At 37.3% G+C, this 144179-nt stretch overlaps 1 protein-coding gene across 1 annotated transcript; it reads left to right on the forward strand.

The window, feature by feature from the left end:
- Nucleotides 1-8174: 8174 nt before the first annotated feature.
- Nucleotides 8175-116910, forward strand: LOC306814792 (guanine nucleotide-binding protein G(q) subunit alpha-like; the record flags this gene model as incomplete). The annotated part of the gene is made up of 7 exons (XM_079331221.1): nt 8175-8310; nt 45555-45739; nt 86971-87125; nt 98508-98636; nt 99658-99787; nt 111901-112054; nt 114696-116910. The coding sequence occupies 7 exons, from the start codon at nt 8175-8177 to the stop codon at nt 114884-114886; spliced, it is 1080 nt and encodes a 359-aa protein (XP_079187347.1). The 3' UTR covers nt 114887-116910.
- Between the last annotated feature and the right edge of the window lie 27269 nt (nt 116911-144179).

Genomic DNA, 144179 nt, shown 5'->3' on the forward strand with positions numbered 1-144179 from the left:
AAAAAAAAAAAAAAAAAAAGTCTTATTTAACAAAGAAATACTAATAAACTGATAAAAGTGCTTTGATCATGAGTACTGATAATCATATTGAACTCAGAAACTATACAGTATAGATAAATCTGGCCATTATGAGATTAAATACTTTCAGTGAAAAGTGTTTGTAATGTCAATCAGGATGTGGGTCAGAATTCTAATTCTTAAAGTGCTCTTTGTTACTTGCAATGGCAATAATGTAAAAGTAGATGTAAAATGTAAAATCAAAAAGTAGATTTACAAGTAGTTATTTATTATAAATTGCAGTGGGAGTTTCCAAATCACTTACCTGAATAAATAACAGCTTTTTAAAAGCTATCTGGAAAAGTAAATTAATTTACTCACTCGTATGAATGTGCCAATATATAATAAGTTCTATGATCCACCACTTTCAAAGGGATCAAGATTAAGTGTATGTATACACAAACAATAAACCGTATCTTCACATGCAAAACTTGGAAAATTATTGTATGTGAAGGTATACATTCTCATGCATGTTATGCTGTAAATGCCAAAAGCCTTGAGAGTACTAACAACTTGGAAAACAACTTACACATTCTGGTTCTCTCCACTGTTAATAGCACATTACCAGAAACTCGAAATGGGTACTTCTTGTTAAATTGTTAAATTTTCTCTTCTAGCTGACTGATATTTTACACATCCAAGCAAAATTCAGGTTTTCCATCTTTTTGGATGGAAATAACAGTAGGGGGAGCTCAAAGCTTTTCTTCCCCCCCCCCCCCCCCCCATAAATCTCAGATTTATGACTAATTTCTTAGCAGCAGCAGGTATTAAGGACAAAAGTTTTCCCTCCTAAATACCAGAGGTTTGAATATCCTTCGTAATTCCAAGTACAGCTACAATTACTATCAGTATCAGTTTTAGTAAACTAAAATGTAACCACTGATTCTTTTAAAACTTCCCAGTCTCTTGGAAGTTGCAGTTCTGCTAAACACTGTTTATTTTGGAGTAAAAGACATTATCTTCTTTCTCCTTAAATTTATAACCATCAAAACAAAACAATATTTTTGGAGGATTTTTATTTAGATTCTGTGTAAGGCAACGCAAATGCACAATTCAAAATACAACCAGATTAGAAAACAGCCCCATAGAAATACAGTACCACGACAGACCACCTCACAATTATACCCATACCAGGATAACACGTGGGTTTTATCCAAATTGGTATGTAACAATCTTAGCACTCTATCCAATTCTCTATATATGTCCAAAGCAGCATTTTCTAAGTGTTGAAAAGTCTCTATTCTCTGTCTCTTGGGACAAATGAAACGTTATCCTTTTCCCTACTAATGAGTTTTGGTAATTTCCTGAAATATTATTATAGATTCACCCATCTTCCTTAAGACTATAGAGCACTATCCAAATTCCATGTTAACTGCAGGAGAATTTGACTAATAACAGCAATCATTGCACTGCTACTATTAGCTGTGCATCTCCGGCATGAGAATGTTTTCTATTTCTGCACAAATTCAAGTTCATAAATCATCCACTGGTTCTGGAAAAACATTATGTGGCTATCTGAGGTTATAGTTATATAAACTGAGGTTATAGGTATAACTAATGTTATGTAACTGTAACTATAGTTATAAAATGAGGCTTACAATTCAACCCACATTTTTACTTCAGTATGTAACTGAGTGCCTTGAATTCCTTCTTGATACTTCCTAAAGTATCAAATGGAAGCCAATTATTTTTTTATCTTCCAACTCAGTTTTCTCAGTAACTCTAAATACTTCCATGGAAATACTACTTTTGTCAAGTATTTGTGATGGCATTATATAAGATTTAATGAGGACCATTTTTTTCTAAGTACTACAAACTTTTCTAATAGATTTTCATATAAAGAAAGAAAGATACCTCCCCTATTACTGTACTTCCACTTAGAGGAAAACAATAATCACCTGTTGTCTTAAGATCCTTCTCTGCATTCACTTTAAAACCATGAATACTTGAAACAGTCTCCTGATGGACTTCTGTTGTAATGTTCTTAAATTACATATATATATATCAATAAAAATACTTTAATTGCTCATCTGAAAATGCAATTGACTAGTCATAACTTTTATCTTTATATCACTTATCCCTCACACATTTCCCTATGATTTTCATTAGGAGATTTAGTAGTAATGTGCAAAATACATTGATGCTCCTATTAATACAAGACATGAAGCATATACAAAGTATAGAACTAATTCCTTAAGCTTCTTGCATTTAATTCTTGCATTTAATTTGTGTATAAATTGCATATTGAAAAGATAATTTTATGAAGTGCTATTACATGAATGTGGGTATTTATTTTCTGTTCATTTTTACTGGAAAAATAATTTTTCACTTTACATACTAAACTTTGGTGCAAGATTGTGAAAAGTATTGAAGAATGCTTTGATTGTGGATTAGTCTTCCATTATAAAATTATGGGGAATGAGGTGGTTATCCATGGTCTTTCTAGTGACTTCAGTACTTTGGATTGCAAGAAAATAACCTCAGCTGATGCACTCTTTGGATGATGGAAAGATTTACAAATAATACTTTTCCATTAAATACCAAAATAACTACCTCTGTCTGGGTAATATGCAACTTTTGCTTCCCTGTCCTGTGACACAGTGACAACTAAGATGGGAATGAGGGCCTAGCAGTTTATGCTTTCTCATGGTTAGACTGTTTTTGAAATAGTCACTGAACAAACTGGAGGAGTCACAGGATGACAATGTATATGTTAAATATCTTTAAGGGAGTTCAGGGTCTGACACTACTGTGTATGATAGTGAAAAGCAGTGCAATTCCATTGAAAATGATAGAGTTACTATGCTATGAAACTTAAATGAAATCAGAATTAGGAGCATATATCCAAGAGTAGACTGTAGGGGAAGAATAAAAGCTAGAACAGAATGTCTGAGGTCTTAGATAAATAATCCAAGCACACAATGCCATTAACCCAGCATAGCATGAGAAGTCCTGACAATGGCAAATGAGCTCTGGTCTGTAGGTTAATAAATACATCTGATTATATATATTTAAATAACTTACTTTAGACTTGCACAAAAATAAGAAACCCATAAAGAAAAGAAGCTGCCTTGTTAAAAATTCAGGAAACTGAAAGAAAAATGTGCTTGAATGTGACAAACATAATAAATGCACATAAAAAGTATTTTGACAGAAACAACAGTATTTCTATGATGCCAAAAGATGAATTTATAATTTACATCATGGAGGTGGAAGACTAGTATCCCCTATATTGTATCCTGGGCTGAATACTTAATCACAGGCTTTGCTGAAACTTTTGGGAGGGGATTTTAGCCTATATAACTGTCAAATAATAAAAATACTATTAAGCCTGGGTGCCTAATTGGCATCCATTTCATTGTAAAAGCAATACAATAGGACAAAAGTATTCAGAGAAACAGGTGCCAATACTGAGGACTTAAGTATTCCTTTTCAGTGAGTGGCCATATTACCGTAGTATCAGGTCCTACTCTGCCAATTTATTAATGCAATTTATCATGTGGCTATGTCAAACGTGGTGAGATTTTTTTGCTTTGGGTTTTTGGTTTTTTTCAGGGTTGAAATTTATGGTCGTTTTCCACCAGACTTGTGCAGAACAATACAGGAACAACTGGCTCATGCAGGTGATCCAGCAGCTTATTCCCACAGAAGCGGTGGTCTGGATCACACTGTGCCTACCAGACATTTTCCATGAGAAGGATTGAAGGGTCAACCGAAACTTTGTGAAAGACAATGCAAATCCTTAAACTAACAACAAACTCTGGGAAAATACCCAGTCAAGCAAGCAAGCAAGCAACAAACCCTAACGACCAACAAAATTCCCACCCAACACAATACACCAGGATCAGTTGGGCGCAGGGTTAAGGAGCCAAATCATGCGGGCGGTGGTGCTGGAGCGGGCAGCGGGAGCGCTGTGGACGGACACAAGGCTGGCTTGGCTCCCGCTCCGCGCTTAGGGGCACGGAGGGGCTGCCACACGCGCTTCTCTGCACGACGCCCCTCAGAAGAGCAAAAGCCTTTCGAAAAGTATTTGGGCTTTTTCAGAGATTGGTCGTCCGTAAGAACCTCGACATGCAAACAGGTAGAAGGAAAGAAGTTTCTAAAATTCCACATAAATCAGGTGAAAAAACCAAGGGGGTTAACTCTTGCCTAGTCGTTAGCCTGTACCTTAGCACCTTGGCAGGCTCCTTCTGCATTGAAATGAGTTACACTGAGAAACACTCAGAAGATAATTTGTCAAAACTACATACACTGAACCAATGGATAGCAGTTGAAAGAAATTGCAAATACTGGATGTTATTCATTTAACGCCAGAAGAATAGCAGATCCATTTTATTTGGGCTTTTTTTCCCCTTAGAGAAAAGAAACAAACAAAAAAAACTAACCAAACAACAACAACAACAACAACAACAACAACAACAAAACCCAACCCAAGCAAAACCAGCAAACAAAAACCTGATTAGGAAGGCATACTGGAAGGATAATTTGCTCAACTGAGACATACTGACAGCCTCTTAATTTACTGGAAGCATTCACAACAAAGATTGAGATGTACTTGTGTGTAGCACTATGCAAATGTCTTCTTAATGCACAATGGCAACTAAAAAGCACTCACAAGATATCCCTTTGCTTAAGATGGGAGGCTTACTAATTATGAAAATACTATGATGTTGCTATACACAATCTTCTCTTCTACTGTCATGTGAGTGCAAAGTTCAGATACCATTTGGAACTCGTCAAAACATCACAGAAAAACCTGTCTTAGGCAGAAGAGACAGGAGAATGACAAGAAATATCTTCATGCATATGGAAGGAAGCAATTGAAAACTGGGATAGATTAGTGCAGAGATTGTTATGGACACGATAAAACATAGCATAGTTTCCAAATCTTTACTGTTTTATGTGTAAGAATACCACGGACGCAAGGTGTTTTATACCATCTTTTCTCCCTCCATCAGTCTCACTTTTAATTTCCTGTGGCAGTAAGCAACATTAAAACATCTCACAGGCAATGGGTTGCTATGAGCCACGCACTGGAGACTACTTGGATAGAGGAATATGAGATTAGTGCTATAGGCAGGTTTATTAGGAAGTATGTAACCAGAATTGGGTAACAGTATGGATAGTATCTATGGATAATAATTACCTGTATGGACAATAAAGATTTCTGTAATTTACTGATAGTTGTTATTAGGATAAAATATTTATAAATGATGTTTCACATTTCAAAACAAAAAGCCAACCATTATGGAATTGAGATCTGGAAAGAAATTTCCTCATAGGTTTATTATCATGTAATTGTCCATAATGGGGTTCTTCTGACTTCCACTAAGTCATGAAGCAAATGAGTAAAACAGTGTATAATGGCTATCTGCTGATGCCATATTCAGGACTAGATGGCTCATCCATTAAAAATCTCAAGACATTTATTCTGTAAAGATTTCAAATCTAGTTATATCAATAGAGGTGGAACATACAGATTACACGTATGGTCTATGGGGTGTCTTTTCTCATTAAAAATGCAAAATTAAATGACAGTTCTGCATTTAAGGTACATACTGTGTTCATGCTTTCTATTCTGTGTGTACAAAACAAAGTGCAAGAAAGTTTAGTCCAACTTCTTCTACTGCAGACTATTACAGTTTTTATCAGAACAGTGTGTGTGCCCTCAGTTTCGGAGAGGATATAGATTCACTTTGCCTAATGGTTGGAAACCTGTTCCTAAGCTTTTTTCAAGATGTGATTCCTGGAGATTATTGCCGTGGATTTGGGCATCATATACAAAATATCCAGCAAGTATTTCTTGTGAGCTTTACCTTCGCTCTTTTGGACTCTGGCATTTAGAAGAAAACGGTAGTATTTATCTCAAACACCCAGATAATTATTTTCTTGAAGTAACCTCCCCCTCTTTTTTTTTTTTTTTTTTTTTACTTTTTGTCTCTGTAATTCAATGTTGGCACTTTAGAAATCTTAATTGCATGTAATATTAATGCATCTGGGACCAGAACAATACAGGTGAATACACAGATACACTAACATACATACAGTTTTTAAGACAGAGAATATGTTTTGAAAGAAATACAATCTGTTCTTAATAGCTGGAACTACCCAATTTTGACTAAAAATCATAGACTGGAATAAAGAAAAAAGTTGTATCAACCATTTTTGTACACTAGATATACTAGTACAATATAGATCTATGTGAAAATCATACTTTTTTAAGTAATGATTTTTTTCATGCTCAAAAAATGGATTGAATGTATTATTTTCCTGCTTGTCTTATTCTCTTTTTTTGTTTGCTTGTGTATTTTTAATTCCCTCATTGTCTTACTCTTTAGGGCAGACCTTATCTAAATAATTTTGTCAGTACATGTGGAAGCTTTTAGGAAAGATCATATGAATTTCAAAACAGATGTCAGCAGGTGCTGGTGAGGTATCAGACATGAAATTAGAAGATAGTGATGTGCCCTTCTACCCACTACCTAGGCTAGTACCAGATTCGCAGCCGACTTGGCAACATTCCTAGATACAAGTAGCTTAAAATGGAGGTGGCCAAAAGAAGTGCAGGTGTGGGAATTCCGTGAGGAGTTTATGAATTCACAAAAACTACAAGGTGCATCAATGCATTCTGCTCGATTGTATGCCGTCACCCTGGAGGCTACCGAAAACTACGTGGGGACAGCTTTCCAGGAGCTGGGCCTGAGGCAGGGGCGAACAGAACTCACCGCAGCCGAGTGTGGGCCCCACCGGCGGCGGCCCGTGGGGTGCCCCAGCGCGCTGGCGCCCAGCAGCGCTGTGCCTTCCCGCAGGAGTCAAGGCGCCAAACCTTCCGGGTGCCTGGCGGGGTGCGTGTGCCCCGCTCTGCCTCCCCATTCCGGCCAAAGCTGGAAAAGGCATTTTCGTCTCCCTACTGCTTCCTTCCTTTCAGCCGGCCACATTTTCCGCCGGTCCCTGCCAACCCAACTCATCTCTCCTAGAATGGGAACTGAATAAAAATGCGTGCCTACGACTAAAAACAAAGGAAGCGAAAGCAAACACGGCGTTAGGGAAGGCGCTGCCCGGCAGGACAAACCGGAGCACGCACAGCTCCTCGCAGCCATTTGGCGAGAGAATCCGTTCCGTCTCTCCCCGCACCTCCTGCCGTGCCCTCCTCCTCCTCCTCCTCCTCCTCCTCCTCCGCCGCGGCAGGGAGGGCGGGCGGGCGGCCCTGGGGGCGGCACAGCGCGGGCGGGGGCTCGGCTGCCCCGGCCGCTCGCCCCCACCGCGCCGCGGGGCGGAGAGAGAGCGGGAGCGGCGGCGGGAGACGGGCCGCCATATTCCTGCCGCACCACGCCCGCGGAGCCCGACCATTTAAAAGCCGGTGGAGCTCGGCCCTTGCTAGTGCACTCGTTTCCCTTTCCGCTGCTCTGTCGGCAACTCGGGCAGGGCCGAACCGAGCGGAGCCGAAAGAACAGCGGCCGCTCCTTGACAGCGAGCTCCGGTTTCCCCTGCCACTACCCCCGCCTCCTGCTTGGAAGGGCGAGCGGCCGAGGCGGCGGGAAGGAGGAGCGGCCGCGGGGAAGCTCTTCCTGCCGGGCAGCGGCGGTCTCGCCCACCCCGCAAGAGCCGGGCTCCCGCTCCGGGGGCGGGGAGCGGCGCGGAGATGTGTGCGTGTGCGGGGCGGGGGAGGGATTAGTGGGCATTACCGCTTCCACGGGGGGTGGGGTGGTCGCGTCGGAGGGCGGCGGGGGTGTCGGCGGCCGCCAGGGACACTCGGGGACCGCGCAGGCTGCGGGCGGCGGCGAGGGAAGGGGAGCAGTGGGGCGAGGGGCGGCTTGGCCGGGTAGCGCTGCTGCTGCCGCGGTGGATGTTTCCATGTTGTTCGGTGCATGATTTAGAGGAGAGGAGGAGGTGTCAGCGGCAGGGAGCGGGGATCCGCGCCGCCAGCGGCCCTGCCTTTCTTCTTGCCCCTCTGTGGCATCGAGGCTGCTGTGCCTGCGCGCCTGCCCTGCGGCGGCCCCCGGGCTCACGGAGAGCGCCTGTGCCCCCCGGGGCCGGAGCGGCGGCGGGGTGCGTGTGTGCGAGTGTGCGTGCGGGTTTAGGGGGGGTGGGGGCTGTGTCTGAACCAGTTAGGAAGAATGACTCTGGAGTCCATCATGGCGTGCTGCCTTAGCGAGGAAGCCAAGGAAGCCCGGCGGATCAACGACGAGATCGAGCGGCAGCTGCGTCGAGACAAGCGGGACGCCCGCCGCGAGCTGAAGCTGCTGCTGCTGGGTGAGTGCGGGGCTTCCTCCGCCCGGCTCGGGCCGCTCGCCTCGGGCCGCCGCCGGCTCGCACGCCCCAGGTGCCGCCCGGGCATCGCCGCCGGCGCGGTCCGTGCCCGGGCGGCAGCGACAGTGCCTGCGGTGCCTCTGGGCGCTCGCCGCCCCCGCCGCGGGGAGCCGCAGGCCGAGCCCCCGCCGCGGGGAACGGGGCGTGTGTGCCCGCCCGCGGGCATCGTCGGCGGGTGGGTTCGGTGTGGAGCGGGAAGCGGCCTTCCAAAATGGAGAGGGAACGGATGGCGGGTGAGTGAGGGGGCTGTGGGACGAGGGGCAAATGTCGATGTGTGTGGGAGAGCCATGGTAGCGAAGCGCATTAGGGAAGGGATTCGCAGGGGGAGTCGCTGTGCAGGTCGATGGTGGCGGGTGTGATATCTGCATTGTTCCGTGAGCTTCGGGAAGGTTGTTAGCTCACCCGCTGCATTTTTAAATTGTGATTTTTATTTATTGAGGTGAAGGAGGATAAGGTGCTCGTGCTCAGCTCGTGCAGCGGTTCCTGCAAAGGAAAGGGAGCCGCAAAGGCCCAGGTGCACATGCCAAACTGAGGGGGAACCTGAAGTGTGCAGGATGAGTACGGGATCTTTAATTCCATTGGAATCCACCCACTGGTCAGGAAATAAAATTAACTGTGTAATTTATCCTTAATTAAATCAAATTTCTACTTTAAAGCTGCAAGTATGTAGCAGCAGTATTTATCCAAAATAAATTTGGTTTAGGTTAAAGTAAGCCTTTCGAATTAAAATATGCCTGCCTGTGTCCAGTGTGATGCACTGTGTTGCGTAGCTCCCTGGTAATAGTTCCTGCCTGGACTCACAGGCCTTTAGGTATTTTTGCGCTACCGTCTGGTGTGTGGATGAGTATGTTCCAAATGGATGTGGGATGTTTACGAGGAAGATTTTTTTCATTGGGCCATGTATGTGGAAGTAGTGATTTATACTGAGGAAGTAAACTCTCTCTTCAATGAGATAAGACAAGTTGAAAGGAAAAGTTTGAATACGTTTTAGAGTTTCCATATGGTTATGCTATTTCCTGAAGGTTATCTTCTGGATATGGAGAAGGCTGGGATGTCTAACTGATGTGGGAGAGAAGTAGTGGACATGGATGCAGCACTCACAGTAATAATGTTTTGTCGGATTTTGGCCTGTGCGCGGTGTGCATCTTCCAAGATTTACAAAAGATAAAATAGATTGACCTCTCTCAATAATGTGGATGTCTGAGTATGGTTAATGAGAGATGCTTGCTTCAGTAGAGGCAGTTCATACATTTGACCTGTTACTCATATACAGATTTTTTTCTGTATATTCCTGATTTTTCTTGTAGTAGTGCTAGAGGCTTCTCCCAGATACTCAGAAATGTATGAAATTCATTGAATGAGACCAATATTACCTAGAGAAGAATGCAGAGATTCACTTCTGCGTTTAGGAATGCAGAACTTGAGCTGCTTTGCAAGGTCCCCTCCCTATTGCAATTGGTATAGGTGATGGTAGACTGGAGTCCAGTTATGGCATCTCTTCGGACCAGATAATGTGTGGTGATTTGCAGAACAGGGGAGAAGCCAACTCACAGAAGAAATTAGAGAAAACTCTACTGAGTTTCTGTATAAAAGATTTCTGCGTTCATCATCGGTGCCAGCTAAGAGTTCCAACAGGCTTGTGGAAGTGGAGGCATGATGTACTGGAGGTCTAGAGGAGTGAAATTCTGGCTGCATGTACTTAACAGCGCATGCATGTACCTGGGTAATAAAATCAGTACAGAAATTGTTACTGTGCATGCTTTTTTTTGTTTTGTCAGCCTCTGTCATATGTTTGACTGAAACAGTGTGTACATATATGGATTAACACTTAATGATCTTGTATAGTGCAGTGTATGGTGCATGATTGATTCTTGGTGTCTTGGTGTTGTGTAGGCTCAAGTTTCAATTTCTAAGAGAATTTTAGGGAAACTTTTTTCATAAGTGGGTTTATTTAAGTACCTTAGAGCAGTTGTTTTTTTTAGTAATTTTCATTGCTTCCCCAGCATAAGCAATTGCTAGTAAGTTTGTTGTTTGTATGGGCCATTCACATGGCTATGAGACAGAAAAAAACATTTTCAGATGAAAATATATTCATTAAAAATGGTGAGTCTGGTAGTATGAAAGCCATCTGAACATGCTTAAAGTCATCTGATTTTTTTCCTAATGCTGAATAGACATTTACTGTCCAATTTAATCTCTTTCTCCCTCATTTTTAGGGAGAAAATCACTAGTGCTAATTAATTTTACGTAAACATAAGCAAACATGTTTGTGTTTTCTTTTTTGTACTCAGTCCCACTCTCTTAAGTATTATGAGTCTGAAAAACCTAAGTGCACTAAGGGTTTTTAAGTATGGGACTAAGGAATATCCTTTGACTTGTAGAGAGAATACTAGCGTAGTTTAAGCTGAACTTAAGTGACTGTGCATGTTCTCCAGACTAGTTGAAAGTGCAAAGTGAAAGGTGTCACTTAACAGCCTTTCAAGGCACAAACAAGTGCATCTGTGGTAGGTAGTTTTATTATTACCCTTGCTTAAAAATTAGATGTACACACATAAAATGCATGTATGTAGTAAACATAAAGAAAAACTTAATCTTTTTTGTTCAGAGGAAAAGGTTTATTTCCTCTGTAATTTGTGAAAGACACAGTGTCTTCTTGGAAACTTAGGTTCCTCCTAATTATTACTGAGTCACACACACACTGCTTGGTACACACTTTTAATGTCCTCATGCTATATTTTTACTTTTCGTGAAATCAAAGAGTTTAAAATCTGAAGTAATTTGTGTAAAACTTTTACTGTATGCTAAAATTATTTTAGGCATTAGTTTAAAAATAAACACTCCTGGATTAAACATTAAAATACCACTTTTAGGTAATTTTTTGTACATAATTATTTGAATTTTTTAACATACAAGAACAGAACGAAGTATTTTTTTGCAATTGTAATTGTGGAAAGCAAGAATCCATAAATATGCACTGAAGAATATTACATAGTAGTAGTTTCAGTTAGCACAACTTGACTGAAGTGTTTCAAGACGCTTTGGAACAAATTCAGTCTTCCACTGAATTTGGTTTTAGTCTGTATTTTTCAAACTCTTCTGGATGTCATTACTGTTGAACACTTTGTAAAACCCTACGATTGTTCTCCAGAGCTTAGAGTTGTTAATATCCATCCATTGTTTGCTCTTAGCTGTAAAAACACGTTGTTTTTACGGTTAGAGGAGAAAACAAAGAGTTATTCTGTATTCACCTATGCCACTGTGTTCTTCATGCTTTTATTTTAAGCATGTATGTACATATTTATTTTTATGCAGTGAGAGCTATATACTTACATGTATAATTTTTTGGTCATACTTCCGTATATAATTTTTTCTTGCCATCAGTGTAAATTTTCCTGGGACTCAGAAAGCAGCATTGGAGCTTGTATGGCAGGTTGTTGCCATAAACCATCAGTCCTGGATGTAGTCTGCCTGTAGACTCTATGTATTAATATTGTACTCTGCTTTCTCACTGGGCAATGCCTTGAATATCTAAGAAAATAATCTGCAAGGGCTGTGCTAGCTATGCCTATGTGCCTGTAAACCCTGGCCATATTAGGTACTGGAGATGTCTGTGGCAGTGCTATTTTTTTGCAGCATATTGTTTGGTATTGTGTCACGTGCAAAGCATGTTTTTTCAATAGTTAGGTGCTTCTTGTGTTGGAGACAAGGGAATGTGTCAGTGGAGACAAGGGAACGTGTCAGTGAAGACACCTACCTTGGCACAAGTATCCTTCTCTTCTCTGGGCTGTAGCACAGAAAGTAGATGGATGATAAGCCATTTGAATTGGCATGAACAGCAGGCAATCTTATGTCAAAAGATGCTTTTGGACACAAGGTGAATATATGTATTATTTTTTAAACCTGTGTCAGCAGAGTTAGATGCTGAACATGCTGAATTTGATGTATTCACAAAGAGACAGACTTTGTGGTAGATACATTGAAGAGGAAATGGATCTGTTAAGCCAACAATGCCAGACTCTTGCTTCATATAACTTCTTCAGATGGAGAAACAAGCTCTTTTATTTTTCTTGTAATTTGTATATTTATTGGTCTACCCTACTCAGATTGAACTCTTTCAAATAACTGTAAGTAATTGGCACAGTACATATTTATTACTGTGAAATGAACAAATAATTAACTTACCTCTTCATATGTATTGTAGCTAGATAGATATCTCTTATTTAGCAGAAGCTGTTTCTAAGGAAATATAATTTCATTCTGGATGTATAACACCTTGATGTATTCTAGGATACACAGACATGTCCATATAAAAGAACATCTTTTTTTGGTGTAGGAAAACACAAATCATCATTTGGATATCAGTGTGATAATTAGAATAATGTATATTTAGAAAATATATAAGAATGTTTATTTTTAGTGCACCACAAAAGGATACCTTGTGTGCAGCCATTAAAAAAGGTTTGTTGCACTTTATTTTTTTACTATTTGATGAGTGATCTACATCCACCAAAGTAATAGGATCTAGTGGAAGGTCTGAACAGTTAAAGAGTTCAGACTAATTTAGCTTTATATACGTGTCAAAGAGCCAAGTGACCCCTGATTTGTATGTTACACTGACAGACAATGTTGAATAAATGTAGGATGAACAAATACATCCTGAGCAGAGAAGTCTTTGAAGAATGGGCATGCAAAATGAAGAAATAATTCTGCTCCTTTAGTTGCTTCAAATTAATTTTGTTGTTGTATGGTGATAGCAGCAATTTCATAGGGAAAGGCACTACCTTGCGATCTCTGCAAAACTAATCAAAGAGGGGTGTGAAATAAGGTAGGTCCAGTTAATGGTGGTTAGCTTTGTTGCAGTAATAGAATACTATAAACACAATATTTTTTATATCAACTTCCTTAAGCTGAATGGTAGAAGACTGAAGAAAATCTGTTCTTGTACACAAATGCAACTGTGTATGAACAGCTGTTACTGATGAAATTCACCTTTATTTACTATAATTATCAAACCTGGCAATAACAAAGAGCAGGAAAGCAGGAGAAGACAAAGGAAGAATTAGCATTAGGAAGCACTAAGAACCCATACATGTGGTATTGGCCAAAAAGAAGGAAGCATGCCCCAGGTTTTAAATACTGTTAACTCTGTGCAAAGAAGTTAGATGTGTTAAAATTGGATGAGAGAAGTCCAGGGGATACTAAAGTTGTAGAGGTTAAAACTTTTGAAAGTTTCTGGGAGAGTTCCAGGAATAGCACAGATGTTTTTTCAGGCTAAACTAAAGTTTAAATCGAAATGTTCTGAAAGCACATTGTTCCCTCAATAAGTGCTGATACTGAGACTAAACTGAAGCATGATTGTCTAAAGATTTTTTCTTTTGTAAGTTTTCAAGGGGCAAATGGCATGGAATAATTAAACTACTTAATTTGTACACTCTACTTACTGTTTATCAGTAGTGCAGAGTTTTATCCCACAACCCTGATGCAAATGCAGTTGCCAACAGAAAAGTGCTGTTGTTAATTTCATTCTGCATTTGAGAAGGTGGTGTGGCTATTCCAGAAAATAAAATAAAACTCACCAAACAAGATTCCTCTGTCAATTCATTAAGGCAGAATCATCTCAGAAACTACTGTAATGAGCTGTATGATTTAGGTGAGCCCCACTGTCTTGATTCAGCTCCTCTTTCTGTGGAAATCAGGAGGTGATGTGCAATATGTGTATTGCTTGAATAAACAATGGAACAGTAGAAAGTTTATGAAAGTGGAAGCAACTAGTGATTCTGTAAATTGAAAAGATAAGGAGTATATCACTATTGCCTCAGCACAGCTGAGCTGTGTATTGACAGCTTCATTTGGGACTTTTGCTATTTGTAATTTCAATTGACCTGTGTGTGGAAGAAGCATCTGTTAGGAATGAACGGGACTAGGTAGAGGAATGAATGAGACTCAGACTACTGCCAGAGCCTGAATCTGTTTGCCTCAGAGTACATGGATAAGATTTCTACCCAAGGCCCTGTTCTCACTTATTATGTGTCTTTTCTTTTGTCAAATGCCATTGTGGAGAATGCCATTGTGATGCTTGTTGAAGTACTTTGGCACTTGGTCCCAGGTGCTGATTGAAAGAGGATTTGTTTTTCCCAAGGGAAATTGTAGAAATGGCAGTTAAAATTTGAAATATGTTCTATTTCTTCTCTCTACCCCCCAGTCTTCTCTAAAGAGCTAAGTGCAGTAGATCCTTAAATCTTTTGAAGTTAAAGGAAAAATACAGCTCAGATCTTGTTAAGTATCACCAAATGTGGATCAGAATAGTGTTGACTCAGATACGGTTAGTCACCTCTAAGTTAAATCCTAGGTAAGAGCACAGGTTTCTGTTGTGTAGGAATTTGGTGTATCTGGATGTGAAACAAAATCAACCTATTAGAGATTCTTTGAGTAAGCAGGAATCAAGTTAGAAATTACTAATTTAGTTACTGTATAGCCATGAAATTAACCTAAAGAGATCCCATTCTTGATCATACTTTTCTAAGCTAAGGTACAATGTAGTGAACGTGTTTTATGTATGCTTTGAAACTATCCATTAGGAAAAATATTTTAGTTGTAATAGTATTTATTCTTATGGCATGGAAGAATAGTTTTGTTAGTGTGTCTGTCACTGTACCTGAGCTCACTCGACACTTGTGTAAGCTTCTTGGTCCTTGGCTAATTCTTTGCTCTAATGTTAATCTTTGTCAAGAATCCACATACTGAATGAGACTATTTCTGTGAGTTAAGGAAACTTGCTTTTATTTCCTTGTTCCATAAACCCATCACAGCAGAGCTTTTAAATCTTCAGTGCCAGTGTTATCTTGCTTATATTAGAGAATGTTGAAAAAGAATTCTGAAAGGTACTCCAGCCCACATTTCTGGATGAACAGCGTCATCCAGAAAGCCAAACAGAAAGCTTCTGAAGCAGCTGCTAACTCAGAAGGCCAGAAAAAGGCAAAACACATAGAAGTTGAAAAATATGCCATCATTCTTTATGCTTTTGGGAACTAATTAAGCTTGGGAAACTGATGATCAAGTATGAAACTTGTATGTTGCTCTGATAATGGATTTGCAAAGCACTGTAAGTGCTTCTTGGTCTTGTAGACCAGAGCAGCAAAAGCAATTGAAATTAAATGCTGAAAAACAAAGGCATCAATCATGCAGCTTAAATGGATTCTTACACATCTGTCCAGGTACGTAGACGATCTGATGCGTGTGTTTTTGGAGTGTGCTGTTTAGATGGTGTTGAAATGAAATATTTATGTTGATAGTTAAAACCTTTCAGAGATGGCTTGCAAAAAGGAATAATAAAAACAAGCGAACGAAAAACAAACCCAAAGTACTCCTTTGTAAAATTTATTTAAACTCAGTTAATCTTTTAAGAGGGAAAATAGTGATTGTTACAATACTTCTCACTTGTATTTCTGTTTGTTTGTTTGTTTTTAAAAAGAAAATAATACTAACCTGGAAAGAGAGATGCTGTGTAGTTGTCTTGGGGAGAAAAGCCCAAAAAATCAAGGACATATTCTTACACCTATATTTGAATAACTCTGTTAAATTCTCTTTTCCTTCTTTTAATTTCTTATTTGTGTGTTAATAGAACCTGATGCTTATAAGTGTTTTCATACACAGCAATAATCTTCATGCCACTTGAATCTCTCCTGTCCTGTGACTGACCATTTTTTAGGGATGGTTATGATGTATTCCCTTGGTCATCTTCAGCAGTGATGGGATTAGTAGTTAATCTCAGAGTGCAGGCCACCAAATAGCTCTCTGACTGACTTGGCCTATTACTAAAGGAGAGATTTAGAGATCAAAATCTGTTTATCTCCTTACCATTGCCCCAATCTATTAAGTTCTCCTCTAAGCAGTTTTTTTAGGGTGTTTGATCTGGGTAGTTACAGGTATTGTATGTCATGGCAAAAGGATTTAGTATAAAACCCCTGTGACAAATACTCAAGAAACTTTTTTTTAACCCCCCCAGTTAGGGGAAACCTCTTTGGCGACATTTAAACGCAAGACAAAACTCAGGCTATAATTTAGCCTTTAGGTCATGGAACAGATATTCCTCAGGCTGTAATTTAGCCTTGAGGTCATGGAACAGATATTCTTTAAACATTTGTTAAAACATTTGGAAGATGTGGAGGTGTTCTTTATGGAGTCAGCCAACAAGGCTTCAGGAAGGACTAAGTTCCTGACTAATTTTGTGGCCCTCTATGATGGAGTAACTGTATCAGTGGGCAAAGGAAGAGATGGAGATGTCATCTATCTAGGCTTCTGTAAGGCCTTTTATACGGTGTCCCCTCCCAACATTCTTACTGTTAAATTGGAGTGAAGGAAGTTGGATAGATAGACTCTTTGGTAAATAAAGAATTTATATGATGGCTGCATCCAGGGAGTTATGGTCAATGGTTTAATGTCCAAGTGGAAATAGTAATGAGTGGCATCCATCAAGGAATCATATGGTTAAATTCCTTCATTACGTAGGCAGTGGGAAGTTGCACCCTCAGCAGATTCCCAGGTGACACCAATCTGAGAGGTACAGTTGGTATCTTTGATGGCAGGCAAGTGGGCCTCTTGGAAGCTCAGCAAAGTTCAACAGGGCCAAGTCCAACATCCTGGGTGTGTTGCATGTGGGTTGGGACAACCCTTGACACCAGTGCAACGCAAGGGATTCATGGATTCTGAGAAGCCCTGTGCAAGAGGACTTAGGGGTACTGGTGAATGAAAAATTGGACTTGAGACAGCAGTGTGCACTTGGAACCTAGAAAGCCAGGCCTGCATCGGAGGTCTGGCTGGGTGGTCAAGAGAGGTGATTCTTGTCTGGTGGGGCCTGGAATACTGCATCTGTGTCTGTTGTCCTGGAAAAGTAAAAAGAGCTAAGAAGAGAGCCACGAAAGTGATCAGAGGGGTGAAGCACCTCTCCTATGAAGAGAGTCTGAGATGGAGTGGGTTTTTCAGCCAGGAAAAAAGAGTTGGAAAGACCTTGGCAGCTTTTCAGTATACCAGGAGTATAAATAAGAATGCTGTAGAAAGACTTTTTTTGTCAGTAAGAGTACAAGGAGCAATGGTTTTGAACTGAAAGTGAGTAGGTTGAGATTGGACTTACAGAAGAAATCTTTTACAGGGAGGCAGCTCAGTCTGGAACAGGCTGTTCAGGGAAGCTGTGGATGCCCTATTCTTGGAAGTATACAAGGCCAGGCTAGAGGGGTCTTTGAGCAAACTAGTATAGTGGGTGGCATAAATGATTTTCAACAGTACCTTCCAACCCAGACTGCTCTGTGATGTTATGGTTGGGCAGCTGTGATAATAAGTGATTTCTTGAAGTTAAAACTGTGGTACACCTTCCCAACGTGATAGCTGTAAGAAACAATGCTTTATACATATATTTTTTTTGCCCTCTGAAAAAACAAATTCACCTGGACATATTTCTGTTCTTCTTGGTAAGATGAGAATATTGAGAAAAAATAACATGAGGTTTTGGGTTTTTTTGTACTATGTTCAGTTTCCTCTTGACCTCTGTTTATCTTAGCATTGAATTAGTAAATAAATTAAGGGAGATAATAAACATTTACTCTGAGTGATGCAAAGATGGGTTTCATTTAGGTGACTGTCTCTCCTTGTTTAGCAGCTTAATTCATAGAAAGCAGAACAAATAATTTGGGAGTAAATTTGCTTTCATCTAAATGTAAAACTGGATATTTTCTACAAACAGAACAAAGATTCACTGGAATTACTGTATTTCATTAAATTGACTAACAGCATGCTTCATAGAATGACAGAGCAGTTTGAGTAAGAGGGAAACTCTTAGAGGAGTAAGGAGTTCCAACCCCCCGCCATGGGCAGGGCCCTTGTGCTGCCTTGAACACAGGATGGAGCATTTACAGTTCCTCTGGGCCAGGGGCCACCACCCCCACAGCCAGCATCAGCAAAATGGCTTCTCTTAAAGTCCCTTAAGCTTGGATTCTAATGCCGTTTGTGTTCATAAAAATCCAGAAACGTTCTCTGCCCAGAACAATTTTTGTTCTCTTGGTGTTTATTTCCTTAATTGTACTAATCTTTTCCTCTTACCTGCAAGGCAAGATAATAGTGAATTCAGATTCACTTTGATTTTGTTTTGCGTTTGGCTCCACAGCATAATTATACACTCCTGTTGATTTTATTAGGGTTAAGAACTAGTCTCATGGTAATTTCTGAATTTTCGCCTTTGAATCAAAACTACATGAACAACTTGAGCAGAATTTGCCAACAGCTTAATTGTGGCTGTATTTCCTACACCAAATGCAAGCCTCTGATGCTGAAGAATGAAGTTAGTATGTATGCCTTTAAATTGTATCCTTGGAGAAATTTATGACACAAACATTCTCTGGGTAATGGCATTCTTGTGCTTTTGTTTTGTTTGTTTGTTTTGTTTTGTAAATTTACAACCATCTTAGTTTTATGAGTGCAGTTTTCATTTGGTTGTTCTCAGAAAATACTCTGTCTCAATGTTTTGATTCATAGACTTTTTTTGGTCTACAGTTTCTAGTAAAGTGAGAAGGATAGATTTACATCTACGTTGCATTTTTCATCTATACAATTTTCCCATTAAATAATGTAAAACCAGTAAAGTAGGATGAGATTATCTTTTTGTTGTTTGAAATGACAAAATATGGTGGGATTTTAACTAGTAATTATGCAAAATGCTATATATGACTATGTGACCTGTCAGGCGGCTAAGACAGTCTTTTGTTAAAGTAGCTTAAGAAGGGGGCAAAAATATCAGGAAAATACTTTGTAATGCTTTTGCTTTACATTTTAGTTATTTTCAAGGAGTGACAGTATTTTCTGGAATAATCTATAGCTGCAGTAATGTGTGATCACCTTTTGACTGTTTATTTGTCTTGTTTACATGATTTGTTTACTAAGCTACTTCTGCTTAGTGACACGGAATTTTCTAATACCTTCCCATTTCTTTGCTGCTTTTTTTTAAATTTTTTTTTATGTTCACGGAGGGTCAAAACTCTGGGGAAGTAGTCAAAACAGAGCCATAAGCAAGACAAATGTTTATTTGTTTACTGAGTATAACTGTCTTATTTAAAACAGTATTTCAGCCTACCAATCTAGAGTACAGTTTAGATATAGTGGCATTAATTTTGTATGTCACTGTTCTCAATAACTTAAGCTTGTTTTGTGGTTTTGGAAAGGTTTTTTTGTAGGTATATATGATGGGGTTTTCTTTTTTGTGTGTGCATGTCTTTTGCGAGAGTGATATGTAGTTTTTTGAACCGAAATACGTGGTTTCACAAGATGCCAGTGACCTGTCTGATAAGGTCTTTCTTTGTATATTGTGACATTTGTTTTCTGACATTAGATAAAGCGTAAGAAGTAAAATAACTGCATTGCTCATTTCTTGAAGTTCATCATCATCATGAACATTACAAGTATGTACTGCTAGGTGGAATACCACTGTTGGGGTGTGTTCAAGGTATGCAACCAGTGTACTGAGCCATTAAACTATAAACATTAAACTGTTCATGTTTAAGTGGCTGCTGTAACTTAAATGCTTTTCTAAGTAATTGCTTTTTAGGGTGGATTTAGTCAGTGTTTGACAAATTTACATTTAACTGTATTTAGATACACATTATTGGCCTCTTTCTGTTTTACAGGTTATTCTAATATAGTTTTCAGCATCATATCATCATCATTGTTTACTAGCTCACAGCTTTTCCATTGCAATACTTTGAAAGTACTGCAAGTACTGTCAGTAATAATTTCTTGTTTTTATTTTATCTCATGAGTGAAGATTTTTAAGGGTTTTTTCAAGTCTTATTATTGTTGGGATCCTGTTTGGAAAACAGTTGTCTGTTGAGGACTTTTGCCTGTGTAGTTTCCTATTTAACTGTTTAAATAACTGTTACTGAATGCGTGCTGTGTTGGTTTGTTGTTTGGTCAGTTGCTTAGCAGTTTACCTAGTTCTTCAAAACCACTGACTTTGTACAGCAAACCATCTGAATACTGTAACTGCATTGGTCTCAGTATGTGATCTCTTTCCCTCACCTGTTTTTCACCCTTTAGGTTTTTTTGGGTGATAGTTCAAGAGTTTCAAGTTGGTATGCCTTCCTAGCCAGTCCTTCTAAAGCCTTTGGAGCCTCTGTCTGACATTCTGACTTATATAAATCCTCTGTGTTGTTGGTCCTCAGTGGGCACTCTGGCATTGCAGATATGGTCTGTGCTTCCCCAAAATAAAAAAAAAAAAAAAAAGAAAATTACATGGGTGTTTTTCTGTGTTAATAAATATTAAGTGTTCTACAGCAACAATTTTGTGAGGGACCAGTGTGGTTTGCCATTAAAAAACAAAGTGAGGTCTTATGCAAAGCCCCAGGTGTCATCATAAAATGATTGCGATTTACCATGATTTTGGCTTACCTATTCAATATTCTTTTATTTCCTCTCTTATCCAGGCTGCTTTTATTGTTTTATATTTTTCATTTTTCTTTGTAGAATTGTGGCTGTCTGGGCTACTTCATAAAATGTTCTGAAATGACTCCCACTTGTTCCTGTTTTAAATCTAAATCCAGTTATTTACACTTGTAATTATGTCAAGTTTTTGCTAAAGTAGCTCTCATGAACACAATGTGCTTATAGCATCCCTTTACTACTGGTGTTGAACTTCCTCCGTTTACACATAGCAAATGGTGTACAGTCATAATCATGTGGTCTTGCAGTTACTTTTGACTGTGGTTCTGACACATCCTCCTTTTCTTAAGAGGCATTTCTGTATGGTGCTTTTCTGGTTTAGGAATCATAATTAATAAACTTGCAGCAATACCAAGGTAATTTGCTTGAGACCTTTAGCATCAGTGACATGGCCTTAGGAGATTATACTTCTCCATTTTTGTGAAAGCGCTAGAGGAGCCCCACTTGTTTGTCTGTCACATTACCTGTGACTGTCATCTTCTATGGCATCAGTTTTTGTTTCAATTTTTCCCTATTAGAATTTAACCCAAAAGTATAATGATCGCTCGCTGCCAGCTGATTCTGAGGTAAAAAATAAAGCCATCCACTAAATTTCAAGTTGGGTAAATCTTTTCTTTAGTAATTTTTCCTTCTTTAAATTGACATCTAAATATCAGGAATTCTGTGAGTTTATTGCCTGTCTAGAATATTTGTACAAATAGTTCAACCTCTCAATTTTATTTGTTTTTTTGTTTAATTTTAATCCTTCTTCAATTTTTCTGCTAAATAAGTGCGCTTGCCTGCCCATCCTTCCCTTCACTTTCAACAGTGCAAGAATACTCTTGACTTTTCTGGTCAACCTGATTTCAGAATGCTTTTCTTCCTCTTCTAACAATGGAAATTGCCCAGATTTTGCAACTTCTGTCCCCAGCCTAGAACTCTGTCGTGTATTCTTTTCCTGTCCAGGAGTTTACCTCCAGGTTTTTCTGTTTCCTTCTGGTATAGCACAGTAATGTTTGAACTGGGTGTCAAGATGATAAATTTGGGTGTTTAGGTGTTTATAACAAGATTCAGAGTAATTTGTCTGATGGAGTGTACTTCAGGCACATGTACCATATTGCTGTCATTATTTCTATTAAATCGTGTTGAGTAATCCCTTTAGGCTACTTGCAGGGTCTTGCTTGCATCCAAATAGAGTGCAGTGTAATGACATACGAATCCCAGCCATCTCTGCCTGTGCCTTAGTACCTGCAGGATTCTCCTGGGTGCTTCATGCACAGTCGTCACGGCTTGTCCACCTTGGGAGCACTGTCAGATTGTACAGACTATGCACCAGAGCTTTTGTGTAATGGTCAGTGTTTGGTGAATGTCAGTAGCAGCTGCTTAGCTCTTGTGTGAAATATGAAAACACCTTTAGGTTGCACCTTAAGGAGCACTGGCTCTAGAGGCCTGCTGTAAGGAGCTCTGCATCTTCTGCAGAGGATTAAGATTTGCCCTTAGAAAGTGGGTACTTCTTGATATCAAGGAAGAATTGGATGTTCACTGGATGGTAACTGCAGTTGGAATAGACTAGGATGTTTACAGGGTACTTTCTTCTACTTACCCCCCTCTAGGTGTCAGACTTTCATGAATAGATTTAATTTTACAAAAATGAGGATTTTGAGGTCCATAGACCACTGCTTGCTTGTGGGACTGTGTTTTCTTGTGTACCTATAGAGCTCAGAAAGTTCTTACATAATTTTCAGATGTATGTTAACACAGCTGAAGCAAAGTCAGAACTTGACACTGTACTGACACAGATGCAGCCTGAACGCTCTGAGGAAAGGGTTTTGTTACCAAGTAGAGAGAGCACATAGCCCTCTTTTCCTTTTGCCAGGTGGGCAATGAGTGTGAGGTTAAGCTTGCCAGTACAACACAGATAGGTGTGGAACTTTGGGAGGGATTCAAGCAAGGAGTGTCTAAGGTAATGAAGGGACTTGAATACTCTACTGTAAGGAAATGCTGAGAGAGCTAGGACCATTCAGCCAGGACACTAGAAGACTCAGGGAAGGATCTTACTAATTTATGTAAGTACCTAAAGGGAACTTTCAAAGAGGACAGAGCCAGGCTCTTTTCAGTGATGCCTGGTGACAGGGCAAGAGGCAGTGGGCAGAGGCTGAAACATAGGAGCTTCTGAACATCAGTAAACACTTTTTCACTGTGAGGATGACTGAGCATTGGCACCAGTTACCTAGGAAGGTTGTAGCATATGCCTAATGATTTTGTAAGCAGTCCTGGATCGCTGTGAGTAGTTGCCTGAGGGGAAATCAGTGGAAATGTTAGGTTTGCAGTTCAGAAGCCTTGCAGTGGCAGTATGCCAGTATACTTTTCCCAGAGCAGCCACCTGTGCAGCTTAAGTCTTTCTGGGAAGATTGCAAGGTGAGTCGTTACCCTGAACTGTGGGCTGATTGATACAGGGTGTCTTTCAGCTGATCCCTGAATTGCTACAGGACTGACACAGGCTGCAGCTTCAAGTAGTTGATTGTAGGCTGAGTGGCCTCTGGGCTTGTTCCAGTGTCAGTACTCCTGGTAGTGTCCCAGCATTATGCATCATTACATAAGTTGTGGTTTTAGGGGTTTGGCACATTTCTATAAGCTAAGTAGACACAGCAGGATCAGAGCCCTCCAACTTGGAAACATACTCTTTGGCAATGTCCTGAGACTGTGTGTAAACTAGGTGCGTGATACCAATTGTGCATGTAAGCCCAGGTGGCACATGGATGTGATCACAAACTCAGTTGTTTTGGTGATACTCAGACAAATACTGTGTCTGCTGTCAGCAAATTCCTTTTGCAGAAGACAAATTATTTCTAGATAAAGTTGTAGAAGGAAAAATACTCTCTTCTCCCGTTCTCAAAATGCTTATCACTAGTAGAAGTGTGCTGCAAAGTCAGATTATTTGCAAAGGTGAATGTTAACTCTCGGTTGTGTACATTCATGAGGGAAAGAAATGGATTAGACTTGTGATTCTCCACAAAGGTACTGTGCACCAAATATGTGTATTCTAAAATGCATACAAATAACTTTTTAAAATAATCAGCCTCTCCAGTCAAGGTTGACAAGATTGGGAGTAAGGAAGAAGTGTGTGTACTGCCAGTCTATAGTCTATAGAATCAAATGATGGCAAGTTGTTTTCCAGGCTCTCCTGAGATAATTCTGGTAATGAGTCAGGTGTTTGGGGATACACCACTATCTTTTCTTTCTTTGTGAAAACCAATACATGGAAGAAGAGTAAAAGCCTTTTGAATGCTGAACTTTCTTTTTCCCTGTCCTTCTTTAATAGCCTACTTTAAGTGTACAAAAGCCTTTGCCTCCTACAAAGATTTGTCTTTTGGTCTTACCTACTCTCCCTCAGAATAAGGTATGCTTAAAAACAAGAACCATCAAAAGCAAAAATAAGAAAGAAGGTTTTTTCCTTAGAAAAAACAAACCCCAGAAAACATAGCAAACCATCCCTCTTCCATGTTGTGTAGGTACCTTGAAATATCTCAGATTTGCAATTGTGAAGTGTATTGTAAATGAAATTGTAATAAAATGTACAAATGAATTGTAATGAAGTGTAGAAGTGAACTGTAATCAAATGTACAAATTTGCAAAGTGAATTGTAAATTAAATTTACAGTTTTGCAATTTTAAATTAATTGTAGATGAAAAAGAAACCTTCCTGCCGTTCTTCCCTTGTACTTGCCTGGTTAATGAATTCCCTTTCACGAGAGGGGAAAAATGATTCTCTGCTGAAGTTTTTTTGAAGCAGAAAGTGTTCCCAGACAAATCATAATGCAAATTGTAAAGTTTGTTGCTTTCACATAATCTTTTTCTCAGTTTCAGGCAGCCCTTTAAGTCCATCAGCAAGCAAGGTAGATTATTTTTCTGATTCTATGTTGTGAGGAGTATTTCTTCTTTATCTAAAATTAATGGTATCTCTGTAACTAAGTATCTTGACCTGCTTGCTCTTCCCAGTAATCTTTGTAATTAGAGTGTTATGAATTACATTTCAGAATGATTCTGGAAATGACACCATGCTTTATTCCTGGATCAACTAATGAATCCATATCATCATTTCTCAAACAAAATCATGATGCAGACTGATCTAGGATTGGGTATAGTTGTGTTTTTTTCTTTCCATTTACTTTGTAATCCTGATGCTGTAAATTACCAGGGAATGACAGCATATTGCCAATTTTGCTGGTTTTCTGCAATCCACTTAAAATAATCATTATAGTTTGGATCGTAATGCATGATTCTTTCCTAAATGATAAGGATTTAACTCAGGGCTTTGTGGATCATTATCTTGCCTTCACAAAATAGCATTTGTTTTTGAAAGAGTGTCATACTGAAACTAAATATTCAAGTAGGGAAAGTCAGAAGGCAGTAGTTGTTACTTTCATAGGTGATGCTGCTTCCTCCTCTAGCACTTCACCCAGTTTGTGCAGTGGGTGAGATAGAAAAGAAACGGAGACAGATCTTAGTTTACATTTGACTGGAAATGCTTGCCTAGGAGTAATAAGTTTTTCATGTAGCAGCCAATACTGCCTAAATAACTGAACTGAACTTCACATTTAAATATCTTGGGAACATCTTGTTGCATTTCCATAAGAAGTGACTATTTATAGAAGTTGCTTTTCATTCTTTTTATCATGTACAATCAGATGCTTATGTTTTTGATGGCACCAGTAGTTCATTTTTTTTCTGAAAAACCTTACCCTGAAATGTATTCTAATGTTCTCTTTTATTTGGTCTAAACTATGTAGTCATACTGGTATTTGGAAATAATTTTGACTAATATTTTTGAATGTGTACATGAAAGGTCCTGTCACTCTAAACATTTGTTTAAGGGCACTGAAATTTATTAATTTGTTTGCAGTACATCTAGCTTCTTTCATTACTGGTTTCTCAAACTGCAACTTTTGGCGTGCTTGGACACCTGATACTTTATGTTCATCCTGCCATACTCTCTAGGTGAAGAATCTGTTCAGAGAGATTGCAGGTTTCCTGGAGAGAACTGTCACCTCTGCTAGTGAACTCTGACGTACTTACAGACTCTTTGAGCTGATTTAGAAGCCCCAAGAGAACTGGGTGAATGAACAAGCATGTGTGTAAATAGCTAGAACTGGCAGGATCAGAAGCTTTTGATTAAGGGTGAGAGTGTGACCACTTTCCTTTCTTCATCTGATGATGAATCCGTGACACATGGCAGTGTAGTTGGACAGCAGGTTATCTTTCTTGAGAGATTGAGACTGGAGGTTTGAACTCATTTGGCAGCTGAGAACAGCAGAAAGCTCTCTGAACTAGAAAGGGTTATTTTCTCCTATATAGTTGTATTTTGAAGCAGAGAAAATGTCCTCACACTTCATGTGAGGCTTGCTCTGGTAGGCTGACTCCTCAGAAGCTGCTCTGGGGCTTTTGCATACTGAAAAGCATAGGAGGTAAGAAACTCTGGAAACTTAAGTACAGTTGCCAAAATGAAACATAAAAGATTGTCATTTTGTAAATTACTGTCTCTAAAATACTTGCTAATAAATTCTTTATGCTGTCTTTGGTTTTATTAAGCAATAGTAAATAAGCAGGGAGATGTATGAAAGCAATAGTAGGTACTTGTTGCTTCTTTTGTGTATACCATTGGTATTGAGAAATCATTTAGTTGTTCATGGATTTCTTAGATCCTGACTGATAAATACTGGTAAGAAATGCTTATACTGTATGGACTGACTTCTACTGAACTGAACAACACCCTAACTATAATCAATGTGTGTACTTTGAATTGGCATGTCTGATCATTGTTATGTTCCATGAAATAAACCAGCTGTCACCACAGTGGCTGCAGCAAGTGGAACAAAGTCGTATTGTAGAGAAACCAAGGATGTTCCAGATTGATTCTTGTTTATATTCTGCTGTCTTTTTGAATGGTACATGCACAAAAGTATTTGTAATAAGAGGGAATAGTGGCAAAGCACTGCAATTTTTCAAAATGCTGCCCACCCACTAGCTGATCAGTCACTCTGTCACCTCCATATAGTTAATAATTATTATCCCTGTGATGACAGGTGAGGGAGTGCAGACAAAGGCTATTCTAAGTTAGCAAATCTGTGAATTAAAGTGGATCTGTAGAGCAAAACAGTAGGTGCAGAGAACCTGATGTCCATGGTCAAGGGTTTTTGGTTTTTTTTTGCTTTAGCCAGGTCTAATCTGATCCTAGGGACTAAATGCCCATTTGTGATTAGAATGCATTAGTGGTCCTTAACTTCAGTCTTTACTGGTTTCGTTCTGAAGAAATCCATGTTCTCACTTGGAGTACTTTGATAGCAATGGGAAAGAGCATGGTCAGCAAAGGAGCTGAGGGTGTTTGAGCTCCATGTCCAGAAGAACACTTTTGAATTAAACACTGGTACATGTGTACCCACAGAGAGACTGGCAAATGGTTTCAGGTGGGAGCTTCATTATATCTACAGGTTATTTGTTTAGCCTGGAGAGAAGGAGTCTCAGGGGTTCTCTACAACTACCTGAAAGTGGATGTAACAAGGCGGGGATTAATCTTCCAAGTAACAAGTAATAGGACAGGAGGAAATGGTTTCAAGTTGTGCTGGAGGAGGTTTAGATTTGGTATGAGTAAAAATTTCTTCATGGGAAGGATTGTCAAACACTAGAACAGGATGCTCAGGGAAGTGGTCAACTCAGCGTCCTTGGAGGGTGCTTAGGAGTGTGGTTTAGTGGAGGATCTGGCAGTGTTAGGTGAATGGTTGAACTTGGTGGTCCTCAACGTCTTTGCCAATCTAAATTATTCTATACTTACATGATTTTTCAGACCTGCTAAGGGCACTTCAACTAAAAAAAATATTTATGTTTGCAAAGCATCTTCCAATAGCATTTTACATACATGAGGAAGAATCTGGTCTTAGCAATTCGCTGCTACTTTGCATAAAAGTGATGGAGCTTGTATTTCACCTTAGGAGTTTTCCTTTCCCTGTAACTGCTGAGAGATAATGAAATATTAATTCTTTAAAGCTGGTCGATTTATGTTGAGAAACATCTTCTGATCAAGTCTAATTTTCATGAACGTGAGCTACTTACTCTCTTTTTCTGTGTTTCAGTGCTGGTAGTAATTAGTAATTAGTCCGTTATGCAAAAAAACTTGGATTAAGTAGTTCTCTTTATCGCCTTTTTTATTCGTAATTGTCTGAACCATTAATGACATTTCACTCCTACTTTGCTTTGCTTTTGATGTTGGACTCTGCAGTAAGTTTAAATTGCAACATAAGTAATTGATCAGAGAAGTGTTTATTCTTTAATAATAAATATTTTTAGGCAGAGCCATCGTTAGCATCTATATTATCAGTCTTTTGGTTTCATTTGACTTTTGTTTCAGCTAATGGTAACAGCTGCTGTCAATTCATACCAATACTCTTCAACAGAAGCATCAGAAAAGCAGATGTTTACAGATGTTTTTGATCTTAACAAGGGATTGAGCAAGGAAAAATACAACCCTTCAGGCTGTCTTTTTGTCAGGAAGCAAAAGAATAGCTATTCTTCAGTCTCTCTTTGCATGTGCAAGTATAATTATGCAACTTTAAAATAATTTTGACCTACAGAGTCTATGTAGCTGCACAAGAGAGTCATTATAATGAGAGGTTTGATGCTGGCTTTCCTATGTGTCAGTTTTATGTCTGTAGAAGTAGTCCATATGGAACATTTTCATGCTTTAACTTGATGTAGAATTATCTTTTACACATTCCTTAGGATATTTTTGCTACCAGTAAAAGTGGGAAAGAGAATTTTGATTTAATAAAGAGACATGACGTTTCTTATCAGGTGGTTGATAGAGTATGTTTGAAGTCTTGGAGAAGTATGGCTCAGAAATTGTCATACACAAAATAAGAAAAATAAACCTTAGTTCATCAATTGCATTTGTAAGGGAGCAACCCATAATGTTATAGCAGTCAAATACTGCCTGATGATGTTACAGGGTACTGAAAGCAAGAGGTTCCTGACCCTCTAGAGGATCATACTACAGTTCACCACCATGGACCTTGTACTATTCTTGGCTGAAAGAAAAATTGTTGTTTGTTGAATAAAATAAAAATGAGAAAGCACAATATGTAAAAAAGACCTCATAAGGCAGAATTGAGTCTGGAGCTAGATAGTCTGCTAGCTGACAGGACATGGAAATACAAAACATTAATGTCCAACTTCACAAATAAAAGAGAATTACAGACTTTTTATTGTGGCTTTGCAGCAAACTAATATATGTGTAAATTTGCATTTTGGAAAGCATATTTCGTTAGAAAGATGATCAGTTCAAGCAAACAAATTGTAGTGTATTATATGATGGCATTAAGTTCTAACTAAAGTTGCTGGTAAAATATATAAAAAGACACATCTGTTCATGTAGCATTAATGTTAGCAATCATTTCTTGGAAAAGTCAAGTCTGTATTTTTGTTTAATAAGTCTGCTTTATGATTGTACAGTCTTAAATCAGAGGTACAGTACTGCATATGAGTTAACAGCCATGCATCAGTAGTTGACATAAAGGACCTGTCTCCTTGTCCTAGGAAGTTAAGTTGTTGATGTAGTAGCTGTCACTAGTTGCAGTCTGAAACCCAGTGCTATAGGTGCCTTCCAACATAAAACATTGTGTAATACTCTTCTACAGAAATAGAAATGATTGCATTTCAGTTTTGGTAATATCTCTGCAAGGAAAGAGAAAAACTTGAGATACTTAATTTAGGCTCCAAGCCACAGTATTTAAGGCTATAAAAATACAGAACTTTTATTTCACACTTCACATGCCTTCCAGAGTTTAGTAAATACTAGATTGCCTGCAGTCGTGTATTGCTTGAGAAAAAGTTTGTGTTATTGGAAGTCAATACACAGTATAATGTACATTGCATCTGCACTTAGTTCATCACAGGTTGTTGCACAGCACCCATGTTTTACTGAAGATAACCTAACACACCTTCTAGTGGAGGGCATGGGGTCAAAAAGGATGTGTGATTATGGAATGTCTGTAAGCAGAGTTTTGAGTAAATCCAAATATAGTGAGTCAGAATGGAGCACCTTCTCTGTGCTGAGATTATTCTTGATACTGGCATTTTGTTTTAAAAATCATACATATGCAAAGGTAAAGTGAAGATAACATTTTAATAACTGATTTGAAATGGATAGCTCATGTAGAAAAATGTATGTAGATTTATTTTTTCCTAAATCTCAGTAAAATTTCGCATGCAGATGAGATTTATAGGAAGACAAAAAAACAGTCAAGAAAAATAGTGGTGAAATTGGTGATAATTGGTGCTTACTGGTTAGGTCAATAGTCCTTTAAAGTAATTAAGAAACAGGTCATTAATAACTGATCTGTTTGATTGTTTAGTAAGTAAAACAAGGACTTGTTTTTGTAATAAGAATTAACAACAGTAACATAAACACATTCATAAGGGACTGTTCAGAGGACTGGTACATATCACAGAACAGATGTAACCGTACTGTGCTAAAATGTCCTCATTCAGGTAAATATATGTTTCATCTCTGTGTTGAGGAGGAATGACATCATGACCTATACACCTAGTCATATGATGTAACAAAATATCTTGCCAAAGAATTGTTACTGAAGTAGAAGTTAAAAAGCAAGTTAATAATAAACTCATAACAATAGACCTGCAGTAGAATAAAATCAGAGAATTAGTAAAAGTTTAAGTCTTCTGCTTTCATCTGATACTTTAGTTTAAACATAAAGTAGTTACTATAAAATTACAGACTTCATTCTTCAAATAAATTTTTTGTTCATTTGGTAATATGGTGTAGCATAGGTGAAGTCACCTCTTATGACTGAGTTTAAAGGTATTTAATCTTCTCATTAGCTATTTAGTGCAGCAGGATTTACTGAAATAAAAGAGGACTGACAAATCAGTTTGATAAAACTTGGCATTTGCACATAAGTGAAGCTACCCATGTAAAAACCACTGTAGTGCAGCTGATCCGTGGTAACTTGTCACACCATGGTAACTCTGTTCTTAGACTCTCTCTGTCTTAAGAAATTTTTTTGATGTTAAGTGATGAGTAGAGAATTTTGGAAAGCATTTAATGTTCTTTATTCAAGAATACTTCCAAAATTGTTAAAATGGATATGGACTGTGCTTTGCCTACTCTCAGTTTTTTACCCTCATTCATATTAAGGCCATAGTTTGCAGTAATCTGTTGGGACTGCTTCAAGAGTAAGGGTGGCAGAAAAAATCCTTAATAAGGATTGCAGGAGAAAAGATGGGGGGGAGGGTTATGATTAACCTTTCCTGAGGTCATTATTACTGTCTTTAATTTCTTTTTCCAAACTCTTCAGTAACTTAATTTCTTTGAAGTATGACTGAATTTTCTTTACTACTGACATCTGAGGAGTCAGTATATAGAAGAAAGTAACAGTTGCAAATCTGGGGAGAGGTGGTGGTTTGTGGTGGGTTGTTTGGGGGTTTTTCCCTGCAAAACCCCTGAACACATTTTTGGTCCTCTTAGTTGCAACCAGGTTTGCAGTTTTTTGTAGTTCAGTTAGTTGAAATTTAATTATTGACTGTAAGCTGCATAGTGTAAAAAGCCATGTTTTTATGCAAATAGCGTGCATTTTCTATTGTTTTCTGCTGCAAACTTAGATTGCAGGAACAATTTTAAATTCACAACTCAGAAATTTCTCTTCTTGTGATTTTTCACAGTTTGGAAATTTCCTATTAAAGTAGGAAACCCTCTCTTTAATTTTCTAACTTACCAAGTTTTTTTGTTGAGGAAAGAATTTGACAGTTCGAAGTGAAGTTGCGCAATACTGGATGAAAGGGCTAGTTTCTGAAAACTTGTGCAGAAGCCTTTAAAACTTCTTTAGAAATAATGACATGAGAACTTGACCAACAAAGCACATAAGCTCTGACAATCAAGAAGAATTACTTTTTATCTGAGCAGAAACAGGGAATAACACAGAGCATCTGGGATTCACTGATCTACTGTCTAAAACACATTTCCATAGCTTTATTCTTTGTCAGCCATAGTGAGAAAGTAGTCTTTAACTGCATATTTTAGTCAACTAGATTGTTTTATCAGAGCTGATAAACCTAGAGTTTGGTAGATTACATTTACCCAGAACTGCTACAAATTGCAGACCCATCCCCAAATGCTTCAATTGTTTTTTATGGGATTTGTTCCCATGTGGCAGAGATTAGAGGACCAGCATCCTTCCTAGTGCAATGTGTCAGAATGCTTACATGATTTTGGAGATCATGTTACAAGAGAAAATTGACTGCAGCTTCTTCCTGGCAAACATTAAAGTGTTTTAAGTGTTTCAGATAAATGGTAATTAGTGTGAGGTGTTGATTATACCAGATACATACATGTGATTCAACAGCCTTGGAGGGTGGTTAACCTTTTACTAATGCTCAAAGGCTTCCAGTGGTGGTTGGATCTGTAGGATAATACAGATGTTGAAGCAGCTGGACTTTTTCTTTCTGGTTTTTTTTTTTTTTTTTTTAAATGGCAAATGAGACAGCTGGAGCCAGCAAAATATTCCAAAACCTGAGTAACTGACTAGAGGAAGATAGTTCAGAACTCACTGGCTGTCGCCTTGTCTTCGGCTTCCAGTTGTTTGGAAACAAGTGTTGCAAAGCATGGGCTAAGGGTTGGCTGCCGGTGATGTCCTTTTTCACACACTTCTTGCTCACCAGTGTGAGGGCAGCTAAATGGCTCTATGTTGTTTGTACTTGAAGGCTGGGGAGAGAGTTTAAAACTCTGCAGAAATAAATTCTGCACCATGACCTTTATAGGGAGCTGCCTTGTCAGCTTCTAGTCAGCAAGTGGAGGAAGGGCTTCTTCCTGGTAGTCCCTTCCCAAGGGCCAGGCTGTGCCTGCCTGAGGAGAGCTGGCTGGCGGCTCCCACCATCATGTCCCAGGCAGAAATTGTTCCTGTTGCACACAGCTCTCCACTCCTGGCTGGCAAAGTGCAGAAACCTGCAGCTTGAGGCTGGACTGCTGCTGGAGGGCTTGGGAGAAGAACATGCACCCTTGTGCTTGGTGGTGATTTTGCAAATTATGCACAACAATAGTGAAAGCTGTGTAGAGGGGTCTGTTTGTTAGAAATTGTGATGTTAGTGTAGGAAAATGATGTTTGTCTCAATACTTTACCTTGTTTTGAAAAATGTTAGTGTTTTCAGCATTTGTGCTCTCCATAAAACCAACTTTTATTTCACAAGATTCAAGGCCTTTAGAGCAATAGGGGTATTTTGACATGGAGATTTTTTTTAAAACGTCTAAAAAGTTTGGGCTGTTTTCTACTCATGTAAACTGTTGCATGTAGTTTCTTTCTGCCTGTTTTTCTTTCTCCTAGAATAAGCCTGATTAAAAAACACAACATTTTTAATATCTTCTGTTGGATTTCCCAGAGTTTTTCATGGTAGATTTTTCAGGCAGTCCAACCCTATGCAAAAGGGATCAAAGACTACATTTTATCAAAAAGAATATTTTTTAAAAATGGAGAAATTGAATTAATTTCATATTATGTTTCTTCCACACCTTCATGGACAAGGACTTCTTACATTTACTTTGTGTAAGTCCAAAATAAGTGTGTGTAGGGGGTGATGTTTTGTTTTTGTTTTTTATTGTTACTGCAAGGGTATGAAAAGAATGATGCAAAAGTAGAAGTAGGTACAGGGATGCCAAATATAATCACCTTTTAGTGTCATGCCATTGTGGTTATTGTAAGCAAATTCTTGTTTAGCTTTGGATTGTTAACTCTCTGGTTTGTGGTGACAACTGGATGTGCCCTTGATTGTTTCTTTGTGTTTTTTTAATTGAACTAAAATTATAATTTTAAAAAATTACAAAAAATGTTGAACTTGATGGATAACATTTTAGTAGCCCAAAACATAAAAATTTGGACTCAGACACTTCTTATTTGACTGTTGTGCAAACGAATGGCGTGTTAAATAAATGTTTACTTCCTGGAAGTAAAAGTTCCCTCTAGAAAGAAAAATAAGAGCTTATAAAAACTAGTCCTTCACCCTACCACCTCATGCCTATGTGAACTGCAGTTGTGTTACAGTTCTTTGCCTTGACAGTTAGATTTATCTTTGTTTTGGCATTCTAAATAAAAACAGGAAGAGATTCTTAGTGTTATCCTGCTCTTGAGTATCTTTTGCCTTAGCACTGAAAGTGGCTAGAAGTATATTCAGTGTAATCATTTTGAAACCAGAGGGAAGTACAAGTGAAAACCAGAATTTCATGAATGTTCATAGACCAAGAACCCTTTGCCATAGAAAGCCTAATTACTAAGGATTTTAAGTGAATTTAGAACTGCCTCTCAGATGAACCAGGATTTATAATGCAAAGAACATACTTAAATGCTGGTGAACAGCATGTGGACTTTAATTAGGCAAAAAGACACATGTAATTTCAGAAGAGTTCAGAGCAATGAGGTGGCTGTGGAAGAGAAAGGTGGTGGCATTTCCTAATTTACATCTCTGCATCTATGTGGTACGTGCTGTTGGCTATAGTAGCCTATGTGTGAGAAAAACAGTAATTGTGACTCAGATGCCATCTAGTTCATGGATTTCTGGAGTTTTATTCTAGTATTGTAAGAGAATCCAGTAAAATGGTACTTTCGTGTGACTCAGGAAAGTGTGTTGCTTATCCATGATTTCAGTTGAGTTCTGATTGATACTGTCTTAGGGGTTTTACCACCTTTATAAGTAAAATGAAGTTATTTATTAATCTATGCATTCTTTTTTTTTAGTGTGTGTGTGTGAAGTAAATAAAAATACACAAAAAAAAAATCTAAAAACTTTAAGAGTAGGCGATACCAGAATGATATATAATCAGATTACATAATCAGGTCTAAATAAATATGTGACTTCAGCAACAAGGCCATTATAAGGAGGATCAGAAGTTTCTCTTGAAGAGAACAAGAGTCCTGTAGCTGCCTGTCTTGGCATGTCAGAGATATGCCTGGGAACTCATCTTCTGAGCTGCTCAAGTTGCTCAGCTGAGCTGGTCAGTCACATGGGAGCTGAGCCCTGTCTGGGCAGTCTGAAGGGGTACAGGCTGTGGATGCTGTCTCTGTGATAGTGTGCTAGCCCAGAGTGCTGCCTCCTGTCTTTCCCTGCTGGAGAAGCAGAGCATTGAAATGTCCATGGGTTCAGCCATTCCAAAGTGACGCTTTAAGCAATGTGCATCCCAGGACACCGCGCTGTTAAAAACGCAAGTGCAGAATGGTGGCACTGCATGCTGTTACTGTAAAATCTGCCTGCTTTTCCCTGTGCTTAACGACTCTGACAGTCCATGCTCTTACTGACCTAGTAGTAGTTTTCATCCCTCATTTTCCCCAAACTTAAAGTCTTTTGATTTTTCATCTCTTTGCTTTAGTAATTCTGGCATCTGAAAAGAACGCTGCATTTCTGTCATGTACTAAGCATGGAAATATCTATATGATGTGTGCAAAGATAGTAAGGATGTCCTCTCAGAACTCAGCTTTTGATTTAGTTTTTTTTTTTCTTAACAAAAAGCAGGGATTTTTCGGGGGGGTGGAGAATCTAATTATATTTTTTTTAATTATAAAATTGTTCTTTGTTAATACTACCCTTGACCTGATTTCTTAAATTCAGAGAGTGCCAGTGGTATATTTATGTCTTTAGCGCCTTCGTCAGTCTTCACACATACACTTTGTATGTATGCACATGAAAGTATGTGCATAGGTGGTATTTAGGTTAAAATAAACTAGGAACTGGATTAAAACATGATTTGTTTAATCTTTACTTTATCAGTTTTATTACAACCTTTGAAATGGTTGAAATAAGAGCTACAATACAATAGCTGTTGTGTCGCTCCTATCCAGCTAATGAGCTGACTTGCCCAGGTCCCCTCTCCTTGTAGGAGGAAAAAGTGAGCGAGAGGTCTACCTTCGTTTTGGAGGCACTGCTTAATTAGTGTGTGGCTTCTTGCAATGCCTCAAAGGACACAAAATGCAAGAGGACAGCAAAAGCCTCAAAAACTAGTGACTCTCCAGGGGAAGTAGCAGTTAAAAAGCAGTATCAAGTTAAAGGTGATCTGCCATAAACTGCAGGAAATGTGCCACGATATCTGGAACTGTGCTTTCCTCCAAGTGGGTTTATAACAGGCTTGGCCTTGGAGCCTGCCTGGATTTCACAGTATATGAGCACATTCCTGCTAGTGTGCACTGAGAAACTTAATTTGGTGAGCAACACTGTGAATGTAGGAACAAGGGAAACCCAAACCAAGCATTTGAGACTCTCACAGTACTTGTGGGATGAAAATAAAAATGGAGTCATGTGTTTCTGCTGTATAGCTGCTGTGCCAGAGCTTTTTACTGAGGTCTGTCAGCCCTGCTGGGCTGTGTGTGTGCCTTGGGGGTGAAGAGGGAACTCTGCCTGTAGTAATTGATGGTCTTTTGGGGACAGAGTCTCTCTGGTTACTAAATAGCTTTTGAGAAACTTGCAGGTGGAAGGAAGCTTACAAGAAGAACAGCGCTGGGCTCCATAGCCCTGCATGTCCATGGGGTGAAGGCCAGGCAGGAGGCGCTTCGCCTTGTAGAGCTTGGCCAGATTTCCTGCGAGGGCTACTCACAGCTGATCATTTATTTGAAAGCAATGTCTGCACTGGACTTGCCTTTGTGCTTCCCAGTTCATCTCCTTTTTTGCCAGTAGCCAATGTCTGCTGAAGCTGCCTGCCCATTCTGGTTTTTTTTAGGAGGTTTCTTTGTTTCTTGCATAATGCTTGAGCTTCCTCCACCTCCCTTCCTTCCAATTTTAATGCTGTGATCAGCTGTAATGACAACGATGTCCCAAATGGAGTAACTGGATAGGTGATGTGTGGGAGTGGAATGGGTGCTCATTCACTGAGAGGACCTGAAACCAGGTGGGCGTGGATTTTGGTTATCACCAGCTCTTCAGTCACCTTGGGGTAGGAGGAGTATTGCCTTCACAGTAACATGAGAAAAGGGGCTAAATGCTAGAGAAAAATACTGTCAAACTTTCACTTATACCATAAAGCATTTCCTTTATGAACTCAAGATGTGTTCTCCTAGAAAACTGGAAAGATACAAAATGTGTAATACATCTGTAAGGTGTAATGTTAAAAAAACTATTAATTACCCCAGCTGATTCCTTACTGCAGTCAGTTCAGGGTTCTGCTTGCAAGACCCTGCACTTTATTTGTACTTGTTTGTATGCAGTTAGAGTGAAGCAAAAATTAATTCATCAATTTAGTGCTAGGGGTGTATTTGAGGCTTGAAAGAAATCTGTCTTGTTTCTAGTGCTGCCTGTGAATGGACCAGGGAAGCTGTTGGACAGATGTCTGCATTGCAACATTTGATACATAGTTCCTTCATGTTTCTACAGTTAGTTTGATAGTTATACTGGTTAGTTGACTCTTGTCTAATTAGGTTTCAGAAGCAGTTGTCATTATCATTCTAGTACAGAGATCGTAGAGAGCTCTGAAGCAAAAGAATACAAACAGAAGAGATCAAGGAAACAACTTGAATGTCTTCCTCAGGAGTAAATAACATGGGAAGATCTCAAATAGCTTTATGGGAAAAAATGCTATTCTCTTCATGTGTAAGAAGAACCAACATGATTTTCTTTTCTTTCTTATTTTTAAATCATCACAATCCATATGAAAATGTTATTTCTTTAGCATGAATGAAGGATGTATAAAAAAGGTAGTAAAGCAAAGGATTTTCTGTTCAGTCATTTGTGTTTTTCCCCTGGAAGGAGTGCTTCATCATGTCTAGACTAAAGTTTGAAACTGGAGTGAGTATCATTCTTGGAAGCAGTGGCCAACCATTCTTGAGAAAAGAATGTACTGAAATGCTACAAAACAGTTGCTATTCTTAGTCTTTAATTTCAGATAATAATATTTGCTATCAAAAATGTTACTTGACATAAATAGTTGATCATAACAAATATGCTATTATTCATATGACTTATTTTCAGTAAATTCATATTTATATTAGTTTTGGTATAGCAAAGCAATTCACTTTTAAGCATTTTCACATTCTAAGAAAGAAAATGCTATACTGTGTACTTTCAGCTCCTGGGTGGAGCCTTTTTTTGTATGAGTGGTAGGTCAAAAATATATATTAGGCTTTCAAAGTAGAGCTCACAAACAGAACAGAATAAAGATTATTAAAAAAACCCAAAACTTTGGAAATGGTGTTTTCATGCTTTTTTTGCATTTAGTTGATGCTAACATATTGTTAAACAAATTACATAACATACTGGTTTGTATTGGTATTTCAGATGGATGCAAATGCACATCCAATATACTCTGGGTACTACAGTACTTCTTTAAAACACAGATTAGAAAATAGGTCACAGACTTTCTAACTATATGTTATGAAAGCAGAACATGCAAACTATAAAGCTTTGTGTGCTTGGTAAACACAGCTGTTGTTTTGTTGGTGTGTTCTTGTGCATGATAATTACGTTTGATGATGGAACTTATGAAGAGAGAGATATTCACCTTTTGCAGCTTTCTGTAGGGTAGAAGAAATTTAGCTCTTGGCATGGGGAAAACACAGATGGCCAAACTCTGCTGCAGTATGTTAGACATGCGGGCCACTTTTTCTGAAGATACAGTGTTTAAAGTGGTAAAGGTATTTTGTTCCCTTCCATAATAAAAATAAAGTATTGCAGTTTTGAATGCTACCAGTATTTACCCTTGCTTTTGGTTAATCATGATGGTTTATACTGTCCCTGAAATGGTGTCTCTTAAGAGTTGCTAGGAGTAGGAGTTGTGTTTATCTGTTCATAATCCCTCTGAGTAACAGAAGGTGAAAGAAACTTGAAAGACTGAATTATTAGGTAAGTAAATTTTAGGTATTTTCCTTAATAAAAGTTTAGAGTTAACACAGGCCTTATCTTGCAATGCAGGGAAGTTTAAATCTAATACTGAAATTCCTGGAGAATCCTCCTGGAGACCTGCAGGACAAGTAGGGTTGTATGGCCTCTCTCAACATTTTCAGTCCAGCTTGGGTGCAGAAGTGAAGAACTGTAGGTGGAATATGAAGGAAACACAAAAGATTTAAACCCTAAACCCTGTCTCTATCCAATTAGTAGTTAAGGGAGTTTTCACAGAAAAATCAAGTGGCATTCAGCATATTATTGCCATTGTTTTTTGATAAATAGCTTACAGAAAACATACATGACAATTTATAGATAGCTATGTACTATACGGATCTCAAGAAAGATAATAAATGATGGATTCTGACTTGCTTGTGCCTTGGAATCTACTTGAGTCTTCTTTCCAACACTCATATAAACATTCATTTGAAATTAATCACACACAAGTTTCTAAAGACAAATTTTGCCTTCCACTGTTCAAGGAAGGTAAGAGTTTGTATGATACCTTCTTTTACAAATGCTGATATTTGCTTCTGGTTTTGTTTATAATATTTCTGTGGAAGAACAGCAGCTAACATCTGATTTTAAACAGTTTGCTGTTGGGTTGAGTTGTGAGTGACATCAAGAAAATATTTTTGGAGGTGAAATTTGATTTGTGACACCTTTTCTGCATAAATTAGTTCGTTAGGTTGAATTTGTCAAAGATGCTCCAAACCATATAAAATGGAAAATTAACCACAGACTGGGAAGAGTTAATTCTCTTTAGGGAGTCTGTGGTTTATCGGAGAGATCCTTTCAAAAGAAGGGCAGAGAAGGTCACACGAGGTGGGATCCTGTCCTGCTTTGAACCCATTTATGAAGCCGTGCAAATTCTTGACGAATTACTTGTCCTGTGTGAAGGCATCCAGTTTATCTCTTCTCTCACTTCCTCGCCTCTGAATTACCTAAACCATAATAGGATACCTCTAAAATGGTGAAAATTATCTGTTTGTAACTATTAAAGATAAGGAGGAGGTTCTGTTTTGTTGGGTCGGAGCTTAGCAGTGATGGTATTTTTTGCTGTTGATTTGTTTGATTTGTCTGGTTGTTTTGATTTGGGGTGGGGGGGGCCTTGCTGGTTTGGGTTTTTTGGTTGGTTAGTTGGTTTTGGTTTTTTTTCTGAATTGGAGCTGGAGAGAAGAGGATGCTGACTTTCAGTAATGAGCTGTGCCTAGCTGCATAGTAGTAGTTTTGCAATGTAGTTTTGATGATCTGGCACAGAAGTGTATTTGATTACCTGCGTTTCCTGCAAAAGAATTTGAGGTTCTTTTTCATGAAAAGCTTGAATTAACATAAGCTATAGAACATCACCTGATGCTTCAATTCTATCTTCCATTTCCTTCCAGTTTTTCAGTAATTCAGTATCTGTCTAAGGCTTTATTGTAGTAGTTACTTGAAGTATTTTGAATGTATCACTTGTACAATGAGAATGGGTATTTTGTTTCTCTTAAGTTTTCAGGCAGCACTAGAATGACTAGCTTTATTATCGCCTCAAAAACAACCAGATTAAATTTGTAAGAGGACTTTTGTGCTGTAGAGAACACTCAGACTAGCTGTCCAGATAATGGGAGGTATTCTTTCCCTATTTTTAAGGTTAATACCATTTCAATAGTGTAGGTAAGGAAATGATGGAACAACTGTAGTAATATTTGTAATGGATAACATTTGCTTAGTTTTTCATAAATATTTAAGATATTCAAGATTGTTCTTAAAACAAATTCTTCTACATGAATGTAGATGTTGCATGTTCCTTATTTGAGGTAATTAGCTACTTCATGATCTATTTCATAAAATTCCATCCATCCTCTTTTGGAATAAATCTTTTCTCATCTTGCTAGGCTCTTCTTTGTTGTAACGTTTAGTAATTAATGAAATAATGCTGTGTAGATTGACAGTCATCTTAATGAAATGTTTATAAATTACTAAAAGGATACAGAGGAGATAATCATTTCACCATTCACTAAATTATATGCTTGCAATTTTTTTTAAAGCAAGTGGAATATGTAAACGTGGCTTGTAAGCAAAACAAGTAAGATGATTATGTCATGATTTTAAATTAAAGATACTCTTTCAGTGGAGCAAACACTTGGCAACAGAGCAGTATGCATCCCTCTCCCATTTTTTCCTAAGTGGTTCTTAACTTAAACCTGTGCATTGTTAAATCTCAAAAAGCCATAACTGGGGTTCTTGCCTAATTTGACTTTTTGTTGTTTTTAGCATAACTACAAAACATGGTGCTATTGGTGTAGGAACAGACTTCAAAACACTAGTTCTCTTTCTGGCTTTTTTTTCTCGAAATTGGAGATGCATTCCTGTTTCATAGGCTTTTCTGTAACTAAATGAAATGCTATTGAAATGTTTTCTAACATCAAGCAACTTTTGTGGAGTTTAAACTATTCATGTCAATTAAGGAGTTAAATAATCACAAAAGGAAGATACTATGGTGCTACTGTTCATTTTATAAAATGTACAATAGGCCTACTATGTGCATTATCAAGTCTGGTCATTCCTTACAGGAATTCTGTTAATCCTGTTGAATTGAATGCTGTTCTGGATGAGTTGTCACTTAAGTTCTTTGGTGTTTTTATGACCAAGATGAAAATGGTCAGTGTGAGAATATCCTTGTTTCCTCCTTGCTGCCTTCTTTTGGTGGGGAAGAGATATTCCAGTTTTGCTCCAGAACTTGGCCAGATACATGTTACAGGGTGAGCTGGGGAGGTTCACCTCCACCTCAGGAAGTTTTGCTGCAGAGTTTTATCAACCAAATATCATTTCCAAGAGTAGTCTTCAACTGTCTGCTGTCTTCAACAGTAGCCTGAAAGCTGCTGTTCTGAAAGTACTAGGACAGATTGGCTTCTTTGCTTCAGCTCCCAGGAGGATCTCATGCACTCAGTAATACATTTCAACTGATTTGTCACCTACAAGGCCAAGCTGATCCAAGGCCTGATTCTGCACAGTTTTAATTTTCATTTAGCCGTACTCGATTTCAGTGGAAATGTGATCACTGCATTCCACTGCTGGAACAGCAACAGACTAAACCATATTTTTTGTTTTCTCTCTCACTGAATTAATAGTAGCAGAGAGGACATAAAACTCTCCTCCAAGTGAAATATAATTTGAAGTGGAATCAAGTATTTTTATTCTCATGTATTACCGCTCTGCGGCTCTTACTCCTCCTAACAGTTACTCTGCTACTTACTATCTGATGAGGTTGATTGCTTCCCTTTTTTGTAAATCTGTGAGGCAGTGTACAACTAACTGCTTTATCTGACTAAATGCTTGATGAAACTGTGGTTATAGTATGGTTCTGTTCATCTGTGTAGGGTGTTGATTCCACTCTGACCCATGAATCTTCACTTTCCCGGTACTTCTACGCTTGCTTTTTGCATCCAAGCCCCAAGATGAAAGCCAGTTTTTTGCAAATGTACACACTGCTGTTTTGACAGTTCCTAGTGTATGTGTGTGTACATTGACTAACAGGGTAGTGGGTTTCAATGGCTTTCTCCTTTTTCCTTATATGTTAAGAATGTCCTCTTCTATCTAATTTAAATAGAAAATTTCAATTTAAATACAAAACAATAAAATAGCTGCTTTTTCTTCGCTTTTCATAGGTCAAAATTAAGAAAAAAGCATCACCAGGTGTAGTTTAGCAGTGTTTTTGTTTGAGATGCCAGTGTGAATTTTGCTTAAGGGATGGTATGTTTGTTGTTAAAAAACAGGTTCATATTTGATCTGAAGATACTATACTTGAGATGTTTAAGTTGCAATGCAACTTAAAGAGAAATGCAGAAAGAAGCATAGGTATGTATAGCACAACCACATGAAAGAAAAGCTTGTCATTCTAGGCTTCTACAGTTGTCTTACTTTTAAATTAGTCTCCTGTATCGTCTTTGTCAGTCACCACAAGTTCTGAAACTTCTCTGCCAGCAGCTGCATTGTCACCAATTTAAAATTAATCATGTTTAAAGTTTCTCCATGAGTTTCACAGGGCTAAGAATGTTGCATTTCAGCATTCTGTAGCTTGATTTTTGCAGGATGTGTACCAGGAGAAATAGCATCAGTACAAAAAATCGTATGTGAGATGTATAAATGTGGGTGCAAGTGCATGCATAAGGATCTGCTCTGCATTTAGGCAACCTGACCTCTTTCCTGATTCTGCTTGTGGATATAATACTGCTAGAAATACTTTCAGATCTCTAGTTGTAGAATTCTTGATGATGCAGCAATACTTGTTGCTATTAACATTTCTGAAATAAAAATGTGGAGATTTTCAGAAATCTTCAGTTTTTAAGATGCTAAGCTCTTACAAATTGTTATAATCCTCTATGCCCATGATTGAATAACTCATCACTATTACAGACATTGCTTTATTATTTTAGAAGACATTTAGTCTTTTTTCATTCATTAGGTTGATTTTATATCAGAGAAAGTTTTAAAAGTCAGATGACCAAGCAAGTTATGTGCTTGAATCAGGAGTGTGGAGTTTTATTCAGTCACAATATTCCATTCTTACCTAAGTTCTAGACAAGGAATTACATTAGGATTGAGGGGAGGGAGGCTGAAAGTCATGGTTCTTTAAAATATGGAGTGTGGTGGTGGTGGTATTCTGATTATGATTGAGATTCAGGTACATTGTGTGGCCTCAGGACATAATCTGTCTCCTGACAGATGAGAAGATACTATGCATTTGGCTTCAGGGAACTGACTTGACCGATTTTAATGTTCAGTAGTAGCCAGCAGAAAATTGGTATCAGTATAGTTTTAGTCCCTGTTGGTCCATTGTGGTGATCCACTGCACTGCCATTTCACCTTTTCTCTTGCTTTGTGTCAGCCAGAGTATTCATAGAACAAGAGTGGTGGATTCAGTGGCTAACAGAGCCCATAAGGCATTCATATCCTCACAGAAGAATATGTAGATTTTTTTCTTATGTGATTTCAGGTTTTCTTCTTCTCACCAGGTGAAACAGGCTTATTCAAGGGTCTGTTCAGGCTGTTACCCAGTGTTGGGTTTGTTTCTTATGGTAAATAGATAAAATTTTAAGAATATATTGCCATAATGTATTTTTAAATTTATTCTGTAATGAATGGGTGAGGCTGTAAAAAGTACATGTTGATATCACTCAGTGCCTTGTTCTCTAGGGAGATGATGTAAGAGCCTTTCGTTACCTAAATGGATCCTACAAGAAAGCTGGGGAGGGACTTTTACAAGGGCATGTAGTGATTGGACAGGGAGAAATGGCTTTAAGCAAAGAAGGCAGGTTTACATTAGATACCGGAAGAAATTCTGTACTTGTGAAGGTGGTGAGGCACTGGCACGGCATGCCCAGAGAACCTGTGGATGCACATCCCTGGCAGTATTCAAGGCCAGGTTAGATGGGGCTCTGAGCAAACTGGTCTAATGGAAGATGTCCCTGGCAAGAGAGTGTTGTGATTAGAAGATCTCTAAGGCTCCTTCTAACCCAAACCATTCTGATTCTGTAGTATTTAACGTCATGTTTGATTTTCTGGGAATGTGTGTATAAAGAAAACCTGCATTAGAAGTTTGCTGTATGTATGCTGGAAATAGGAGTGATGGTTTCAAAATTATGGTCGTGGTAAGGGCAGAAGGTTTTAGGAGCTTAGATTTTGCAGTGTGTGCTATCTCAGAAATAGTTAAGGGTTACTCCTATAAGCTGCACTGCTGTGAAACTTTCTAAGAAGACACCTAAAACATTTGTCTAAGAGGCCTATAAGGCTGCCTTTGTCCTGGACATGAATATTATATTATGGTATGAGCATGAAAGCTTTATATAAGTGATCAAAATAAAGCCCAAGCTGAAAATCTGAAAAACACAGCACTAAGCAATGTGCTTTGTTTTCTGCAGAGCTGAGTAGCTGGGTGAACACAGGGCTTATGTAGCTGCGCAGATTCAACTCCTCCTTTTAAGCAAACACAGGGGTAATACAGATAAGCTCTTGTAGACACAGATGAGCTTGTTGAATTGGAGCAAAGGAAAAATGTTGTGTGTTGTAACCTTTGTGAAGTTTCCAGCAAACAGATCTTAACTTTAGGTTGACAAATAGTCATATTTAATCAATAAACTAGTTTTACATCAAAATATGTAGAAAACATTTTTATGGAAGGAATGACTGCTTGTTAATAAATGCGAAAAAAATTTTAATTAACAGTGGTTTCATATGGCTCTGAGATAGAAGTTTGATGGTCTCTGATTGTTCCGATACTAGCTTAAAACAAAAAAGCCGCAACTGAATCACACCCCCTCAAACAAATAAGTAAATGAAAAATGAATACAACAAAATGAGTACAACAAAACTAAAAACCCAAATACCCTTGCAAAAAAAAAAAAAAAACCAAAAAACCCCGCACAGATATATCAGTTGCTTGTAATACCAGATTACTGTAATGTTCTGAGAGTTAGCCTAGGAAGGTTCTTTTTCTTCCTCTCTGAATTTTTGTGATGAAATGTCTCATGAAGTTAGAGTTTTGGACAATTAAATCTCTAAGAACAAAACATGTTTATTAAGTAATGCTTAGTATGTATGTTTTGGGGTGCCATTTTGTTCATTAGTTTAGTTGTCAAATCAAAATGCAAATTTTAATTCAGTTCTTTAGTTGCTACTGATGCTACTGTTTGACGCTGAACTGGTCCTTGAAGTTACCTTCCAAGTACCACTTGACACTGTTGAGCCCTGCAGTAAGCAAGCTGTCAGCATTGTGCAAAAAAAGTCATGTTTGTGTCCGTTGGGTAAAGCATATCCTTCTTATTTGTCTTGCAGGCACAGGAGAAAGTGGCAAAAGCACATTTATCAAGCAGATGAGAATCATTCATGGATCAGGTTACTCTGATGAAGACAAAAGGGGCTTTACAAAACTGGTGTACCAGAATATATTTACAGCAATGCAGGCCATGATCAAGGCCATGGATACCCTCAAAATCCCATACAAGTGTGAAAATAACAAGGTGAGATTTTTGGTTATTTCTGTAGCTGAAGTTTTTCCTCTTTTTTATTTTTGGAAATACACTTAAGGTCTCAAAAAAATGACGCATCACAGAAGTGATACTAAAAGCTCAGAAGAAAAGGGCATTTCCTGTCCTGCATTTAGTTCTCTGCCTTTCTTTACTTTTACAGCACAAATCTGCTTTTAAACAAGAGTCCGTAAGATGCCTGAGAGGAATTGTTACAGAACAGAGGTTTAGTGGCAGGTTGCCATTGACTTCAGTAACTTTTGCACTTTCCTATGAGGCGTGCTCTGATTAGAGCACAGTTAAACCATTCTTGTGATGCTTAGCAAAATTTTACTGCTTAAGGTTTGCTATTGCATTACAAGTGGGAAAAATTCAAATTATTAGAAAAATAGGTGAAGAAATTTGCGTATGAATAGCTTGTTAAATTTAAATTTTCTACACAAGACCTTAAAACACTCAGTCTTCTGAGACTGATGCTGCTACTGCAGTTTAAAAGTACAAAATACATTTAAAATGTTTCTAAGGTTCATCTCTGACTACCTTGACTTTTTAACTTTTTTTTTTTATATTTAGATTTAAATAGTATGGTAACTACAATAGCTTGTCTCATTCTATGACTAGAAATGAAATGCTTACTATTTACTTAAAATACACAGTAAGCCACGGAATTGCACGTCTGTATCTCCCAGTATCACAGAGTCACAGAATAGGTCATATTGGAAGGCACCACAGTGGATCATCTGGTCCAGCCTCCCTGCTCTAGCAGGCACTGTTGATAATGGTTCCTTGAGAACTTGTTTGCATTTTTACTGTTAGTCTGTTATCAGCAACTTCTTCGAAAGGAGAATTTGAGATCCATGACAAAGTGGATGGCTCATTTTTCTTTCCATTTTGTGAAAGAGTATTTAATGATGATCTAGTAGTCCTGGATGAAAGTAATACTTGATTTGATAAATTACTCGGAAGTTCTTTTACTCCATTTTTTTCATTAAGAGAAAATATCAAAAAGCAGCAACATTTGCAATATAGGAACTGGGAAAAAGAAAATGAGGTAAACTTGGGTTAATCTTAGAATCTTTTTGTCTAAACACATGAAGTTAATTTATTCGAATTGAGCTGCTGTATGTGTTTTAAGACAGCTAACTTAGAAGTAGGAAAGATAAAGCTTATTAGCAGATTAATGGTGAGTTGTTTTTTCATTTACATTTGCTGAAGTCATTGCAGATGATCTTCACTTTGGTGATGTAATGTTGCAAATGACAATAGTCTTGCAGGAGTGTGACTTCATGCAGTAGGAAGTCAGGAGAATCCCATCTGTCAGAATCAGTAGTATTGACATTCTTTCATGCACATGAAAAAGATAGAAAATTTTGTAATTATTAAGACTCTAGGCTTGAATTTCCTAGTCTAGCTGCGTGCTGAAGCTGTCTGTTTTCCCTTCGTCCTCTATCAATCACAATCAAATGTCTAATTAGTTTAAAACCTGTACTTTCATTTGCATTTCTGCCTTTTGGCTCTATGCTTTTGCTGTGTGCTAAGCTTAAAACATACTGAACTGAAACATTAATTGATCCTAAAGCGCAGTTTTTCTTCAAAATGGGTGTTGACTGTCACTTTGCCTTAATATCTGGAAATCCTAATTAAATAGATAGATTAGGACTTTTTTTTTCCCCTTGTATTATATTACAGAGTATGCGTTCTGTCATTGTTTTTAGATGTACTGACTTTTGTAGTATTTTTATGTGGCTGGCTGAGTCAGGTAGGTTTGCCATAGCTGCATACACATGGCCAGAGCTGTTCACTTTCTCTGCATAAAAATTACTTTGCTGAAAGGAGGCATCTGTGCTCAGCTACTTCACAAGCATTCCAAACAGTTTCTAATAGGGCTACTTGCAGAGTAAAATAATTCATCAATTACCAGGCTCTCAAGGTAACGCCTATAAAAATATTGTCAGGACTACAGGAAAAACCAAAAGTGCTACAGCATTGTGCCTAAATAGACATGATTGTGGTCTACTATGCTTTGGCTTTGTATACAAGGTCACTTCACTTCAAAGCACTGAACACCAGTCAACACATAAATCTCGTCCTTCGTTTTTTTACAGACTGTTGAAAACAAACTCATTAGTCTAGAAAACACAGGAAGGGCACTTCCTATTAATTTGAATCTCCTATCAGGAAGTCCTATCTCTGGAGGGAATATCTTGAAGTTTGAGTAATAGCATATTTTTAGCACCATAGCTGTTTTACACTGTAGTTCAGAAAATTGCAGATCAAGCTGGTATTGATGTGATTGGACCTAAAGGAAAATTACCGTTTAGTTGGGTAAAATTCTTTGTGTTCTGCAATAGACTTTGGGGCTACATTATAAATGGTTTTCTCTTACTGTACCAATTTTTATAGTTTAACTGTGATTTATTAAAATTGGAGTATTTTGAATCTCTGAGTTCTGCTAGAATTTGGAGTGCTCTTATACCTAGCAGTCAGTTAGGTAGGCGGCTGTGCTCTTTGTGTGATGTACATCATCACAACATTTACATTGGATTATTTTAGTGTAATCAACATAGCAGGATGCAAGTTCTAAATTTCCCAAGTTAGTTCTTGTGAGACTGTGTTTGTCTTCATAGTCACCTATGTAGTATATAGTAATTAAAGAGACAGAGAGTGAAATACATTATATTACATGCACTATATTATAACAGCCTAGACTGTTTTGAATGATTCATTATCAGAGTAGTGAAAGCCAATTGAGAAATGTAACTGTGTTCAGAAGCTAATACCGTAGGACTGATGGTGGAGCATTACTGCATCAAAGACATTTATTTTTATGCATTTAAATTTCAGAATGTGAGTTCTTCTGAGGTTTAAGATAATGGGTGACCATGCTCTCTTAGGAATTTGTTGTAGGAAATGGTTGCTTATAGACTTCTCTGGTTTTCTTTTAGTAAAGTTTACTGTGCTTCCATTATTTCTTTCTTAACTAGAAGTTCTGAAGTTGTATGGCTTTTGAATTTTAGGGTAGTAAGTATTTTTAAGGGAAAGTGTTCGTTTTTATAGAAATGTTTAGAAGCAATTCTGAAAATTGCCTGTCTTTTGCAAAATTTTGTTCGTAGAAACTAACTCATGCAACTGCAGATACTCAAATGCACGCTTTTTAGAAAACAAAATACAGGTGTATGCTTTTTACAGTTTGTCTTTTTAGACAAATGAATCTACTACTATACTAAACAGCAAATACAACAGAAATGTTGTTCTATACTATTGCATTTTAGTGTAACATTCAAAAGACAAGTTGCCACTCTGTTCCAGCAGACAGTATCAGGAAGGCGTCACTCCATGGTGATTAACAGGCAGGAAACCTTACTTGAATCCCATTCCCATAATTTCCTGTGAGACTTCTTAAATATTCATAACAATAAAACTAATGTGAGTAACTAGCATTGAAGAACAGGCTACAGGAAAGTTTTTCAAGAAGCTGGAAACATAAAAGCAAGTTTTGTGGTAGACATTGGCTGTTTAGTTTCTAAGAGTGTTTTCTGATTAATTTTTGTCTGTATTTATGTCTGTTTCCTTTAGGAAATGTTTTGCATTCAAAACGAGCAGATATCGGAAATGCTTTCAAAATTTAAAATCTTACTGACATTATCTTCAAATCCATAATTGCTTTGTTAGCTTGGCTTTTTTCTTTGTCAGACAGGTCCACTGGAGAAAGCTAATAAAATTACAGGCAGAAGTGGGACAATAGGAGCAGGAATGGAATCAGATTGCATGTTTTTGTCTCGGGTATACAGTTGTGGATGCTAAGTGGTTTAGATCTCTTGGTGAAATTTGATGTTGGACAAACAGTGTGGAGGAAAGGACCTACCACAGACACCTCACCTGAAAGAGAGTGTGAAGGACTGAATCTAGAGCAGAAGTATGCAGACTGGGAGGGTAAGTCTTTCAGTTTGTAGGGGGGTTTTGTTTAACAAAAAAGCAAGAATGATTTCCTTGGGGCACTGATATAAAATGCTTTAGAATGGGGATAACCAAATGGCTCTTCAAGCAGATGGAGAAATCTGTATGGTTCTTGGTTAGTATTTAACAATGTGTAATGCTTGGTTAGTACTTAAGCTCTGTGAGGTGTTTCTCCAAGTGCTCAAAACCAAAGTAAAATACCCCAGTAAACAGCAAGTCTTACAGAGGAATTAAATGTTTCTAATACCAGGAAGCTCCGTAAACATTCAGCAAAAAAATAGATAGCTGCAGTCAGATAACATGCAAGAGTGAATAGAAGATGTAAAATATCATGGTCCTTTAGCTATGTGCATTCAGACAAAGGAACTGAAGATAGCTTAATTTTTTTTTCCCTGGGAGCTGTAATACAAGGGGGAGCCCATCTCTCTGATAGCTGGGTTTCTTCCATGGGGATCTTGATCCGTGAGTTTTAGGGATTCCAATAATGCCATGAGCAGTTTCTTCATGAGTGCTTCGTAAAGAGTCCTTTGTGAGGACTTCAACAATCTTAAGTAGATAGCAGCCTCTCCTCAGCTGTCTTTTTTGTGAATCATCTGCTCTTCTCATTACCCACCTTTCTTTCTGGCACCTCCTAAGTCCCACATGTGTTTAACCTTAGAGCATCTTTATGTGCTTACATTTTGTCCTGCTTTCTGTTGTTTTCCTTCTTTATATTTGAATAAAATTAAAACAAGCTAACAAAAATCTTAAACATATATGTAGTACTGTACATTCTGTTCTCCTAGTCACTCATTTGCTTGCTCTCTGTTTAGAGCAGGGGTCTCTTGCATTTATCTGTATTGCTCTCATGGATTACTAAATTACTTGTTTCGTCTTGTTATGTTCTGCTCAAGTGTTTCCTACTTCATCACAACAGAAGCCCAAGTTCTAGCTATTTTTCCAAATATGTGGGAAAGATGATGGTATATGAGAAATGAGAAGTGTGGTTGGATACTCCTATGAAGAGTTTTGAATACTTTATTTAAAATAAACATGTAGGTATATGAGCATTCTTCCTTTCTCCAGTAAAATAGCAGTTAATTTTACTGATGCAAAGTGATGAAATGGGTAGCTTGCAGTTCAACATAAATTTGAAAACTAAATATTAGCTACTCTTTTTTCAGAGCAAAAAGATTTCTTCCTTCCTTTTTTAATGTTTCATTTTGCATGAAGCTCTTTGTTTAAATACAACATTTTAAGTTATTAACTGCATTTCACTAATGAGATATAATAAGTCACATACAAAACCACTTGCATGAGGCCTGATGGCCGTTTCATTTTTACAATTCCATTGTTTTACAGTTCCTGCTAGAGTGGAGAACTAATGAGTGGTAATAATGCTGGCAGATTCTTGTAGATTTTATGATCACTCACGCACTGGATAAAAGGCCATAAATGCAGGAAAGCATTCTTAAAACATTTTATTTTTATTCCTTCCTTTCTGACTTTCATTTTATTTAGAGATGTTGATTATTCAGTTATTTTGCTTGCAGAGCATTTTGTGTGTCTGAACACATCAGTGTGTTCTCTTGCAGTGAAGATGTGAAATTCACTCAGGGCAACTTTTATGTGTAATGGGAGTTTGGCATATATTTTGAGGTAGTGCACTATCTCAAATAGAGATTGTGTACTCTTGGAATGGTTCTGACTTTCTTCATGATTAACAGGCATTATATAAATACAGGTATTTATACAATACAGTTTTATAAAAATAATGGATAAACATAATCATATATAAGTACTTTCAAGGAGGAAATATTTAAAATCCATAGTTTCCTAATTACTTAATTCACTTCTAGAGGAGATAGGCTAAGCTTGCCTAACACTTATTTCTAAATTAATTTCAGATTTAAGTATTTTTTTCTTATTTTCCTCTGAAAATCTATGAGAATATTTCCTTCTCGCAGTAAACTTTCTTTTTGGGAGTTCAGATCCTGTTGTGTTCTGGTTTTACCACATAGAATGATTAGGAGTTACTTGTTCCTTCATTATAATTCCTAGTAACACACAAGATGCTTGAAATAATGTTGATTGTAATCAATTAATAGTTCTTCAGATTAAATGGATAATATTTTTCTCCAGAATTTTTCAGTCCCTTGTTCAGTGTGCTCTTCCTATATGGTAGAAATTATAATGTCTGAACTGCAAGCAGATTTTGTCTCATTATGAAATTCAGCCTTGGCTTGACAAAAGTGTAGTTAAAAAATCCACAGAAAGATGAAAACATAACCCACCCTTCCCTCCTTCCTTCCCCCAACCCCCTTTTTTGTTTCTGAAGTATAATTTGTATTGTTTGATGTATCACCCAGTAGAGGAATTCACACTGTTCCGTTGACCTCTGCTTTTTCTGAAAGATTATTCTGCTCTTTTTTTCTCTCTGGTTAAATTAGGCTCTGCACCTGAAGAGGTGATTACATATTCACATTTCCAATCACATGCCTAGCTGTTTTCAGGCTATGGGACCATGTAGCTCTGTGCCAAGAATCCAGGATTTTGCTTCTGAAGAATAGGTTGGCAGAGGAAAATCAAAACATGACATTAGTAATGTTACTTTTTAATTTTTTGCTAACAGTTACATAACAAACAGACAATCACAAGGCTATGGTTGTATGCTTCATCTTAGTGAAGAAAGTATAGAGATCTTGACAGTAGATTGTTTAATGTTCAGATTGCTATGGTGGACCTAAGTTACTGGGTAGTTCAAAAAATAATTCATTATGAGCAAGTACCCTGTGTGAACAGTGACAAACATGCCAAAAAAAGCTGAATATTGGATTGTAGGGATGGTTACTATGAAGAGCTGCTTCCTAACATTTCTCTACCTCTCATGTGTCTCTTCTTTTCATTATGCCTGTCATACATATGAGTTTCTGAGACAAATGATACTGTGGAAAAGCTGTTACAATTAGAGTAGTAATTAAGGTTATTTCTGATGATGACTTACCATTTTTCTTGTTATGACCTACTAGCCAGAGTTAAAATTTGGCTTACTGTTTAGTTGTTAATCTCCTAGGCCAATTTGTAGATATAGTGTATAATAGGTTTTACTCTCAGTGGAAAACCTTTGGAATTGGGTAAAACTGAGTTCTGGCACAGAATATTTTTGAAACACTTTTAATATATGTTTTTTATTATTCCTTTGACCCATGCATTTTTAAAAGCTGCTTTTATTCAAAGTCTGGATTGAAAAAGGATTTCTTTAAATCTGAAATATAACCCTAGAACTTAATTTACTTTAGTTATTTTTTTCCTTTCTTTTACTTTCTCTATCACTCTTAACTTTTAAATACTGCCTTGACCTTTGAAAAGTTGAAAGAGTAATGTTGAAGGATTGAAAACAAAGCCATTCAAAACAGTGCAAAAACATATCCGATATTGTAAATTCTGTAGCCAGCAGTCAAAAAATAAAAGAAGGGCACAGGAGAAAATGAAATGTGGTGGCATTTTTCAAAAATAGTTTATAGACATTGTAATTTAGCTGTGCAGTAGGAATATGGGGAAAAATTAACATAAATACTCAGTCTTGCTTTTGAAAAATGGAGTTTTTCCAACCACTTGCCACTTTGTAAGAAGCTTTTAAAAACTCTTTTGCAGTAAAACAAGTTAAGTGGCACTTTTATAATGAACCATGGAGGAGCTATGGGTATTGAACTGAGACATCACTAAAAGACATGAAAATATGTCTAGTACATGTATCTACTATTACATATGCAGTATGAAATGGATTTTTATTAAAGAAAGTTGAAGTTACTGGTGTCTGATTAAAACTTGTTTGTAAGGGAAGATGTTTAAGACAGTGTATGTAATGATTGAGGAATGCATGAATAGACACATCTTCTCAGAGGTTGCAGAAGAGCCTGCACACTGAGATAAATTAAACATTCCTGAAAAAGAGAACATAGATCATGCAGGTGGTATTCAAGTATGGTCAGAAAGATTTTAAGAACCCTTTTGTGATTTTGAGGGTTTATTTTTATTTTTGCTGAGCCATGTATTTTTAGAAGCTCTTTCAGAATTTTTGTAATTATATTGTCTTGTGTATAGTTCGTTTACTGCTTGAAAATCCTGCTCTATGAAACATGTCTAAACACCAGTCAGCATTTTTCCAAGCTGAGCCTTGGAAATTTTTAATTTCATCTGTGGGATATTCTGTTACTTCTGATAGGGAAAAGAAATTGTGTGGCATTGTTAGACTCATCATGAAAGGCCCTGTTTAAAAAAAAAAAAAGTTCTTTTTCTGGTGCAGCTTTTATAAACAAAGCCTTCCTAACCAGACAGAAGCATGACAGTAAAGCCTTGTAGCTTATGTCCTTCTTGAGTGATAAACAGGGACTTGCCCTGGCTGTTGTTGCTATAGTGGTATACAAATTCACTGCAGTGTAAAATGTTCTAAGTAGCAACTCCCTGCTGTAGAAAACTATTCAGATTTTCCACATTTCTTTCAAAAAAAGAAGTGTATCTTTTCAAGAGGTAGTTTTATGAGGATTAATGATTGGTAGGAGCTATAGCTTTCTCACTCCCTAGCTTTGTAGTTTCCTGATTCCAGTGGGGTGTGTGTGTTCTTATTGGTATGTTTCTGCCTATCTGTTCCTTTTTGGACACTGTCAGCTTTTGTGGTCTTCCTGTGGAGCTTCCTGTGCACTGCTGTCTGATGATACCATATGAATCAGCAATGTGGGTAGTGTTTTGCCTATCTGACAAATAAGGAACCTGCAACAGTAATGTTTTTAGTTTTTCTTCTTTGAAGTCAGTACTATCCAGAGTTACTTCCCTATGGCACACTGGGATGGATTTCTGTGATCCAATAGGTCTTTTTTTGATTTATCATCTACTGGCCAGGATATGCAGTAGAAAACAATTCTTCATGAACACTTCCCAGGCAAGTGTTGTAAATGTCTGGATGTACTGAAACAGACAGAATCCTTGCCAACATAAAATGCAATCAAATTCTGGCTTTGCTACATTTTAATGCAATTTTTCTTTGTGTCCTTCATTACTGGTCTAAACTACACAAGAATTAGATTTTATGAGTTCTTTCCTCTTTGGAAAGGGATGAAAATTAGATTTCTCATATGAAGTTACTACAGTGAGAGGAAATTTAAATAAATATACCTTGGGGAGAGGGGTTGGTAGAGATGTGGGCAAAGAGAGGAATATAGTTAATATGTAGGCTGAGTTGTCAAGATGCTACTTTGTAAAGAAAGAGTTAGTCCCTCAAAAGAGCTCGTTTAGTAATACTTTTTCAGTGTTCAGATGGTCTCATTAAGTCATTAATCTTTGAACTTGACACAGTTGTTTCTCAGCAGGGTATCAAGTAAAGTATTCCCTTAGCCAACTGTTTTTTTTGTTGTTGTTGTTTTGTTTTGTTTTTTGTTGGTTTTTTTTTTTATTATTTGTCATTTAGATCTGTCTCCCTGTGTTAAGGTTTTTGGTAATTATTTTCCTTTTGCTTTGCGTGTTGTCAGATTTTGTGCAGTTGTATTCAGCAGAAGAGTGCGAGGGAGGTTGCTAAATGAGAACTCTAACACGGCTGTGCTTTGCGCCTGGTTCCCATACTGCTTTTGAGCATTCAGCCTTCTCAGAATTCTGTGAGTTTCTCAGGACAGTCTTAGTTTTCTCCAGCAGCGAGAGTAATGGAAGTAGTCACATGAATCACTATTTAGCACAGCTTCATACAGTTGGAAAGATAGTTGATATGGCTGTGAAACATAGGCTTCCTGATACAGTTGCATTTTCCAGCACCTGCTTTGGAGATACAGATTTGTGCCAGCTGCACAGTTCCAGGGAATTTTTCTACAGTTATTGTTAAAAATAGTTATTTCCAAGTAGCTGAGGAATCCAACAGAAAACAATGCCATAATTTTGGGTCTGCATTTAGCAGCATTGCACAAAATAGATAACATCCCTTCTGTACAGTACAGGAAAAGACAAGAGAGTAACTGTCTCATCCTTACGATGAGCAGAAGTGTAATTCATGCTTTCACTAGGACGTAATTTTGTCTTAGAAATTGGATTTCCTAGATATTTTGAAAGGCTGAGTAAAAATTTGCTTAACCAGAACCCTTCTGCATGCAAAATGAAGACGTGTATGCATGTCTGTCTGCTAATTACACTTCACTGCATTGGCAGATATCTAATGAAAGAAACAATGACAAATCTCCACTGTTGCAGGATGTTACGGGTGCCATCATGATTGCCATTTATAAATAAAATCAGTAAGTGAGCTAAGTATTCTCCTCTGCACTTCACAGAAATTTTTTTCCTCAGCATAGCAAATTATAGAATAAGGGAAAGGCTCATGTCCCTTAAAAAAATTCTGTTCTGTGGGAATCTTGCCGTTCTGAGTGTTAGTCTCTACTGTCTTTCATCTTACTTCTTGCTAAGTGGAGACCTATACTGGATATATTGAGACCAGTGGATATGCCTGAAATACTAATAACTAGACCTTAAAATGAGGACTGGTGCTGGAAAAGTGTTCAGAACTGTTGTGGGGAGACTCTTCAAAGGCAGAGCTTTTCCTCCTGTCTTTCCAGTATCACTAGCTGTGATTCTGTGCAGTGCCCCACACTCTCTGCCTGTTGCCCTACTTTCAGTAGCAGTCTTGTCCTGGACAGCCCTGGTATCAACCCACATCCAGTTTGCAGCACAGATTAATAAATGAAGAGCAGCAGTAGCATGCTTAGCACATGCTGCCTTGGATCACCATGAAATACATAGTCTCTTTGAGCTAAGTTCACTCATGCCTGGTGAGCTGTAGTGGGCTGTAGGGATCATTTTTTCAGTCCCTGTCACTTTCACTGGCTTATATGGCCCTGAAAATGTTAGTTTTACCACAAGCAGCATAGCTGAGAGCCTAAATATGGATCTTGGATGGTATCCCACAGCATTTAATTTCACATTAATGTTAGTTCATTCAAAGGTAGGAAACTTGAAGCAAGTTAGTTTGCATATGGTAATTGCCTGTTTTTTCTTCCTCTTTCTGACCTCTGAATGAAGCAAAACTGTTTCCTCCCTTAATGATGTCATTGTACCAAAGTATTAGTCATTGCTAGTTCGGTGTTTTTTCGAAACCTATACGACTGCAGAACTGAATGCTGGGGTCATGTCTGTGGCTCAGTGCCTTGGGCAGCTACACGTGCATACATGCTCCACAGTCTTGAGAGTGGTTCAGAAAATGGACTGCATGGTTATGGGTACATGTTACTTTTGCCCAGCCTCAGGATCCCCACACTTACCTCCACTCCCCTGCAGTATTCAGATATAGAGATGGATTTGACCACCAAGGGCTTTGATAAAGTAGAGAAAGCAGAGCAGTGTCTGCCAGATCTGCTAGCTGCTGCTGAAAGTTAGGTCAGCATGGAGGATGTTCTAGCTTAACTTGGAGTAGTGCCTGAAGCTAAAAGAATCAAGATTTGTCACTATCTTATGCTTAACTCTTTCTTTCAAATCTCCTCCCCTTCCCCCCACCTTAATTAAGCATTGTGTGGCTGAGTTTCACCTCAGACCTCACATGCAACAACAGAACATTTTAGAAAAGGTCACGAAGTCCATACCAGATCCTTTTGGAGGTAATTTTTAATATATGTTTATACTGGCTTTTAGCATTGTGCAGTTAATTGAATATGCCTTCCACTGGTTAAAACAAGAAACAAGATTACTTCCCTGAGCTAAACTAAGTGGTCTACCTGAAGCTCAACTAAGTAACTGGAGTTTTGCTGTGAGGTTCCATTTCTTGCTGTCCTGATTTGTTTGTTGAAGATTTAATTAGTTTTAACTTATAGAAAAGTTGATACTATTCACCTGCAAAATCAAGATGGAAAGTATTTTGCTGGTAAAGAAAATGTACGTGTTCATCTTTATTTTGAGATTAAAAGTGTGAGCTGTTGACTGTCAAGAAATTTTTCTCTCTTCATTGGTATCTGAATGTAAATTTTACACATTGTCAGGGGTTTTGTTCTGCTTTTGAGTGTTCATTTTTTTTAATGGTGGGAAAGTTACTTTTAAGAAGTGAAATTCTGTATTGTGGATATGAAACAGCAGTGATTTAACTGCCATTTAACATGTAAGCAAGGCAATTTATAAAGAAATTACCATCAAAAATTTCTTTATTTTAATATTGGCTATGTGCCAAGCAGGAAAAAGAGAATCTATCTTCAACAAATAGTTTAAGATGTGCTCCAGCAAATTTCTTTTAATGGGACTAAACTAATGCTGTCTCTTCTGACATCAGGTTTTTTTTTAAACCAATTTTTTTTTAAACCAAGTTTTTTAAAACCAAATTCTACTCCTTATTTAAACATGTCTGGCACCATTTTAGAGTATTTTTTAATAGGTTGCTAATTGTATTAGCAGTTTCTAAACACAAGGATGGGCTTTTGATATGTATGCTGCTAGTTCTGCTTTCACTGACTCTCTTTTTCTTACTTTTTTTTTTTGGGGGGGGTTAGTAAATCTGTCTCCTGCTGTGAGAAATTGTGACAAATGAATCTTTTGGAAATTGCAGGATTATGCATAGTTAATTTGTAGTAAAAAAATGCTAATGCTTTCTGTCACCACCCTGGTTTTTTCCTTTGCATTGCCACCTCTGATCTTTTTAATCTATGCACTTGCTTTTTGACCTTTCCACTATCACTGTTTCAATTATATGAAAACAGAAGGATATGTATTTACACCTGAGTAGAAGTCGGACATAACAATTAGAAAGTCAAAGCTTATTTTCCTCCTATGCAAGCTCTTCTAGTCAAATGCTGTTAACAGAAGTGATTTCTGCCTAGTAGATGAACAGTGAAAGCACCAATTGAGATTTCTGAAAGATACTTCTTAATTGTTCTGCCAGCCTCAGACTCCAGAGTCTGACTCAGCTAAGCAGTGTTTTCCTCCTCCCTCTCTGTCTTGTCAGCGTTGAGTTCACAGTTGGTGGGGCATGTGACTGCCCTGCAGATAGTGCACTTGAACAGTCACCCTCTCTAGTCCATAGTGCAGCTAAACTGGATGTACTGACAGTGGGGTGCACAGGGCAGGCAAACCAAGCCTCTTCCAGTACAAAAAAACCCAACTTGGTCCAAGATGCACCAAGTTTCTTATCTCTGATCTACAGTTGCTTTCTTGTTATTTATTTAACCAGCACCCCACTACCACTGCAGACCAGCAACCTGAACCCGTGCCATATGTTTTGCATGCAGTTAGCAGGAATGGGTAGTTTACCCTAGGGCTCTTTTGCTCATAGAAACCTAGTTGCCTCTGATTTTACACAGATTATCAGTAGGATGAGTTATTCTTGGCCGTTAAGCATTATTTAGGCTTTTATTCAGGTGCCACAGTACCTGGATTTCAGATTACATAGAGATAGTAAGAAAGTTTCCTATAAATTTTTCTCAAAGTAATGAAGATGAAAGATGTAGTTGAAATTATAACAAAAAATGTGATTTTTTTTTTATTTATTCATTCTACAAGGCATTCCCTCTTGACATCTAGTATCCTTCTAAGCACATTTCACAAGTCTACTGGAAGTCTTAATGTAAAAACTTTTTGAAAAAAATTCATTAAACAAATACTTAAAGAAATCTTTACAGGTTTTAATAAGAATTGCATTAGATCTGCCCATAAGTATTTCTTTATCTTATCCAAGGGTACTTGTAACTCGCCATTAATTGTGATGGGTCCAGTGGTTGTCCTCTTAATTGTATTGATAAGTACTTGCTCTGACTAATACCAGATTATTCATGAAAGGCTTCATAAGCAGGAACAAAGGTTTCATAATTTGTCTCAGTGTATTTGAAATGTTAAAAGGCAAGTCTCTAGCTGACTGACATCTTCTCCCAAGCTATGGGGCTTATGAGATTCCTTCTTAGGGGGCGGAGGCTATTGCATCTTTCCTACGTTTGGTGTAAAGGATAAGTTACAATATGTGATATGCCAAGTGCTGCCAGTAATAAAATCTCCATTCAAGAAAAGCGCAGATTTATTTCTATGCTTTGTATTTATTATATAGAACCCAGTTAAAATTAAGCTTTAGACTATGCTTCAGTGAGTCATTTTGTGAACAGCATGAACACAGTTTTTGTAAGATGCAGTTTTCCTTTTTTTTGAGGCGTTTCTTTGTTAAAACCCTGACAAACAAATGTTAATATTACTGAAAACCTTACTGAAATGAAAAATATGGGAAAAACATCTGGAGAAAGATTTCAAGTAACTGAAATTCAGTTACTATTGTTTTTGTCAGTAGAATATTCTGTGATTCTTTTTTTTTCTTAAATTTTTTACTTGATGTATTTAATACTGCTCTTCCTTAATCATATAAATCTGTGGCATGGTCCTTGTGCTGCCATAGTCACTCTTTCCCCTTAGCTCTGCTATCTGTGGGGGTGGTGAAAAAAAATTACATACTGCTGGAATTAATTCATATTAGACCTCTTCTGAAGATCTAACTGCTGAAATACTGTTTCCTTTTTAATTAAGGGGCTAGGAAAAAAAAGGAGGTGCTTACTAATGGGATGAAGATGTTTTCAGTCAGCAGCTCTTTCTGGCAATCCTTCTCTGGAAATACACTGCTCAGGAGCAACACTCAGCTCCTTGGGTTTAGGTTTAGATGCTTGATGGCAAACAAACTAGGGATAGATGATATTACTTAATGCAGAGTTAATTGTGTTGTTGAGTCACTGTCTAGTTAACTATATTCTTTTTAGCCTGCTTTGTACATTACTTTTCTGTCTCCTTACTGTGAAACTAATATTTATTGTAGATCTTGATTGAAGTAAATCCTATAATGAGTAAATTTTTTCATTTCAGTATGTTGTTGTGTTTGAGGTTTTTTCTTTTGTTGTTCTTAAGGCAGTAGCTGAAGTAAATGGGAAGAATTTGCTGGTGAATTGTCCCACATTTTTTGGTTGTTCCTGTAAATACCATGTCATACTTATGCATCTGTCATTTCATTTGACTCTTTCCTTTGGAGACTTTTCACTCCTATTCCACTTACTAAGGAAACTAAACATAATGGACCAGAATTAAACAAAATAATAATTACTTTAAAAAAGAAGAAAACCAAGCAAAAAAACCACAAAACCCCTTCACATCAACCAACCAACCAAAAATCTACAAAAATTTTCTGTTTTAAAGTCTTGGCAACACACACTGAATATCTGCTGGGGAAGGGAAGGTAGTATTTTTTTAGTGATTTGTTATGTATCTTAAAGATCCTAGACTGGAATTTCTGGAGCTCCCTTTTGCATTGAACTGATTACTAGGTGATGGCACTGTAACTCTTGCTCAAGGTAGAAGGAAGCTTTTATTTATGAAAGCCTCTGTGTGTATGTTCCCCTTGATAAATGTCTCAGGCTGCATTGTAGGTTTTCCTCCTCCTTGAGCACTCAAGTCTAGAAAAACAACAGTTCTGCATTTCATAACTTCCCTTAAGCTTTTGCAGAAGAGTAAGATTAAGATTAGATAGTATTTTGATTGTGTCTCTAATGCTGAGAAAAATAACGATGAGACTGATAGTAAACTTGTTAGTACCTTCAATTGGTGTTGAAGTTGTGAATAACAGCACAAGAAACTTAGCTTTCTGTCCAGTAACTCAGGAAGACAGCACTGTTTTAATATGCATGAGTCATGCTTGTTGTCTCTGTAAACGCAAAAGGAGAAGGCAAGCAAAGCGGTAATACTTTACTTAGAGCTTAAGATATTAATGAAATAGGCTTGAAAATTGAAACAAAACAAGTATATCAAGGGAGTTAGGAAAGTGGCTGGTAGTTACCAAGCAAGCAGGTTTTCACCTTGCTACATGAGTGGCTATATAAATTTTGAGATACAGTGTCTTTTAGGGGTTGGGGGCAGGGGGCCATTTCATTGTTCCTCTGATTGAATTATTTTCAACTGAGCAAGTCAGCGTGCCTGTGTCTGCCTAATGTGTTGGTAGTGCTTTGCTTCTTGATACTTTCCCCTCACTATAAACACAGTAGGCAGATGCTTTATCAGTTACCTCGTAGTTCATGAACTCCATCTGCCTTTCTATAAGCTCTACATGTGCTGAGTTTTAGATTCAAATAAACCTTTAGAAACCAGGTTCTTCTCAGTGAGAATGGGGAACCATGTATAAATCAGAAGAGTCTTTTGCATCTGGGCTCTGGTGTTTGTGATTCTGATGTGAGAGGCCCCAAAGAGGAGAAGGCAGTGAGCTATGTGAGCATCAGGTGTGACACAGCACTGAAGGGCTTCACTGCTGCAGTTTTGTTTTTTACCTCTTAGCTTGACAACAACATGAGTCATGATAAACAGGCAGAGGTCAGAAAATGTTCCATACAGGTGGGCAAGCAGTCTTTAGGCTTTAGCTGTGTTTGGAATGAGATGGCTTGTCATGCAATCTCTTACTAGGGTAAGGTTTGTCCAGTGGATCTGGAGAACTGTTCTTACCTTTGATTATCTTGTTTTACTAACTGATTAATAGTGCTCTTTGGCTTTATTAGTACAGAGATTCATGTGCGTTTTTAAAAGAGAATGCCATACTATAGTTATTTCAGGAAAAGTTCCAAGCTATTTGAAAAACTGCTTTTAAGCTCAATGTCAATGATTATATATCTTCAGATAAACATTTCTGTGGGATTTTTTTTTTCCAGTGGTGCTTTAATTGTTTTTGATCAAAGTAAATTTGGAACAGACTGGATAAAGCATGCCAACCCTAAATTATCTGTGCTAAAAAATTTTTACATTAACTCATTTTGCTATTAAATTTTAAAAAATCTAACATCCTGGATGATATCAGTTAAAAGCTTAGAGAAAGTGTTCAGCAACATATGCTATATAAGAAACACAATAATAAAATAAAGTTAGAACCAAATTCCAGTTGATGTAAAAAGTTACACTGTTTACACTGGAAAACTTAATACCAAAATCTTTGTATCTTAGGGCAGCCATTATTTGTAGTAGTGCTTAGGAATTTACTAGTAAGAGTTCAGGAAATAAGAGGAGAAAAAATCCATTAGTTCATGTTAGTAAAAGCGTAACATTTGGGAGAAAAGTTCGAAATTCGTTAACTTCTGCACAATTCGGTATGCACTGAAGTCCCTCCTCCAGTTCAGTCTTATGAAAATAAGTGCAGTGTGTGTTGATCTGTTTTGAAATGCTGCTTAAGAACAGAAAAACAGAATGAAGGGTGTAATTAGAAATCTCATAGGAGTTTTTGGGCTTGTACTGCACAGTATTGTAATTTTGTACACCCATATCACTAGAAGTTGTCTCCCATGTCATGTTCCCAGGACACACTTTCCGAGTGTTTATAGCAGTATGGGATCTAAGACAGACTGTTAGGGCAGCACCTTGCAAGATGTGAGCAATAGAAAATATTTGAAAGAATGGAAGGGAAGGAATCATAGAGGAAAAAAGTAGAGATTGCAAAAATGTAGTTATTAATTGTATAGTAACTTATTATCCTGCCATTTATTCCTGATAGTCTTCTCAAAATTAGAGTAAAAAAGTTAATACCAAATATGGAATGTAGTTCTCAGCTTTCTTTCAAAATTGATTTGTTTATTCTGGTGTGGTTTTTTTGGGGAGGCTGGTTGATTGCTTCTTGTTTGGTTTTTTGCTTTTTTTTTTTTTTTTTTTTTTTTTTTTTTTTTTGGTGGGGGTTTTTCTTTGGGTTTTGGTGGGGAGGGGGGGAGAATGTTTACTTTGGGGTTTTGTTTGTTTGTTTTGTTTCAGCAGCCAGGGTCTCTTAGAGGTATTCTATGAGACTTTTAATGTTACGCTCTCAACCTATCAAGGTGTCTCTATTGCATATTTCTCTTTTATTGACAGCAGACTCCTGGTGTTTCCAGAGACTTCAAAGCAGAATAGTTAGTATGTACATAGTTTTGGAATCAAGGCATTTTTCTTTCATTTTTCTATAGCTAGCCAAAGATATACTTTCACAGTAAAGAATGATTCCTTTAAGAAAATAGTTCTTCACCTGTTGCCAGAATTATATTATTCCAAACTGTGTTCAAACATGTTCCTCTATTCTATTTCATATGCTGAATTACCAAAATCAGTCATTACTTTAGATTTTCTTCCCTACCCACAGCCCCTTTCTTCCCATCAAAACCAGTTTAGCTTAGTTTAGATTCAGCGTAGCTCTTCCGCCATTCCATATGAGGGTTTTAATTTTAATTATTTGTTTATACCTGGTTTTATTCATCCACTAATACTTCAGAAAATTAAATGTCACTGTTACTTTTAGGATTGTAAAATGTGCAGTTTTCCAGTGTTCAGAAGTTCTTTAGATCATACCTAATATGCTAGATAAGCTTCTCTTTGTGATCATATTTAACTGTGCAGGTTTAGTGTCTGCTTTTAGCAGTAATAACAAGTAACAAATAACTGGAATGGTAAAAACAAAGTCTTCATAGGATTGCCTAATTTTTTACCATTTAGAAAGACTAATATGTGCTATTGACATCTAGAAACTGTGATAAGCACTAAGTTGTGTAGCAATTTTTCCATGTTTCTGAAATTGTGATGCAATTCAATACAACAAACACTAAAGAAATTATATTTTTTGTAATCTTTTTTCACTCTGATTTATTTTCAGTTACCGAATGTAACTGTTGAAATGGCTACATATTTCCAAGTGCCATGCCATACAGTTTTTATCATGAATGTGAAAATAGGGAAGTATTTGAATCAAATTTTGAAGATAATTAGAAATAAAACATTTCTTTAAATGGTCATTACTTAAAGCAGAAAAAAACCCAACAACACATTTTATCTCTTCTGCAGAATCTAAATTTGATAGTAAAGAAACAGCAAACACTTGCAGTTTCAATAGCAGATTTAGTTCAGCCAAGAAATGCAATGCAGGAAACCAAAAGTAGCAATATTTATACCATTGAATCCTGTCCCAATTATGTGACTTCAGTACATTTGCACACACGCTGCTTTTTGCTGAGCTTCAATTAAGTTTTGAGTACTTACAGAAGTAGCCATAAATAGGGAAACTAGTTCTGTTATTTCTGGTTTTGGTATTGCTTTCTCAGTAAACAGAACATTGGTCAGGATGTCACATGATGTACCATTATTCCCCTTATATTAAAATCACTCGTACAATTCAAAATGCACACATTTTTTTCCTGAAAGTGAGCTAATTCTGTATGAACACTTACAAAATGGTGACATGGTGCTGAACATGTTTCTATAACTGTGCTGTACACATGCCTAACTACTAATACCTCAAGTTACTTCTGGTCTTGAGGACTTGCAGTGGATCAGCAGTACTTCAGTAACTTCACAGACCTGGGGAAATGAGTCTGGCAGTTTTGATAACTGCTTGGTGAGAACATTTAGATAACCTCATTTTTCCTGGTTAGATTCTCTGTTCTGAGTGATTTACTGTAGGATCAGATAAGCAAACTTACTTTTTCTCAGATAATTTGTCTAATTTCAGAATCTTTATGGGATAAAGATATCTTTGTGTTTGCTGTCCTTACTTGGGGCAGTAGGTCCATTGTATCCTATTTCATCCTCACTCTTTCTGAAGCATATTTTTAATAATTCTTTTATGCAGATTTGTAATACACAGAAGAAGGGATTAGTATTCTCACATCCTCTGTTGTTCAGAAAAAAAATATACCCTAGATATTTCTTCCTTTAGATAATTTTTAGGTATTAGAAGTCTTTTAAGAGGCTTCTTGTGCTTTCATACATAAAAACTCCTTTCTTCTAATTTATTAAGAAATTTTCTTTTATAAACCTCATTGATGATGAGAACAGTTTGGGACTTACCTTGTAATTCCCAGGACAGTCCCATTTAATCCTTCTGCCTCAGATATCTTCCTGCTTGCCTGCCTTCCTTGAACTCCCTAATGCTTCATGGTTATACTTTGCTTTGTTTCACCTTTCATTTTTTTTCAGTTCACATGTGATTACAATTTGTCCTTTAGAGCCTTTCTTCTGGGCCTGGATAGGATTCATGCAGTCCTCTGTGGGATTCATGGGGCAATATAATGTCAGCCATAGGATGCCTACCCTGCCAAGAACCTTGGGAATCATGATTTATATGGCAACTACATCTCAGGGGAAAAAAATCTTCCCTTCACAATCTTACATAATGCAGTACAGTTTTATGCCTGAAAGTGCTTGAAGAGTGCATTCCTGAACCTGAACGGGTTATCCTTATTCTTTTGGACAGGAGGGTCTGGAGGAATGGATCTGGGTTTATTTTTCCCACAGAGGCTAGAAGGCAACCCAGGGGCATCCTAGAAAATTCTGGTTATTTCTTTTCCTGTTTTTCACGTGGAGTTTTGTATTCTAGTTTCATAAACTAGCTGAGGATGTTTTTTGACAAAGGAAAACAAAAGACAGCTCATTAACTCTTAAGTTGTTACAAATCTTCACTGAGTGTTTACAAGAAAACAAATGTTTATGTAATTAGTTCATCTCTTCTGAAACCATCACTGTCTCCCAGAGAATCATCTGTCAGATTACAGTGAGTAAAAAAACTTAAAAGGAAACTTTGTGTTGGTGAAGTTAGTGGAAAGTTTCAGTCTTAATTATAAAGAAACTGCTGTCTTTGTGTTGTTCTTTACTTTGTTCCATTCTATGTATTTTCCAGTTTTGATTGGGTTTTGTTTCATTCTGCTCCTTGTCCAGGCTAGCAACATTTTTTTGTGTTATTTGCAAAGAAGTTTGGAGAGGAAGACCTGAGGTGGTGATTGGAGTGAGGACAGGGATATGGGAGAGATGGAGCATCAGACCCAACAATCACAGATCAATCAAAAAGGAAATCAGATACACCTAATTTTGTATAGTGGTAGCCAGAACTGGGATCTTTTTGTGCTTAAAATTCTTAAGCAGTTTTTTTCAAGCCATTTCTTTTGTGCTGTCTTCCCGCTGCCTCCTTGTTTTCTCTTTAAGCCATAAACCTTTTGTCAAATCTGTTGCATTCTCCAAGTCGAGGCTTAACATGCATTCAGGAACGTGCAGACTTGAAAGACAAAATAGAACTTGATCTCTCAAAATTATTTTTCTTTTCTGACGATCTTGCAGATTATCTTGGCTGGACCCAGAAAATTGTTAATTGGGAGCACTTTTCTCACTGGCTTGCAGGAAAGTTGAGAGGAGTTCTGCTCTTTAAATCGGAGATTTTAGTGGAGCTTCTCCATACTGTTGTAGGTAGTCTAGACTAGCAAAACTTTTTTTGGGTTGTTTGTTTCCCAGTTTAGTTGTATCTCCTATTTAAGAATTTTTCAAAGGGATTAGATTTCTTAATGCAGGACAAAGCTACTGAAAGAATAAACTGAGAAGTGTGCAAGGAGTTCTATAAGAAGTCTGTAAGAAGTGATGTTATTTCCTTTTGCTTCCCGTTGAGAATATCTGTCCTTGCTTATGGAGAAGCTGTGTCTGTTTGAAAACTTGGTTCTTTAAGTTTTTCATTACCCACCTCCAATTTTTTTTCTTCTCAAGTGGTGAAGGGCCTTCTTGCCTCTTTTTGAGAGAAAAAATGTAACTGGAACAGACTAGAATTAAAAAAATTCTTTATGCATGCTGTTTCTTATTGTTCTCTTAGGGAAATAACTCACAATACATAGTAAGTAGATTAGATAACCCAATTAATTATTCTGATTTAAATTGAGCTGTTAATGATACTGAAAACTGAAGATCATTATCTGAGACACTATGACAGACACACTGCTGCAAATGATTTTAAGGTGCCTATTACTAAATATGAGGCTGTAGAAATAACATTTGCCCAAAAACTTGCAGGCAAATAATGCTCAAAGGAGTTCTGTATGGGAGATCTTGAAGTGTGTGAAAGACTTTGAATTCATTGTTTTCTTAAAATGATGCTATTCCTGCCTTTTTCAGTGGGTTTAAATTCTTATTACATATTGCAACCTGCAGAGGATGACTGGTGTGCAGTTTGAATGGATTTACTTGTTTTGAAGTAATGTCAGTCTTTATAGTTAAAATTAGCTGGTCATTATAGCTGTATTAAGCACATTACAGTTATTATATATATATATGGGCATAACATCTTCACTTTCCAGATTATTCTCTAAAAGTACTATTTTCTCCTTACTTGCATATAGCATAGAATTTTTGTTGATTTTCTGTTTCTGAGGCCTGCAGTTGTTCTCCTCTTAATTTATGGATCCAAAAGTAGTTCTGATCTCTGGTGAACGTTTTTTACTTTCTCTTGCTATCGATAAATGATGTGAAGCAAAACCTACATTATACTTATTTTCTAGCTCTAAAAATAGATACTGTATTTTATAACAATGCAGATACAATTTTATTCGTTTACTGTTTACCCTTTTCCTTACACTTTAAAGAAGTTAATATAACTAGGGACTAGTTTCCCCTAGTTTTCTCCTTTCTACGTATTTCATGTTTTCACAATGGAAAAAATTAATTTTTTGTATCTTTAAAATGTTTTTTCTTTGTGATGCCATATTCTACTGAAGTCATGTCACTCTTTTGTGAAATTTCTTAGTGTTCTACTTAGCATTCCATCCAAGAGGAGTCTGAAAATTTAAGAGTAGCTATATTTTTACACATCATACCAATTTAATCATTTTATGAAGTTATCCAGAATCCATTTTTATGTATTGCATTATATACTTTTTCTTGATCTAACAAAAAGTCAGTCATAAATAACATAAATATTAATAGTGTTGAATACCAGGCTCTAATTTGGCTTATATTTCGTACCCAGAAGAAACTAGATGTCGATAGCAGAGCAGATTGCCTTAATTGGAAATATTTACATTATATGTAATAGTATCTCTTTTAGCTTCAGATACATGGTAGATAGTTCGTATCTCCAGAATGACTGTGAACACTTGGAGTCCATTTGTCAGAAGAGATTCTGGGCTTGTACCAGTGATACGTCTACCATTTACTGGCCTGAGGTATTATTCATCAAAAGGTGGTGCTTGTTTGATGTAATACAAGGTGTTGGGTGAGAGGCTGGTGAAGATTAGAAAATCCTGGCAGTGGTTTCAGTGCATTACACTGATGCACACCAGTTACAATCTGTGTTCAGCAATTGCAGATAACTATTTTTCTTTGATTGTCCCAAGTTTCAATAGATTTGCACTTCTCAGTGAAAATAAGCCTTTTCATTTTAAAATGTATTTTTTAATTTAGAATTTTATTTTCGTTGTTAGAATACATGTAGTGATAATGTTTCCAACATAACAGATGTTGTAATATAAACAGTATAGCACTACTGTCTATTTATTTCATCTAAACCTTGTAAAAGTGACCTAAATGTCCCTTGTCATTGGTAATGTGATGAAAGAAGTCACTGTTGCCACCAAAGATTTGCTTTCTAGCAAGGCGGTTCCAGAGTTAAAAGCTCCATTTTGCAGTTTAGGTGTGGGGCTAGAATGTTCTGTCTTGAAAATATTTTAATATATTCCTCATAAAATAGGGTTATCTATTAAGGAAAGAAGCAGTACTGGAAAAATGAGTAGTGTGAAGAGAAACTTTGACTCATCCAGCAGTATATGTTTTTCGGTTGTATTTTTGTAAGGCACACATTTGTGGTCAAATCTGAATACTGCTGAATGGTTACAGAAAAGGACAACTCAATCACCTTCTTTCTTTATTGTGTAATGTATCGTGAAAGGTACATATGGCATATGTAGGGGCAGGACCTCTTTCAGTTGCAGAATTTTTTTAGAGTTCTTGACTAGAACACTTCTACTTCATTTTCTTCAATAAATAACATGTGGAAGAAAGAAGGAGAGTTTTAAGTTTCTCATACTGATTTTAAAAAAAGGGGGGAAATTTGTCTTGAATCAGTATATTTTGCTTCTAATCAAACCCATTCTATTGAACTACAACTTAAAGCTATAATCTTTTAATTAAATGAACCAATTAATTACCATTTAAAAATTTCAGTTATTCAAAAATTTTTATACAAGTGGAAAAAATACATAACTGTTCTTTGTTTAGTGAAAGAAGAGCAATATTGATATAACATTAGGTCTCACTTAAAGAGTTACAACCACAATAACTGAGATTTATTTATATACAGCAAGTCTTAGCCTCCATCAGCTTTAGAAAGAGTTTATATTATGTATACAGGGAAGGATGTGTGATAAGTATCTTCATTCAGATATTATTGTAGTATAGATGATAGAAATCAGAACACTTCGGAAATTTGGCAAAGGATTATGCATTTTGAATAGGTTTCGATTTAAATACATTTTAATCTGTATTAAAATGCTGTAAAATATTTTTATATCAGAAGACCAATTGCATTTCTGAAATAAACCTAGGTTTTAGCTGTTGCCCTGTAAAAGTCAGCATTTCTAGTAGATATCTCATGACTAAATCCAAATTAAGGATATGTACACCACTGAAGTTTCTTGGTGTTTACCTCATTTATGTTCCATACAATAATTTTTGTATCTTTCTTTCTGTGTTGACATTGAGTGGGCAAAGTTTGCTGCAATGGAAGTAGCTTCAGGGGCTTGCAGTACACCAGATATTATTCCTGGTTACCCACTCCTCTTATGATTTTCCAGGGTGAAACAGAATAGAGGGTGCTTTGTATCATTTGCCACCTTTAATTGCAAACTTTCCTCCTGTCTGGTGGATTCTTCTTGCAGAAAATCCTAATTCAGTAGTATGTCCAGTCCCTGGAGTGATAAGTTTAAATGAACTCGTTTGCTACAATTTCATGAACATTTATTGTAATGTGGATCAGTAGAGAAATAAGTCTAGCACCTTGAAAACTGTAGTACCTCACCTATTCTCAAGAGACAAAAAATCACTCCAGAAGTGTTTTCCAATCTCCCATTCCTAGGCCAAGTAATTGAGAAAATAATAACTAACAATCTCCATTAACATATGCCATCTGTGAACATCTCAAATGTCCCACACTCAGGGTTCAAACTAGGGCAGAGCTCACATGAGCAGGAAGTCTGTATAAAAACCAAGTCTTCATTCTAATACAGTTCCCTGTTGTTTTGTTATTTGTTTTTTGTTTTTTTTTTTTTGTAATCAGTCTGACCTGAATGAGGGACTGATTACTGTATTAGTATAACCTTCATTTAGTTTTTCTGAGGGTTTACATATGCAAGAAGGAAAAATGTAGAAACATCTAAATTTATTCTTAAAATAGATATATTAAAAATTAGGGTCTAGTATTGTATTTCTCACTGTTTAGAAAAGTGTGCAAAGACGTATTTTTAAAATTGTGCAAAGAAATAAAAAAAAAGGACAAAATATATTCCATAAGCAATAACCTAAATTAATTTTAAAATTGATCAGTGAGTATATCTGCAACAAGTATAGCACATGTCTGGAGCTACAGTTGTGATGTAAATATATATCCATATAATATATGAAAGAGGAAACCCAAAGCAATTATTTTAAACTCAATTCCTCAAGAACTGCATGATAAATGTATGCAGCTTTGGAATCCAGTAAAGTTTGTGATTCATTTAGAGCTCTGGTATTGCCAAAGAATGAACTCAATTTAAATGTCTAGCTTTTATGTCCAGAAAATAAAGTGGCTATTTCCATACACAGTACAGAATTCAGTACAGAATTACAGGAGTTACTTGTCTTTAGGGTTCAGTAGACATTCTTTTCTTTTGTTTGTTTGATATTTTTAATATGATAAACTGATGTTCAGGAGTGTAAAAACTAGATTCCTTAGAAGCTTTCTGGAAGGACCCAGAATAATGTAACATCTTTAGAGGAAGTTAGGTCATAAATGTCTTCCTCCTGAACTGTGCTCAACAGAACGTTAAAGAGTGTTGGTTTCACAGTGCAGTGACAAGTGATGTGTTATTTGTTGTGGGGTGTTTTCCTCAAAGGGGGCTAGTTTTTCAGCTTACCCACAAGGACTTCATCAAACAAAAGAATTCAAAATTGAAGACAGAGCTGTTAATCAGAGCTGTTCATATACAATTATTTGTGTATATCTCTTAAGTTTTTAGAGCTTAGTGTGGGGAAAAAAATGAAATAATGGCTAGTGGAACGTTGTCTGAGGAAATGATTAAGGAGGAGCATGGTTTGGTTGGAAAAGGTGAATAGTACTGGCAAGGATGCAGTGGTGAAAAGTTCATGAGTGTGTTTGTGGTTTGTTTGGTGAGTTCTTTTCCTCTACCACTTTCACTTTTGCTGGTTGGTCTGCTTAATAGTTCTGATTTCAGAAGGTTGCTGTCTGGCTCCAAAGTAGCCAGAAGTCTGTCTTCCCTCAGCAGCTTACTATTGCATTAACATATGTTAATGCATATGCTTGATAGTTTATGTCAAACTCTTCTTTTTACCAGTTAAGTAATGTTAATGATAGCTGAGACATTAAACTTCAGGGTATTACAATCTATTCTGAATATGTGATTTCAGGTTTTAATTAAAGACAATGGGGTTTTTTCTGTATTGATCAGAAGAGTGAAATCATAGATTTTAGTTAGAGGTTGGAGAAGGCCCTTTCACCCATTTCACATGATGGCAAGGAAAGCACTTTTTATGTCAAAGGTTTTTTGCTTGCCTCTTTTTTTCTCAGTTTTTTTTTTTCTAATCACCCTCTTTAGTCTATAAATATGCATTTTTCAGGGAAGTCAATAAATACTGTTCATTGTAAGGACCTGACACAAGGCAATGGAGCCGCTTTCTCTTTGCCTTTTGGAGAAACGAGTTTTTCAACAGAGTTGAAAAATGGCAGTCTCAGGTCCTTTTTCACTATTTCCTCTCTTCAGTGTTTTTTAACGTAGCTCTATGTTTTCATTCGCTATAAGAATTTTGAACTATTTCCAGCCACACCTTTTAAAAGTAGTGAAGCACATATGCTGTATCTGGCACTTATTCACAATATTAAGGTTTGCTCTTCTGCTTCTCCTTATGTCTGTTCTGTTCCTCTATATTCAGCACTTTCAAAAGTCTTGTTTTCTCTTCCATAGTTATTTTGCAGTACTGGCTTTGCTGATACAGATTATAGCAAAAAAATCCCTAGCATTCAGATATGCTCATTTGGGTAAATGTTGGAGTAAGTTGTTTCAGTAGTGTGTGACTCCTGAAAATAAAAAAAATTAAGATTCATACAAACATAGAAGGATCAGTCTGTTCTAAATTCGGAGAACAGACAATACTGTAGCTTGAACAGTGAGTTTTGTTACCTGTATGCCTAACACAGTGACTTGTTAGAATTGGTGTAGATGTGAATTACCTTCTCATAAAATATATTCCTGTAGTACTTTTGCATAAAAGATTTCTGCAGTTTCTTTTAGGTCGTAGTGAGTTACTGGTTTCTCACTGTCATATTAATGTGTGTGGTATTTGCATATGACTATAACTGAAGTGATGATGCTTATGTCTTAAGGATCAGCTGAAAGGACTATCATCTTTCTGGCATGTAGTTTTAAGGGTTTTTGGGGATCAATTACACACATATTTGGTTAGTACGAAAAATAAATATTTAGGATGTACAGTATTGTTGTCAAAGTTTTGGGGTTGAGATGGGAACTGCAGTGGTGGCATTTTTTAGGATTTAGTATTGGCGTCAGCCTTCTTTGAAATGTGATGTAAAGGCAGTGGAAGTAGGAATGGAAACAGGGAGATTTCTTCTCATTCATAAATTATCTTTTCTTCTATCAGCTTGCTTCCTGGTTTATCTGCGGTTATTAACCTCACCAGATTCTTCAGTTCCAGCTTTTCTTTTGCTGCCTGACTCAGACAACATACTTTAGGGATTACCAAATATAGTCCACAGTCAAATTCAGTCCCTGATATTCTGCAAATGCAATTCACAATTTAATTATGAAAGTGTAGAATCACTGGGCATGGTCAGCATCTTCCATTCTCTAGAAGCTGTTAGGCATCTCCATCATTGCACAGTTTAGGAGGAGCAGCTGTGGCCTCCTTTGTCTGATGCCATTTGTCTGTGGATCACAAGCTCGTGGCAGGCTGTGTCACTGACACTTGGATGAGTAAAGTGGTTTTTCTAGGTTCTTGTTCTGCTTGTTCCAACATATTTATTCATGTTGGGAGGAAAGTCTAGCATTAATATGGACAAGGACTTGGTGAAAAGGACTACTTACATTCTTTCTTCAGGTTTTTTGGCGGGGTGTGTCTCTAAGGTTCAACAGTTGTTTTTCTGTCAGGGTGGGTACTACTGGTACATCACTTGAACATGTAATACTGAGCTGTCCTTACCTGTAACAAGATGCTTTAGATGATTGAACATAAAACAAGGCAATATGGTGGTGCCTTTACCATGAACATAATAGTAAGGAGTCTATAGCCATATGGTTGGAGCTGTGTTTCTCTGGTATTCTTATAAAATAAAAGATTCTTGACCTCACCCACTGAATCTCTGTATGAAAGTGGGGAGACCGGTATAGCAGCATCAGTTTAAATATTCTAGGAGTATTTTTAATATTTCCCTGTCTTCAGGGTACATAGTCTTCCTTTTATAATTATAATCCTATGATCAAGAGTGGGAGTTGGCACAGCCCACAGGATACCATCTTTAAAGATGTAATTTCCTTTCTCGTCTCTTCTTATTTGCTCCCATTATTTTTGGTTTGCTTTTTTGTTTGATCAATTGGTTGATTTTAGTCTTGTGGACTTTTTTGATGGCATATGCAACATGAAAATGCACTCAGGAGCTGTACTTTGTATGAACAAAACTAGGAGTTGCTGTAAATTAAGGCCACTGAATTCACAGTAATGCTCATAGAAGGATTGCAAGGTATTTTAAACATACAAAACCTGTCATTAGGCAGCATAGCCTTTTAAACCGTTTACTGTCATTCATCAGATATATATGGTTGATGGATTTCCAGTATGGTCTGATCCAAGACAAGTTAAGGAGAACAGCACAACTTACAGATCTCTGTAAGACCCTGATGGAGTTTGCGTAATTTATTGGATTCTTGTAGGAAGTGATTTCTGCAGTGCTCATTCAGCAAGAATTGCAGGAGTTATTTACCTTTAGATTTCAGGGGACAGAAGATGAGGCTGCAAAACTGCTGAAAAGTTAATTATATTTTGATCTTTTATTCCCTTTCTTTTTCCTCCTTGTTCTCATGATTTTTCTTGACATGGAAGTATTAGTGCCAGACCGAATAAGTTGCCATTGATCCTGTAAGTTGTAAAGGTGAAGAAGGTTGTGCATATTTGAAGGCTGATAATGATTGAGCACTTTGTTTTTTTATTTTTCTTGATTGAAGGCTTTTCTTACAGCAGTGGAATTGCAAGGATACATGACAGAATTGTGGATTCCTGTTAGACAATAAATTATGTGGGAGAAAAACAACCAGTGATACATCTCTGAAAGCAAGGAGGCACCAACGGCGTGTATATAAAAACAACTTGATGACACTGCTTGTCACATCCTTGGCCTTCATTGGGTCAGAGTTGAATTCTAAGTAGACTTATGTTTCCTTCTCAATAGCCTGCATTTTGACAAACCTAGTTAACTTTTTTCTTCACTGAGGTGTTTTCCAAGTGGCTTGTCAGTTTTTGCAATATGTATTGCACTATGCAATACACGTAATACTGTGTGCAGGAGGCTGAGGTGGCTTCTGCAGTTCAGCAGCCACAGAAGTATGCACAGGCACAGCCTCTTGCTCTTGTCTTAACTGGTTTGTTCTTTACGTGATTTTTTTTCCCTCCATTAAACTTGAGTCATGCCGGTCCTCAGGAGGAAACACTGAAGACACTTAAAGCTTTTTGCTTCTTAAACTGAAGAGAGTATGGCCTACCAAATGCAAAAGAATTGCTGATCTCAAAATGCTAACTTTTTTCCTTTACAGAATGGAATTATTTTACTGTTCTGTGATTAGTTTTAGGAGCGGTAAATGCGATTGCTGATCCAAATTTACATTTGGATAAGTATTTCTTGTGGTGGTGAAATACTGTGACCTCTGAATATACTGGTAACTTTCTCTGTCATAGGTCCCCTAAGTAAGGAACTCTTTTCTGTACTGTGAAAAGCTGAATTTTGAAAAATAATAAAAAAACTATTTTTAGTCAAAGAGGACTGATTACTACATGGAAAAAATCTTACAGCAAATTTTGATATACTATATTCTAAGGTGTTTTCATTGTGGTTTTTGAAGCCACATTCTAAAATATAAAGCAATTCAATATGGAGCATTTTAACAGCTATTGCAACTAATGCACTATAAAATGAAGTCACTTATACGAGGAAGATGCAGGGGAAACAGCATTGAAATCTTCTGGAAAACATAAGTTTTGTGGTTCCTTTGTCCTATGACACAAATATGCGAAAGTTTAGGATTTTCATAGAACTGTACTGTGAATTTTCTAGCTCTCCATCAATTGATTTTTGTACAGGTAAAAATAATGCCACCAGTGTCATGCCAGTGTAGTGAATTATTTGGCTACTGTAAATCTGCTATAATGCACAGTCAGTCAATTTTGGTTAAAATCCAGTCTTGATGGTATGACAGATTGAAACTGAGAGTACTTTATAGAATACTCCTTAGAAGTGCTATAGAAGTGCTTTAACATCATTATGTTGATGCCTGAGCCAATATATAACTGCGTTTAGATCATAAAATTCAGACTTTATTACAGGGGGCATTCCATGCTACATTCAATAGTTACCGGGTTAACATGCATCATTAAGTGTTCTCTTTCTATCTGTTCAGTGTTCATCTTTTAAACTAAATCTGTTAATTGAAATCAGTCATTTGAATATATATATTATCAATTACATGAAAATAATAGTGTGAAGGAAAGTTCACCAACATACAAAGAAGGTGGCAGAGCCATGTCCTTGTCATGTGTTCTCCAACTTCCTAGCCTTTTAAACTCTTACCCTTCTCTGGTAGTATTTCTATGTTAGGGTTTGTGATGACAATTATGGAAATGTCTTTTGTCCTGCACAAGTCTCCTGCTGCTTTCTGTGTAGTATTGCAGAGGTTGTTGAATAACATCAGTGGTCACACACCTAGATGCACAAACTGCTGGGTGGTAGCAGTCAGGTCAGCCACCATCATTGCAAATTTGAGTGATTGTGGGGCTGTAGTGCTTTGCAGATGTAGCAATCAGCACTTCTGAAGAAGGTGCTGGGTGACAGCAACACCAGCATAAAGCTGCTTCTGATTCCTCCCTCCAGCAATGCTCTCTTTTATTTGATTAATAATGTCCTGACCTACCTGCAGAAATGCAGAAGTGTTCCTAGTTGGAGATGTGTTCTGCAGGTGGGGGATTGTGTGAAATTACTGTACTATAATTATCCAGGGAAGCTAAATGTTATTAATGTTTAATCCAATTTGTGATTCATTTTATGCCAGAAGTCTGAAACAAAATACTTATTTACCCTGTCTAAAAAATAATTAGGGTTATTTTCATATTGAGAGAGAATTTAAAGCCCACTGAAAAAAACAAATGTTAATGATAGCATCAGGTGCTAACTTAAGGCAGGAGTGCTTTACTAGCTTTTTTAACAAAATCCTTCCTTTCTTTTCTTACAGTGAATTAATTATTTTGTTCTAAAGACTAAGGTTATTTTTGCAGGTTATTTTTGTTAACCATCTAGTTCAGTCTTACTACCAGCATTTGCATTAGTACTGTAATTCCAACTAAAAATGTTTCCTTGTGTGTTTGTCGTAGTTGAATGCTGATTTCCGAAATAGCTGCTCGTCTCTGATAATCCTTGTGAACAGGGTAGATAAGGCCTATTAATAAATGTTCTTTCTGGATAGGAGTATATAACTCAAACAGCCTGTCTTTTCTACATCAACACATTCACTAAATTGACTTGATAAATCTGTTTTGAAGATTTTCTGGGAAATTGCCTTGGACATTTCTGAAACTAACAACAAAAAAAAAAAAAGACAGAGAATTAAGAGGGTAAATTTAGATATTTGTGGCTAAGTAGAACCTGTTAACTCCAGGGGACGTGATGTGATTGTTTGGATGTGACTGTTTACTTTATCATTCATGTTCACTTGTAGATCTTCATCTCGTTGCTTGGAGAACCTCCACAGTATATTGAAGAGCAGGCTTAGGTGACTGAATTCAGAAACCTCACTAGTAATGAGGAGACAGTTCTTCTCAACAGACTGTGTTTATGACTTTTCTATCTGTGTTACCTCCCACAAGCTTCTTCCAAGTACAGTTTAATCAAAATTTATTCAATAAAGCCCTCAATTTTGTTTACCTTCACAGAGATGTCACTCTTACTGAAAGGACAGACTTTCAAATAAAACATGTAGGTTATTAATAAGGAAGCAAACATAACCCTTCAAAAATCTACTTCCTCTCATGTGATGCCTGATGGTACATTTAGAAGGGAGCATACCTTATTTCTCCTGGGAGTCTCATCCACTTCTGTTTTGATGGATAAATAAGCCTTCCCACATGGTTGTTTAAAAGGCTGCTGTGACCTCTAAATGTGAATAGTTAATAAACAAAGCTAATAATTGAAAAATACATATGAATCAATTTTACATATACCAGGCAGCAAAGTGAATAGCTTTTCAAGCTATTAATAATAGAAAACTTGTTTCTATGTGTTCAGTATTGGAAGGATGTGCTTTATTGTTTTTTCTTGCTCCTTCCTAATGATATAAGTTGGCAGCATGTTTCAGGACACTGGTGTTTTGCTTGAAGCTTTTCTAGAGGAGTCAGCAGTGTTTTGCCATCCTCCTTTAAATAAGCTCTTCAATCCAGCAGAAATACAGTCTGTTTCTAGGAATGGAGAAGATAGTACCTAATTTATAAGGAAGCAATCACTTTTTTAGGTCACACATGGCATAAAATTTTATTATCCCTCAAGGCGTTTTTCAAATAGTTACTCATCGCCATGGTATAATACATCTGTGGTTTCTCTAGAGAAAATAATGTTGGGTTACTAGCTTTAACATCTTGGGGCTAAATTCATTCTTGTGTGACCGTGTTCTAAACAACAGCTTTTCATCTGAGATTACATTTTGCCCCCTTACTTCAGTCTTGCCAACTCATTGCTCTAAATGTCAAGGTATTAATGAACATGTTCAAAATAAGTAGGTGATAGGGTGTCATGTGTCTTTGCATGCCTAGGCTAAGTCTAAAGCTCACTTTCAGAGTTTGTGTCCAAGAAGTGAAGTAATTGTTTAGAAAGACAATCTTCTTGGTTGGGCAGTGCACAAATGCAACCATTTAAGTTAGTTGCCATTTTTACAGGGGAAAATTCCTGCTGGAATCATTCATTATTTTGAAAGGGACCCTCCCAGTTCCCTGATATTTCTAGAAATACCAGTTTGAAATAACTACCTCTGCTGTTAGGTATTAGTCAGCAGAGGGCACTCTGCTCCTTTAAAAATAAAAAAGTGGCTTAAAAATATGGAGGCAAAATGCTTTTCTTTTATATGCTCTTCTTTTTTTCCCAAACCTACCACATCTGACAATTCTAATTAGTATGAATTGTGTAGAGGATTATTTTTTCACGTAATACTTTCTCTCCTGAATTGAAACACAGATAAAATAACTTGTTTCCTTGTCCTGGTTTAATCCCAGCCTAGCACTAAGTACCACAGAGCTGCTTGATCACTGCATTCATGGAAGGGAGAAGTCAGAGGAAAAAAAAAATAATGGGCTGGGGTAAGAACAGTTTAATAATTGAACCAAAATGAAACATCATAATAAGAATAATAGGAATGAAAAGGAGAGCGAGAGAGGAACAGAACCCAAGAGAAATAAGACATGCCCAGTATAACTGCTCAGCACCTGCTGAATGATGCCTAGCCCATTCCCCAGCAGTCATCAGTGCTGACAAAGCATGGGAAATTTGACTTAGAGCAAAGATACTTAACAGCAACTAAACATCAGTGTGTCATCAGCCTTACTGTCATACTAAATTCAAAACTGCACAGCTACTAAGAAGAAAGCGAACTCTATCCCAGCCAAAACTAGGACATTCCCTTGAAAAGAGCCTGCTGTTTCTTTCCCTGGGCCCTAGTTTTACCTTAGGTTCTTCTCTAGGTCTGAAATGCAGTGCAATTCCTGCAGCTTTGTTGTGTAAGCAAGTAGATGCTAAACTGTCTGAATCATCTGGCTCATCTTCTCAGTTCTAGGTGTTTGAATCCATGAGACCAAGCAAAGCTGTTACTGTCTGTACCCTTTAAAAAAGGCTGTAGTGCAGGACCAAGGCACAGGAGTGAGTATAGGAGTGAGGCTCATGGGAGTCCTGTTCGATGGCATGCTTCTTAAGTGAGAATTGCAGCACTGGAACATTGTCCTTCTATTTCTATTTTTTAAAAATGCACTCAGTCATGTACAGTGATTGACTGAGGTAGCAGATTCTTGGAGGTTGTGAAGTACAGCCAGTTATTTTGTTTGCAAATGGAATGAAAGTTTCAGCGTGTCCATGTTCCCATAACATTTTCTTCCGTAAATTCAATGAACCATAGTACAAAAATTTGGCAGAAAAATTTACCATTTGCAAGGCTTATCAAGCACTGTTCTTCAAAACCAGTGAAGCCTGTTATAAAGGTCTAAAAGCCTGAAATATTTATGAAGTAGGAGAAGTATTTTGTTATGTGTTGTGTTTGCAGCAGTTGTTTGTAGGATTATAGCACAATAATGGTTTGATGATCTCAGCTTAAAAGTTGTCCTTAGGAGAAAAAAGAAGGCAAAGAACACACCAATCCCCCCCAAAAAACCAGGTAAAAAACTCAGGCCAGTGTTGTCTTTTTGAAAATATTATTATATATACATAGAAGGGCCTGGAAGGGACTTTAAGATCATCTAGTTTCAACCCCCCTCTTGTGGAAAAAGACATGTTCCACTAGACCAGGCTGCTTATAGCTCCGTTCTTGAATGTGTTTTTGTAAACATTTGGTGATTATATTGTCTTTGTACAATTTGGATAATTCCTTTTAGCTACAAAAACTGTTGTGAGAGGAGAGCTTGTTGCCAATTCTTGCTTATGCTTGTTCAAATATGAAATGGTTTTTGTTAGCTTCTGTCACTGAGGATTTGAATTAAAATTGTAAATAAGTTTCATTGCTAGAAAAAGATTTTATATTTGGCCTTGTCAGTTATTATTGTGAGGACTTTATGAGGATGTAATTTATTGCTGGTGACTGTGTCTAGAAGAAAAAGATTTGGTTTAGTTTTATGTTCAGATTATCAATGTCAAAACTCAAATGCTACAATTCATTTTTAATAATGTCAGAACAATAGTTGTTGTATTCTATGGTATCCTTGGGAATCTTAAGGATTTATCTGAACCAAAGTGTTAATCCCAGAATTTCATCAGCTGATGAAAACATTTGAAAATTTGTCAGTAGAAGTGACATTTGGAACACAAGTCAGTATGTGACTAAATGGGACTGTTTGCTTTTGTTTCAGTTTGAAAGACGGTTGTCTGCTAGGGAAGGCAGGAGCCTCCCGTGGAATGACAAATATGAATCCCCTCTCTCTGAATTACTATAATTTTGAAATTAAGGGGCTCTCAGGCAAAGATATGAGACTAGGAATAGCAGTTCTTTACTAATATGTGTAATAAACAAGCAAACCAACAACAGCTGCAGCATTAGCACAGCCAGAGCAGAACCCGGGCACGGCTCCTCTGGGCCGCGGGCCCTTTCCCCTGGTGCAGTTCCGGGCACGGCCAGCAGGGGCGCTGCTGGCTCCCGGCGGGGCGGTGATTCCCCCGCGGCTGCAGGGGGCGCTGCGGGGCGGGATCGGGGAGCAGCGGGGATGGCGGCTGGGCCCGACGGGAAGGGATGGGAGAGAGGCTTTGGGTCTGAAACCCCTGGGGCAGCCGATCCCAGTGCCCAGAGATGGGAGAGAGGCTTTGGGTCTAAAACCCCCTGGGGCAGCCGATCACAGTGCCCAGGGATGGGAGAGAGGCTTTGGGTCTGAAACCCCTGGGGCAGCCGATCCCAGTGCCCAGAGATGGGAGAGAGGCTTTGGGTCTAAAACCCCCTGGGGCAGCCGATCCCGGTTCCCCTGCAGGACTCTCGGAAGCAGCAAGCTGGAATGGCAGGAATGAGCAGAAATCCCGGGGCAGTGGACGAGATGTATCAGAAGCTCTGCAGTGGTAGCACGTCCCAGCGAGGCAGGAGGTGCGGGGGGCAGCGGCAGCAGAAAGGCAGCTGCCTGCCGGGTTGTTGTAATGGCAGCGAAATTCCTTTTCCCAAACCACGGGTCCTTCTCAGGAGCTCAGAGACGGAGGCTTGCAGCTACCCCCGCCCCTTTACCTGCCTAATTCCCGTGGTATCTCTGTCCCTCGGAGACAGAGAGAAACTTTGGAGAAAAAGAGGTGCAGCCAGATGCTACGCCATTTTCCAGCCTCGGCCACTTCTTTGTTTTTTCTTAAGTACACGTACGTGCCCAGTAGTCAGTTGCCTAACAACTTATGGGGAGAAAATTCTGTGAGTTTAAAATAAAGAAACCCAACCTCCAACAACTTTTTAAACCCAGTAGTAACTTAGCAAAATAACTTTTCGCTAACTATTTTGAATCTCTCTTTACCTACATGGACTGTATTTTATTTGTTGCTCTGTTTTCTTTAAAAAGGAATTTGGCAAAACTTGGAAAAGAAGCTGAACTTGTGTATTAATGTCATAGAGTCCTAATCAAGCAGTTAAATAGATATAAATGAATCCTGTAATTGAAGCTATTGTTTACAATTAGAATGAAATTGCATGTGTGGGGTTTGTTTGGGTTTTAGAATTATTTTAGAAGTGAACGTAAACAAAGTAGAATGTTTAGGCAGACTTGGCTAACAATACAAAACCAGCTCTTCAGAGGTAAATTACTAAAGCTGTGGAAAGGATGTGGCCGTTGGGTGATCCATAGACATATTCCAGAAAGACAGCCGTAGAATTTTCCCAGCTCTACAAAGCAAGTGTTTCTCACAGAATAAAGCTGTTTCTGTTTCTAGGATCCTTGACAGCAAAAGTGGCACATTTTTACATATCAGGAAGGTATTCACTAGGTGCAAAACTCCAGCACAAGTGTGTGAAAATTTCATCTAAGGTGCTACATTTAGTACCAGAAGGAGGCATGATAGTGCCTAATTTATAATCTATTGCAAATGTAACATGCCACACACACAAAAGTAAATATTGGTTATTACTTTATGTGATAGGTTTTTACAACCTGCTGTTCAGTTTTGCGCAGTGATGTCATCTTCCAGTTTGGCTTTATAGCCATGCCAGTATTTGAAGAGTGTAACACCCAATGGAGTCATTAACAAGCGAAGTTGTAATGTTTAAAAGCTGTGATGCTTGATGATCTCACCTTTTAAGAAAGAAAGTAACCAAAAGTCTTGAGGATCTGCCTGGAGAGTTAGAGGTATGAAGCTTTTTAGTTTATATCTCGAGGTGGAACTACTAGATCCAGTAAAAAAATGTCAAAGGAGAATTCATATTTAAAATCTGAAGACGAAATTTCTCTTTTGACTCATTTGTCACTGCAATTGAGATTATTGCATTATCTCTGTGGAGTTTTAGTGTTGTGTAGCAGAGAGAGGGAATGAGGTGTTCCCCATCTTCAAATAACAGGGTTGTGGTTTTTTTGTTTCAGCTGTCTTTTTTTCATATTCAAACAGCACAGAGAATAAAAGATGACTAAAACTTACTGTAATATTTTTAATTAAATGTAGTCAAATAGCTTAAAATATTAGAATACATTTTGATTTCATTTTGCTTTTGAAAACCAAAGTTGTATCTGTAATTTATTTCAATCCTAAAGTGTCTGGAATGCCTGGAATATCTGAAATGGTACTATATCCTGGTAAAGAGCTTTATACACCAGACACAGACAAAACAGCGGAAAGACTTCCATCGAGGTGAAAAAGTGCCCCACCATGCTGCAATTATGTTAAGTAGCCTGGAGATGCATGATTTTTTACTAGTTCCTCAGAAATAGCATGCGATTTCCCGCCCTCATGGAAGAGTTTACCTGTACAGTTTAAATCCACTTATTCCTTAATTTTTGGGGATGTTCTGCAAATAATCAATTTGTTCATAGGGTTATTAAAGTATTAATTAATTATGGGAAGCCATGAGACTTGTGTAATATTTAGAGTGTGAATAGTATACACTGTTTTCACTTGCATGTTCGTGTAGTATTTTAAACGTTTTAGTAGCCCCATAATGGCATTACTAAGGTGATCATAGAGTCCACATCACAGGTTAGTTTGCACATGCTCTGTGTATGTTACTTTGAAATACTGATGGATTTCAGTTCACCTGAGATTTCACCCTTTTTCACTATGAAGAAATAGAGAAGTTATTATACACCCTTATTTCACCCTTTGTGCCTTCATAGTTGCTTGTATCTTTGTCTTGCAAGTGGAGCCATGGTGAGGAAGATGCTGCTCTAACAGGTTTTTGGCAGGCATGCATGTAAATTACTATATAGCACATACAAACTGACTGATAGCTGCAGCATTCTCAGTCTTTTAAGTGTTACATTAGACATTTGTATTTGCATTTACGTTCACCCTACCTGAAAGTGTTGGGATCATCCAAAGTTGCCGTGGCATTGTCATTCTGTATCTGGGATTTTAGAATATGGTGATTGTCCCACTCTGCTCTGTTGTGGCCTTACCTTGAGTCCAGTGAGCAGTTTAGGGTGCCAGAATGCAAGAAGAATATTAAACTGTTAGTGTCCAGAGGAGGGCCATGAGGATGGGGAAGGGCCTTGAGGGGCAGCCGTGTGAGGAGTGGCTTCAGTCTCTTGTTCAGTCTCTTGTTCTGTTCAGCCTGGCTGAGGGGAGATGTCATTGCAGTCTGCAACTTCCTCACAAGGGGAAGAGGAGAGGCAGGCACTTCTCTAGTGACCGGTGGCAGCACCTGAGGGAATGGCATGGAACTCCCCAACAGGAGTTTTACACTGGATATCCGGAAAAGGTTCTTCATCCAGAGGGTGGTTGGGCACTGGAACTGCTCCCCAGGGCCACAGCACCAGCCTGGCAGAGTTCAAGAAGTGTTTGGACAATACTCTCAGTCACATGGTGTGAATCTTGGAGTGTCCTGCACAAGGCTGGAAGTTGAATTTGATCATCTTCATGGTACCCTTCCAATTCAGGATATGCTATGATTCTCTGTCTCAGTATGTTCTAACAAAATACACACTCTAAATCGGAGATGTTTAATGAAAATTGTGGCATGATTTTTAGACAGGAACATAAAGGTCTTGTATTCATGAAGACCTAAAGTCACAGCAGCATTTTAATATAATAATATAAATACAAGAAAATTGCATGGTAGAAGGGGCAGGGAAATGTTTAGACATCCATTAAATTATAAGTATTTTGGAAGCTACTTCAAATCACTTTCCTGGGATCTCCCATAAATTTTTGGATGTTTGAGCATATAGTTCTTAGAAATGAAATTAGTAAATATGAAAATTTGAACTTCATGTGTGAAATTGAATCTTTAGCTTTTGTGCATGTTTTTTGTATCATATGGTATGATCCAGAATACAAAGATGTTGCTTAAGAAAAGTGGTATTATTGTATTTATTCTATTATGCTTTCCATTATGACTGTCTCAATAAAGTTCTTTTTCCTACTTTGTCTGGTGACCTGATGTCAAGCAAAGCTATGCAGTGAATGGTCCTTCGCAATAACAATATAATGTATAAGGAAACATTTGCTTTTATTGTCTGTCAGTCCATTAAAATTAATTCAGGTTTGGAGGAGTTCCACAAGAAAACCACCATTAGCAGACATTTGGCAGCAAGCAGATGATCTATTTCTTAGTTTCTCCTGTTCAATCAGTGACTTTTCTCATCTGTCTGTCAGCTAGATCTGAAATCCTGTTGCAGAGTTCTTATGAGAGAAAATTCAGACTTGACAGCAGTTTCTGGTTCATAATTCAGTTCAGTCACAGGACTACAGTAGCCTGTGGCAACACTGGATTTCTGGGGTGGTTATGTGCTCCAGTCCGTAGGTGGTACCTGCTTTTCCAAGGAGAGGAACATACAAATAAAATAGCAAAGTGAAGAGAGGAAAGATCTGTGGCTTTCCCTGTAGCGTGTTTATTAAGAGGTTTTCCTGACATGTTTATTACAAATCAGGCATTTGGAAAATCTGTTCTGCTTTTTGGTTGCTTTACCCTTCAGTTCAGGAAAATATATAGACATTTTGGTAAAACCTAGTTGAATTTAACTGCACACAAATAGCCAAAGAAAGCAAGTGCTTCACAGTAGTCAACTCACTGGTCTTGTGCAAATCTAACAAACTTCAAACCAAAGAACAGAGAAAGTATGAATCTTTGTCTTAGTATTAGTACTGAATTACTAGAACTTTCTCAGCTCTTTCAAAGTAGGTTCTGTAGGATCAGGTATCTCCTAGTAACTTGAGAATTCCATAATTTTCTTGTTACTATAAAAGTAAGAGATAACACAGATAATAAGTAGAAGACTGAGATGATGAGACCTAGCTACAAAAAACCACACTTTTGTAAGTATATAATGGATTGTGGCAAAAAGTATTGCCAGGAAAACCAACATAAAGCTGTAATACTGTTGACACTCAGAATCAATTTTTAACTCTGGCCATAGTTTTCTGAGAGGAATAAAAAGGAGAAAACATGTGCATTTCAGAATCTCCTTAAGTGGATATGTCATGATTAATATTCCCAAAAATTCAGTGTTTTTATTGTGGAATTTTGTTTCAAATACTTGTAGAAACCCATAAAAAAGATCCTAAATGTATGAGGACATGTTTTTCCAAAAATAATTTAATAACTATTTACAAGATTTCTTGTAAATAAAGGGGAAGTTGTTATATTCCCAGAAGGAATATTGATGTTATATTATTACATGGAAATGTAGCACGGAAAATATTGTCTGCTGTAGTCAGAAGTATATTGAACTGAACAGTCTGCTACACTGTCTAGATTTGGGTTGTGGAACAATTGAGGTGAGCTAGCAGTAGTTAGATCTTAATGACCAGTTTGAATTTGGTGAGAGAATCCTTCAGTTTTGTCTGTCATTTTTATTTTTTTCTTTGTTTCAGTGTTTTGGTAACAATTATTGGTGTCCCATAAGAAAGAAGTCCAAAAAGATACAATTTTCCTGAAAGCAACTTCACTCCCTCATGTTAGTTTAAAGATTAAAAGATTAAAGTCATGTTAATTTAAAGATTGCCTCCATTTTGCATGTTCACAATCATCTTCATTATATTTGATTTTTCAAATTGAACATACGTGTTGGTGATATGACCAATGTGAAGAATATTGATCTTGTTCATTGTATATGAGCTGTCTGCAAACACAGAAAATGAGGTAAATTTTACTGTTTTGTTTGTTTTGAATTAGGTTCATGCACTATTAGTTCGAGAAGTTGATGTAGAGAAGGTGTCAAGTTTTGAGAACCCGTATGTAGATGCAATAAGAAGCTTATGGAATGACCCTGGAATTCAGGAGTGTTACGATAGACGACGGGAATATCAATTATCAGATTCAACTAAATAGTAAGTACCTGGTAGCAATGAACAACTATATATAACTTTCTATTTGTAGCAAAGTAATTTTTACTTTTTAGCTTGTTGTACTGTATGTCACTGTACATGCATATGCAGCACAAACATAGCTGAATATACATGTATTAAATTGAATAAGGAGTGACATAAATCTATTTTAGAATTATATCTGTGCTTATTTCACAAAACAACAGTCTGTGATCATTCAAAGTCTTAAATTAACATTGTAATTAGGAATGGTTAATTTGGGGAGGATTTTTTGATAAGCCTATTTAACCTACTCTCTTTCAACATATAATCACAAATGCAAAATGGCCAAAAATAATTTCACGTAGTGTAACTAGTGAGTACTGGGAAGTGCAATCAAAGTTGACTTCATAATAGTTGAAATGTCCAAGAACTCATATTTTTCAGATTTTCCATTTTCCGTCCCTGACATTTACAGTCTTAGTGGTGAGGTAAACAGTACTAAACAAAGGGATTTGAACTGCCTTTCTATTAAGGAAACGAAGTCTAAACTTCAAAGAACATGGCTGCCAGAAAGACATCAGGAAAGCACTTCAAGTTAAATTGTTTGTTCTAGATCAACAGTAATAAAAATGCCTGTGTGGCTAAAAAGTGTCTGAAATGTTACACCTTTAGTTTTTTGGAACTGGAATCTGATTAAAAAGCACTGTGAAATTTGTCATTGGAATCTGATGTCTGCCTGAAGGTTTACTCCATGAATCTTAGTTATTTTTTAGGGATGTAGCATACAGCTCAGGTAAAATTTCTCATCTGCTGTCAAAGAAACAGATGATGGCCTTTTGATGTTGACCAATGCCATGAAACATAGTGTAGTTTGCTATTAAAGCCGTGGCAAAAACATCCATGGGTTCTACATTGATTTTTGTATTAGCTATGAAAAAGAAAATATTCCAGTGATATAATTCCAGTCTCCATTTGGCATGTGGATGGAAGCCTCTTCCTTAAGAAAGTGCACCATGAAACTTCCATTAAGCTCATTGTGGCAGGACATTATACCTGACAAGTGTAGAATGGTATTTGCCTGCACAGTAGTCTGAGCATCCTTATCTAGTACAGCACTTTATAAGGGAATTAGTCAAGACAAACTCACTAGGCAGGATCTTGCTGGTAGAATTGAGGTGGCTGAAAGCCTGTAGATGCGTAAGTGTTCTCAGATTCATTACAACATTATCACCATCCCTTTATCCTGTGCATGAGGTTTCTCTTGTCCTGTGCAGTTCTCTGTCCTGGTTACCTTCCCAACCCATAATTTTTGCATGTATATTTTGGTGTAGAGTGGTGCAAAGCACAGTGGTGTCTCTCTTGTATTGTTTGGATTCTCACTGTTCCCAAAGATACTATACTGTGTTTTGGTTTTAGGTGGCAAGGAAATAAATATAATATTACATAAAGAGGAAAATTTCAGATTGCATAAACAGTGAAAAGAAAATTTTAGGGACACGTTGCTGGCAATATATTTTCACATTGTTGCTGTACTGAAATGAGTGGCAAAGCTAAATAGAAGATGAAGCAGAGTTCTTCTCATATTTTAATTTCTTATATTTGTAGGTCCTAACTTTGTTTCCACAACAGATGAGATACTGGTTTTAAAGTTGAAATAAATGTATGTATTTTGTGTATTCTACCTTGGAGGCTAAAAATAGAATTACTCTCCTAAATAGGAAATAATGATCTGATGCTACTTCAGATCAGATTGTGCTGAATACCATAGTTTTGACCTACTTTCAATTAAATTGTCACCATAGTGGATCTTTTGAGTAGCATTAAAAATAGTAGGGAATAATCATTACGCAGCTATAAAAAAAAATTTCCTGGTACCTTGTCTTGCAAAAGGTGCATGTGCTAGTTGATTGGTTATTTCTCAAGCTCAACAGATTTAGCAGTTTGCCATAAGTTTTTGTGCATTTGGTGACTTTATTATAGTTCATACTATGGATTTCTGCAAAATCTTTTAAATTAGACTTGTTATCACTTTATATGAGTCTTTAGAAAAGTCTCTATGTATACTTATGCTTGCAAGTAGAGTTTTTTCCAGGTGTGAAAGTACACTAAAAAAAAAAGCTGACACAAAATAAACATTATTTCAAAAATGGAGCATGTGTGTTTATCAGTAAAACACCCAAACAAATTTGTTAGCATTGTATCCCTGTCATAAAGCAAGGAAACAAATTGCTTAAAACTTACTACTGGAATTTAGAAGGTAGTAAGGCAGAAACAAGCACTTGGTGCTCATTGTCTTCTGACTTGATGTATGAACCACATTGTTTGTTGTCCATCAGCTCTCTTGTAAGCATATGTGCAAATGTCTGGTAAGTGTATGCGTCACTGTCAGATGTGTTCTTTGTTCATTCCTTGCACAAGCCTCTCATCTTCTCAGTAGTTTTCTGCTGTTTTTTTACAGCAGCAGCAGCAGCAGCAGTAGTAGTAGTAGTAGTGGTAGTAGTAGTACTGGTAGTAGTAGTATTTTCAGTCTGCTGCCTCTCTTGCTTTTTTCTGCCATCAGTCTTCAACAAGGCTAAGTGCTGAGTCCTGCCTTTGGGTCACAGCCTTTGGTGATATTGGCAGGGGCAGAGTAGCTGGAAAGCTGCCCAGCAGAGATGAACTCAGGGTGCTGGTTGACAGCAGCTGAATGTGAGCCAGCTTGTGCCCAGGAAGGCCAATGAGATCCTGGCTTGAATCAGAAATAGTGTGGTCAGCAGGATCACATCAGATATTTCTTGTATCAGAGAATGTGGAAGAGTTTGTCCCACTGCATTCAGCACTGCTGAGGCCACACTTCAAATCCTGTGTCCAGTCTGGCCCCCTTACTGCAGGACAGATACTGAGGGGCTGGAGCTCAAGTCTTGTGAGGAGCAGCTGAAGGAGCTGGGTGTCTTTAGGCTGGAGTCAAGAGCGCTCAAATGTAAACTTAACACTCTCTGCAACTGCCTTGAAAGGAGGGGGTAGCCAGGTGGGGGTAGACACTTTTCCAGGTAACAAGAGATGGAGCAAGAGGATGTAGCCTGAAGTTGCACCAGCTGAGGTTCATTTTTCTGAGCATCAAGAATAATTCCTTCTCAGAAGGAGTTGTTATGCATTGAAATAGACTGCTCAGAGAAGTAGTGGAATCACCATCCATAGAGTTGTTCAAGAAGTAACTGGATGTTGTACTTAGTGCTATTATCTAAGTGACAAGGTAGTGATTGTAAATGTTGGACTTAATGATGTTTGAGGTCTTTCACAAACTAAATTATTCTCTTACTACACAGTCTCCTTCCTGCTATTTTAATATTTCTAAATTATGTTTCAGGTTTCTAGTATGTCCTGTATATCATACTACTTTCACTTCCTGCCATCTTTTTTACCTGTTTTGTCATTCTTTGTCATTGTTACTTCATTTTTCATGTTTTGGTTTTACTCTGAAAGAATTGATTTTACTCTGGAAGAATACATCCAGTATATGTTTACTAGAAGAGTTGGGGGTAGTGTCTAAGAAAGAAAATTCCCTGCATTATGGGAGTTGATTTGAACTTCTTGGAGGCTTAACAAATGCATTCTATTCTCTTTACTGACCACTGGATGCTCCAAAGCTTGGATGTTCATGTTGTTTCAAAATCAAGTTTTAGACTTCTCTGTAGCAAATTCAAGAGCACATGAGGTATATAGAGGTTACGTGCTTTCTATGCACATTACCAGGTGACTTTGTTTCAAATTACTTCTCTTTAAGATGCTGCCTCAGAGTAAGACAAATGTAAACTAATAAAATGTAGAATTGCTACTTTAGTAGTAGCTGTGTGAGAGCTACTTCATTCAGAATATACTTCACCAGGTGCCTAGACCTTAACCCAAATGTAAAAAGGTTACCAGTCAGCAGTTTGATTGTATATACCTTTTCAAAGCCTAAGAAAAGGAGAGGCAATAGTCTTCTGTGGTAGAGAATTGGGGTTGCAATTGGAATTTTTGAAGATTCATCACCATTTTTCTCCAGTATGATACTAAGGCTTACCATTCATTAACAAAATACAGGAAGTGTTAAGACCTAGAAGGTGTCCCAGAGCCTTGCTTGACTCAGATTTTCAATTTCATCCTTCTCTGGCCACATGAAATCAAGTATTTGGCCACTGTGTACCTCTGACCAAGGACTTTGTAGTTGCTACGCAAGCACTGAGCATCTCTCTTTAGTTTCCCTTCCATGACTGTGTTTTCTAACCCCTCAGATAATTAAATATATTTTTCCCATTAGCGTATTAGCTATGCCAGTGGATATCTGTAACACATTTTGCTATTATGTAATGTACTGCTTCATTAGTCATGCATGCCATTGCATTCTCATACTTGTATAGTGTTTGGGCTTTTGTTTCTGCATTTGCTGTCACCTTTAACAGCTCAATTCCTGCAGTTGCACAGCTTTTCCTATACTGTGAGCTGAGGTAGTTGGACAATTAGTATAGAAATGCGGATTCCCATATTTTAGTATGTAATAGGAGTTCAAGGGTGTGAATCTGAGGTCATTTACAACATAGTGCTCATTTTTAACAGGAAAGAAAGAGGTGGGTACCTAGTGATGTCTGCTCAGTAAAGTATACCTTTTGTAAAATTGTTGCAGGAATTATAAGGCTTTGGTCATCTAGTAATTTTTCTATGTCAGTATTCCACTTGAGTTTGAAGTATTTCAAAACTTCAGCTAAACAATTCATTTATATCTGTTGACTAAAAATATCATCTTCCTTCTGTGTTACTCTTCTGAAACAAATAAATTTCAGTGGAAATAGCACCTGTTAAATACAATATGTTTGGGGTGCACAGGGGACAAGATCAGCATATGAATCTTAAGTTTATACTGGCACAATTTACTCCATTTCTTGCCATTTCTTGGCATTGCCTTTGGCAATCATTTTTTAATTTCATAAAAGTGTAGGACACTCTTGGAGCATGATGGGTCCTTCAAAAGGAGCAAAACTGTCCAAAATTGGGACCTGCTATGCAGGTGAACGGATAGCAAATTCTGAACAACTATCTGGGATATCTGTGTAGCAGTCATTAGGTTGCAGTGACAAAACCATATAGTCATAATTTAAAAGATGGATATGTGCATTATTATTTAATAAACTGTTGGTTAGTTCTTGCTTACCTTCATTTGTAAAAATTTACATGAATGTCCTAAAGCTATACTTGAGGACAGTTTGTGTTGAAGAATCGTGGATTCTGCTTTTGTGTATTTAGTTTACACGGCCTTATGTAAGCTTTAGCGTAAAGTAGAACAGCAAATAAAAATGAAAGTCTGAAATTCAAAGATCAAGTACTAGCAGCAGAACCATCCTAATCCTATCTTATGCCTTAGATATAGTCCCAAAAATAAAAGCAATGTCTGAAGAAAGATGGGACATGCATACCAAAGTACTACTTCCCATAGAAAAAACTACAGGTTATGCAACAAAACTTGGGAAATTCAGAAAGGGTAGTGGGACTATATAAACCAGGATACAGTATGTATTTCTTTCAGGATGCTTTTTTCGTGCAGTACCAAACATGTTCAACATAATGACCGTATAATTTTTTACACCTCATTTCCTAAAAAGAAAAATTTGTGTGAGCATTTGTTTATTTGGTGACTTGTCTTTTTTAGCCTTTGCTAAGGTTGGTTTTTAGTGATGTAGGAAGATGAAGAAGACAGCTATGGATAAAAATGGATAAATGGATGGATAAAAATGGATAAAAACAACACTGTGTAGATTTCTTCCTAGCTCGCTTCAATCTTAGCTTTATTGTGTTTACTAAAGATTGAGGTAGTTTTGGAAATGGGCAATTTACCTCAACTTTTTATCAATGGTGTAGAATCTTAGAAACACAAACCTCTGCAGAAGTTTTGAGAATGCAGCCACTACTTTTTTACCTTTAGTTTTGCACACTGAAAATTGATTCCATTTACTGGATTGCTGCCTGTTAGCATAGAGGACACTTGTCACAATTATTCTGGCAGCTCTGTGAGACAGGAAAAATCCTGCTACAGCAGCTTTAGCATTTTGTATATGTGCTGTTGAAAGTCAAGTCAGTTGTATGTTTTCTCAAAGATGCAAAAAGATTAAGGCTTTTGTTTTTCAGCACACATTAAAAAATTAATGCTAGGGTTTTTTAGGAGAGTGGCCTCATCAACTGGCTCAAAGTTTTGCAGAACAAACTAAAAAGCTCCAACCCCATCCGAAAACCTCACCAAACCCCAACAGTAGTATGAAGTATAGCCCCAACCTGCTCCAGAATAGCTAGGCTCCAAAGGACAGAGACACATCAAATCTTATTAAATAAATGCATTGCCTAATTATCCTTAGTCATAGACTTTGGTTAGGGTTCTGTTTTCTCTTGCCATTGCCTTGTCTGTGTTTGAATCAGGACGTTTGGAGAGGGTCATATCCATGAACTATCATAATTTTGAGGAGAAGACTTATTTACATTAAACTTCAGAACTCTGGGATTGAAAAGGTGTGAATGTTTATAGTTACTATCATAACAAAATCTGTCTTGTCATTGAATGTAATGGGAAAGCATTTGTATGTGAAATGTTGCTGGTTAAGGCTTGCTTTTATAGCTATGGTTACACTGAAATCACCAACAAACTTTTATGTTAAACAACAGAATTTGTGGAATTTCTTGAGGTTTGTCCTTTCCCTGTTCCCTGTACTCTCATTCTTTCCATAGAGGTGTATTGGCTGGCTGGGAAATAACAAGTCATCATTACTGGTTTTATACTGACCTTTCTATCAGTATGAATAATTACTTGTGTATCAACATGTTTGGTTTTATTTAGAGATTTGCAGTGTAGTATTTCTGGTGTGGTGCCAGTCACATCCTTTCTCCTCAGCAGTGTGTTTCAGAGGCATTCTGCTCTCCAGGGACTTCTGTGCTCAAAGTGTCTCTCAGATTCCTAAGCACAGGGTTTGACAGTGTGGTAGTGTATTAATTCAGCACTTTGCTACATCAGTTTTGCCTGCTGAGTTTAGGAAAAGTTACTAGACAGTACTGATGAGCAGACTAGTCTAATTTTTAACCTCGTAAAGGGAAATTATGTTAGAGATGGATTGAAAGCTGTACCCTTTCTACCTTTGTCTGCCCATGCCCTACTGCCTGCACCTGATCAATTAGGCCATATGCTGAATATAGTTTAATGTTACACAAATTCATCCTATGGATTTATTCCTTAGAAAATGCTTCTTTATGATCTCATAACTTGGAAAAATCTGACCTCAAAGATGCTGGTAAGTAGTAGCTCATTAGCTGGAGGAAGGTGTTTTCATTGAAAGTGTCTGCCCCATGCTGAAGATGCTTCAAGATCTTAATTTCTGAAAGTAAATTCAAGTAAGTTTTGGTAGTCTGTCTTTGTGAGGTGATGTCGCCCTAGGAAACTAAGGCTCAGTATTGAGCTACCTGTTCATGGTGATTGGAGTAATACTCAATTTATTAAAGAATTTTACTGGTTAAAATAGCTGGTCTTCTTAAGCTTAGGAGTCTCACTTCCTTGCTTGATTTCTATATGAGAGATACATGTAGGAAAGTACAGAGTCAGTCGATTTCCATAATCCTGTTCCTGCTGTTTATTTGAAAATGTGGACCGACAGCTCCTTTGACAAGTGCTTTCTTTCAAAGACACTGTTAGCAGCCCCATAGCCTGGCAGCTTCCCTGAAGCTGGCTACAGGCTTAGACCTTGTCATAGGTGATGTAAAAATAAATAATTTGCATGAAGATTGCATTAAAAATAATTACTTTCTCTTGGTGCTGACAGGGGAAAAAAAGTCTTCCTCTGCTTCTGGGCGGCGTGCAGATCACAGGCGTGTTGCTAGATGCTGGTAGCTTGTCCTGACGTCAAGGGAGGTGCACTGCCAGCTGCTCATTACATACTCATTGCCTCAGTAGTGCACCTTCTGCCTATCACTATAGCAACCCCCTGGAAAATTACCTCAGCAGCCACTAAAACTCATTTTTATTAAAACTAATTGCAGATATAATTAACTTTTGGAACTTGGTCTGTATTATAAATTTACTTTGAAACCGTGTATTTTCCCATTTTCTTTCCTTTATGTAATGCCTAGCTGTGTAGGTACTGTTAGGAAGAGAGGCCATATAGCTACAGTGTAACTCTTAGATTTCTTAGTAAGTGGTGAAAATGAACTCTGAGTACCATGTAGCTGAGACCTAAATGTCTTGCACTGTTGCTACTACCTGTACAACCAAATTTCCTGTGGTAATGCTGGTGGTTAGGCACAGTATGACTAGCCCTCAAGATAGCTTCCAGGGTATTTCCAATACCCATATTGCTATTATTGCTTTAAAATTTGGTGCTAGTAAACTGAAAAAAATACCTGGTCTGGTCAATTACTGGCTACTCTCCTTTTGGGTAAGATTGTAGCTATGTCAAGTCTTGTGGTTTGTTTGCAAGAGTGCATGCCTAGTCAGTTGTAGTATACACTGGAGAGTTAGGTGCTTCAGTAAGACTGATTGCAGTAGTTGTTAATTCATTTTGAGTTGGGCATCTACCCTAAAACACTGTGCATATCTCTTAAGTGTTTAAATTTTTTGTGTGAATGGAGGATTTGTTTGCCCAGGAAGGCAGTATAATTAGGGCTGTATTAGCTAAGTGCTTTAGAACCACAGTGAATCAGTTTATTAGTAGGCAGATACATACAAAAGCCCATCAAAATCTTAATTTTCATTTACTTCTCATCCATCTGCATTCAAAAACCCAACACATTTTGTGTAGTGTGGCTTCACAAGTTTTCTTCTTGTTGCAGATAAGCCAGTGGAGGAAATAACTCCACCCTGCTTTCCTGCTGGAGTTTATGGACTTGCCACATCCCAGAACACAGCCATCAAATAAACCAGAATCAGAACAATATCAGTAGTGTTTCTTCAGTATTCCAAATAATTTTGATAGAAACGTTTTATCACTATTGCAAAGTGAAAGAGCTGGCAGCTGGGGATGGTCAGAGGAGCAGCTAGAGTGGTCTGCAGCCAAGAGAGTTGAGAGCAGAAGACCATTGGCATTAGCTAGCACTTTTGACATTTTAATTTAAAGTTGCTGCCTAATAAAGTAATTTAAAAATAAATAAATTACTAGTTTAATAAGCTGTAGGATGTTTAAAGATTATTTGTGCAATGCTGCACCTCCATGGTGATCAGGGGATTTCTTTAAACCCCAGATTTCATGAGGATAAATTTCATGTTAAATATCCCATTGTTTTGTTACAAGGAAAATTTGTAAGTGTAAGTCTTTATTGTGACAGTAAAGCTGTGGTAAGCTAAAAAATAAATTTACAGGAACAGTAAAAATAGTATCATGTGAAAAATCTGTGTGCTGCTGGTATGTCTTTAAATATTAATTGTATTCTAGTTGTCTTTTTGTGTAGTCAGTGTCACCCCAGTCCTTCAAATGCAATGCAAAAATCCATTATTGAGCTTCATAAAGGGAAAATGTCTTGGGGCTTGTCTGTGTGGTACTGTAGATGTAGAGATGTAGTGTTTTGCAGTTAATACGCAAGTTATGATAATGTCTTGAGCTTATGTGTATTGATTTGCTCTCATTGGTGTTTTAGGTAGATTACACCTGACTGAAGAGAGACATTTTAATTCTTTCATATATCAAAAATCTTCAGACAATTATATAAAACAGTGCATTAAATGGAAAGACTCTGATGTCAATCCAAATGACAGTTGTTCTTACTTAAAGAAAATAGAAGGTTTTTTTAAATTTTTACTTTATTTTAGAGGTTATGTAAATTTTAAAAGAGTTTTGCAGCATTTCTAGTGATTTTACATTATCTTGAAGGCAACTTTGTGTTGCTGCTGCTGGCAGAGCTTTCAGTTTGGTTTTCAGAAACGTGTAATCTCCCTGAAGATGATAGCAGAACACGAAGTTACATAATCTTCATGTGATAACCAGAGGTGTAATTGTCTGCAGAACTGTCAGTAGCAGAAAATACTTGTTCCTGTACTTCAGAGCAACAGTGCAAAACTTGATTTCAGTCTGAATTCCAGCACAAATAATTTTTCAGCAGAAATATCTGTTAAAATGTTAAGAAACTCTGAAGAAATCAACAAAAACAAACAAAAGCAGGACAAAAATTCTCCAACAACAAAAAACCAAACTAACAGGAAAACCATCTTTTTCTGTCCAGGGATAATTTCATTGACAATTTGCTGTATGATGGCAGCATTAAAATAGCAATGATAAAAGAATTCAAGTTGTGCAACAAAGACCTGGGATATTTTAATTTAAATAAATTAATACTATAATATATTCATTTATTAGTTTGTCTTCTCAGTGGCTAACTGTAGATTATTTTTCTGCTGTGAACGACCCAAATGTCAAAGAACTTGGTTTTCCTGCAGCAGTCTTTCTGCCACACATCCACCAAAGGGAGAGCATAAGCTTCCTGGTGCACTGACTTCATGAGATGTCCAGCTCCTGGACACACACATGGGTGCCTTCTTTCTTTGGAGGATTTTTTTCATGACAGTTAATTAAAACCTTTAGTACACTGGTGCTTTACAGTGGAAATTTACCATTAACCATTAAGCAGAATAGTTCTATGTTGTAGCTACTGAACCTTTAAAAGCAACGTTATAGCAATTTTGGGTTATTTGGGAGCGTGTTTTAAGTACTGCAGGCTTATCAGCCTAATCAGCAGTTTCAGTGTGAATGCTGGACTTCAGGTGCCAGAGATTGCTCTAATTAGTTTGTGCTGCCTTCTGGTAACAAGATCTGGAGAGTTTTGTGATTGTCAGTGGTTGGGCTTTTCCATTTTTAATTTAGTTTCAAAACAGTGCTCTTTATCCTCTTGTCATTTTATAGCTGGTAATGATCTATTACCAGTCAGTTACACCAGACTGCTATAGATTGTTATCTATTCTGTAGCAGACCATTGTTCTTTGGAAGGTTCATGTTCGTTTATCCAGGTGTGTGTATGTAGTCACTACAGACTGAATATCAAGAAATTTGTTACATATTCCAAGCAAATTTATATTTTTCACACTTTGTATGATACTATGTCTCTAAATTTCCTATAAATTTTCCATATGATTGACAACTTTGGTGAATTTACAAGTGAAAGCCAATCAAAGTTGTATGGGGAAAAAACCCATAGTAATTATGCTGCATTTCTTGTACAGTTAGCTTGAATCTGTGTAAGTGGGGTGGAGTGCATTTTTATATTTTGTCCCCTCTTTTCTGCCGATAATGCTTTTTTTTTTTTTTTTTTTCTCTGTTGTACTTCTCCCTACCCCACAGCCCATTTCCTTCCCAAGTTTTCCTTTCTCTTTTCCTCGGTGAGATGATGGTGTCACTGTCTAGCATTCCTGTTGTTTCTCCCTGTTTATAGCTATCTTAATGACTTGGACCGCATAGCAGATTCCACCTATCTGCCAACCCAACAGGATGTGCTCCGAGTTCGAGTCCCAACAACAGGGATCATTGAATATCCATTCGACTTACAAAGCGTCATTTTCAGGTAGGAAAAAAGGCTTAGCATATGCTCCCTTGGTTTCTTTTGTTTCCTTTTACATTAGCAATGGCAAGTGAGGATATTGGTTTAAAGTGCATAAAAAGCAATTATTCTGTTTCTTACATTTCAGCTTGGTCAATTTATCCTTGTTTAATCTAATTTAGGAGCTCATGTTAAAAATGTCAGAAGGATCAAAGACAATTAGGTTCGTTACTTTTGAGAGTGATTTTTACTGATAAGAAATCTACAATTCATCTTTTCAGTAATATATATCGAAGTTTCACTGTGCATAATGGTCTGAAAATACAACTGTATGTCCTTGTTATTCATGTACATTATGGAATAAAAGGTTGCCATTTGTGCAGTTGATTTTTAGAGAGAAATCACCTTACTTTCATGCAAGTACAGTTGTTTAAAAAAATAACTATGGAATTGTAATTATGAGTTAGACACCTGTGTTTACACTGAAACATGGGATGAAGTGGGAATACATGGCAAGCAAACATGAGTTTTGATTTAGTAGATGCATATTGTTTTCTATTCGTCTGCTTAAAATGGGACAGCTTTAAAAAGTTTTGGGTTTTGATTCTGATAAATGTGGGGGGAAAATGTGGTCTAGCATCTTTTTTGTTTATATCATTGCTTAATACATGGGACATACATTGCCAAATCATTGCTCATGAGACCTTTGTGTCTCATAATTCATGAATTTTTTTTCCACTGATATTTAATAGAATCTGTTGTAAGCAGTCAGTTAATCATGTTTGTTTTAAGTCTGATGGATCCCCTGTATTTGAAATATTGTGAGTCTCAAAGAGTTCAAATACAGAAAATCTGTCAGACTTAAAGCAAACATGATTAACTATCTGCTCACAACAGATTCCCTTAAAAGCAGTGGAAAAAAAATTCATTAACGAAACCAAACCAAATTGTGTTTTTAACTAAATCCTTGACTTCTGTTGTGTATGTGGTTGGGTGTTTATCTGTTAAGGTCTTCATGGAATTGATGTAGTTGTTAATTTTGCAGAATGGTGGATGTAGGAGGCCAACGATCAGAAAGAAGAAAATGGATACATTGCTTTGAAAATGTCACATCTATCATGTTCCTAGTAGCTCTTAGTGAATACGATCAAGTGCTTGTGGAGTCAGATAATGAGGTAAGCAATTGTCAACAAAAACCACGAGCTTAAAAAAAAAAAAAAAGTTTTACCAGACGAGTCTCAGGTGTTTTTTTTAAATACACCTACAAGAAGTCATGCACAACTGGCACTCAATGGAGTGAGAAGTGCTTTAGGAGTCAGAGGGGAGGAAGGGTTCAATCTTCAAGTAGGGCTAAGATGATCCACTCCATGAAGGATTCAAAGAAGTGTCTGTTTTGTGTTGAAGAGGAATACAGTTAAATACAGAGGAATGTTTGTTCATTTACTATTATGAGCAGAGGCACAATAATAGTTGCTGTAAATGAAGACGTTATTTCTAGATTCCTAAGGAACAGAGTCTAGTGTAGTAAATTCTATTCCTTTGACTTAAAGCCCAAGGTGTATATTGTATTTTTATAAAAAAAAAAACAAATAACCACAAAAAAAAGTAAGCAAGTGGGTGGGCTGAGGATTCAAAGCACACTATCCATTATTTTGAATGCAGTTTTGAATGAAGACTAGGGATGATTTTTTTATGTTGAAGGTCTTTTGTCTCTCCTGAGGACTCTTTTAGTTAGTCATTAAACTTTTATGAATATTACTCATTAGCACTGTCCTGTGCCAATCTTTCAGCACATACTTTAAAAAATTAGATGAAAAAAGGAGAATATTTGACAATATCTTCTTCATGGCTGCCTACAACTGACACTGTTTAAGACAGTAGTTGATGTAAAATAAAACAGGTGTCTCTGGACAATCACTTTTTGTATATTGAACTTTCTTTAGGATCAATTTTTTTAAAGGCCTTGGAACTCTGGAAATTTTTACGTTGGTGGTACTTTCATAAAACAAAATTATTGTTACATTAATTGTATAATTATCTGTGTTGTTCAAAGCTGAATTTCCAAAAATTATGATGCAGTGTGCACCAGCTTAATCTCCTGTAATTTTAGAGGCTAGACAGCTGTAGTTAAAAAAGAGAAATGTCTGACTTGGTTTGTTTGTCAAACTGGAAATGACTGGTACTATCTTTTTCTGTTTGCATTATTCTTCTGTAGCCACAGAGTCCACACACAAAATACTAAGCATTTTAATTACACAAACCAAAGCAAAATTTATTGGAGGTTGCATAAAGAAAAATTAGTTATGATAATTTTCAAATACTATTTCAACTATCCAAAGTAAGCTTCAGGGAAGTCAAAACCTTCTTGCAGGTGATTTTTATACCTCACTCCTAAACTAATTATGTTTTTTTTTTTAACAACAGTGGAAAACTCCTGAACCCTTTTGACTTTCAGTTTAAAATACATTCATAACTTTAATTCAAACCAGTTTTTGTTTTCAAGTCATACATACATAGCCTAGAAGGCTTTCCAGCACACTTAGGCCTGTGTTACTCTGACTGTGGGAAGGATCCACTCTTAGACCTGAGCACCAGTCTCGGCACCTGAAGTTTTGGCTTTCGGCAAACTCTTAGCCTGTCTATCTAGATTTTGTTGGTATGCCAGGTCACTGCCTTCTTCCCCTCTTTTTCCCTCCCCTGTGTCTTTAAACACTGCAGTCCCAGAATTAATGGAAGGATGTGTTTATTTATTTCCCAGAAAGCAAAACATAGTTTGTTGGAATGTGGGTGTGGCAGAAATACGGCTTCAAATGTGTTTGTTGACGCCTTGATTTAAGAAATTCAACCTGCAGAGATATTTTTGTTCTTCACTGAGGTGTGATAACCTCGTGAGGGAAGACAGTGATTTAACTTGAAAATTTTGGTAACCATCCAAGAGATGATTTTCACACTTAGCTTTAAATTGTGGAACAGTATTGAAATTTTAGCACCAAAGTGAAGGAAGTGTGTGTGAATGCTCTACTTTCTTAATATGTGGGTCATCAATGTGATACTAGGATAGAATCTAATCATTCTTTGGTCTGTGTGTCTCATATTACAATTAAAATGTCTGACTTGACAATTTACAGTGTTCTGCTATTTCCTTTTCGTTGCTTTCATGGCCTGATTAAACTATGATTTTTGTAAGGTGGCCTACTTTATTTTTTTAATTAGTCCACTGCATATTGCCTGAGCTCTCATTTCCTGTAGTACATTTTTGCAAAGAGAAGTGTTTAATCATTTGTGTCATCCTTTACAGTTAATACAGTTTTTCATTAATATCATTTTCATGAGTAAACAGAAATCTTGAAAAAGTACTGTTTTCTGTTTGGGGTGATGGTGGTTATATGACCTTCCTTGTTAGGAAATAAAGACGCTTGATTTTTATTTCAAAATATAGTGCTTGATGGAGGGTCAATTGTAAGTCTGTTTCTTTCCTTGTTTACCTTATTCAAGAGGTATGCATTTGCATTATAAATCGGATGAGGTTATGCTTATTTCGGAGTCTCTGGATATATGTGAGGTGGGGCTGGGAACCATTTCTATTTTCATACCCTTGAAGGAGTTAAGAATTAAAAGTTCTAAGGAATATAACTTGTGTAAGGGGACACACAGAACGTAAGACAAGAGTTCCGACTGCATGTTATTCAGAGACATGCAGGATGACTTCTGAAGGACACATCCATGAAATTGCACTCCCATGACAAATACCTGAAGAGTTGGGAGCTTCAGAAGATAAGCATGCCTGGTTGTCCAACTGTGTTTTAGCTTGTGATTTCTCTACCAGGCGATAGTCAGACCCAATGACATCTCTTTTAAGTGTGTGTCTGGATTGTACATACTTGATTTTGGTGCATAGGTGCATAACAGGAAGAGTCAGTAAGGATGGTATATTTTAACACATCCTGTAGAAATTTCAGTTGATGTACAGTCATTAAATAGTTCCCACAAATGCAAGGGAGAAATACCTAACTGTTCTAAATTCTAATAAATAAAATAGGAAGTCTGTCTGGATTCACTGCTGAAAATGAGGGCAAAATTTGAACTAGAGGACATAATATACTAATTGCATTAATAGTACTGTAAATTAAGTAAATATTCAATCAATCTGATGTGATGTGGAAAAGGATAACATATTATAAATTAAATTGTTAGATGTTTGACCTTTTCAGTTTTTCAGAAAACTCCAGTAGGATTACAGATGAGATAAAAATGAAGGGATCATATCTCTCTATTAAATGGATTTTTGATATATTTTGTCTTGTGGGTCATGCTCTGGCTCTGAATTATGCCAGCAAATTTGGAGAAATTGGCCGTTTTATCACATGGCAGCATTTAGAATTTCTTATGTTAAAAATCAATTTTCTTAAATAAAGGGGGGTTTTTTTTTCCTAGATTTCCAGTATATATTGCATTTGAATATGTATTAGAGGTGGTTCCTTTCAACATAGCAAATCTCAGCATCTGAGTGCAATAATTAGAAAGATGAGTTCCAGCTTCTTAGGAGAACCGTAACCACTTGCAGTTATGGAAGAACTAGAGACATAACAGTGTATCTGTAAAATGAAGTTCCGTAAAAAAGTGATTTTCATTATCTTTGCACATCTAGTTAAGTACTTAGAAACAGCAAAATTAAGAACAATGTTTATTGAAGCTTGTATATATTTATTGGCACACTAAAAGTCTTAAAGTATGTATGATTTCATATAGTTTGTATAGTTCTGTGGTGGTTATGTACACATTTTTATTTTTATTGGGTTCTCAGTGCAAAACCAGAAAAGATAGAATACAATTTCCTCAGTTCAGCTAAATTAATTAATTAATAGGCTAAGTGAAAATTAGAAACTTTCTAAACTATCAAAAAATAAATGCTGTCTTTCCTGAGGTATTTTCAGAGGCTGCAAAGCAACAGAGGCATTGGAAGCATAAAGTATGCATTGATATAAGATGTTTTTTATATGTAAGTCATTATGAGTGTTCTGAACATTGCACAAAATATATTGGGGGGAAATCCCACTTTAGATTATTTTCATCAGAGATAATGCATTTTTGGTTAAATTGCAAAATGTGAAGTTTTTACTGGTTTGCAGGTAAATTGTGAACCTTCTTGATAAGAGGAGGTTGTTGTTAAGTAGAGTACTAGACCTTTTAAAAATCACCCTTTGTTTGAAAGCCCTTTTAAACTTTGTACTGTATCTTAAGAAATTACATTTTATTTAGCTGCAGCCAAAATTGGTAATTTTAACATTATAATGCCATGGAATTTCTCTTAAAAGAGGAGCACCTTCCCTTCCCTATTGTCATCAAACTGTCACTCAGTTTTCATTGAAGTTTTAATAAAAGTGCCATCTGCTTATAATCCATGTTTTTACAGGTTTGATTGTGGATTACAGTTCTTATGGAAAAGGATTGTAATGTATGAAGCACGCAGGAATTGCTTAAGAATTCTGAGATTTTAAAATAATAGGAAATTTGATTTTTTTTGGCTTAAGAAATTCTAGACACATTATCCTAAAGGTGTTTTCCAACCTAAACAGTTCTGTGATTCTGTGCCTTCAAGCATGTGTCTAATACTGCCATTACATCCTGTCTGTTCTCTTTTCACACATACTAAGGTGTGTTCTAGGATCTGTCTCTTCTGAGAACTTGGCAAATGCCATATTGCTCAATGGACATTACAAAAAAAGATGCCATAAAGATGATTTCCCCGTGTTTTGTCCATTGACTTTCACTTTCTTTCAGTATGGTTTTGTCTGCTTTTAGGACCTGCATAATCTAACCTGGTAGAATAACCACATTGAATCTTTATTCCAGTCATGATCAGTGCCTTTTGAAACCTTGTAACATGGATTTTTGCATGAGGTGCCATTATCTTCATCCTGAACTGAAGGAGTTCCTCAGAAACTTGTCTAAACCTGCTCCATTGCACTGCAGTGTGATGACATACAGTGGTGTAGCAGCCAGCTGTGTAAAGACTGCTACTTGCTCTGCTTGAGAATTCTGCTGCTGCAACTTCATGCTCTCTATTCTGTGTTCAGCATCCCATTGTCTTAGAGCTTTTTATCCTGAGTTTACAGACTTCTGAAGCAGCAGCTGTTACTTACAAAGTGCAGCTGTGATCCCCCATCAGGTCTTCCAGGTTTCTAAAATGCAGAATACTAAGTTCATTTACCAGTACCAGGTGTTTACATGGCACTAGCAGTAAGAAGGCATAATTTTGTTGTTTGAAATGTGAAAAGAACCAGTAGGTCTGGAGGTGGCTGGAGCAACATTTCCAATAGCCACTGCACATACCTTTCAGGCATTCAGGGGGTCTCAGACAACCTAGAACACCTGTATCTCTGGAATACAATAGATGAAAGGAAGAAGGCTCCATCTGACTTGAGTCTCTTATAGAAGCAGCATGGAGCTAAATACTCCAGGAAGAAAGTTGCTCTTAAAAATTTTCTGTCCAAAATGTTACCAACAGGGGGTCATTAATGTGACTTAATAGTCTGTAAATACAGTGGCTGTCTGTAAAACTGTTTTTGACTTGATGTTCCTGTATCATGAGGGCTGAAAGCAGAATTGTTGGTTTAGGGAGGTGGGATCTCCATCCTGAGGAGACATGTTCAAAGCTTGACTGAATGCAGCCATGAGTAAAATGATACAATGACAAAGTTTTTCCTGCTGGGAGCAAGGAGTTGTACCTGATGACTTCCATGTAAAGATCCACTCCAGTGTAATTTCTTCTTTGATTCTAGAAAAAAATATTATATGACATGTGAAAGGAGGGGTTTTTCTTTGTTTCCTTGAGGAGCATCTTTGTAGTCATGTCATAAGGTTTATCCATGGCTTCTTTAATACCCCTGTAGAGCCCTACTTTATTCAACAGTGGGTATCTGCATTTATGTAGTTACCTTCACAATACATAATTTACACTGAAGAGCTGTCTTGCAGTTTTATCAGATGAAGTCAGAACAGGATATTAAGAAAACTAGGGCTTCAGTATCTCAGCCTCAACTACAAATTGAAACTGAACAAACTTTGTTAGAGTGGTTTTCTGCAATGTTTTTGTGCTTCAAGTAACTGAATAAAGGCACTGTTCTTTTCATTAATGGAAAATTTTGTTGTTTGTAGTTTCCCTCACCAAGAAAGGATCAATGTTGGTTAGTTGGTTAAAAAATATTCCAGTTAACATCTAATTTGTTAAAAATACATTTTAAAAATTACATGAAACCCAGGATAGGTATTTTTACTGTTAGGTCATTTGTGTTTATGTAGGTATGGAGATGCAGGCACACATGCTTACATTTTGAATACGAACAAAAGCAATCAGTAGAACAGATGGGCCTAGATGGAACATGTGTAGTGTTCATTTGTGTAACATATTAACAGGTGACAAATTGGTACAGTGTTCCAGTCACACTTTTTTTTTGAGGTGGGCAAAAATAAAAAATGGCATGAGGCTGCACAGTTCAGGGTGTATTTACTCTTCAAAGAGGCAATTATCTGAACAACCTATTTCATTTTTTCATCAGAACTCTCCTGCTGTTTGCATCTAAGTATGCTTCCACTTCTCTTCCAGCACTGTGTTCCTTATTCACAGGTTAGTCATACATGGCTTAGCATGCAGGCTGAAGGAAAACAATTCTGAGATCAGAGGATTTCTGTCCTTCTGTATCATAAATAAATGTAATGTTTCAGTTGGCTGGTTTTTCATCAGCAGCCAACAATCCAGAACAATTGAGCATATGGCAGAGGGATAATACAAACTTCCAGTTAGAACTAAAATCCTCAAATAGTCTTTGTATTTATTTTTTTTCTCCCATGGGAAATCAAATCTCCAGAACTGATTGTTTATTTGGGAACTTGAGAAAATAGCACAGTAAGTACCTGTGCCAAATCTATGCTGGATATATTGTATCTGTTCATACCTGTCCACACAAATGCATGTTTCTTTTTGGCTTGTGGATAAAGAACCTTTTGAATGTAAGCTATGAGTACTGGGAAAGATTTGCATCTGGAAGAGTCAGAACCTCTCTCTCTCTTTTGTTGTAGTGGGTGGTTCATAATGGAAATGGGGGATTGGATAATCATGAACCAGCATACAGAGGCTGCCAGAAATGCTGCTTGTAAATGTTGTTACTGGCAAAGATGTGACTGTCACTTTTTTTTTTTTCTTCTGAATAACCAGTGTCAGGACTGTAGGACTGTCCAGGAAAGAGCCTTTTTCAGGGACTACTTAATTTTAAAATATTTTCACTCATCTTTCTCCGTTATCTGTAGATATCTAAAAAATAGCCAAATCTATGTTTCAATTTTTATTGTGAGAAGTAATTTAAGAGCCATTTTTGCATTTAAAAATTACTTGATAGCAATACTTGAACCATACTTTAGGATTACTCTATAGACCTTTTTTTTTCTTGACAGTATTTTTGTTTCTTGATGGTTGTTGAACATGTTTTAATGGATTCCAGCTATTACTTGCTTCATCTGTGTCTCTGCTGGGTACATAAAATTGCCGTCTATTTTCAAGTGCAGTGCTGGAAATTCAGTTTATGGGAGAGTTGAGAGCTCTTCTTCCAGGTGGTTGAAGAATGCAGTTCTTATCTACAGAGATGTCTTCCAAGTCCTCTACCCGAAGCTGTTTTTTTCAGGCTAGTTTTCAGAAAGATTGAAGACAGTGAACAAAAATAAAGGAATTATTCCTGAGCTCTATTTGAAATGGCCTCTGACTGCATTTGTGTTACTAATCAAAATACTTGGGCAACCTTTGCAGTTTTAACTTAGATTCTAGTTTCTGCCGTAGAGCTACTAGATTGTGTTTTCATACTGGTGGCAAAAATACAAAGCACTTCCTATTTTGTTTCTGTATGTACTTCTTTACTAGTGGACTCTGCACTTACCTCCCACTTCCTCATTTCCTCTATTTCCCAGCTTTTACGTAGCAGCTTAATTAAATTTTTAGCCAAGAAATACTCCGTGGGTCTTTCTGTACAGCTTGACATTGCTTCTGTGAAAATATTTGCTGGAAGTCTTAGTTGAATAAAGGAGACATTCCAAGTTAATATAGAGTTGTACATAAAAAACATTCACAATGAAAGGTAATAATAGAGTCCATTACAGTGACACTAACCTTCTGAAATATTAACCTCTGCTTTTCCTGAAGCTCTCTTGCGTCAGTGTCTCATTTTCTACAGTTATCATCTCTGAATGGCCTCTGACTCAAATAAACATTTTGCCAGCATACACAAGCTGCATACTCAGAGCAAGTTGTTCACTGAAATATGCATGTTTACCTCCTTGCCACCTTTTTCTCTCACTGCATTTCAGCAAAATGTAGTTCCTCAAAATCTTTGAAATCCTAATTTTTTAACAGACACTGCTTAAATTCCAAACAATTTTTTTAAGATATGTTCAGTATGTGAGTTACAGCATGCCCACTAGATGCCACTCTAGATAATCATTAAGGCAATAATGGCTGAAACTCCACTAGTGCTTCTCTGTTTTTTCAGATTAATATTTTACTAAGTGTTTTCTGTCAAAGCACTGTTTGTTAGCTGGGAAATGCTGCTGAAATGCTGCTTTCCTTTATCTTAATACCTGCTGATAAAACTCTTAAATGTGGTTTTAGTACTCTTGCAAATATTCTTCAGGGTCTGACAATTGAGTGCTTACAAATTATACCAATTTTTTTATTTCTTTAATTGCAGGAGTAATTGCATTTTTCCAGAGCAACTGATAGCAAAGAGAATTTCAGTATTCACATCCAAACTAGAATTTCATCATTTTAATAAGGAAATTGAAAGTGTACATATAAAAATAAAATTGGAAGTATACTCCTTTTTAATCCATTAAAACTTAAGAGTAAGTTTGCATTTGGATAAAAGTGTAGGAAAATGTGGTTTATAGTTTTGCTCACATTTATGTTAATGTTTAACAGTTATACAAAAACTTTACAGGATAAAATCTTTTATATAAGTACATGATAGAAATTCCACTTTATTTTTGTTTCATAAAAACATGCTTCTAATCATAAAATTTGACAGTCATGTGATTCATTAGTAAGTACAGTGTTTTTTCTTGGTATTTATTTAGATATTAGGATAACTTTGGCCAAAATTATTTAACCTGTTTATGGTTAACAAATTCACTATTGGAGTATGTCTGCAGTATTTGTTACTTTGTCTCTTAATGACGTTTTTACATTGGACTGGCAACTCTGTCAAGTTGTATGGAAGGTGGAGAGTTCTACTCTGGCATCTGTATATCCTAATAAGAAACATAAAGGAACAGCTGGTGATACCAGTTTTTTTAATGCAATTTAGTATTGACTGCAGACAAAAGCTGAGCAGGGACGTTGTCCAGCAAATCTTTAGGGATGGTGAAATAATCCTGCAGCTCATTTTCCATGTGCCAAGCTGGGGAGGCTGTGATGAGCTGTTGCTGCTGTTGAACAGCAGTTGCTCTTGAAGGTTGGCTTCACTGCTGACATTGGCCATCAGCTACTGAGAAAACCTTGAGCCTCATCTAGCTGGATGTTTCTGTACATTACTTATTCAAGTTTCTGTCTGCAGCAATACTGTAGCATGAAACTGTCTTTTACACAAGAAATAGGGCATCCTGTTAAAGAGAAACTGTTTTCAGAACAGTAGTTCAACCATATCATCTTGTGATTAATTAAACGGATTAAAAATATTATGGCACGTATATTTAATGAAGCAAAAGAGTGAGCATGCAAAGGAGTGAGCTATCATTAGAAACAAAACCAGTTTCAGACAAATTTTAGAGGGTACTAAGCAGTATTGTTGGAGGAATTAACTCTGGCATAAAATTGGGTTTTCTATGCTGTGACATCCATAAAATTTGAGTTGTCCTTAGTAATTAGATAAACAGAGAGGTGAAATATAGCAGAAAGTTAGGCAGAGATTGATTAGTCAGAAATTAATCACTTAATATTTTTTCTTTAATTAACCAGTCATGGTAAAATAAAATAATGAAACCATTATAGCATTTTAATCTGTTATGGCAAACTGGGGACCTGTATTTCTTTATGCAGGCAGATAAAATTTACTTGAAAATCTCTAGGTCAACTTTCAATGCCCAGGAAGCATCTGGAGACTACATATCTAAATGGAAACATATCAAAATGTCAGTTCACTGTCCTTAACACAATTTGCTTTAATTTCCCTTTGAAATAATTCGGAAAGGGTTTATAAATACCATTTCATGGTCACCTTATCTGTTGGAAAAGCATGAAGGGCCCAGAGCCAGTGTTCTGTGAGGATGGTGTGAGAGACCTGAGCTTGTTTAGTCTGGTGAAGAAGATACTAATGCTTGCCAACAAGTATTTCTGAAGTTGCACATGTGCCATGGAGCTGAACTTTTTGAGTTGGGCCATAAAACAGATATAACTCAACTGGGGAGCTCCCATTACCTTTTCTTAAGGTTTTGTTAAGAGAAGAAGTGTATACAGAATGTTGAGAAGAAAATATCTTATTGAAAATTAGTCTAAGGAGTTAGGTTTTATGCTCAGCTGTGTTGACATAAGTGTTTCTTTCCTTTCAGAGTGAAGTCTTGGCACTGTTGAAATTAGTATGAGTAATGAGATCTGACTGCATGGAAGCAAATATTTTATTATTTATTACTCTGCATTAGTTTTTCAGTATATAAATTCAGCTATTTTCATTCACCACAGCAACGTGCAATAAACAGACCAAATATCAACTTTTACTACAAAACTGAATTAGTTTACTATTTGGGTTTTTTTCCTTTTTTGTATTACGCTTCTATTGAGTTTTTCAAGTTCCCATTCATGTTTATGTTGGCCTGTCTAAAATGCAAATTAATGAAAGTAAATATACACTTATAGCAGAACTGTGTGAGTTATCTGACTGATTATTGTATGGTTCAACAACAGCAGAATCTGCAGAATTATGTTCTTATTCTCTGGAGCCCCATTTGGTGGTGAAAGAGTCTTTTTCAGGGGGCTACAGCTTTAAATAGTAATAATAATGATAAAAGAAGTAAGTTAGTTCCTGTGTTTCAAACCATATTTGCTCTGGCTCTGTATTAACCAGGTCAAGTCAGCCTAACAGTTCAGAGCTAATCAAAGTGTGACATTATTCTACAATGGCAGAAGAGTGTTAGAAATAGAAAAAACTGTAGGCTTTTCTGGTTCTTCAGCTACAATGCAAAGTGGTTTCGGGAGCAGTTAAGGAGTTAAAGGCTAATCCAGTGACATTGTTACCAAAAATCAGTAAAAATAAAACTCCTTAGCCTCAGTGTTGCATTAAGAAGTAGGCATTCTGTATTTTGCCAGATGCACGAGAGGGTAGCTCCTCCAAATACTGTGCATGCTGGGTACAGGACATTTTCTGTTTATATATTGTATTTTACATACCTATTCCTTGATTGTCCCAGACTAAACATACATATGGTAACATTTCCCCAAAATCCTTGACATCTGGTTGCTTCCCTCTGCATGTGCATTCTTTTGTTTTGAGGGTCTCTTTGCTGGTTCCTGGTTGTCAGCAATCCCAAAGTCACACTTTACTGCCTGGTGAACAGGTAAAAGTTAGCATAACTGAGCTGGATGGTTGCTTTCCAGTTTTTATTCCTACAGAATAGGCATTGGTTCTTCTGTAGGTTGGTGGGTTCTGAACAATAAGCAATGTATTAGTCCATCAGGTGCAAACAATTCTTCATCTGGCTACAATGATAGAAACAAAATAAACAATTTACAGTTTTTTAAAATTCTGTGTCGTGAACCTTTGATGTTGACAAAGTATTCTTAGGTTTTAAATTTGCTTGAAATTATTTTAATCTGATCTCTAAGAATTGCTGTACTCTGTATTCAAAATTTCAGAAAGGCATGTAAAATCAATAATGTTCTGAAACCTTGAATTGGTTGTCTTGTATGTGTCTGCCATTAATTACTTGCATTTCAATAAGCTCTAGTATATTGGCCAATTGTAGCTGTGCATATTCAGACTTCACAAATGTACCTGTTACAACTTTCATGTTTTTGGCTAGTGTTTTAAAGAATACTTACACACTTAACTAGCTGAATTTGCAAAAGGAAAATGCTTGAATATTTAATTTACTGATTGCTTATTACTTTTAATTTAAATTGTATCTTATATATTGGTAGGAAAGTGCAAAACAGGAAATGGATCTTTTTGCCAAATTCAGTGAAAATGCATTAATTTCTTTTAAAAAATTGAATCTCATTATCACCAAAATTCTGCTCTCTTTTTCATTCCAGAATCGAATGGAAGAAAGCAAAGCTCTCTTTAGGACAATTATCACATATCCATGGTTCCAGAACTCTTCAGTTATTCTGTTCTTAAATAAAAAAGATCTACTAGAGGAGAAAATTATGTACTCCCATCTAGTTGATTATTTTCCAGAGTATGATGGTAAGTGTAATGAGATCAGAACTATGCTCTGTTTACACTGTAGTACTGGCAAATTGTGCTAGCCTTGTCCACATCCTGGACAGATAGACCCTTGGGTATGTTCCTTAAAAAATACTAAAAATTGTAAAATGTGATTGAACTTTTGCAGAATTTTTAGACTACTAGTATTTTGTTTTGTACTGTAATGACTTGTGGGTCAGATGGCAGAACCTTTACTGGGAAATTGTTGACTTTTAGGTGAGTATTGTCATACTAGTAGTGGACCACATTCTGACATTTTTCATAAGTTAGAATGAGGGTTTAAATTGAAATACAGGAGTTAAAAAGAAATAGAAACACATTCCTCAGTTGTCCATATAATCTTCTATATTTCTGGTGTTTTGAAGTTTGCTTTTATGTAAGATTGAGTACCTAAGGAGAAGTGTCATAAGCTCTCTGTAACACTCAGAGAGACAAGCAACCACCTCTTGCACCCATTTATTGGGTTTTAAATTGTGTTTTAATTTTACATTAATTATTTGAAGTTAATGTGTTTGTCCATTAAAAAAAAAATCTGGGCTATATAAATGTTTCTACTAAAGCTGTACTTTGAGGAAGTTATCATGAGGGGAAAAGCTAAGCATTTTGAGGTGGATGAGTGAATGAGGCCTTGGTAACAGGGAAAAATCAAATTCATATAATGAGAGGTCTAAAGAGCTATATGTTCCTATTTTTTAAAAAGAGAATTGATTTTGTCCCACCAGGAAGGAATAGTGGATTGGGAAGCTGAGAAAATGATTAAAACTCTCATGTTCAAATATGGAAAGTAGTAATGGGAAAAATGTACTTTTTGTTTTCTATTAAAGAGGAAGAGAACAAAAAAAAAAAGCCTGCAGGATCAGAACACGTTATTTATTAAGTCAGTGTAAATTTAGTTTCATAGTAATGTACAGAAGAGAACTGGCAGTTGGATAGAAATATTCTTGTTCTTTTGAATTTACTTTGTGTAACAAGTTCCCTAGACATCCCAAAGGTGAGTAGACCTTAAAGTCTGCTCTGTTACCACCTCTCAAATGCTGACAAAACCTGTGTAAAATGCTTGTCCAGGGAAAAATGAAAAAAAGAAGAGAAAATTCAACCAGTTCATAAAAACTTTGTCTTGTCCTTTGCCATTGGTGAGGGTAAAAAAACATAATGGACTGTCAGGGATGTGGGAGTGAAGACCTACAAGTGTTTGAGAATCTTTTGTTTCTTGATTCTGCAGATTTTGCAGGACCTAACTCCAGAGACAGTTAGTTTGATGTGATTACTTCTAGTGGCAGGTGGGGTCTGTGGCTTGCAAAGGTCACCATGCTGTCTCCTCTTCTGTGCCAGTACATTGGGGGTGTGGGAAGTGAGAGATAGGAGGAAGGTATCAGAAATAAGTATTTTTCAGTTGTATTGCTTCTCTCACTCTTCAGAAGGGAGAAAGTAGCCTAGGGATGAGAACTGCTGGCCAGGGTGGCAAGTTGGACAGATTAAATGGAGTTACGGGGTTCTGCTGCCCAGTGCATTAGTACGAGCTTTGAAAGGGAGACTGAGCCATGCTCCTAGGTCAGTGTAGAGCATAAAGACATGCTTTGCATGCCAGTATTAGACAGCTGACTGACAGGCTGTGAGAGGGAGAGAGGGCAGACACAGAAAAGAGGCTATAGTTGAGAGGAAAAGAAGAGAAAAATATTGATGTAGCACTTACATAGATCTTCATGGTATAATTTAGAGCCAGACGTGGAAAACTGCTGATTAGGGAAAGCGGTGACCAAGAAAGCTACTAACTCATATGATAGTTCTTTTCTAAATCTCTTACTTAGACCAGAAACACTTCACCATTTAAATTTAACATTTAGCAGCATGTGGCTTATGTTCTTGCTTCTGCAGTGCTCTTTTGGCCGTCAACATGAATGAATCCTCACTGTTCCAGGCTGGTAGTAATTACCTTCTGTGATCTTTCAAGCTGAAAATGTAGTTAGGTTAGATTGACTCTGTCCTTCTGAGGACAGTCCTTAATTCAGATCTGATGGGATCATTAACATATATTATTTAGATACCGACTGATTGGTTAGAACATGTGCCTTTTGCAGACAACAGTTTCAGCTGGAGGGCAGCTGTGTATTTTATTATTGCTTAAAGTGAATTAACTATGACAATGTCTGACCCAGTTTGGGTAAAATTTCACTATGCTTCTACTAAAATTTACATAAAACTAGTAAATCTTGCCATGCTAAAATAACTGAAGTATAATTTAAATGTAGTCAGTTTAGACTGAACATTCACCTTTTCTACTAACTTTTAAAGATTTAATTATTTAGCTAGTTTTTTAATATTTTCTTTCTGTGGATTTATAAATCACGTGTTTTAAAACAGGTAATTTATCTTGGTGAAGAAAGAAGATAGTCAGCAGCAAAAGAGCATCTCTGACTCGGTGAACTTCTGAAACTTCCTTCCTTTATTTTTAATAGTTCTACCACAAGGAATGCAGCAGCCAGTATATGATATTATTGATTAGTAAAAGGTTCCCCATCTTCTCTTCTGTGGGGATCACAGACTAAGCCTTTTTTACTTTCTTTTAAAGAAGTGGTAATACAAAATTGACTTTAAGAAAACTGAATTTCTCTTATTCCAGGACCACAGCGGGATGCACAGGCAGCACGAGAGTTCATCCTGAAGATGTTCGTAGACCTGAATCCAGACAGTGACAAAATTATCTACTCTCACTTCACATGTGCTACAGACACAGAGAACATCCGCTTCGTCTTTGCTGCTGTCAAGGACACAATCCTACAGTTAAACCTGAAGGAGTACAACCTGGTCTAACTGTACCTGGGGGGTCCTCCCAAACCTACTTTCCGTGATTGAAGATACGCAAGAGGGACTGTATTATAATCTGTGAAAACAATTTGCATAATACTAATTTATTGCCGGCCTGGACTCTGTGAATGTACACAGAGTTTGTAGTTAATATTATGATTTTATTTAAAGTATATGGAGGAAAAACAAAAGATGCTGAAGTACATTCACAGCACATTTCCTCATTTTTTAGGCAAAACCTTGTGACTCAATGTGTTTCAAATTCTCAGTCGTACATTTACAAAGGATAGCAGTTTTCTGCTATTGAAGCAAAATTGAGCTGGTTTCCTCTTTCCCTAAACCTTTCTCTCCCCCTCCTTTCCTACTTCCCTTATCTTTTAAAAGGTACAATTGCCTTTTTTTTCTCCCAGTTGCATTCCTGGGTGAAATATTTTCTGTTGAGTGATTTGGTCAGGAAAACACTATCATCACAGTTTAAGTCATCAGTCATTCTAATTTTACAGTATGTACTTTCTTTGAAGGATCAAAAAGTATTGATACTGTGATTTTTAAATTCTTTACATGGGTGTCTTCATTCTGTCTTCACTTCTCACACTAGAACATTGGGATTGCAAAACAGAATTACAGTTGTCTAAGGATAATAAATTTTACCATAGTTTTACAGTTAAGAAAGGTGCACAGAAGACAGTAATGAAGTAATTAAGAGAGAATCTGGAATGTACATGGAATATGTTAGAACCTCTATTTAATTGCCATGTGCCATTTTTTCTCTCTTCTTTTATTCACAAATGCCAAATAGGAAAGTCATAGACACTACATTTTCCCCAGTAACTACAGCCTGAACAGTGTTTTTCTCAGTTGTGTGGGGTGTTTTTTCTTAAGTTAGAGCTTTTTTAAGTGTTCTTTTTCCACAGTAGAAAAATTATTTTTATTGTACAAAATTCATGTTGCCAAATCTGGCTTTTTATAAAACCAATGCTCTTGAAACATAAGATACTGATTGAAATGCCAAATGGATGGGCTGGGGACTGACCTGATTGAATCAACTGCCAAATGATTGACACACACAGTTTCAGCTCATGTGTTCCCTTTTTTAGATTTTCTAATGCCAAAAGCAACATTTAAGTGGATATGCTGTGAGGTGTACCATGCACCCACATGTAGTCTAGTAATTCAAAGACAGTTTAGATCTGTCATTTTTGTCAGTTATGACATGAGTTTCTGTAATAATGTCAAGGCACCTTCAGTTGTATTACAAGAAGTTATTGATGAGAGATATATTTGGGAACCTTTTCAGATAGGGCTGATTGTTAATTATTTACAGGCATTTGATAGGCTTTCCTGCAAAACAGCCTTTCTTAATGCTCTTTAGAAGAGATTTATAAATGCAAATGAAGCAGTGAGAAAATCATTCTTGAAACTTCCATGTGCAATTTTTTAACAACAAAAGTGCAGCACAGATTGATGAGCCTTTATTCTGCAGCTTAGGTTGAAAGGTGTTTTTTGACCAGGTGCATGATTGCTAGTGAGAAAACTCTATAGAGTTCAGACATGTGATTGGATTGATTATCTATAATGCCAACTGGCACTAGAGTGCACTTAAAACAAAAACAGCTGCCACATAGTAGTGGATGGGAGGTGGAAAAAAGAATGGCTTATTAGTTAATTACCAAAGTTAACAATAAATACTAATGAGATATTTTTCATCCTTAACCCTCTCAAATCCAAAAGAACGATAATAAGAACAGTTGCTATTTTTTGCTCCCTCTTAAACACCTTGTAATTTAAAACTGGTTGTAGGTATAGTGCAATTATGAATGCTATAATCATTGTACATACATATATATATATATATGGCAGCATCCATATTGGCTTTGTAATCATTAATTTTTGGCAAATTGAATGTGCTGTATTGATATGTATCTATGTAATTGTATTGTATGTCTTATAGCTAATTCACATTTTAAATAATGTTATTTTATTTACTTTTTTAAGAGAGAAGAATGTAAATTTTGTCAGTTTATTTCTGACTAGGGATTTGTTGTTGTTTTTATTTACAAAACAAAATACTATAGTGCAGAGCGGTACTAGCATCGTGCTGTATAAAATCATTTGCACATTCCTGAGTAGAAGTAAATTGGAGACACAAAGATAGAGATGATTCACATTCAAAACAATGCTCAAATCTTGTCAGGGCTTTATACAGCTGTAGAAAACAATCCTATTAAAAGAATTTATGCCGTTATATCTTATATTGGAACACAAGCTTCAAATAGAAATTTAATTTTTTTATTTGACTGATTCACATTACGTTATTTTCACTTTTCTGATAGCTTTATTGGAAAAGTAAATTCAGAGGTATTTCAAATCATTGTACATAAGTACTAAGGCATATATGCTGTTGCCCTAAAAATACCGTGATAAAATGCAAAACATCTGATCAGTCTTTCAGAAACCGCAGAAACCTTAGGTATAAAAACAACAACCAAAAAGTCATTATTGTTAAAGATTTTAAGGAGTTAAAGTGTTTTATTTAATGAAACTAAAGCAGATAGATCTAGGTTATAAAAAGTGACACTGACATTCTGAATAGGGGATCAGAGCAGTGACTCTTTCTTGCATAGAGCTTAACAAAATCGGTCCTGGTCATGCTATAAATGCAACAGAGCTTCTGTTTTCACAGTTCCACTATTGATAATATCCCTTTTATTAACCTGGGAATACACTGCCTACATTGGATTCAGTGCTATAAATGGAACTGTAGCCAAAAACAGGAAGAAAAAAAATGAAAAAAAGAAAAAAGAGGGAAAAAAGAAAGAAAATAAAAAAGGAAAAAAACCAGAACCAAACAAAACACCAGACAGAGGTGTTTAACAAAACTTGGGGGTTTTTTAATTTTTTTTTTTTTTCTTACAGGGTATTGGGTGGGGGAGAAGGAAATGTGGTTCCAAGTTTTGTATAAAAACAAAACAAAAGTTTACTCATGCTTTATAGTTATATTGTGATTGCAAAAGTTTTCAAGAGTGTGTGCCACTGGGCTATTTTCTGGTATTTTTTAGGTAAGTTGAACCTGTGGCAATGTTTAGACCATTTGAGCATGTTCTGGGAAAAAAAATATTCAGCATGCCAAGGCAAGCTTTACATGAATCACCTAACACAGCGTTGCAGTATGACAGTTTACAAAACATTTTCTTTTTAAATAACACAGCTGTTCCCACTTGTAGTGTATTCCATTGTGGTGGTGGTGGTGTTGCTGTTGTTAAAATTGGTGGTTTCTACTATGCCTTATAGTGCTTAAGTCCAGAAGTCTGTGCCTCTTACATGAAGCTGAAGGCAAAAACATCAAGACAGAAACCCTTTTAACTTTGCCAAAATGATGCATTTTCTTTGAATGTTACAGATGGGGGAAGAGGGAAGGAAAATGTCTTGGGAACCTGTGTATTCTAAATGTTCACTAGCACAAGAAAGCTGTAATACATGTTTTACAGAAACCTGGAACTTGCCTTTTCACAAATTAACTAGCGCTGTCCTTACAGGTGTAGGATGATGCAGCTATAAGGGCAGTTTACTTTTTATAATTCAGTCTCTTTTGATTGTCAAGGTGTATGGACTGTACTTTATAATCATACTGCCACATGATTGTGAATCACTTTTTGAAGTTTGAGGTGGAGAAGAGACTTTTAATGCTGGATAACAGTCAGAATTGACTGCATGATTTGCAAAAACTCTATATGGGGGAAAAGGGCTGCATTAGATATTGCTAGACTCCCAGCTTTGAGTTGTAAGGTGCAGAAGACTTTCAGATTACTGAACCTCATGACCCTTTCCTTGTAAACATTCTTCACAAAAGAATTAAATACTAGGAGAAAACAAAGACATGTTAACCCACATGAATAAAATAAAATTTAGACATTTGTTACATGTGCTGCTATTCTTGGAGCTCTGTGCATAGTTATACTGCAGACTATTTACATTAGTGAACTAATGAAGTGTTCACAGCATATTAACAAGGCCTACACATGACCTACCTCTAGATAAGAGATCAGTAAAGTAGCTGTGTTTTGGAGAGACTGACATGAGTAATTTAGAAAATTTAAGTGTCCTGGTATTTAATAAATCACGGTATTTTAGAAATTGACACTTTTACAAGTACAGTCTCTCTTTTGACGTAAACCACAAATTCTAGAATTTAATAGACATTAAACAACTAAAGCCTTCCCAGCTTGTTAGTTTAGTAGAAATCTTGCAAAACAATAGCTTTAGTTTGAGAAGTAGAGCTACTGATATTTCCTCTGTTTTTCCTTCTGGTTACCTATAGCATCTTGAGTTCCATCAGTCAAACAAATTTTTCTGTCTAGTAAATATATTGGGGTCACAGTTTGGATGATTCAAGAATTTTACTGTAAGTTTATCTTGAGCTTTTTCACATTAGTAATGTGCAGGTAAGAATGGAATAGAGATTTTTAAAACAGTGTCAAAAGATGCATCAAGTTTAATGTTGATCAGTTGAAGATTTTTTTTTTCTGTCAAAATACAGTTTAAGCTGATTTCCTTATTTACTGTGCTGCAGGAAATCCTTATTTGACCAGTTAATTTTTTTTTTTTTTTTTGAGGAAGGAGTGTGAGATGCATTTTTAAACTTAAGAGTATTTTAAAATAACATTTGCTGTTCTTAAAGTGTCACTTAAATGCATGTATTGTGTGTTGCTTGAGGGGCAGGAATAGTTTTTTTGAAAAACTAATATTGTACAGTTTCTGCCTCTCAACAATGTTGTTGGTTAAAAACACAGTAGTTTTGGCCACATTTTCATACTATAACATCTTCATTCCTCAAAATTTAGTTTTTCTGATATGTTTGGGCTTATTGTTCTTCTAAAACGCTTCTTATTGCAGTAAATGTTGAATAGATGTATTACTCCAAAATTACTTTTTAATGATACATGTTCCATCATCATTGTCTAAATATTAAAATTTCCAGAATATCTTTGTTACAGCCAGATGTTCAAAACATTTAGGGTTTGTTACAGTGGAGAAGGTAATTTGACAGTATTATAAATGGTTTGGGTTTTTTTTTGGCTTGTGTAGAATGAAAACTCAGAAGCATGGAGAAAAGAAACCTATGCCTCAGGAAAAGAAAACTTTGCAGACAGTGAGGAAATGTCTTAAGGATTTTTGGATTGCAGTACAACTGCAAGAGTAGTGTGTTTCTTCAATCTTTTTGTTCACCTATGTCATGATAGGAGTAACTGAAAATAGGAGTTTGACTCATATCTGCTCAACAATCAGTGGATCTTAGATTATCATTACTGAAGAAATAGTATTTCAGGCAAGTTGCAAAAATTAGTTGGTTCTCTATTAAGTGAACAAAACAGTTGAGTACAGATTCCTGGAGTGCAAACAGTTTGCCTAAGCAAGGACAAGACTAAATGGTTCCTCATTTTTCTTTCCAGTTGCAGAATGTATGGGAGAAGGATCAGTCACTAGGGAAGGATTTATTTTATGTCTGTGTCTCAGTGAAGATAATGTCAACAAGCCACAGTGTAAGTTGTGACCTTTAGATGCGTGAAATAGATGTAGAAACTGTAGCTGTGTGATAAGTTGTGCATACTTGTGATTAAAACATCAGATACCATGATTGTCTCACCAAATTACCAAGCACTTTGTAGGATTTTGTCCCAAACATCTAGGAGTTCCAGAATATTTCTAAACTGCCACAAAATACACAATTGCCAGATCCTCAGGAGCACACTTGGTGTCAGTATCTGATACAAAGGCAAGAGCCTGCCTCTCACAGCTCTTTACTAGCAAAGGAAGCTACCTCCTAAGGTTTTCATCTACTCTGAGTTTTCCCTTTTGTCAGCCCTTATGCTTTCATGAATGGGAGTGGAAAAAAAACACCTTAATTTTGTTCTTCTTGCTTAGTGGCATTATTGGTCTAATTTTCAGAGGTTTCAGCCAGTTTGGCTGACTAATGGTTCCAAGAAGTGCTAAGCTGACCAAATGGAAGAGGTAGAATTGTGTGGCCCAAAGGCTTAGAAATTAGGAAAAAAGGGAGTAACACTTTCCTCCCTGAAAACCTAGTCATAGTGCTGTCATTTCTAAACCCTTCATTTTATGCACTTTGTGGGCTATTAGCTGTTCTGACTTGGAGATGCTGCACTTTTCAATTTTAAAGGCCTTGATTGCATACTTATTCTGGAAAAAGAAAAAAGAAAAGAAAAATAAAAGAACAAGGAAAACTCTGCCTTGCTCCTTTTTAAGAATCACAAGTTCCTGTGTATGTGGACTAAATGCAACATATAGGTTGATGGCTGATGCCAGGAAGTCAAACTTAGTGTTAAGGATGGAAAAGTACAAGAATTAGACTTTTATTCATCTCTCAAAAAAACCCAAAAAAACCAAAAAAACCCCACCAAAACAAAGCAAAAAAACCCAACTAAACAAATTTTAAAAAATTAAAAAACAAACCAAAATTAGTTATATTCTGGTAAGCTCTAAAAAGAAAATGTTTTCTATCTTATTTGAAATGCTGTGTTGCTGGGCAAGACATTCAAGGTTTGCTGTGTTCTTGTCCAAGGCACTTCTCCATTCACCCTCATTTATCACATTCATTAATTGCTTCTTGTCATCTAAAGAAAATACAATATTGCTTTATGTATGCGCACTCTGGAATACTTTCTGATCCTTGTGAATTAAATGTAAATTGGTCTGGTAAAATTCAGCAACTGATGATGTGTAGTAGAGCTGAAGAGGAAAGCACTTTCTGGTCAATCTCATTCCTCTTGCCATTTTGTTTTGATTAATTTTTTTGGTATATTTCCTCTATCCTGTTTGCCACAAAGAGGTTTCTTGACATACCAGAGTCAATTCTGGTAGTCACTACAGAGTTGATTATACTGGCTGCATTAAAGACAAATTGTGAATAAGAACGGCTCCAAAATGTTCCTATAATCAGAAGCAGACTTTTGGACAGGCATTTCAGAAAAAAAATTATCTGTAACACTATAGTTGCAAACATGGTAGGCAAACATGAGCCAAATCTTGCCATTTTAGTATGTCATTTTGCATTGTCAGTAGAGAGCTATTCGCTAAAATGTTGCTGAAAATTTGGCTTTTTTTCCTGCAGTCCTGTATGAGGTGGTTAATGTAATGATCAGGCTGGCACTCAACTGAAGAGATGCATTAATTTGACAATAAGTTCAAATGTATTCTTGCAGAGACTATTGCATAAGATTACTTTATATGATGGTAACAACAACAAAAAAAAAAAGATACTTGCATGCAGTAAATATTTAAGATATTGCACTTTTATACATTTATTATAAAGAGGAATCACTCTCTCCCTAAAAATAAAATTCCATTTATCTCACGATGAAGTATCTGGAGTCTCTTAACAATTGTCAGTTACTTGTGCACACAAGTGTGATTATTGTATGCTAGAGGTTAATTAATCTGTTGTCACATGCTGCAGAATTATTGGTTTATTTCAAATGCTTTGAAAATTCGCAAATTTTGGAAAGGCCAAATTATGTTTTTATTAGTATTCTGATGGCGACTTTTCTCAGCATGTTTTAGGAGAACCCTCACAGTTACTGATAAGACCTGATTTATTTTAGCTCAAGAAATTAACTGATTTACTGTTCATTGTCAAGGTTTTTCTTAAAGTGCTTTATAACTTCACTGTGTCATCTTACTTTCCTGAAGTTAAGCGACTTGAGTGTAACTGAGAGGCAAAAGGCTAGATATAAACATAGTCAAATTTGATACTTCCCTTGAATAATAATCTTCTAATGTATAAATCAATTACATTGCTGTATTTTAGCTGATGGAGCTGTTCCTCTTGAATTGCAACAGGCTGTGGTGGTACTAAGAAGAAATCCATTTTCTTTATCTTATATACATAATCATACTATTCAGATTCTTTACAAGATGTCAGAAGTGTTCAAATGATGTTATGACTAATACATGTAAAAGCAGCTTAACTGATTTTTGATATTATTTAATACGGTCTAGAAATTGTTGGACTCTCTTGTAAGAAATTATAGCAATGGTGCTACAAGTGGAAGATTTCTGTGGTTATGGATTAAATAATTCTCTTTTGATACATATTCACACTCATACATGCTGACTTTATTTCTGCTAATACAAAACAAAAGCGACACCACTCTAGATAGCAAAATATAATCATCAGTTCAAAACCAGAAGGGCAAGACATTACATAGCTAGAAGGTAAATACAGGGCTCAACCTACATGATGGTATACAATGTAAATGAGCACAACAAATTTCCTAAGCAGAGAAAAGTTTATGTAAACTGAGAAATCATTTGTGAGTCATTTAGGTGACTGTTCACTTGTTCAAGGTTACTAGGAAAAAAACCAAACTGGATTTGAGATACTTTATCAGTACTTCCCTAGGAGACTTCTTTAATCATGTTGCAGTACAAAGCAATGTAGGTTGAAAGTTCTTTTTCCCTTAGTCTGATGTTCAGGAGTTGAGAAATACTCATGATGCATACATTGCAGGACACTTAAATGAATGCCTCCACATTGCAGCAGAGGGGAATAGTATAATACTGCAAGACATGGAAGACAAACCTTATATCCCCAGCCATGCAAATGAAAATAATTTTGCCAGTTTACCTGCAAAAACACATAATTTAATTATTTAATTTGTTCTTCTCTGTCGGAAATATTATGGCTTCAGTATTCTAGCTCATAGTATTTTTAATTCTAATTTAAGAGTTGTTCATTAAGAGCTCTTCAGTTATTCTAATATAAATAGGAAAGATGTCTTACCTAGGCTACAAAAACAGCTTAATTCCTTTCCTGGACTCACAATCATTTAGTGTCCTGATTTACTGTCTTAGAGAGCCATGAGTATGACCTTTATTTATCCTTCCATTACCCAGCAGGCAAAAGGACAGATCCTAACCACGAGAAATTAATGAAAGGGCAGACAAGTTTACCTGCTGCAGATTAGTTTTCTTCAATCTATTCATACTGGCTTAGTCTGCTTTCAATAATTTTGTGGCCAACACAGTTTAGGAAAGATAATTTCCCTTGTCTGCCTGGAGGTCTTTTGAGTAAAACTTTGATTCCACATCTATGAAAAAGAAATCTTCTTCTCAGAAGAGGCTTGTTTTACAGTTGATTATCTGAAATTCCCAAACATTAACTTGGTAGTTGAAGGTCTGTAAGTGACAGAGGTTGAAACATTAAAAGAAGTTGTGTATTTCCACAACTTAGGCTGACAAGGCATTATTTAAAATGCTTATGGGTACATGGAAATTGCTATTCAGTGCACAGTGATCACTTGGCCTGCTTTGTCAGCTGTGAACCCAGGGCCTTAAGGAGTGGAAGTTTTAACAGAATATCAGTGTCTAATGTTTATGTGTTCAAAGCGAGAGCGGATGTGCTGCTGCCTTAGTTGAACAAAATTTCTCTACAACAGACATACCTGTTTTCTTCCTTTTCCCTATAATTTTTATTTATTTAAAAAAATAAATCAACCAAACAAAAAAAAACCCTAACAAAACAACAAACCACCATGCCCAACCACAAAAACCAACCCCAGCAAACAAGCAAACAAAACCTTCTGAAGGAGCAGGGAAGTCTTACGGCAACCTACACACACATTCTAGACAGCAGTTCACAGCCATGCTGTTTGAGCCTCCAAGTGCCCAGTGGGTTTACAAATACAGCTGGCTGTTAATGTTGAGCTTGTGATTGCATCAAGCCGGTAAAATTCAGGGGGGATTCGATATGTGTTACGAAATATGTATGTACTGTTCTCTAAGAAGATGCCTTTCTCAAGTGGCAAGAGAAGAAGTAATGATAAATGGCCATTAACCAGGTACTGAGGTCTGTGAGGACAGGCAAGACACTGGGATGTGAAACACCCACAGACCACAGATACTGCTGCAGGAGGGGACTTTGTTATTGTGGAAAACTGCCATGCTCAGGCCAAAAATACACTGGGAAAACAGCAATGTGGCATACATCATAACACTTAATAAAAATTCCTTTGAAAATTAAAATGGTGAAGTCCGAGGCATTTTGCCAAGACTTCAAGGCTGTCATTAAAGGAAACACAAGTTGAGAGTATATCTGTGCATATTTTACCTGGCAGTAAATTCAGGATTTGGAAAATTGTGTTTATAAATAATGACATAAAGAATTCAACACTAAGCCAGTGGCAGGCCACACAGTTTTACTTCTTTCATCAGAGATAGGTACAAACGCTTTTAAGTACATTTTTCTATTTGTACATGTGCATTTCTATTGGCATAGCAAGCATATCCCAGGCATTTTGTGATGTCTGAGAGTGCCATAGTCTTACAGATAATGCTTACCTATGTAAAGAATTTTCAGAAAGTTGTTGTAAAACCATTGTAATTTCATAGTTGTTAATGAAAACTACAAGTTGTATTTTGTTTGAATTTTTTTTTCATTAAATTAAACAAGTTTATTTTAAAGGTGTTTTCTACAAGAGCCTGGCTTTCTTGATATTTTGCGCCGAAGTACAGCTATGGTTTTGCTGCTGGCTGAAGGGGTTTAGGTTTCACAAACTATACTGATGATGAGGAATGCTGTGGTCGAGAGACCAGAGGTACCCTGTGAGAGCCTCTCCTGGTCTGCCTGCTTGCCCTGTGCCCAGGGGAACGGGAGGCGAGAGGAAGCGGGCCAGGGGCTTGCTGGCTGGGGTTGGTGCCAGGCTGAGGGGGGAGCCCGAGCTGCCCGCGGGGGCGCGGCTGCCCGGACGCCCCGAGGGCTGGGCGGGGGTCCCGGGGGTCCCGGGCACGGCTCGGAGCCGGTTCCTGGCCCCGATCGCCCCCTCAGCCCGCTGCGCTCCGCCGCCGCCGCTCGCCCGGCAGCCCGCCGTTGGCCGCCTCTCGCCCCCGGCCCAGCTCCATCCGGGCCGTGCGGGTCCGCCGCAGCCCCTCGCTGCCTCCGCGCTCCCCGCTGGGGCTCCGGCAGCATCTCCAGCTGTTCTCTCCCAGCTGGTGTCCCCAGGCCCGGCACGCACATCCCGTGCTCCGCAAAGCCGCTCCCGCCGCCGCGCCGCTGCCGCCATCCGTGCCGCGGAACACCCGCGGAACACCCGCGGTCCGTCTGGCTGCAGGCGCTGCCCTGCCACACGAGGAGAGAGCGGGGCTTGGCAGAGCTGTGGGCGGTGCTGGGGTCATCCTCTCATCGTCGGCATCCTCTCCTCAGTCCAGGGGTGTCCTTTGTTGCTCCAGATGGGAATTGTCACTCTCCTTGCAATAAGTTGGGGTCATTTAGTCATGCCTATTTAGCTATGACTGCGCACTAGACAGTATTAACTACCAATCTATGTGCCTATGTGCATACGTGTATGTATGCATGCTTGTGTGTGCATGTATGTGTGCATCTCTTCAGAAAGTTCTTACAATTTAGAATCAGGATCATTTGGGTTGGAAAAAGCCTTATTAAGGTCGTCAAATCCTAGCAGTGAGTCCAACTGCCACGTTCACCGCTAACCCATGTCCCTACTGCCACATCTACTCAGCTTTTAAATTTCTCCTGGGATGGTGACTCAGCCACTTCATGGGGCAGACTGTTCCAGTGCCTGACAACCCTTACACTGAAGTTTTCCTAATATTCAGTCTAAATCTCCCGTGGCACAACTTGAGATTGTTTCCTCTTGTCCTGTTGCGTATTACGTGGGAGACTGACCCCATCTCACTACAGCCTTCTGTCAGGCAGTCACAGAGAGCAGTAAGGTCTCCCCTGAGCCTCCTCTTCTCCAGACTGAACAATCCCAATACCTGGTATTTATTACTGGCGAGAAAGGAGAGTTCCTGGAAGCAGTCTATGTACCTGATACTTGGAAAATTCCAGTTTGCAATAGCTTGGGAAAATTTTAAGTGAGGTGTGGAATAAAAAGAACAGAGTTCTGCAAAGAAAGACCACAATTTTTAAGACATTTACCAGATTAATAACAGAGATTCAGTAATAAGACTTTTTACTCAGTAGCAAAGGGAAGTGAAAGGCAATACAACACATAGAAAAAATAATCTATTCATAAATCATCAGAATTCAAGGGAAGGAGTACAAAAACTGTTAAGGGGAAGTTTAAATACCAAAGAATGAGGTAGCACTAAAAAGACAGATACTTTTAAGAACATTAGAATAATATTAGCAATGTCATAGGTCCTACTACTTGGTTTTACCCTAATGGTAAAACATAAGTATGAAGCAATTAGGAAGTAGGCATACCAGATGCCTATGTATGGAGGGAACATAGCAAGGTGTTGTCAAGTGAGTATGATTAAATACTTTCTAATCCATTAGTTACTAAGGATTGTTCTGAAAAATATTGAGTAGAAATTAAAACAGGCCCAGATAAACTGCAGCCAAAAAAACCCCAAAACCCTCTTGTTTCATTTAATATAAAATTTTAATAATTGGAACCTCCAAAATAAACATCAGAAGAGTGAACAATGGTGCTGCTGTGCTACAATGAGATGTAGTTTAACTAATTAAACACTGCCAACAGTGAGCACAAGTAAACACTGATAAGTTTTGAAAAATATTTGCCTGAATGTTACTGACTGCTGTATGATAAACTGAACAACAGTGATTATACTCAGGATTCCCTGTTTCAGCTCTGCCATATTCGTGATGTGATCCAGTGGAATTTCCCTTGTGCCTTCTATGTACAGTCAGTGGTGAACAGGGAGTAAAACCAGTCCATCCAAACAGACTTTTGTGGGAGATAATGCAGTTATTTTTTGTGAAGTTTAGACCACTAAAAAAAGAAGAAAAAGTGCAAAACTTCATTGTATTTGCCAGCAGCAGAAATATGTATTATTTTCCAGACAATATTTAATTCAATATGTTTCTAAATCCCTCTGAACCTGCTGTTACTTAATATATTTTTACCAGCATTGTAAAATACTTAAACCTCAGAGAATTCTGCTGCTGGGGCATCACTCTAGCAGGAGATGGTGGGCTTAAGCTCTGCAGATACAGAACCACTTCATTAATCTTAATTGGTGGTTTTAATAATAAAAAATATGAGAATTCATTTCTCATACCTAAGGATTGCAGACTTACAATTAATGTGCAATAAGCTCCTTTATTTTACCACACCATAAATCTTTACAAAATAAAACATTAGTAAATCTTAACATAGTGCAAATGTGGATTTACTTGGAAAAATTTTCCTATATGATCAAACCTTTAGGATTCATGAGAGGTGCTGGATTTACCTTCTCACTTACATGAATGATAATATGAAAATGCTTCTTCATTTGCTAATCTTTTTAACTTTTCTAAGGAGGCAAAGTATACCCACAGTTTTATTTTGCTCTCACGATTTCTTGTTTGTTTGCAGTATTAGGATAGCGAATAACTTCACATTGCCAGATGAGATTAGCCTACTATGCTATTAGATCAGCAAAATCCTGGTAAGTTTCAGATATCGGGCAGAAAGAAACCTGGGCTGCTGTTGGTTGTTTTCAAAGTATTCCAACTGCAAGGACAAGTTTTGCCTTTTGAGAATTAGACTGGTTTGTGATTTTTATACAAGTCATTATTCACATTCTAAGTGCAACTTTAATCCATATCCTTTATTCCAGGCATTTCTGTTGAAGGGTAAGAGTGTGTTAAATAGTGTGCACTTGGAAGGTGGTTGAATCTGGGATATTTTTCACTGCACCACTATTTGGGGTCATTGAACCTGTCAAACTAGTTTGGGCCAGTAACAAAGTTTCTCTGAGTCTATTCCTTTTAAGGAGGGCAGCTACTGTGAGTTACTGAGCAATGAATGACATGCACAAAGTACACAAAGAGCGAAAGAAAATAAGAAAGTCAGCTGAAGTAAAACTTTATCAAAGAATAAAATAGCAAAACAATATAATAGCAAAACAAATAGAAACTAAACACATCACCCTAAAGAGAAAGCCACACATGGTGTTAGAGCAAAATGAAGTTTATTTTAACCTCCCAGTTTTGGAATATGGTTAACATTTGAAGTCTGTTTCTGTTTGAATGCCTGTGTCCTACATAACTCTTTGTTCCTAAGAAAAGTGGATAGAAGACACTGCCAAATAAAAATCTGTATCTGTTTTTAACCAGTTACAATGACCATGTTCTAAGAAGACTCAAAAAAAAAAAAAAAAAGTGAAAGTCAGCAGGATTTCTTATGGTCTTCTACCACTACTCTTGCTCATAGTAGGTATGAAAATATACATAGCTAGAAATAGTTAAGAAAGTCTGTAAGTAATTTAGGAATGAAGCTACAATGTTATTGGTATCAAGTATTGTTCCTTGAATCCCCTCTCCATATCAACAGTACCCATAAAGCTGCTGTGAGCCACAAAAAAAGCCCCAACCAAACATTTAAAGACAGAAAAACTGGTTACTTCCCCTCGAACCTACATTAATACAATTTTGCTCATGTTTTTTTTCTAAAACATCATCTGTCCCACTCCTATATTCAACCAACTCTACCTTTTTTACTCAACCATCTACTTCCATGCAAAGCACATCATAAAACACAAGTCTATTAAACAGATAAACATTTCCTTCTGCTTCCTAGCTCTATTCAAAATATCACTTCTCTCCCTGGTTGCTACAGAGCACTAGTTCATAGTCTTTTTGGTTCAGACCCTCCTGATTTAAAGATTATGTTCATCTCCAAGAAATTATAACAATAATGAAAACCGATAAGCAGAATAGAGCAGTAAATTATTGTGTGTTCCTCTGCTCTTGAGGAATAACAATATGCAAGCAGAAGAAGGAGGAACTATCTGTAGCTGTTCTATGATTTTGTTACAATATAATCACTGAAAATGACTTCTGACCATCCTCCATGTAGCCAAACGTAACTAGAAAGCAGCTTAACAAAAAGGGGTGATTTACAGCTTTTTCCAACTGCATGTGAGCACAGCTTTTGAGCTAGTTTTCAGCAATATGGGTATGTGAAACAGTGAGATGTTTGAGTTATATAGCTTTTTAAATCATACCATATTTTAAAAAATTTCAAACCTACTCCTAGAAAATCGTATTTTTTTCTTTTTAACTGAGGGCAGAATTTTCAGTCCTGATGCTACAAGTAAAATTTTGTATCGTAATCAACTCTCAGGAAAAATTGTACTGACACCAACAATTTACGTAGTCCTTTCTTTTTGGCAGCCTTATCAACACTGTTGTAAGCTCATACTCCTGAATCTCTGAGAGTAGGCATGACTTATTAATGGTGGATCAGCCAGAGGAGTTAAAAGGAAATGAGCTTGATGCTCATATCTGGTCTAGGAAATACCTCTGGTTGACAGGTATTTTGAGTGGCTGTATTTCTGTTCAGCTGCACTGTGCTGGTTTTGGTTGGGGTGCAGTTAATTCTTTGCAATGGCTGGTATGGGGTTGTGTATTTGATTTGTGCTGAACACAGGGTTGGTAATACAGAGATGGTGTTGCTATTGCTGAGCAAGGCTTACACACAGCCGAGGCCTTTCCTGCTTTCTGTACTGCCACACTGGGGAGGAGATGGGAAGTGCATGGGAGGCTGGGAGGAGACACATCAGGGACAGGTGGCCCAAAATGACCAAAGGGATATTCCAGGCCACATGCCATCATGCTCAGTGTGTGAAGTGTGGGGAAGAAGGAGGAAAGGAAGGACCTTCGAAGTGATGGCCTTTGTTTTCCCAAGTCACCATTAGGGGTGATGGGGCCCTGCTCTCCTGGAGATGGCTGAACACCTGCCTGCCCATGGGAGGCAGAGAATTCCTTGTTTTGCTTTGCTTGTGTGCACAGCTTTCACTTTCCCTGATAAACTGCCTTTATCTCAACCAGTGGATTTTCTAACTTTTATCCTCCCAGTTCTCTCCCAGTCTTGCTGGTAGGGAAGTGAGTGAGTGGCTGTATGGGGATTGGCTTCTGGCTGGGGTTAAACCACATCAAGCATCAGGAGAGATGTAGTGGAATTTTGACTTTACAAACTCCACAGGAGCTCAGCAGAAAATATTGACAGCCTTGTAGTCTGCACAATTCTATTACTCAGCTACAGAATAACAAACTGTAAACAATGCAAACTTACTAAAGAAAGTAGTAAGAAATCTGGAAAAAAGACCATTAGTGATTGGAAGAAAGCTTAAGCATACCACATGAATGTTTGTTTCAAGAATAAATTGCCCAGAGGATTGCCTACATTATACTGATTTGTCCTTAGATGAAGAAATATATGATCCATGGTGTAACATGTTGGGAAATATTGCCGGAAAATGTTAAATAAGTGTATGGCATTTGGGGATCTGTTTTAGTGGTGAGCATCGAAGTGCTGACTTAGCTAGTTGGACTCAGTTCCATTAGAGGTCTCTTCCACCAATTTCCATTACAGTTCTATGGTTCAATGGAAGTTCTTCAGCCTTTAAAAGGTGCTATGAATAAAGCTCGTAAAGGTAAGACATATACAGAAAATATAAATTTAGACCTTGATTTCTTTCCTTGGAGAGCCAACCCTAATGTGGCAACAGAGATATGATGTAAATTTTCAAAGTCATTAGCATAGTGGGAATTGTACTGCTGTGTACATCTTTCTGTTGTTACAACAAAAAGCCTAATTCTGACACTTATCTCAAACTCTATGTATGGGTCATCGAGTGCTATTAAACAAGGCAAATATTTACTTATAGCAGCAATGAGTAACATCATTAGAGAATAGCCGTATTAGTATGAAACTCTGGGATCAGTAAACTCAGAGATCCTGACTCCTTTAAAACCTGCCATATCCTTATATTCTAAAAAGTTATTATGAATAAAATCTACAAAAATATTTCACTTTTAAATTTTGAAACAACTGTTATATAATTACTTACTTGGCATGTTTGCTTTGCAAAGTTGGAGACAATTGTTTTCCATCGGCCTAGAAATACTGAGTTAGATTTTAAAAATATTTTATATTCAAGATATAAGCACAAGTGCTTGTGGGGGAAAAAATCACCTTATCCTTGTTTAAATATTTGTGCATATTCTTATTTTCTGATGGTTTCATCTATCTGTGTTGCACAAATCAAAAGCTTGCTCCTTGTTATTGAAAGTGTTTAAACTCTGGAAGTTCAAAATTTCAAGTACCATTAGAAAGTTTGTTTTGTTTAGAATAAACTAATAGAGAAAAACATGATAGGAGGATAACAAAGTAAAGTAGCAATCTCTAAGGAAACTTTAATGCATGGAGAAAAGTTGAGAGAAAAAACCCTATACCATTTTAATTTTTAATTCACACAGTGTTAGTACAAACCCGAGTATCTAGCTTCTATGCAATAAATGTTTCTCCCTATCACAGAAAAAAAGAAGAATAAAAATGAAAAAGAAAAAAAAATAATAAAAGGCTTTCTGCACGTGAAGTAACATTGAAAAGAGATTTTAAAATTGTGTTTTTATTTTACAGAACTTCAGTACATTTGGAAGGTCATAAGGACTGTACTCTCCACTGCTTGCAAACCTATAAATGAGTCTCAGACATAGTATGACATAGTGCTACATTGGCTAGTGCTTCCTTAAACGTCTATGGAATTGATTCTAGCCTGAGAATAGAAGGGGCTGAACTTGAAAAAAATTACTGAAGCCATCTGATCTTCAGCCTGAAGGAGTTCCTACCTCAACCACTCTCAACACAGAGGTACATTTACAATTAAAGCACGAGAGGCTATGCAGCTCTCTGTAGCTACAGTAATTAAGCAGCTTGCTTGCAGCTGCATGTCCTCAAATGAGACAGTAATAATTGGCTTAAATCAGTGATTTCTGCATTAAGGAACATCAAACATGCCTTTTGCAAGGCTGCTGCCAACCGCAGGACACCTGAGGCAGCTGCTGTCACTGCACTGCGGCTGCTACAGCTGCGGGCAAGACCTGGGCGTGAGCAAAATTCCCAGACTGTATGCCTTAAAAACCACAAAACAGTAGGCCCAGTGCTAGATTCAACTATATGGGCTGAAATACAAGTTCAAAAAGGCCATCCAAAATGAAAACTGGCTGACACGGATGGCAGGCACATCCCCTGCCTTTCACAGCTTCCAGACTCCTCGGGCAGCCAGAGCTCTGCTGCCACAGGCATTCCCCTGGAAAGGAAAGTTTTGTTTTTCTATGGCAGCTGCTTGTGCTCTCACAGCTTGATGAGAAAGTCCTCAGGAGTCAAAGCTCCCGGTTTAGGAGCTGTTTCTGTGCTAAAACCAGCTCCAGAGGGGTGTGTGAGTGCACTGAGCTGTGTCACTGCCCTCTGTGCTAGTGCCAGCACTGCTCTGCTGCACTCTCCTTCAGCTCTGCTGCCCACGGGCCAAGGCTTGAAGGATGCACCTCACCACGTAATCAACCAGGCTTCCAGCAGAAAGTTGTCAGCAAGACTGAGCAAAACTGCAGATCAGAAACTAAGTTTAAACAGGCTTGTCTCAATATTGGATTATAAAACTTTTTTAAGGCAAAACTGGTTTGAAACAAAAAGAAAACCCCAAATGCTGATCCATCTTCAGTGTCATATATCTGTTTTGCAATTGTTCTTGGCTGTTAACCAAGTAGAAATCTTTCTGACTGCTCTAACTATGTACACTGATGTGTGTTGGACAGTGTTTATTTGCAAGAAACAAGAATTGTCTGTTAAAACATTGCATTGTAGGAGTTTTTAATCTGTGCTGCTGATGTCTTGCAATATTGGGAAATAACTTTTGCTGCAATTTGCTTGTCTTCAGTACAATGCTCTACCTTTATGCAATTTAAATATTATAAATATTCTAGTTTATAGTTACAAATATAATATATAATTCATATTATATTATTACATGGTATAAATATTATATAGTAATATGCATTCTGTTATTACTGTTTTCTGTTTTTCTCCTGTTTGTTTTCAGGATATCACATGCTGTACAATGTTGCTCTGCTTTAAATGAAAACACTGCAGATGGTTTTGTATATTCATTTTCTGTTTTTACCAGGAAAGCAGGTGGGCATGGGAACCATTCAGTTTGTTTTGAAAAACATATGACTAACAAAGAAAAGACACTAAGATAAAAGAGTTGTATACATATCATTATATAAATATATTCTTTATATATAACTTTTTATTTTATATACATATATCTAATATATATGTATATATTTTATTTTTATATATATTATATATTATATATAATGTATTATATATAATGTATTATATATTATATATTATATATTATATATTATATATTATATATTATATAGATCTTTATGTGTATATTATATATATATATATTCTGTTTGTATTTATTTCTTACTGAAATAACTGCAAAACATTTTCTCCAGTTACATGCAGCAGTGTATATTGTGGACAATTGGACAAATTGTTTTGTTGAACAGGGTGGCTTTTTTAACACAAACCACAATATACAAATAATACTTACAGTTTCTGGTCAAGCTTAATTTTGTAGCTTTTTGAACAAGAAATAACAGAATCTCAGTGTGATTTTAGTTAAAGATATAGGAAAGTAAATGGAAAGGCAGAGCCTAGTAGGCAAATCATAAGGAGCTGATTCATCTAGCAGCTGTGTATAGCTCCATTAGAGATGGGACAAAACTTCTAACTGGGGTTGGTGTCGTTAGGGAGCTGCTGCCTTCCTGTGTACAGCTTGGTTATCCCTGCTGAGTCGTGGTGGGGTGAGTCCCTGGATGAACAGCCTGGAGAGTCCTGGTGTTGGAGTCTGGATTTCTTCAACCCTTGAGTTATTCAGATGAAAATACTTTTTAAAGTGTACTGGTTCTGGCTGAGCTGGAGTTAATTTTCCCACAGCAGCCCTCTCAGTGCTTTGCATTGGTGTCTGGAAAGGTGTCAATAACACAGCAGTGTTTTGGCTACTGCTGAGCAACTCTGGCACAGCATCAGCCATGTCTCTCAGCATATTGCCCCATCAGCAGAGTGGGAATGGGCAAGGTCCTGGGAGGGGACACAGCTGACCCAAATTTACCAAAGGGACACTCCAAACCATGTGATGACACTCAGATGTAAAACTAAGGGAAGGAGGAGGAAGGGGGACACTTGTTATTATAATGTTTGCTTTCTGGAGAAATCTCTATAGATGCTGCAGCCCTGCTTCCCAGGAAGTGGCCAGACAGCACTGATGGAAAGTAGGGAATAATTTTTCCCCCTTTGCATGTAATTACATAAACTTCCACTTTTTTTCTGGCAAACTACCTTATCTCACCTACAAGTTGTTTCCCATCTGACTTTCCCTCCTCTATCCAGCTGAGAAGGGGAAGTGATAGATCAACTTGGTAAGCACCTGGTCTAGCCAAGGTCAACACACCACACATAATTACTGGGGAAAGATTTTGGCTAGTTTAAGACTTAGATTTGATGGAGAAATTAGGATGAAATCCTGTGTCCCTATTAGCTGTAATGTAAAATAAGAATTGGTTTGTTTTGAGAGTGAAACTCTCCATTAAATTGTTTGAGACTAAGTTTAAATTTTAAACAACTGTAATGCTGTAACTTTAAAGAGCCAGGCTAAGATTGACTACTGTCTGAGTTCATCCACTGGTTCTTCTTGCATTCTATTCAGCTTCTCCTTCTTTAAAAAGTTTTATTTGTTTGTTGTAGTGCAAACACAGCAGTGAAAAGTTTAAAGCAAGAATATTAGTAATTACTATTAATATTCATTAGTATTTAGAAAGCTGAGAAGCTGCTGATTCAGGAAGAACAAGAAGAAAGGAGGATAAGGTTAATAATTGGCAGTTAAGATTAATATGTCAGGGCTTAGGGTTTTTTTATGTTTGTTTTCTGAATAGTCTCAGGTTTTTTTTTCTGGCAATCCATAATCTTACTTGCAGACTTCAAACAGTTTACTGCTATCTTTTCTGTACTTTAGCCATTTTTGAGCAGAACTAAATAATACTGCTAGTAAAAAAAATTAAAAATTGTTGGAGAACAACAGAATATTTTCAATCGGTAGTTCAAATGTCTACATGAAAATTGGATGGTATGCAGAACTGGAAGCACAGCAGCTATGCTTTGATCCCACACTGCCTCTTAGGAGACTGTTTTCCACCATTCTTTCTCTAGGTAAGATCCAGTTTGGTTAATCTCCCAGAGCTGTGCAGGACTGCTGGTGTTGGGGTTCTTCTCTTGCCCTCTTTTGACATGAATAACTTTCTCAATCTAAGTAAAATTTTGGTTCAATGGACATTTCATAAGAGGTGTCCCTGTCTCTGAGAACAGAGTTTCACTCAACTTCCAGATTCTCACTGCTGCACTGCTCTGTTTTTTGGGCAGTGTTTTTATCCACCCAGTCATAGAATAACAGAGTCATCGAGGTAGGAAGGGCCTTGGAAATTGCTTCAGCTATGCCCCTGTTCAAAGAAGGGTCACCTGGAGCAGTACACTCAGGACTGAGTCCACTTGGGTTTTGAATATCCACCAAAGATAAAGACAACCACCCTGGGCAGAATGGTTGTATATTAAGTCACCTTCACATTAAATAAAAAGGTTTTTCCTCATATTTAATCTCTTGTGTTCCAGTGTATGGCCATTGTCTTCTCTTCTTTCATTGGACAACACTAGAAGGGTTTAACCCTGTCTTCTTGGCACTCACTATCAGATATTTATGCACACTGATATTATTAATTTGTAAGCAAAACTAAACAGTCCATGGGAAGAGTAAATTTTCCTCCCTGTGTTCAGCAGCACAAAATGCTAATTAAGATCCAACTAATGAAGTGTAGTCTCAGCAAATACTTTAGAGGAACAGTTTGCAATTTATGTATTTGAGCAGTGTGTATAACTGGATCACATTAAAAAGTGGAAGACCACATGTGGTTCAGAGGTAAATCATGAGTAATGCATGGCAGATTTTTCTTTTGTTTTAAAGTAATTTCAGTCAAGAGTCTAAGTTTCATAAATCTGAGAGAAATTGGAGTGCTAAATTCTGAAGTCCTCCAGAAGCAGATAGGCTCCAACCTCCATGGGAGAAAGTTTAAAAAAAAAGTTCAAAACTTCCATCTTAACTGAGTGCTTGCTTTATCAAGGTGTCTATGTCTATAATATGATGCATTGAAGTTTTTTCTGTAGTTTTGAGTGAGTGTTGATAGATTAATGTTTAAACTAGTCCTTAAAATGATCTTTTGATAGATCTCAAAGTGTGTTAATACAGAGTGCTGCTGATCTGCATTTTGTCTTGTGAGTAACTTGGGTTTTATGTCTTGGTTCCATGTATCACAGATACTCTGCACTTTCTCTTAGGATTGTGCCAAGTCCCTGTGCCAAAGACTCATGTCTGAACTCTGTGGCTAGTTTCTCCTGCCACAGAAATAGGTGATATTTCCCTGGTGATGTGTATACCAAAGGTAAGGTCCCTTAAGGAAATGCTTCTTATTGTCAGACCTGCTCTTTTATTCTGAGATAAAGAAGATGCTTTTTGTGCAAGTAGTTTTTCTTCCTTACATAGTGAGAATGACTTTGGATTTCAAATCTGTTTCTCAGATTCTCTCCTGTCTTCATAGCTGATTTCACTAACGTACAGAACGTTAGCAGTGGAAAAGGCATGAGTGTCTTCATGGCATTCCATCTTAAGTTTGGAAAGCTGTGCTCCCAGGTCTCCAGGGAAGATACAACATAGAGGAGCTGTTTTGACAAATACAAAGCTACTTACGAATACATAGTGTTTAGCTGCTGCCTATTAAAAAGTTTATTTCGAAGTCTAGCTAGACTTTCTGGTGTGGAGAGGGGGGTTTTGGCTTTTTTGGTGGTGCTGGTGGTTGTGGGGGTCCTTGGGTTTGTTTCTTTGTTTGTTTCTTTGTTTTTGATTTTATTTAATCTTTTAACTTTTAAGTAACTTCTCAAACAAGTAATTGTCATCAAAAATTGATGGTGTTTAAAAACAATTGTGATGTAGAATCATGGAACCACAGAATGTTCTGAGATGGAAAGGAGCCATAAGTATAATTATGCCCAGCCCCTTGCCCTGTGTAGGACACCCCAAGAGCCACACCTAGTGCCTGAGAGCAAGAGCACTGTCCAAATTCTTCTTGAGCTGTGTCAGGTTGGTGCTGTGACCACTTCCTTGGGGAACGTGTTCCAGTGCCTACCTACTCTCTGGGGGAAGAACCTTTTCCTGATATCCAAGCTAAACCTTCTCTGACACAGCTTCAGGCCATTCTTTCAGATTCTATCACTGATCATAAGAGTAAAAAGAAGAGTAAAAGAGTAAAAAAGAGTAAAGACTTGCACTGAGGGCTCCCTTCAACCTCCTGAAGGCAGAACAGACCAAGTGACCTCAGCAGCTTCTCACACAGATTCCCTCAAGGCCCTTCACTTTCTTCATAGCTCTCTTTTAGATGCTTTATAACAGTTTCACATCTTTCTCATATGGTGATACCCAAACTGCCCCAGCACTGGAGGTGAGGCTGCCCCAGCTCAGAGCAGAGCAGGACAATCCCCTCCCTTGCCCAGCTGTGTTGCTGTCCCTGATGTCCCCAGGACAGGGTTGTCCCTCCTGGCTCCAGGGCACTTCTGGCTCAGGTTCAGATTGCCACTGACCAGGATCTCCAGGTCCATTCCTGTGAGGTTTCCCTCCAGACAGTCATTCCCCAGTCTGTCCTCACTGCTGCAACTCCAATCTTGCCTCAATACAATAGCCTCTGCAGCTATGTAAAAACAAGTTTCTCTCTTTCTATCATGTTAAATGATTATTGGTGTCATCTTGACAAAATAAAAAAAATAATGTGGAAAATTTAAATTTTAATCATGAAAGATAATTTTGAAATTAGAAAAATTTTTACAAAATAGAGGAGCATTGCTGTGCTGTAACATGCAGGTTGCTCTAGCCTACCTATCCTCTGCATGCTTGTTACAGTCTTCCTGTATAATACTTTCAATTATATATTATGGCAGCTCTATCCTCTTTGGTATTTTCATTAAATTATTCAGTAATGTGGCATTTAGATTCTATAATTCCTATAGGAGTTTCATTTTTTTAAAGAACTTGAGAAATATTTAAATATGTGGACATGCTAGTGAGTGTTGATGATTAGATTATTAATGGTTTGGTGGGTTTTTTCACCTTTTTGATTAGGTTTCTTTTGCATTGTATATGAAACTTTTCTGTATTGAAACTTCCAGCATTAGAGGACAAGTAGAATGGTTTAGAGTTTTTGTTTGGTATAGTTTTCTGTCACTAAATCCAGCTGTAGTCCACCAGAAAATCCACTTCTGCTCTGCATCTCAACACAAACAGTTTCCACACCTCCACCATATTTTCTGCCTGTCACAAAAGTGGTGAGAGTTGGTGGTTTTGGCTGAGTAGTCCTCTCCACTTTTTTGCTTGGTCTCAACAGCCAGTGTATGGTGTGGACTAGTGGACATGGCTTGTACCTGGTGAGATGGCCTCAAGCAGCCAGCTTGAGTGAGAAGCGTGTGACCTCTGTTCTGTGGGAAAAGTACTTTATTTTGGGAGTATGGGCTGTCAGTCAATAATGAGCAATGTAACACTGACTGGCATAAGATCCTTACACAGAAGTAAGTGACAAGCTGGAAGAGCAGGAGATGCATTGAGCACTGACTGGCCAGCTGCAGACAGCATAAATCACAGTTGGAGACTGACTGACTAGAGTGTGTCACAGAGGGCAATACTGGCCTCAGTCCTGTTGAACACTTTCCTTCCTATAGAATCACGGAATGGCGGAGCCAAAAACTGATGATGGCAAACTGGGAGGAGTGGCTGACAAACCCAAGGTTGTAACTTTTGGTTCCAATGCCACTCTTGGTCTCATGCTTTCCTTCAAGATGTTTGGAATTATTTAGAGTGATGGAATTAAGACTAATTAGATCCTGCACTTCTATAGCAGGAAATACTGGAATGAAACATGAAACTTAAAATTTATTAAATTGCTCCTGAGTAAAAAATTATGTATTTGGTTTTTTTTATTTTAAAGACTCTTATAATTTAAAGGGTTATTTGAAGATATATTGTCATTTCCACCTTTACACTTAGTAACAAAAAAATAAAATTGAAGTAGCAAGTTATGTAGGTGTGAAATAAGTCATACCAGACATTCAGATATAGGCATAGCAATAGTCCATATGGACTTATAAATAATTTATTTTCAGGTTTTCTTTTCCTTCTCTACAGAATTTTTGATCATTGTTATTAAATATGTTTGAAGCCTCTTCCTCTGTTAATTTAACTTTGGAAATGGAAAAACTCCTATTCTGAATCATGTTCCCTGTCATTGGCAGGACAAAAATGTCCAGAATGTGCTTTTAACATGTGGGATTTCAGAATGCATGAGAGCTGTTTCCCTGGTAACCAGCATGAAAGATGCTTCTAAATCCTACAGAATATGAATGGCACATCTGAAATAGCTGCTGGGTTTGGGGGGCAGAGGGTGGGGAATGTGCTTTTTTCAGTTTTTGTTTCCCACCTCATCACCCTGGCCAAATTTGTTTCTTTATACATCCAGGGAAAGATAACTTTTTTGTTGTGGTTAGTAAAAAGTGACAGATAACACTTCAAAACATTACCTGGCACAGATATCAAGAATGCTTATTGGTAAACGAACAAGAGAAGTGAAAACACATTTCATTTTTGGATAATATCCCTAATGGAAAACAATGACTTTTTATGAGTAGTAGAGATTAAATCTGCTTTGGCTTTTCCCCAGCTCTTGTCATTGCCTTGTAGGAATGGAAATGGTCATGGATTTGTTTTTGTGTAACTGTGTGCATTACATTGTGAAGCTAATTTCAGCATTTATTATAGTACCTCTATGAAAGTGATTAACAGAATGGGCACAGTAGTCCTGCAAAGTGCTGAATTACTATAAAGATTTTCCTTCCTGAAACCCTTAAAAATTCCATTTCCGGTCTCCTTCACGACTCCTCTTTGAAATCAACATCATGAAGATTTTTCTGCCTCTTGAAATTATAACTCTATGGTTTTGTTATAACCTATGTGGCAGTCAGTATTTGAAAGCAGAGGAAAAAAATATGAATGCTTGAAGTGGCATGGAGGAGGATAATTGTATGACATTCAGTGAAGTATTTGCATGTCACCTTTTGTCTCTGGCCTGGTCAGTAGAATACATGTGCCATTATTGTGGCAGTTATGATTCAACAGATAATTTCCTGAAATTAAATCCACTAAATGCATTCTGAGAAAAAGCTTATCAGAAATGTCTGAGAATGTTTAAATGTTTACTGAGAAGTAAAATACAATTTGCCTATTTTTTGAGGGTACATTTTAAATTTTTTTCAAGCACAAATAACATTTTTAAACTTGCTAGTAATAACAGAATCCCAAGAACTTGTGTTCCAAAAATTCCCATTCCCCAATGCTGCTAATGTTAGCTTTAAGATGTGATTATATGTTTCTAGGTGTATAATGCATCACTATTTACCTGTTCTGTTTTCTATACTTTCTGTGCTACAAATTTTTATTACCCTTTTAGCATTTTGTTATTCCTAATGTAGCAATGTTTTCTAAAGATGCACCAGCTGAGGTCTTAAAAGGCACGTTCCAATTTATGTGTTCCTTTGTTTTCCAGCTATTTTAATTAGAAAGATACTCAGTCCAAGTCTGGCTGCATATGCTGTTCCATCCTGAATTTCAATTATCTTTAGTTTAATGTCTCAGAAGTAGGCATATTGGCTGGAATACACCATATTCAAGCTCTGTTTGAAAGCCCAGCCTCTTCTTAAGATGCTTTAAAATGATGCTCTGTCAAGATGTGCTTCAAGAGCCTCATTTCCTTTTAGCTAATGAGTCCTGAAGAGTTTTATGGGAATGGAATAACAAACACTGTGCATTGTGGGATTTGCACAGAGACCCAAGTATTCAGGGTTTATGTCAAGAGGAACAGCAAGGCACATAAAGAGTTGATAGAAGGAAAAATACAAGAGGAAAACTGTGTACTCAACTTCAGGTGGGGAGCACAAAACTTACAAATCATCTTGTAGTCAGGGTTATGAAAGGCCATGGGGTAAAGCAGGATAGCTCTGGCTTTCACCTATGTATTTCATAACATTTTGTGAATCACTTCAATAGCCCGTTTTCTTTTTCTATGGATTAATATAGAGTAGATATCTTGGATACTAATAAAAATATTAAGCTAACCATTATTTAAAAATTAAATTGATTACATGCAGTGAAGAACCGTATGAACGAAAGGAACATGAGAACTCATGTTATCATGCTTATTAAAGGCTGGTGTCATTGGCAGAATTTGGATTTATGATCACAGGGTGACTTTTACAGCACCATGGACTGATGCTAGAACTGGATGGGGTAAACCTCTCTGATAAGGGCAGATTGACTTTAGCTCATGAACTGTCTGACCTAGTTGAGAGGGCTTTAAATTAGGTGTGAAGGGGAAGGGGATGCAGCTGGGCTGTCTGAAAGCAGGCCCAAGGGTGGTAAGATTGAGTTAGGGGTGAAATCAGTAGCCCAGCTGAGGTGCATGTACACCAATGCACACAGCTTGGGTAATAAACTAGAAGAGCTGGAGGCCACGGTACAACAGCAGAGCTATGATGTAGTTGCCATCACAGAAACATAGTGGAATGACTATGAGATGTACTGGATGGCTACAAGCTCTTCAGAAGAGATAGGAAAGGGAGAAGATGTGCAGAGGTGGCCCTTTATTTTAGGGAGGTTTTGTATGTCATAGGTATTGAAACTAATGATGATGAAGTTGAGTCTCCATGGGTAAGAATTAAGGGGAAGGCCAACAAGGCTGACATCCTACTGGGAGTCTGCTATCTTCCACCCAACCAGGATGGAGAGGTGGAGAACTTGTTCTATAAGCAGCTGGAGAATGTTTCGGGATCACCAACCTTTGTTCTTGTAGATAACTTTAATCTACCAGACATCTGCTGGGAACTTAATACAGCAAAAAAGAGGTGGTGTGAGAGGTTCTTAGAGAGTGTGGAAGAACAATTTTACATAGCAGGTAAGTGAGCCCACCAGGGGAGGGACTACAGTAGACCTGCTGTTGCAGAGAAGGCCTCGTGAGAGATGCGGTGCTTGGAAGCCACTTGGGGCACAGTGATCATGAAATTATAGAGTTTTCAATATTTGGTGAGACAAGTAGAAATATCAATAAAATTTACACACTGGACTTCCAGAGGGCAGATTTTGGCCTGTTCAAGAGACTTATTTGGTGAGTTCCTAGGGAAACAACCCTTAAGAACAAGGGAGTGCAGGAAGGATGGGTATGCTTCCAAACAGAAATCTTGAGGCCATAGGAACAGATTGTCCCTGCGTGCTGAAAGATGAGTTGGCGAGAGAAACATCCAGCCTGGATGGGCAATCAGGTTTTGAGGGAACTAAGGAAAAAAAGGTGTATCACCTCTGGAAGGAGGGTCAGGTATCTCAGGAAATGTTTAAGAGGGTTGCTAGGGTATGTAGGAAAAAAAATAGAGGCAAAAGCCTAGTTGGAACTCAAATTGGCAATTCTGTGAAGGACAATAAAAATATTTTTATAAATACATTAGTAGCAAAAGGAGGGGTAAGGATAACCCCCATTCTCTATTGGATGTGGGGGGGAATTTAGTATGTAAAGATGAAGAAAAGGCAGAGGTACTGAACACCTTCTTTGCCTCAGTTTTCAACAGAAATACAGGTTGTCCTCAGGACAACTGTCCTCCTGGGTTGGTAGATGGTGTCAGGAAGAAGAATGGTGCCCCTGTTATTCAGGAGGAGGCAGTCAGAGAACTGCTGAGATGCTTGGATATTCATAAATCTATAAACATCCATCCCAGGGTGATGAGGGAGCTGGCAGATGAGTTCGTTGTGAAGCTGCTCTCCATCATTTATCAACAGTCCTGGCCACTGGTGAGGTTCCAGATGACTGGAAGGTGGCCAGTGTGACTTCCATTCACAAAAAGGGTGGGAAGGATGATCCTGGTAATTACAGGTCAGTTAGCCTCATTACCAGGTATGGTAATGTAACAATTTCTATTGCATGTCATCACAGAGCACTTAGAGGATGGCCAGTGTATCAGACCCAGCCAGCATGGGTTTAGGAGGGGCAGGTCATGTTTGACCAACCTGATCTCCTTTTATGACCAAGTGACCCATGGGGTGGATGCAGGAAAGGCTGGGGGGGCTGTGCACCTGGACTTCAGCAAGGCCTTTGATGCTGTCTCCCACAACACACTCCTGGAAAACTGCATCTCAGGGCTTGAATAGGAGCACTCTGTGCTGGGTTAGGAACTGGCTGGATGGCTGAGCCCAGAGAGTGGTGAATGGTCCTGCAAAGAGCTGGGGATCAGTCACCAGTGGTGTCCCCCAAGGATCTGTGTTGGGGCAGTCC

This window comes from Erithacus rubecula (genome assembly GCF_903797595.1).
Source record: "Erithacus rubecula genome assembly, contig: SUPER_Z_unloc_2, whole genome shotgun sequence".
Classification (NCBI taxonomy): domain Eukaryota; kingdom Metazoa; phylum Chordata; class Aves; order Passeriformes; family Muscicapidae; genus Erithacus; species Erithacus rubecula.